Source organism: Globicephala melas, chromosome 3, assembly GCF_963455315.2.
Source record: "Globicephala melas chromosome 3, mGloMel1.2, whole genome shotgun sequence".
In the NCBI taxonomy this organism is placed as follows: Eukaryota; Metazoa; Chordata; class Mammalia; order Artiodactyla; family Delphinidae; genus Globicephala; species Globicephala melas.
Window position 1 is genome coordinate 122457293 of NC_083316.1, and position 144179 is coordinate 122601471.

Consider the following 144179-nt stretch of genomic DNA (forward strand, 5'->3'; position numbering starts at 1 on the left):
GTGTAGGGAAAGTATTTGTTGTTTTAGCTAGCTAATTAAAGTCTTTTAAAAATAATGTTATCTTTTAGAGCTGTCCTTTCACCACTTTCAATCATAACGTCTCTTAAAATAAAAAAAATCCGGGGCTTCCCTGGTGGCGCAGTGGTTGAGAGTCCGCCTGCTGATGCAGGGGACATGGGTTCGTGCCCCGGTCTGGAAAGATCCCATATGCCGTGGAGCGGCTAGGCCCGTGAGCCGTGGCCGCTGAACCTGCCCGTCTGGAGCCTGTGCTCCGCAACGGGAGAGGCCACAACAGTGAGAGGCCCGCATACCGCAAAAAAAAAAAAAAAAAAATCCGTAACTTCCTAATTAAAAAAATAACCATTATGTGATGATTCCTGAGATGATGTTGTTTTAATTTCGAAAAACAGAAAAATTGGGACTTCCCTGGTGGTGCAGTGGTTGAGAGTCTGCCTACCGATGCAGGGGACACGGGTTCGTGCCCCGGTCCGGGAAGATCCCACATGCCGCAGAGCGGCTGGGCCCGTGAGCCATGGCCGCTGAGCCTGCGCGTCCGGAGCCTGTGCTCCGCAACAGGAGAGGCCACAGCAGTGAGAGGCCCGCGTACCGCAAAAAAAAAAAAGAAAAACAGAAAAATTTTAATAGTATGATTTTAGAGCTGGAATGAACCCCGAAAGACATAATTGTTGTTGCTAAAAGAAGGAAAGAGAAATGCCTCACCAATTTAGTAAGATAAATAGCAGTTACTTTAAACAATGCATTTGATTAACAGTTTATATTAATGAACCAAGAAATTATAAATGTGTCATTGAGTATTTTGGAACAAATCCAGAGTTTCTTGGAGTTAAACTAGTAAAATGCATATATAATACAATGGACTTAGGTATAGACACTTATGTTAATAAACCAAGGGATTGCAAATGAGTGGTTGATTATTCTAGGACAAATCCAAATGAGGGTAATCCTAGGGAATGTGATTATCATTTAATAAGTGGAAGCCTAAATAATTATATGGTATTCTATTGGGAAAAAATTGTGGAAACGAAACATAGATGGTCATCCCAGAGTACTGTACTCTACCCTGTGGCTTGCAGATCCCAGGAGGTCCATGAAATTATCTTAAAGGACTGCAAATTCATGAGCTCACTAATTATTTATTGTTTGTTGACTGAATCAGCCAGTGATGTTAATAATAAAAATGACTTCCTTTCTGTTTGCTTCCTATAGAGCGGAACAGAAAAGAACACACCTCTTTTTAAATCTCCTCTTAGCTAGAGAAGTAGGCTTAGCTATATATGCAAGGAAGAGGTTCTTGGGTGGGACAGAGAGTTTCCCAATGCAAGAGTAGGCAAAGATGCTCTAAGTGGAAAGTATATCTCTATTTGGAATAGTGAATTTTCAGACTATCATGACCCAATCCCACTAAAGATTCAAATCAAATAACTTACTGCCCTTGTTCTGCTTCCAATCACATTGAACTGCTTTCTGATAATTTTGCTTGCTCTGTAATTCTGCCCACAGAGAGGATAGGAATGTCTGGCTCATCTGACAGGTGTAATTCTCTGTAAATAAATTGGCATTCTGGTTTATCAAATTGGATCTTTGGTTCTAGTCTTTTTTTTAATAAATATATTTATTTATTTATTATTGGCTGTGTTGGGTCTTCGTTGCTGCATGTGGGCTTTCTCTAGTTGTGGTGAGCACGGGCTACTCTTCGTTGTGGAGTGCGGGCTTCTCATAGTGGTGGCTTCTCTTGTTGTGGAACACGGACTCTAGGTGCGCAGGCTTCAGTAGTTGTGGCACATGGGCTCAGTAGTTGTGGCTTGCGGGCTGTAGAGTGCAGGCTCAGTAGTTGTGGTGCACGGGCTTAGCTGCTTCACAGCATGTGGGATCTTCCTGGATGAGGGCTTGAACCCGTGTCCCCTGCATTGGCAGGTGGATTCTTAACCACTGTGCCATCAGGGAAGTCCCTGGTTCTAGTCTTATTTTGCCAAGAAAATATATTTGGAGAACAGTAAAGCTAGGAGTACAATCCTTAACCACACGTATTTCCCAAGGTCAAGGGTACCTTGGATGCTCTCTTGGCACTCAGGTAACTGAGCCTTTACTAGGGACATTTCTGTGTACTGCTTGCCCTGATCATTGGATGAGCATCTTGTCCAACTCTCTCATTTTATAGATGGATAATAAGGCATACATCACAATATGGCTGTGGTTTCCACCCTCTGCACTTGGCATCATTGAGAGTTAGCTATCTGGAAGCTGAAAACATATTTTAAAAACTTTTTATTTTGAAATAATTTTGGATTTACAGAAGAGTTGCAAAGTTAATACTGAAGTCCTCTGCACCCAGCTTCCCTTAGTGTCAACATAACCATGGTACATTTATCAAAACTAAGAGGTACAGGGGACTTCCCTTGTGGCACAGTGGTTAAGAATCTGCCTGCCAATGCAGGGGACACAGGTTTGAGCCCTGGTCTGCAAAGATCCCACAAGCTGTGGAGCAGCTAAGCCCACGAGCCACAACTACTGAGCCCACGTGCCACAACTACTGAGCCTGCATGCCACAACTACTGAAGCCCGTGCACCTAGAGCCTGTGCTCTGCAACGAGAAGCCACCGCAATGAGAAGCCTGTGCACCACAATGAAGAGTAGCCCCTGCTCGCAGCAACTAGAGAAAGCCCACACGCAGCAATGAAGACCCAACGCAGACAAAAATAAAACAAACAAACAAACAAACCTAAGAGGTACAATACTAACTAAACTACACACTGTATTAAGATTTCCATGGCTTTTCCCGCTAGTGTCCTTTTTTGGTTCCGGGATGCAAGCCAAGATCCCACATTGCAGTTAGTTGTCATGTTTCCTTTGTTGCCTTAAACAGTTTTTCTGTCTTTACCTGTCTTTCATGACTTAGACACTTTTGAAGAATAGTGATCAGGTGTTTTGTAAAATGTTCTTCAATTTGAGTTTGTTTAATGTTTCCTCAAGTTTAGATGGAGGTTACAGATTTTGTGGAAGAATAGCACAGAGGTGAAGAGCCCTTCTCATCATGTCATATTAGGGGTGCATGCTGTCACTGAAGATGTTAATCTCCATCACTTGGTTAAGATGATGTCTGTTGGGTTTCTCCACTGCAAATGTAAGCTGTATCTGGTGGTCACTAAGTCTAACTTACACTCAAGGAGAGGGGACTTAACTCCACCTTCTGAAGGGAGGACTACCAAAGAACTTGTGGACATATGTTAAAACCACCACAGTGATTTATAAATTTGGGGTGGAGATACTTTGAGTAATGCAATATCCTGTTTCTCCTTAAAGTTTCACCCACTCATTTTAGCACTCATCAGTAGATCTTGCCTGCAGCAATGATTACTGTGGTGTTCTAATGGTGATTTCCTGTTTTCCTCATTCCTTTCATGTTTATTTGCAAACAAGGTTGTAAATGGATATCTATTTGTACCCCAGTGTGTTTTGTGACCTGGTGTCTTTTTATCTGGCTTCTCAATTTGGTCAACTTGGATAAGTCCTTCTCTTGAAGATATCTTTTCTTCTAGAAGACAGATTCACAAATTTCTTTTCCCCTTCCTTTTGTAGTCATCAGATTTTCTACAAGTTTTGGCATTAAAAAAAAAAGCATACAGCATTGTTGGCTTTCCAACAAAAGGTCAAACGAGTTAATTATATCTCAATTTTTAAGAAGTCAAACATGAGATTTTTGTTACCTTAATCTCCCTTATGAAGATGTTTTTACTCTTTACGTGTGTTGGGGTACCTCATATCATCTCCTTTACTTTCTCATCGACTGTGCAACTAAAAACTAACAATGTAAGCAGACACATTTTGCTGTGTATCAGTTTAAGTACTTTTAGGCAGCTTCCTATAGTTGAATGTTTCAAGGGCTTAGAATATTTTCTCTATGAATGGATGATTTCAATATTAAAAAAGTAGAGAGGATAGTATCATAAACCCTCATCTCCCCATCACCCAGCTTCAACAGTTATAAAGGTATAGTCAACCTTTTTTCATCTATAACCTGCTGCCCTCCCCTCACATTCTCTCCCTGACCTTGCTGCTCCCCATTCTTGTTTATTTTGAAGCTAATCCCAGATATTATTTTATCCGAAAGTCTTTAGTAGGTATTAGAATTTTTTTTTGGTGTCAACTAGAAATGATAATCATTAACTAATTTACTCATTGACTTATTTATTAAATGGCACTGAGCTATATTCAGGAGAACCTGATTAAAAAACATGAATGCATTCCTACTCTCTTGGAGTCTGTATTCAACTGCACATTGAAGTTATAATCTGAGCCACCTTAGTAAATTTCTTAGTTACCTAACTTCTCTTTGTCTCAGTTTCTTGATATGTAAAAGAGACAGTGATGTTACCTTACTTAGATGATTGTTGTGAAAAGAAAATGGATAATGTATGAAAATTCTAGCATCAAAAATTATTGATTGTAGCTAATTGAAATGGATTGAATAACTGAAAACCCATGTGTCCGTAATAATACTTAAAGAAGTCAGAAAAAAGGAATCTGTTCCCAGTTGAGATGACTATCAAACCATCATTTTATTTTGAAAGTTAATAAATGAAGGGGAAGGACTAAGCATTTATCCACTTTTAGCATAGAAACTGTATTTGGGGGCAATAGCCCCTGTTGTTGAAGGAAATCTCTAATTTACAGAAGAATTGTTAGCTAGTAAATGTAGAAAGTAACATGTAATTAGAAAATCATTATTTTGCTTGCCCTAAGGAAAGTATTGATTCAGGAAAAGATAAAATCATTAAACCATTAGGTCATGGTGGATAGGTAGGGTGACCATTTGTTCAATTTTGCTGGAGATGGTCTTGGTTTATGACTGTTGTCCAAAAGTAATCATTAATAGTGCAGATAACATTCTGATTACAATGTAAGGATTGAGCTGTCATAACCTTAACCCAATGTCAGTGATTAAGGGTGGGAAATTTAGATATTCATGTGTCTCCTGGTATGATGTAACTGAAATACACAGTACTACTTATGAAGTCCTCTTGATAAAAATGTTCAATTTATATCTGATCAAGTCTTCAGATCTAACTTCTAACTTATAAAAATACAAGGGTTAGAGGAATCAATCAGACAGATCCAAAAGGTGGAACTGGTCTGGGATCTTCAGCAAGTCAGTGTCATGAAAAAACGGACTGTTCTAGGTTAAAAGGGTCTTTAAGTGACATAGCAACCAGATGCATTGTATGGTTCTGAATTGGATCCTGATTGGATCAGAACAAACCAGTTGAAAAGGACATTTTAGCGACAGTTGGGGAAATTTGAATATGGATTTGGTATTACTGCTAATTATGTTAGAAGTGAAAATGTTATTTTTGATCTGTAGAAAACTATGGGATTTTTAAAAAGAGATAAATACGGATGTATTGAAGGATGGAATGTCATGATGTTTATAATTTACTTTAAAATACTTCAGAATTAAAAACAATAAAGTGAGTTGACAGGAAAAGAAATAAGGTAAAATATGTAAAACACATTATACCCATAATGCTCAATGTTACAATAGGTAGTAACAAGTGCTTGGAATGTTACAAAGGCATCTTGTGTGCTATAGGAGAATATGATAGGGGAAATTACCTAGATGGGGGAGGCTAGCGGTCAGATTTTCTCTCTGAAGAATGCTTCCTGGAGGAAGTAATTGTGTAAGTTGAGACCTGAAAGGAAGTGTGGTAGGTGAGATGGCCCCCAGTGATCCCACCTCCTGGTATTCAGCTCTTGTGCAATCCGCTCCCCTTAAGTGTGGGCTGGATGTATTGACTTGCTTTAATGAATAGAGTATGGGCAGAAGTGATGGAATTTCACTCTAATATTAGGTTACAAAATGTCTGTGGCTTCCATCTTGGGTATTCTCCCTCTGTCTCTCTCTCTTCCTCTCTTTCTTAGATTGCTCATGCTGGGAGAAGCAAACTGCCATGTTGTCATCAGCCCCATGAAGAGACCCATGTGGTATGTCCTCAGTCTAACAACCCACGAGGAAGTGACATATGCCAACAATCATGTGAGTGAACTCAGAAGCAGATTCTATCAATACAACCTTGGGTGAGTCTTACCCCTGAGGCTCAGTGTCCCCATATGTAAAATGGGGACAGTATGCCTGCCCTGCAGGGGATTAAAAATAGTGTATGCAAAGTACCTACCATGGGCTTAAGGTAAGTGTTCAAAAATGGTAGTTATTAAGAAAAAAAAAACTGACTCAGCGTTGGAAACACTTCTCAAGAGTCACTTCTGAAGAGTGACTTCATAACAAAGACTTAGAGCCCTGATGATATTAATCAGTTTTGAGCCAACACTGCCTCTTCAGTTCACTTTGATATACTAAATGTTAGGATCTATAACTCAGTTGCTGCCAATTGGGCAAAGATGGTATTTGATTTTCTGTTCTGTACAGCTATGCCCATCTGTAGTATCTTAAGAGTTATCAAGCTTTGACTACAGGAAGTCTATTTGGTTTCTTAAAAGATTCACTGAATTTCTTTAATTCTTTTTTTACATTGATTTAATCAAATGGTTCACTGAAGACACAGCTCATATTTGCATTATGTTTTTAATAACTATTGAGTGTAAAATACCTGAATTTCAAGGACATGTTTATGTGAGTAAACTATAGTAGTGAAGCAATGAAATGATTTTATATCTATCTATATCTATCTAATTATATTTATCGAATTATATCTATCTCTATCTCTATATCTAATACGTGTGATACGTCTACATATGTATATATGTCTGCCCCACAAGGCATTCTTCTATCCATTCAAACTGACAGTTTGTTGTCATCTTTTATAATATGCCAGTGACTATCTTTCTGTAAGGTATCCATTTTGAGGTGGGTTTTCTTTGTTTCGTTTTGTTTTCCAGCAGTGGGGATTAGTCTGTCTTGAGCCATCTATATAAGTATTATTTTTGGAATAGTTTGCCAGGACTTGGAGATACATGCTGGTGTTGAAAAAGGGATCTAACCATCACTCTCATTCAAGCTCCAGTTTGTTCAAATGTTACGTATTTAGTGAAATTTTAACCATACTTTCCTTTTTCCAAACGATCATGGTCAGAACTGTGTTCAGCCTTTATCACATTTTATCATACTTCGTTGATTTTGAATATTTAACTGGCATTCAGTATAGCATGGTACTTACTGAAATACTGTAATTCACATACAATAAAATTCACTCTTTAAAGTGTACCATTCAACAGGTTTTAGTATAGTCACCAAATTGTGCAATCATCACCGCTATCTAATTTTAGAATATTTTTATCATCCAAAAAGAAATCCCATACCCATTAGCAGTCACTCCCCACCCCCATCCTGGAAATCTACTTTCCATCTCTATGGACTTGCCTATTCTGGCTACTTCATTAAATGGAATCATATTGAGGCAGGAGGTAGATGGGCCCCCCCAGGGTTAGCAATTGGAGTTCGTTCCCTGTGAACAGAAACTCCAAAATATCAACAGCAGGACAATTGAGAGAGGAGGCTGGGCCCTGCCCAGATAAAAGATAAGAGACCACATATTTCTCATTTTTGAAGTCAAGGAGACCTTCTCGACTAGAAAGCTCCTTGGAGGTCAAAAGGGGAATGATATCAAGTATACCCATAGGCCTCTTTGCTGGAATCCATCTTGACTGAGAGATGCACGCACACACATGGGAAGATCCTGAGATATACCAAATACGGACTCTGAACCAGGCAAGTCAAAATGATTGGCCAAAGAAAACCCGGAAGAAATACCCCACATAAGTGATTGTAAACTACCACGAGGGCACAACTCTATCAGCCAAGATTGAGGCAGGACATAGTTGGCCACCCACCCTGCCCAGGGTAAGCAACTGGAGTTCGTTCCCTGTGGACAGAAACTCCAGTTGTTTACCCTGCAGGGGGGCCCACCTATCTCTTGCCTCAATATGATATGTAGCCTTTGGTGTCTGGCTTCTTTCACCTAGCATAACGTTTTCAAGGTTCATCCATGTTGTAGCATGTATCAGTACTTAATTATTTTTTATGGCTGAATAATATCCCTTTGTATAAATATACCATATTTTTAAATCGATTCACCAATTGCTTGGACATTTTAGCTATTATGAATAATGCTGCTATGAATATTTTTGTACAAGTTTTTGTGTACATGTATGTTTTCAGTTTTTCTTGGATCACGGTGTTTAGCAATGGAGATTTGCTGATATACTGTCTCAGGTTTAAGGCCAGGCTCTGCCATTTATTAGCTGTGTAAACTTGGCCAAGTTACTTAACTTCTCTCTGCCTCAGTCTCATCTATAAACTGTGGCTATTCATAGTACTCACCTCTTATAAGGCCTTTTTATGAGGCCTAAAACAGATAATACATGGAAAGTAATTAGGACAGTGCTTGGTATATATGCTTAGGTCTGAGTAAAATATATCTATTATTAGTTTAATATTTTGAGTTCCTTAATGGTAGAATTCATCTTCATCATGACTTTGAAACTCCAGTGCCTAAAGTTTTGTTTTGTTTTGTTTTTTTAATAAAAAGACAAGTAAATATTCAGAATTCCTTCTGGGTATCAGGGTATGCTAATTTCAGACAAGTGTATTTTGAAATTGAAGGACAGATGGTTTAAACTGTAAATTGCCTGAGGCTTGCCTCCTGCAACTTACTTAATACAGCAACTTACAACACTTCTTAGCCTGCGACTAATTATTTAATACAATTTGAGGTATTCTTGTAGTTAGTAATATATTATTTAATAACGCGGGTATAATCCAGTGGTGCCTTAAGACTCCTGATTCTGAAAAGCTGGGAAATGGCTCATTTCCACAGCAACTCTGTGATTGGTTTACCGGCGACCCAGGTCGATTTTTGATTGGCTCACGCAATGGAAATGGTCTCCACCCGAGCCAATATGTCCAGTATGAGGCCAATATGGCTCCACAACTGACTTTTCTGGAAGCCGGCAGACACGTGGCTACCGCAGGCCCAGGAGTACGTGGGAGGACCCAGTTTCACTTACCGCGAGAGGGCGCCGGCAGTTCCCCGTTGCTGAAGTCTCGTTTACCATAAAGCCTCCGAGCGACCAATCAACTGGCTGTCTCCATACCGCTTTCAAAGTCGGCGGGCCCTTTCACCAATAATAAGGCAGATACCATCCTCAGCTCGAGGATTGATAGAAAGTCTGACCAGTCATTTCACAGATCTCTGCTATCTCCGCCTCTCTCGCGCGAGATTGACGATCCGCCCGGCCAATAGGGAACGCTGAGGCGGCGGGTGGAAGAACGCGGCCCTCTGTAATGGCGGAGCGTGGCGGGGACGGGGGGGACGGTGAGCGATTCAACCCGGGGGAGCTCAGGTAAGGGCGCTGCTCTACCTTACATCTTGGCGCTCCGGCGTCCCAGGGGCTCGGCCCGCCGCGCGGAGGGCCGGGGTGGAGGGTGGGCCGAAGACGCGCGGTGGCTGGGGGCCAGGACCGCATGGGATTGGAGAAGGGGGAAGGGAAGGCGGCTTGAATGAGGGAGCCGGGCCGGGGCTGGGTCGCGGCCTCCTGCACGTTCTCGGGGCGCTTCCTGCGGTTTTCGCGGGGCCCCGGCGCCCTTCGCGGCCTGCGGCCCTTGGGCCGGACCCGGCGTTCCCGCTTTGGGGCCCCGCCTCAGGCGCGGGCCGCCTCAGCCTTGCTCCCGGCGCGACGCCGGCGGGGGCCCAGTTTTCTTCCCGGAAGCCTTCCACGCCTCAGCCAACTCCCCGGCTCGGTCTTCTCCACGCCCTCCGCCGCCCTTTGGGGTCCCCACGTCTGCCCTGTTCCTTCTTCCCCACGTTGCTTGCTTTTCATTAACTTCGTGCGGCCTTCCTTTCTCGTATCCTTTGGTTTCTTACCCCGTATTTGTGAGTAGTAACAATAGCAGCAGCCGTTTGTTAGGTGCTTCCAGGGGCCAGAGGACCCTTTCCTTAGACTTGTCTCTTGTGATCCTCACACCCATCCTTTGGAGTAGTTGCTGTTCTCATTTTGCAGGCCCCAGTGCAAGAGCCAGCTTCAGTTAAGTGACTTGCCCATCTTACAGGTGAGGAAACTGAGCCTCGTAGAGGTTGGGGAAGTAGAACCGGCTCGGTTTGGTGGAATCGTGGCTCCAGGAAGTGGCTTGAACCCAGGCAGCCAGACTCGGTGCACTCTTCCATTCCTCTTCCTTCTGTTTGTCTGCTCACGCCATCGCCCTAAGGATGGCAGTGACCTTTCTTGCCTTGGTTTTTCCCTGCCTCTGGAATTTGTAATTAAGTGTCTTGGAGAGAAAAATCTTTAGTCAGTGGTTTTTAAGGAAAACGAGGTACTGAGCTTTGCGTGTATTTGATACTTTTTTTTTTTTTAATGTTTCTGGGTGGGAAAAATGTCATGTCAGATGTTCAGCTCCCATTCTGAATTGTGCCACTGTCAGTCTTTGAGAATGAAAAAGCGCAGAATAAGTTATGAGGACTCTAGTATTGTCTAGAGCACCAGATGAAATTGTATAAGGAAAACGGGTATTGTTACTTAAGTTTTCAGGGAAAAAGAAAAAGTCATGTTTTTTAGATTCTGAATGGTCACAAAAATTCTTACTCTGGTAGGAATAAAGTCTTATTTCAGGAATGTATCTCAAATCCTTTAAACCCCACGTGTACACTTCAGTAATGAGTGATCAAAGTGCATTGCCAGGGTCGTTCAGTTTTCGTGATGAACGGTTCATTCCTGATTCTGACCTTAAGAGAAGGTTACTAGTCTTACAGGTTTATTTGGGAACATTACTTTGCGTTTTAGAGAGTATTTTTGTTCAGTTTTACAATGAGTAGCCTTTTAGACTTTAATAGTAGTCTAGACATTGTTGCAAAACTGATTTGAATAGGACTTTAAATTAGGTGTTCTGTTGGAAATGTTTTATACCTTAGCCTGTTGGGTTGGAAGTTCCTTCCAGAGCATATTGTAGACTTTTATTTTAACATTTGTCATGGTTTAAGAGAAATTAGTTGTTTTTGTGGCCTCTGATGGCAGAAATTGGGGCTTAATTTTTGTATTTGTATTCTGAACGCATGTCATGGTGTGTCACTATCATAGTGCCTGAAGAATAAGGTGTTCAGTGTATATATATTGTAAATAAATGAATAGAGGAGATTTAGAGATGGTCCGTATAGTGGACCCACATTAATTAAGTGTGTGCAGTGTGAGAGTCACTGACCTAGGTGCTGGCAGTAGAGTCTTGAACCAGACTAAAAACCTTTTTCCTCGGGGACCTTCCATGCTAATTAAGATTGATCTAAATTCCAAACTAACCACATCAAATGAGGAAATCAGCCTGCAAATGTGAAGAGACTTACACAGGGTCACCGAGGTATTGGCAGGGTCTGGATTAAAACCTAGGTCTCCTCACTTAGTCTTCCTTTTAATTTGCCTGCCATATATCAGCATTTAAAAAATTTTTGCTCTTCCTGTTATATTAAAGTATTTGCAGACTTGTCTTCACCATTGGGAAGATTGCATATCTGGATTTAGTACTTCTAGGGAAATACATTTGTTCTTGTAAAAAAATTTTTTGGGTTTCTGTTCATGCAAGTAGGCTTCTGTTTTCCTAAAGATTGAAAGTGGTAGGAATGCAAATAACCTACAATAGACAGAATTTATTTGGAGTTCCAAATGCCTTTCTATTCCTTTATGGTTTAGGGCCATTAAGATTTAGAGTTATATTTGTATAGATCCTTTACCCAAGGCCTATATTTACTTATTAATGCTTTATGACTTATGATAAGGTACTTGGCAGTCTAAATTTCCTCAGCTGTATAATGGGAATAAGAATATGTTGGTGTTACCACTGACTAACTACCATAAACAAGTTCTTTTTCTGTGCCATAGTTTCCTCTGTAAAAATGGTGCCAAACTTATCTCATTGGGTTGTTGTTAGGATTGAAAGACTTAGTACAAATAATGTCCCTATAACCGTACCAAGTATATAGGAAGTACCCAGGGTTCACTATCATTATTAAAACAATAATTGAACACTACCATCCTGGACACTGAGATGCATCACTATAATAAGGAGAAACTATGTACTAGTGGGTAGAGATAATACAAAAGTAAACAAATAAGTGAGATGTTTTTTCATAGCATTTACCATAATTGTAAACTCAAATTGGGTAATGAAATAGAGAGGGGCTGGGAGAGACTAGGGTGAGAAAGGAGTTTAAGGTGAACTTTGAGCTGAGACTGAAGAGTGAGTCAGTTATATAAAGATCTGGGGAAAAGCATGCCAGGCAGAGGGAACAACTGCAGAGGCTTCAGGGTAATCAGGTAGTTGATCAGAAAGACTAGAGTCTGTAGAGAGGTCAGCAAGGGCCAGGTTATGTAGAGCCTGCTAATAATAATTATAGTAATAGTTAACACTACTAATATTAAAACCGTTTAACAGTAATTTTAGTATTTTACTAAATTATTAGTATTTTACTAATACTCTTACTACACTGATGTTACAGCAACAGCAATAATAGCTAATACTTAACGTGCTGGGTGCTGTTCCAAGTTCTTTATTAGCTCATTTAATCCTCAGTGCAGGTCTGGTGAGGTTGTTGTGATGAAGCAGTGTATATAAAGAGCTCAGCACATGTGCTATACATATCTGACATCAGAAAATGGCAACTTGAGGCTGTCGATAGAGGAAATTATGCGAATTTTGCCACCATTTTCATGGCAGACTTTGAAAGCCATCTAGTCAAATTGGCCACTAAGTGCTTTTCAGGTAGAGCACTATGCTAGGTTTGTGGGGGAATGAAAGTAATGATAGTTAAAATAGTTTACTGTGTACCAGGTACTATCCTAAATGTTTCATGGGGATTATCTCATTGAACAGAGAGGTTTTATTTCTATTCCCCCCCCACCCCGCTCCCCGCTCATTTACATGTGAGTATATTCAGGCTCAGAAAAAATGTGAGCAGCCTGACAACAAAAGGCAGAGCCCTGATTTGACTCTTCATGCTTTTAGAACCTAAAATGCTTAACTTCAAGTTATAACTAGGAAGTGTGAAATTCTAAAGGGAGAAATAGTATAGATTTTTTGAAAAGGAAGAGGCAGATTCAGGAAATCTTAGATTAAGATACATTGTTAACTGAAGGCTGAAATGGAATATCTTTTCTTGGTGGTTAAGTTTTTTCCTGCCCTAAAGGTTAAGACATTGCTTCATTAACAGTGACCATCTGTCTTTTGGGAGTGCATATAATTTGAAAAAGACTGATTATTCTTTTTGCAATCACTTTTAAACTCATACTTTCTAACATTGAGTGTAGGATCATTTGCAGATTTGGTGAAATATATTTGGTATGGTAGTTCTGGATGTGTTTACAATCCTAGTGCTCTCCTAGAAGGCAAATTGGTTCTTTATTAGGATTTTTTGTGTCAGAATTGAATTACGATGTGGAAAACTTAGAGAACATTGAAACGGGGGTAGTCTTAGGCACAGGATTGAAAAGTGTAGGAAAGTTGGAAGAGCCTGGTGAGGAGAGAGTATAAGAATGATTACCATCAAATGTACATGAGGAATATAATTGTTAATCTTCTCTTGAGCACTGAAATGTAAATTTCATGTATAATGGAGAGATTTATCATAGCTACTGGGAAGACTGTGATAGGTGCTCAGTAAATTGACTGGCAAATTATAGTAAAGATTTTTTTAACATTCTATATACCCTATTTGTAAGATACAGTATTACCTAGGTGTTCAATGGTACATTCAGCAAATACTTATTGAGCCTTACTATGGGCAGGCATAACTATGTGCTGGGGATATAAAGGTGAACAGGACAGACAATTGTTGCTCAAAAGGGGCTTAGATAGAAAGCATGGTATAGCATTTAAGAGCCATTCACCTGTGTTTGAATTCTGGCTTTACCACTGAACCAGCTGTGTGGCCTTGGGCAAGTTATCTTACTTTTGTGCACCTTAATCTATAAAATGAGTTTGATAAAATCTATCTCAGGGTTGCTGTGATGATTAAATAATTTAAAAAGCTTATGATTACTGCCTGGCACATAGTAAGCACTTGTTAGAGTTAATAATTTTTTTAAAAAAGCACTTATGAGAGGAGATAGATAATGCCATCTTACATGATATTGCTTATGTGCCTGAGTGCCGTGGAGAAAATAGGGTGTTTAGCTAGAGATTGAAGGGTGGGGTGGGGTGCAGTGTACAGAGGGCTTTCCCTTTAGTTAGAGAATACTAATGATCTCTTAAGCTGCTCCCCTCCCCTGCTATAAAAACCTTGTATTTGGAAGTAATTTCAAACTTCCAAAAAGTTGCAAAAACAAATAGTATGCTTAGTGTTAATATTTTACCTGTTCTGCTTTATTACTTGTCATGTCACATACATGCTCTCTCTTTCTCTGAGCCATTTGAGGGTAAGACAGACACACACACACACACACACACACACACACACACACACACACACACACACACACACACACACACACACACACACACACACACACACACACACACACACACACACACGGCTCTTTACCCCTAAATACTTGAGTATTTATTTTCTGAGGGTAGAGATCTTTTCTTACTTAACTACAGCACAGGCATCAATGTAAATTTGCGTTGATAAAATACTTTAATCTGTTGTCCGTATTCCAGTGTTGTCTACTAATTTGTGTTGATAAAATACTTTAATCTGTTGTTCGTATTCCAGTGTTGTCTATTAATCCATTATGTCCTTTATAGCATTTCTTCTCTCTAGTTTAGGATCCTGTCTAGAGTTGGTATTGTGTTGTCATGTCTCTTTGGCCTCTTTAATCTAGAACATTTCCACAGCCTTCCTTTGTCTTTTTTGTATAACATCAACATTTCTGAAGAGTATACTCCCTGCTGCCCCCTTTCTAATAGAACATTCTTCATTTTGTGTTTGTCGAATAGCTCCTTATTAGATTGAGGTTATGCATTCTTGCCTGGAATAGGTGATGTTGTGTCCCTCTCAGTCACATTAGGTCAGTTTCTCTATTGCATAGGTGTTTTGTTCATCCTTCTTTGCAACTGTAAGAAACGTGGGAAGATACTTTAAGACTATCCAAATAACCTCCCTCATCTAAATTTCCTCCTAGATTTGGTGTCCATTGATCATTCTTACTGATGCACTCTATTGCAGTGTACAATATGACTTTCCAACTCTACTTGCTCTTAAGGGCTTTAAAATTTTGATGTAATTAGAGATTAGTAGCTACATTTTTGTTACGTTGAGAAAGAAAAATTTATTCATGGCTTTCCCACACAGGATGGCTCAACAGCAGGCCTTGAGGTTCCGAGGCCCAGCTCCCCCACCAAATGCAGTGATGCGAGGCCCACCACCTCTCATGCGACCTCCTCCACCTTTTGGTATGATGCGAGGCCCTCCTCCACCACCTCGGCCCCCATTTGGACGTCCTCCTTTTGATCCTAATATGCCACCAATGCCTCCCCCAGGAGGGATTCCTCCACCTATGGGCCCTCCACACCTCCAGGTAAAGAATATAGAGGTAGCTGTTTCTTTGTTGGCATTAGTGTCAATATTATATATGGGTTTTGCCTTTAAAACCTGTGTTCTTGGTTTTATAGGAAAATGGGAACTAAAGAGAACATCCTTATATTAATGTGTTGCTCTAAAAGCACTGGTAACAATAATTAGTATGGAAATTCAGACTGGAAATGTATATGGTGATAGAAAAATGTGTTAAGTTAGGATTGAATAGGGTAGTTCTAACCTGCCTTAGTCTCTGAAAATTGTCTTTAGTAATCCATCTTCTTTATGGGAAATGAAGTTTGAAATCTTATGTATAGAGTAGGGGAAATTTGTTTTCAGTGATACATATTGCAGGTAAACTTAAATATATATGTATGTATATTCCTGAGCAGTTCTCCCCAGAAATGATGCCTAGTATAGAATCTAGAAAGTGACAACAAACACATTTTGTAAGCACAATATTTGGATTTTTTTCCTTCCCCAGAAAAAAAATACGGTTATCTTACAATTTTAGAAATAGAATTGTGGGATTTCTTTAAATAAAAACTTTTGTGGTGTTTTAACCTGAGGCATATATCCCTCTTTAGTGTAAATAGACCCAGTTATTGTCTGAAATGAGGTTATGAAGGTATCAACTCTCAAAAATATCTACTTTTGAGATTATATTCTTTTTGACTGAGTATGTTTCTATGTTTTCTTAGTTTATTCAGCCTGTACCATTCTGAAACGAAATAAATACAGTAGTATCATCTCCCTTCTGTTAGCTTGGATAATCAAGAATGAACTTACTAAAAATAGAAAGAGATAATGAGCTACTGTTTAAATGATGTTAACTCTGTTTCAATAGGGTTATATTTATGGAAGAAACACCAGGTTTTAATACTTTGCTTAGTAATTTTGTTGCCTTCCTAGTAATGAGCAGCCCCCCTTTCCCCCACCCCCTTAAACAAATTGTTAAATGGTTTTATGTTTTCTTCAGGATTAGAATAGGAAGTAACTTTTTGACCTACTGACTGGTATAACTTGTTACATGTGAGTTTATTCTACTTTGTGCCTTTAATAGTTAAAGTCCTTGCAGAATATTATAAAATGTAATGGATTAATGTAACCCTCTAATGGAAGTATATCAGATGTTATAATGGGATACTTTCTAATGTTGTGATGCTTTTCTTGGTCTTGATGGTTGATTGTGTGGTTTTACAGTAAATCCAAGTGATTTCCAGCTCCTGGTGCATGAGAGATATTTGGGGTAGATATTTTATAGAACATGGGCCTGTGTGCTGATGCTTGAAAGGCAGCGAGCTGAATCCAGAAAGACTGGAGTATGGAAAAGAAAACATTTTTAGGAAAATGAAATACAGTTGCACATTATTAGCATAATGTCAATTCCATTATCCAGATTAAGATGCTTTGGATAATTGAATTCTAATGTTACTTGTAGATTATAGAGGAAATCTTTTAATCCCTGTTCAAAATCTGTTTTCAAAATGGCAGACCTCTTTTCTGGTTTGGTGAGTAAGATATAGCAGTTACAGTTAAATTGTTTGGTTCAGGATCTTGGCTTGGGTCAGCAGTCGTTGAAGGAATTATCAGATAGTGTTGAATCAGTAATGAATGGTTCCAGGAGTTGTTTTTTTTTTAACTATAATATATACCATTTAAATTCTCATTTAAATTAGCCATTTTCCTGGCTAATTTTTCTTTTTTCTTCTAGGAAAAGAGAACAAAGGGTTAGGTATATCTGGTTTTTCCTTTTTAGTTATTGCTATGTTATTTGTAAATAAGAATCAGTTTTTTTCTTTTGAAAGTAATCTAGTGCCCAATGTATGAAATAGGCAGTTAGAGTATAAAGAACAAAGCAAAACTCACCCATAATGCTGTAACCCAGAGATGACTGTTGTTAGTACTTTTTTGTTTTTTTGTTTTTTTTTTTGCGGTACGTGGGCCTCTCACTGCTGTGGCCTCTCCCGTAGTGGAGCACAGGCTCCGGACACGCAGGCTCAGCGGCCATGGCTCACGGGCCCAGCCGCTCTGCGGCATGTGGGATCCTCCCGGACCGGGGCACAAACTCGTGTCCCCTGCATCAGCAGGCAGACTCTCAACCACTGCGCCACCAGGGAAGCCCTATTAGTATTTTGATGTACTTCTTTCTAGTCTATTTAGTAATCATTTTTATTACAGAGAAACTTCTCTTGCATAACCTAGATAAATGTATCTGAATTGACTATAAAACTAGTTTCTCTTACAGTGCTTTACTTTTGGGTAGAATTTAGTAATAATTTGAAGGAAAAAAGATAAACACAAGTGACATTACTTCTTGTGAATTAACAGAGACCACCTTTCATGCCTCCACCCATGGGAACCATGCCTCCTCCACCGGGTATGATGTTTCCACCAGGAATGCCTCCTGTGACTGCTCCTGGTACTCCAGCGCTGCCTCCTACTGAGGAGATATGGGTTGAAAATAAAACTCCAGATGGGAAGGTAAATTATAAAATGTATTTAGGTTGTTAGCTTCTTAGTAACAGAAGAGTAAAACAGGAGTTCTGGCAGATTGAGATCAGTGACTATATCTTTGCCAATTAGGAATGAGCCTTGGGTAAGCCAGGGTGGGGTAGGAGTCCTGGAAAGCCTCATTGGATTGGACTTATGCACAGACATAAGGTGGCCTGGAGCACTTACATAGGTTTGCCTATGATTCTGGAACCCTGTATTTTAAATATGTGCCTTGGATCCCCAAAACAGCCCTCAGGTTTAGTGTTTGCTAGGAGAACTCACAAGACTCAGCATGTAGTTGTATTTGCAGCTAAGACTAATTACAGAGAAAAGATACAAAGCAAAACCAGCAAAGAGAAGGAGGTGCATGGGCTGCAGTCTGGAGCAACCACGCACAAGCTTTCCGGAGTCCTTTCAGTGGAATCGTATAGAATGTGTTTAATTCCTGCGACTTGGCATTGTGAACACACAGGTGAAGTGTTGTCTGCTGGGAAAGCTCTCCTGAGCTGAGGAGTCGAGGGTTTTCATTGGGGACTGGTCCTATATCTGGCAACATCTGCCCAGCACATACCACATTCCAGACTCCCAGAAGGAAGGCATGTATTCAGCATAAACTGCATTGTTTGCATAAACAGTTTCAACATAATGAGCCATTCTTATCAGTTAGGGAATGATGGGAACCCTCCTGAAATCTAAGTTTCCAGATGCCAGCCAAGGACCAACATTGTGGGCGGGACTTTCTAAGGATAGCAGTCTCAGGCCCGCTGTGTTAACTTTGTGCACAAAATATAACCTTGGTTCTCCTTTTTTTGGTGTGTGTTAAAAATATAGTGTGCTCATTATAGAAAACTGGGGGGGGGGAGGAAAAAAGGAGTGAAAAAGTACCTTTAGTCTCATCATATACAAACAGCCAATTTTGGTGTACTTTCTGTTTTGTAAGGGTTTTTTAAATACTGTTTAAGACAAAATATAGTTGTATTATTGTTTATAAATGATAGTTGACAGATTCGTTGATACTGATGATTTTGCTTTCTCTGCAGGTTTATTATTACAATGCTCGGACACGTGAATCTGCATGGACCAAGCCAGATGGAGTTAAGGTCATTCAGCAGTCAGAACTGACACCTATGCTTGCAGCCCAGGCCCAGGTTCAGGCCCAGGCCCAGGCCCAGGCCCAGGCACAAGCTCAAGCTCAAGCTCAAGCTCAAGCTCAAGCGCAGGCCCAGGCACAAGCGCAGGCGCAGGCACAGGCACAGGCACAGGCTCAGGCTCAGGCTCAGGCTCAGGCTCAGGCTCAGGCCCAGGCCCAGGCCCAGGCCCAGGTGCAGGCGCAAGTGCAAGCACAAGCAGTGGGAGCTTCCACCCCTACGACCAGTAGCCCAGCACCTGCGGTATCCACTTCAACGTCATCATCAACCCCATCCTCTACCACTTCTACCACAACAACTGCCTCTTCAGTTTCGCAGACAGTATCAAGTGAGTACTAGTCAGCATGTGTTTTCATTTAGGGGCTAGAGAAATGGACAAGTGGGAATGCATTCCAAAATGATCCTAGTGTTTTAGGTATTATCCTTGATGTTATTTAAAATATGTTTTTGACATTAAGACTTTTGGCTAAAAAGAACAGAAATTTACATTAGTAGAAGAAATTATTTGCCCAGTTGAAATTCATGAAGCTAAACTGGGGAAGTGTAGAGTTAGCTATTCAACTTGGCCAACAGTAATGCTGGGTGATGTGGGGTTTGCAGAATAAGTGTAAGTCTTGGCCCCTGCCCCTATCTTGCAGAGTTTCCAGTTTTTCTAATTGAGGAGGCAAGAATAATGCATGTGAAACAATTAGAGAATAGCGTGCAAAGTTATGCAGCGAAAATAGAAGATATAAGAATTCAAGAAAACGGAGAGACAAGTGAGTGGACTACATGGGTATTGAGGTTTATCATAAAGGATGTGTGATAGGATTTGAATAGGTTCAAAGTTTCAGAGAGGTGTTTCAGGTAGTGGGAAACGTAGGTCAGGAAATGAGGATAAATGTAGTTTATGAATTGTTAGGTGGGAGGATTTATATTGGTTAATATATTGAATAAGAGACCAGGTTATGAAGAGTTTTAAGAACAAGGCAAATGGATGAGGCAGGCAGGCACTAGGCGGTCTATATGAATGCAGTATTCTGGAAGATTTTTATGGCACTCGTTCTCTGGGTATTGTTGAAATCAGGGAAACTTAGGAACTTTTCAGTAACCTTGTTTAGAGGTAGATGGGTCCCAGAATGGGATGCAGGCAGATGAAATGTGGAATTGTGTTAGAAGCAGTTTGAAAGGTAAGAGAATTTTCAGGTATGAAGACACAGAGGCCCAAAGGTTACATCTTTTTTATAAAGATGAGAGACAATTAATAGATTTCAGGGATGAGGAGAGAAGAATATTAATTTGCTTGAAAGATTGTCATTAATATTTATGCTACTAGTTCTGGATTTTATTTTGTTCTTTTTTTTTTTTGATATAAGTATGCTGCTGCTTTTTCTACAGGCTGAGATTGAGCCCCCAAATATTTACATAATTTTATTTATTGGATTATTTATTATGATACTGGCATGAAGATACATAATTATCCCTACAAGGCGATTATAATTTAGATTATTTTGCTACCTGGATAATGGGAGAGAATTTAAAAAAAAAAAAACTGTCTCTCTTCTCTCCCCCAGTAGCTTCAGGGACTAGGGAATTATTAGTGTATATTACCTTGTAAGAAATATGTACATGAGAGAAATTTAGTCATCCTACTGAATTTAAATTCAAATTTGATTTTATTTTACTGATGTGCGTAGTAACCGAAGAAGTAAGGTACCTGTGATATGGAGACAGTTTTTTTAAAGGCCCTATTTGATATTTTTTAGAGGGCTTGGGAGAAAATGTACTTAATAGGAAGATGTAAATAATGCTTTACCAGGTCTCTTGTAGCTAAGTTGAATTCTGAAAATACAGATTAACAGTGATACTAGCTAGTTGGTTGAAGGTCTTTGCCTTTTATAGGCAAATGCTTCTAAAACCTGTGGGACAAGGCAGAAAACAGTCAGTTTTTATGGGGTACTTGTGGTGATGGGAGAAGGAGATTAATTAAAAGCAGTGTGGTTCTATGTGGAGGCTCTGTGTTGCTTCTGTTTTATTCCCTGCCTCTTCGGAAGGAAAAATAGTAGTACTTTGTTTTAAGGGAGGTGGGTAGCCAAAAACTTTTAACTGTTCTCTTTGTATTTCATTTCCATATCGGAGTGGTCTATCAGTAGGCCCATAGGTATCTTGTCCATTACCAACCATTCTATTCAGAATTCCTGTTTTTCATTTTTTGTACTACCCTTCAGTGATAGGGAGGCCTTTATTCTAAGAACAGAATAGCAAAATCTTGTTCTTTTTACAGCCTTTAAACATCAATTTTGATGTTGTCTTTCTGAGTATTCCTGATAGCTGTTTTTATTTCGCTTGATTGAGTGTCAAGAAGTGTTATCAGTCTTAATATTTCTCCATCTCTTAGAGATAGTCACTTGTCTTTTTTAGTTAAGATCTGAGGCTGGATTAGTAGTATATTTTGAGATCAAGTGTTACACTAGTTATTTTAGCAAATGGAGTTAGTAGGAATTTACCTGCTCTAAAGTCCTAGCTAACCATTCTCCCAGCTTCCCAGTTAATTCTTTTGTTGCCTTTGTCCCTTTTCTCTCATGACGCATGGCAACTAATCAAATTCAGAAAATCCTGTGTCAGCAAGAGGAATAGGTTGAGTGAATACTTTTTGCCATCTCCATTTCGTGTTCCTTTCCCCCTGAAATTTGATGCCTTTGTAACTCATTTTATCTTCCTGACTCAGTACTTTGTATTGTGAGTTTAGCAAATATTACTAAATACTATTACCATGATTTTTTAAAAAATGTAATTCTGTGAACTGCAGTGTAAACCTGTGGGTAAATTGAACTAAAAATTAAGGAATTTATATTTTAACCTCAGTTGAGCATAAACTCATTTTATCCTATGCAAGTTTTGTGAAAAATGCTGATGAAATCCTCCTCCTCAGGGAAGTTGGGAAGAATAACTTGATATATACTCAGCCATTGCAGTAGATTACAAATGCTAAATGGTATATGTATGGGACTGGGCAAATGTTGCATGTAATTTGTATTTTTCATACTGTTATAAAATTATATTAATATGATACTGTACCCTAAGGCTAGGTCTATGCTAGACCACCAATTCATTCCTGGGCCCCTGAAGATACTTGTTTGGCCCTGCTGTCTATTTAGCCAAGGTGAGTCCCTCATTAACAAGTATGAAATTGCTGACATCTTCCCAGCCTAAGTGAGTTTTTCATTGTTAGGAGCTGAAGGAAAGACAGTGAGAAATTTTTTCAGTTGGATTATTGGGTGGTTTGCATTAAACAGTGTGCTTTCCCTTAGAATAAAATTGGCATAAAGATTAGGAAAGCACTGTTTTATTTAATTTGATAAATTTCATTCTTATTCCAGTATAGGTAAAGTTTGGCATTTTTCTTTATATCAAGATAAAGATGAAGTATTAGTTACCAATGAATTATGAAAATGAATTTTGTTTTGGAACTAGATGGGTTGTGAATAAATAACAAAAAATGTTTTGTAATATTTGAGAACTGAAACTTAAAAAAAAGGAAATATGAATTTTATATATTTTGGGGGTCACAAAGTGTGATTACTAGGGATAAAATGTTTTATTTTTGATATTTAAAAATAACATATTAGCAGAACCAAATTATCCTGAATTTCACATTTTGCTGGTCTCTCACACTGGAAACCTGAGTTATTTTTTTTTCTTTTTTTACCTTTTTATTTTGAAATAATTATAGAGAAACCCAAGTCGTTTTTGACTCCATTTGTTCATATCCAGTCAGTCATTAGTTATTGCATACCTTTTTCTCTCTGTTCTTCCTTGCTTGGACAACTCCAGATACGTTGAAATTGATTTTCCCACCTCTGTTCTTCCTTTTCTTCCTATGCATCCGCCAGGTTAATTCATCAAATGAACAGTGATTGTTACTTTTCCATACAGAAGCCTTCATTCTACCTCCCCCACATCCCTTTTACATTCATGAAGTCACATAAATAACGTGTGAATGCATTCTTATAAAAAAAATCAAACTCTAACGAAGCATGTGTAGTAAAAAGTAAAAGGTGTACACATACGTTTTGGTGTTCATTCTTTTAGATCATTTCTCTACGTTTACATAAGTTCTTCCCTTTCCCTACCCAGTCAAGTGCTGACTCCTTAGTCGTCTGTTCAAGGCCTCCCACTTTATGCCTCTGGCCTGCCTTTCCAGCTGTAACTCACTGGTTCTGTTGGTATGCCTAGTGTTTTACTAGTTGACTGCTTGTCTTCTGTTTTCTAAACAATACCTTGTTGTCCCCTACTCTTTGCTTTTACTCACTTTTCTCACCACTTGCTTATTTACTCCTTTCACTTTGTCATTTTCCTTGTTGAAATCCTAATCTTTCAAGGCCTATCACCACAGTATAAAATTTTCTGTACTGTCTCACAGTAAGAAATGGTCTTTGGGTCTTGAGTTACACTCCTATACATTTATCCCATTTCACTTTGTGTTTTAGTTATTGTTTATGTTTCATTTAACTATTTTCAAGCTTCTTGGAAGACAGAGACCTTGTTATAAATTCCTTGCAGTGCATGGAATGGGCCCTAAATACTTACATACTGAATGAGTGAATGATGAATGAATATAGTAAAATGGTTTATGAAGGAGTGATACATATTTCTGTTTTATCTTTTATCAGCACCCACAACACAAGATCAGACCCCAAGTTCTGCTGTTTCAGTTGCCACGCCTACAGTTAGTGTTTCAACTCCTGCTCCTACAGCCACACCTGTGCAAACTGTTCCTCAGCCACACCCCCAGGCGTTACCTCCTGCCGTTCCTCATTCAGTACCTCAGCCAGCAGCAGCAATACCTGCTTTTCCACCAGTAATGGTACCTCCATTTCGTGTTCCCCTTCCTGGCATGCCAATTCCACTTCCAGGTAAACCAATAGATAATAATAGTTTTTCCAGCTATGTTTTCATATTGTCAGTTAGTTTGTTCTCATGTGTCTGTTGCATTTGAAATTTGCCTTGAATCTCACTTGTTTGAAACATTTTTGAAAGATTCATGGCTAACTGCAGTATTTTTCTCTTCAGTTTTGGTAAATGTCCTTTTCTGTTGTTGTTTACATGTCTTAAAATTAGAGCCACATTTAAAGCTACACTCATTTTGGATAATGGCCCCAATGAATTAAAAATGATCATCTTTTTGTGTAAATATGTTCTAAATGCAATATTTTAAGGGACTAAGTGTATGAAGTTAAGAAATCACAGGTCACAATAGGTAAAACAAGTTAAGTGATTTCTGTATCATGCATTGGTCTAAGCACTTTACATGGAACAATTCGTTTAGTTTTCACAACCGTCTTACGAGGTAGATACACAGGTTAAGTTACTTGCCCGTGGTCACGTAGCTAATAAGTGATGGTGTTGGGGTTTGAGTCTGGGCACTCCAGATCCAAAAATCATGCTCGTAATAATTACGTTATACTGAGAAGAAAATGTGAGTCACTTAACTTAAAAAAATTCATCTAAAACAGAAAACATAAGTTTCCCTTGTAACAATTGTGAAGTATAACAGGCACCATTTTAACGTTTAATTATGGTGAGTTCATGTGTTTTATTTTTTTAGGGGAAATCATTTCAACTAGAGAAGGAATTAAAAGATTGTGCAGTAGAATTTTTCCCACAGGGATTGAACAGTGGTAGTGTTTGGCATTGTAATTTGAGTGTGTTTGCTGTTGTCAAACATATTTACTCCTTAATCCATGGTCCGTTCTCCTAGAATTATAGTTGAAAATGTTGACGCCTTAGAGAGGTCAAGCTCACAAGGCTAGTTTGTAGCAAAGATGAATAGAACCTAGGCCTCTTGTCTTCTAATTTCACACTCCTTTCACTATGGTTGCTGCTTTATTGTACTAGTTTTTGTGTAAGAATAGGGTTGTGATACAGCTATTTCTTAGATTTGCACACATTTTAATTATCACACTATTTCCTTGTAACTACTTCGAAAAGAACACTTTCATATATTACACCTTAGCAAGAAAGAAACCAAAAATTTAAGAATTAGTGGGTTTTTTGGAAAACCTTTTTACATGTTGTCGATGTAGTGTTAGATAATTAAATGACCAGTATGTGATGTTTAAGAAACCGAAATCACTTAAAAGTAAGAAGAAAATAAAAAATGTTGTCTCTAATACTAGGGATTACCCTTTTTCAAAATTAAATTTAAGATTAAGCAGCTGATACTTTCCTCTTTGGATATACTCTTTGTAGAAAATTAAGTGATGAATGGATAAAAGCTTGATATTCATCATAACCTCTTGCAATCTTGGTCTGCTTTAGGGTCAGGGACAGTGTTAAGACCAGATCCTGGATTCTGAGCGATCGTAAGGAGCTGAGATTGTTAATTCTGTAGAGAGAAGATTGAGAGGTAGCATAATAACATATATGAGGTATTGGAAAGGCTGTTGTCTAAAAGAACTTTGGTTTTGCTTTAGAGGTTCTTAATAGGACCAGTGGGTGAAAGAGTAGCAAAATTTATTTCTGTAGAAAGTGAAATTTTGTCACAGTAAAATCCCTTCAGTTATAGCTGTCTTTGGATGTCTTGGTCTTCTCTGGTCCTCATCCCACCGTTAAATTTTAGAACAGGTGGTAACCGTTTGTGTTACCAGATGAGGTAGTACCTACGAAGTTTGGCAGTAAAAGGCATTTAATAAATGGGAGCCACTAATAATACTTTGTAGGTCAGTTGGAAGAGAACCTGAGTTAGATAATCTGTAAAATTTTATGCAAGATACCAGAGATTCTTTGGAGAGGGAAGTAATGTTTTATAGAAAGTATTATTTGTTTTATATAGTAAGGCATCTTAGAATTCGTTCATTTTCTCATTTCCCCTTTTAATTCAGTCATCTAAGGTACTTTAGTAAAAAAAAAAAAAAAGAATGGAAAAGAAGACTTGTTTTTCTCCTCCCCAAATCTTTGGTTTTATGTATAATGCCATCTATCTCTGTTTTTCCTTTTTTATATCAATTCAACAGTAAGGTAAAGCAGGAGGAATTTGGATGTAATTTATCTTGGAGCCTTATATTCTATTTGAAATAGCAATGTATGGTGCTAATGAGGATGATTAAAGAAGGGAGAGTGAAGATGAAGAAAAGGAGTGGAAGAGTTAGGTAAAATATAGGAGTAAGAGGTGGAGTTGGGGATAGTGAATTGGATTAGGATTACAGGATTTCTACTTCTTAGTCTGTAAAATCTTATTTGGAATTTTAAGAAGCTTATGGTCAGTGACATCAGGATTATCCAGAATACTAAATGGAATTTTCTAATTTCCTGGTAGAATATAATTTGAGGGTAGAGTTGTAGGAAAATTGAACAAATGCTCCTTTTTAAAAGAAGGTTAAAAATTTAGATGTTTGGTTATTTTGTGAGTCTTCATGATATGCATATAGTCACCCTTAGAAAACCTTAAGTTGGTCTTTTTAACATGAGAAGAAACAAATACGTCCTTTTATTATGGCCTATAATGTTGATAGTCAAATACAAGAGTTCTGTGTTGGCCCAGCTGATATTTAGCAATGGCAGTTAGGCTTGAATATGAGTATATTTGACTTTATTTTGTTTAAGTTGTATAGTTGAAATTACTTATTAGGAGATGGTTTTGGAGAACAGTCTTTGAGAGTAAAGTTCAGAGTCTAAGAATTGAATTTCTAGTGCCTACTTAGTAGGCTCAGTGATCCTGCAGATAGCAGTATTTATACTAATTTAAACCTAATATATGCTGTAACTTCCTTAATCAAATGAATTTTTCCATTGCTTTCTTTAAACATTATGGAAAATAAAACTATACATAAACTTTATTCAGCATACTTTTTTGATCTAGTGCGTTTTAGTTTCATTGTTAATAGAAAGTTTAGCTTTAATATTTTTATTTAAAATAGTAATTAAGAAATTAAGGCACTTTTCAAAAATTGGCAGTATTTTGTGTGTGTGTGCGCGTGAACATAGGTATGTTATTTACAAATGCAGGGGTTTAATTTAATTTTTGTCTCTGAATTAGGAAAAATTTATTTTTATGTACTTTAGTGGGGAAAAGAATTTATTACTTTTAATTTTTATCGGTACCAAAATAGGTTTAGTGTTTTTTTTTAGCCAAAACAAATAGAAAATAAAATTTAACTTCCCAACCCTTTGCCTTCAGCCTTTTCCTTTAAAAGTTTTAAAAAACTCTTAATTTTGATTTTCCTCAATTAATCAGTCTTAGTTTTCCAGCTTTTCGTTTCATTCCCTTTTTATCACCATTGTAATGCATCATGATGAGTCTTCATTCTTCTAAGAACTGTACGTAATTTCCATTCTTTAATACAAGTGCTACTCCTTTAGCTGGCTTAAACGATTGAGGTTTCTAAAGTAATCAGCCCAGGTAGTCATTAATGATACTAAAGGGGCTGTCTTCTTCTTAATTTGTTAGCCTGCCCCCACAGTGTTCCAAGCCCGTGGCATTCCATACAGCAGGCACTACACACGGATATTTTGTCAGTTGAATGCTACCCTCCTCTTCATCTTTGCCCTTTTATTTAAAGTATTATTTGCAGTGGTAAATTGGGATCTGTCTTATACTTTATTTTCTTCCTTTTCCTCCCACCCCTCTTTGTCCTATCTTACTCTTTTTCTACTTCTGCATGGTTATGCTCCATGCCTCTGCTTTTGCATGTAGTTCCCACTTAGCAGCAGCACAGAGAAAGTGTCTTGTTAGTGTCATGCTGCGTCTGCCTTTCACTGGTGTCTTAAGCAGCATGGGTTTGATGTCCTGTGGGAAAATGTCCCACATGAAAACATGAAAACTTGTTATGCATACGTAATGAAGGGGCTTTCCTTTGTTGAATTTAAACTCTTGAGACTCCTTCAAATATTATCAGCTGGTTTGATAAAAAGGTAATTGATGCTATAATTTAGAATTAGTTATCATTGAATTTGGCACCACTTCCCACAAAATGTCAAACAAAAAGAAATTCTACTCCATCCTTGGTCTTTTTCATTGGAAATAACATTCTAAATTGTAGTGGTAAATTATTTCCCTGAATCCCAGTGGTAGCCGACATACAATGGCAGCTTTCCAACGTATGCTTGCTTATCCATTTTACAGGTGTAGCAATGATGCAAATAGTCAGCTGCCCGTATGTAAAGACAGTCGCTACCACCAAGACCGGTAATTTTTAAAACCATCTTAGTTTGTTTTGTCTGTAAGTTGGCATGGTAGTGAATGTTGTTGTTTATCCTTTTATTTATTTATTTTGCCCAAGTGAGTGGATTTTTTTATATTTTTCTTTTTAATGAGCAGTATAAATGCAGTTGTCATATTTGGCCAACACTTAATTTTCCCAATTGCCTGTAGTATTAGCTTCGTTGGTTCACAAAAGCAAATAAGGTCAAATCACTTTATATCTTAATTTTTGTAATAAGTGTAAACAACTTCATTCTCATATTCATAACATTTAATTTTATTTTTTGACGTGTGTTTTTAAGTTAAATATAAAAAAATCATTTCCATGTGTAAAGTGATGTGATTATGCTTGCATGCTAGTGAGTATATGTGTGTGAATATTTGTGTGTATAGTATAAATTTGCATTTTAAAGTTACTGAAGTTATCTACCTGAAACTTAAATTCTGGTATAGGATTTGAGGTTTTTTTTTTTCAATTTTGATTCACGTTTTTGATTATTTATAATACCAGCTTGTTTAGTTGTCTGGTGAAAAATATAGATCTTGGCTTATCTTTAAAAAAAAAAAAAAAGAAACATTGCTCTCTTTCCGGAAAAGAATAAACTGTCAAAGAGTTTACAGGGATATCTCACTTAATCACTTAGTATATTAAAGTTGATTTGATAGTAAACTCAGTCATTTACTTTATTTTTACTTATTTATTTTTTCAATCATTTACCTTAAAATAGAATTTTATTCATATCCTTTTTAGGTACCTTAGAACAAGAAAACAATTTTGCCTCAGGAAATATGCTTAGTAAATGTGCTTGTTGCCTTGATTTCATTAGAATTTGAGGAAATTCTTTTTTTTTTTTCCAAATAAATTTTATTTATTTATTTTTGGCTGTGCTGGGTCTTTGTTGCTGTGCACAGGCTTTCTCTAGTTGCACGAGCGGGGGCCCCTCTTTCGCTGCAGTGCACGGGCTTCTCACCGTGGCGGGCCCTTCCTTGCGGAGCACAGGCCCCAGGCACACGGGCCTCAGCATTTGTGGCATGCGGGCTCAGTAGTTGCGGCGCATGGGCCCAGCTGCTCCTCGGCATGTGGGGTCCTCCCAGACCAGGGATCGAACCTATGTCCCCTGCATTGGCAGGCGGATTCCTAACCACTGCGCCACCAGGGAAGCCCAGGAAATTCTTTATAAAAATATATTTCTATTAATAAGTAGAGAATGTACCATTATTTTTATAATTTATTATGTTATATTTTATTAAGATTTCACTTATAGGTGTGACCCAAATTTCTGACTGTTCTTAAGGTACTTCTTGGGTTCAATTTCTGAATCTAATTGAATTTAGGCATTAGAAGTAAACCAGGGATATAGATTTAAGTAATTAAATCATAATTTATATGATTTTTTTTGTTTCAACTGGCTCATTCATTATTAATGTTTAGTAGAAAGATTTAGCTCATATTTCAAAGTTTTATTTTATATCACAATTTAATACTTGGATCTAATTTTTTTATTCTTTTTCTTCTAGGTGTATTGCCAGGAATGGCCCCTCCTATTGTACCCATGATACACCCCCAGGTTGCTATTGCAGCTTCACCTGCTACCTTAGCTGGAGCAACAGCAGTTTCTGAGTGGACTGAATATAAAACAGCAGATGGGAAGACATATTATTATAATAATAGAACATTAGAATCAACCTGGGAAAAACCCCAAGAGCTAAAGGAAAAAGGTATAGTTTTAATGACTTGGTGGGACATAGTATAAATAGAAATGCTATTTGAAATTCTGAGTTAATTCCTTTTTTAAAACGTTTGAGGGATTTTTTAGTTACATAGTGTTGGATTATTTATTTCCTCTGAATTGTTAAATATGTATTCATTTAAAAAGCCAGTTCTTCTACTTACATGTTTGTCCATCACTTTACCATCTGGAGAAGTTAAATTATATGTACACACTAATATATATTTTTTACTCTGGTCAGGAATTGCATAATTATTCTACTGAATAATTATCGTTATCCTTATTGAGATTGATAGTAATGGTCAGGAAGGAATGTGTTTATTGTATGTGTTCTGAAGAAAAACTTTAGGCTGTTGGAATCTTGGAGGAAGAGGACTCATAATTTTCTATTTCACAAGTCCCTGTTTGTGTTTTTTAGTATGTTATCACTTTCAGCAAAATGAATGATTGCTACAAATGATATATGAATGACCTGAATGACTTTATGTCCCTCTGAAATCAGTAGTTCTTTTCTAGTGACAGTTTCCTGATTGGTATAGCAAGGTATTTGAAGTTGAACATTATATTAGATGCAAATCAATGATATTACAAGGAAGAACATTTTATTTTTATGGTTAATAACTAGAAATGGAATATCTTAACTGCCTAGTCTCTGAAAGTTCATCAGAAGTTACTTCAGAACCACTGTGTGATGTTATCTCAATTTTTAATAGAAAAATTAGAGGAGAAGATTAAAGAGCCAATTAAAGAACCTTCTGAAGAACCTCTGCCAATGGAAACGGAGGAGGAGGATCCTAAAGAAGAGCCAATAAAGGAGATAAAAGAGGTAAAGGGCCATTACCTGTTTACCTGGGAGCCACCATTGATTGTTGGGTACAGTTTACTTGTAACTGAAAATCCATTTGCTGTAGTTTTATTTTTTACAAATTTATTTTATTTTTGGCTGCATTTGGTCTTCTTTGCTGTGCGCAGGCTTTCTCTAGTTGAGGCGAGTGGCAGCTACTCTTCATTGCGGTGCGCAGGCTTCTCATTGCAGTGGCTTCTATTGTTCCGGAGCACGGGCCCTAGGTGCACACGCTTCAGTAGTTGCAGCATGCGTGGTCAGTAGTTGTGGCTCGCGGGCTCTAGAGCGCAGGCTCAGTAGTTGTGGCACATGGGCTTAGTTGCTCCGCGGCATGTGAGATCTTCCCGGACCAGGGCTCGAACCTGAGTCCCCTGCAGTGGCTGGTGGATTCTTAACCACTGTGCCACCAGGGAAACCCATTTGCTGTAGTTTTAGATAATTGCTGAAAATCTGACCTCTGCAATTTTAGGGTTCTTTGAAATTTCTAATTCAGTTTTTCCTTTGAAAGTTTCATTAAATTACTTCTTATACTAAACCAAGACCCCCTTAGAAAGAAAGGACCTTGGACCAGAGCTGATGTCCCCTCCTGACTTACAGACTGGTACATGTTATAATTAGAAGTACAACTTCATATTGGGGAATGATCGTTGTATTTTATTTGTCCTCTCGTGGCATGGAATAATCTCTGTACAGCACTAAAAGAGCTCTGCTTTTTGGAAGCTTTTTTTATTCAATGAGGGACCAATGGTAGTCTTGTCTTATAAGTAAGGAATTTCGCAGAAAAAAGAAACAACCTTAGATGAAGTGGTCTCCTGTCATCTTCTATACCCTTCTCCTTATTTCTACTCTTAAACAGATGGTTAGTGAGTCTGTAAGATAGGACCTGCTGCTGATCGGGTCTACTGTTGTGCAATTCGGCTCTGTCTAGGGGGCGAGGATTGAGAACTTATTTAGAAATTCTGACTCAGAGTCTCTCCTCTGTATGCTAGCAACACACCTTATGTTGGTTGTACTTTAAGGTATTTGCAATCTTTCTTGTATTTGTGGGCTATTCAGGTATAGTTTTGTAATATTAATTTAATGGGAGTAATATCATTTCCCATAGGAGCCCAAAGAAGAGGAGATGACTGAGGAAGAAAAGGCTGCCCAGAAGGCAAAACCAGTGGCTACTACTCCTATTCCTGGTACTCCATGGTATGTACTTGACTTAAGCGGTTTGATTGCCATGCTTGATTATTACATTATTATCCAATAGGAAGAAAAAGTACTTTAAAAAAGCATGTGTCAAATACCTGTTTGCTTATTTATTTATTTTGGCTGCGTTGGGTCTTCTTTGCTGTGCATGGGCTTTCTCTCTAGTTGTGGTGAGCAGGGGCCACTCTTCGCTGCGGTGTGCAGGCCTCTCATTGCGGTGGCTTCTCTTGTTGCTGAGCACAGGCTCTAGGCGTGCAGGCTTCAGTAGTTGTGGCACATGGGCTCAGCAGTTGTGGCTTGCGGGCTCTAGAGCGCAGGCTGAGTAGTTGTGACGCACGGGCTTAGTGTCTCTGCGGCATGTGGGATCTTCCCGGACCAGGGCTCGAACCCATGTCCCCTGCATTGGCAGGTGGATTCTTAACCACTGCGCCACCAGGGAAGTCCTCAAATACCTGTTTCTATCTACTGAATATTTTTTGGTTCTTGTTCATTGTATTTTGGGTGCTCAGAATTCAACTGCTGCAGTGTCTTCCTCCCTTCATGGAACTCTCCATTAATATTTATTGTTTAAAATTATAGATTTGAACCACTAAGATCCTGAATCTACTTTTTTATTGTTTAAAATGTTTTAAAATTGCTTTTGTATATATCTCGTCATATGTGATTATGTTTACAGAACTTTGTAAAATTATGTCTTTTTATCTTAGCATTGAATAGTCTATTTTTTTTCTTTTCTTCTTATGTTTGGTTTTCCCTTTTCTTCCTCTCCCCACATGAGGGTTTTCTCTCCTGTTCCTATTCTAACTTATTTAATCCGTGTACAGTCTACACATGGCAATGAGTTGGCTTGTTTCTTAAGTCTTATAATCTACAGATTCCCCTCCAACTTGTTTTCCTTGCTTTTTCCTCCTTGTTTTTATATTGAAAAAAATAAATGTGTGTGTTCTGTAGAGTCCCACAGTCTGGATTTTATTATTGCATTCTCATGGTACTCTTTAATAGAACCCTCCATTCCTGAATTTCCTGCAAGTTAGCAAGCAGTTACAGAGATGTGCCGGATTCATTTGTGATCTTTATCTCATATATTTCCTATTTCAGACCTAGATTCAGCCATTTTCCAAGGAGCCCTGGTTTCTTTTTGTGAGAAGTGGCATTTTTACACCATGTGGGATCTAGGGATAGTTGTTACTACTGAATTAGTCATTATTTTTAGACCTCTTTGGTAGACAGAGGTGGAAGATACATATGTTTAAAGATACATCTTAAGTTCACACCATTACTTGCAGTTCAAGTCTACTACAAGATTTTTACTGACTCTCATCATCTATCTTAATTCAGTACCTCCTTTTCTTCTGAAAACCATCTTTGAGTGATAGCAACATAATTATTCATTTGCTTTTCTCACAGGCAAGACCAGTACTATCACCAACAGTGTGATTACGGAAGACAGTTTAAGCTTTTTTTTTCCAGTTATTTTTATGTTTAGGTTATATTACTCTAGGGATGTATAGTCAAATCATTGTGTTTTAAAAGCATTTTGGAATAGTTGTTTTTTTTGTTTTTTGCGGTACGCGGGCCTCTCACTGCCGTGGCCTCTCCCGTTGCGGAGCACAGGCTCCGGACGCGCAGGCTCAGCAGCCGTGGCTCACGGGCCCAGCCGCTCCGCGGCATGCGGAATCCTCCCGGACCGGGGCACGAACCCGCATCCCCTGCATCGGCAGGCGGACTCTCAACCACTGCGCCACCAGGGAAGTCCAAAAAATGCATTCTTTTAAACAAATTGTTTTCATAACTTTGATTCTAGAACTGGGTAAATATTTTGCACAATTATTTTTGAAAGGGAACCTGTGTACCAAGTTGGTAGAATAACTACATAAAAAACAACTGTTCCAGGGCTTCCCTGGTGGCGCAGTGGTTGAGAGTCCGCCTGCCGATGCAGGGGATACGGGTTCGTGCCCCGGTCCGGGAAGATCCCACATGCCGCGGAGCGGCTGGGCCCGTGAGCCATGGCTGCTGAGCCTGCGCGTCTGGAGCCTGTGCTCCGCAACGGGAGAGGCCACAATGGTGAGAGGCCCGCGTACCGCAAAAAAAAAAGAATGTATTTCTAGATTGTGGTTTCTCTGAGAATTGTACATGAAAAGCCGGTAACCAGCTCCAAACCCTACCAGTCTGGAGTTTGTGGACGTTACCAGTTTTCAGACTTGGGTCTTTTCTCAGATTATTAAAATTTTCTTTTGGAATTTGTTTAAGTAATGCCTTTTTTCATCTTCCTTTTCCCCTTTCTGGAACATTTGTAACTTGCTTGTTGAGTATCTTGTACTTATGCTAAATCTCTTACTTTTTCTCTTACGCTTTATATCTATAATTCCTGTACTTTGCTTTGTTATTTTCTCATTGATCTGATATGATATTAGATGAAAGCATACAAAAGAAAGCATACAATATAAAGGAATTATATGAAGTAAAAAATTACAGAATTCCACTGTCACCAAGCCCTTCCTCGTTAGTAAAAGTTTGGTACATATACTTTCTGCACCTTTTGCTATATTGTGTTTTATGCACATGTGTGTGGAGATGTGTGTGTGTTATACATTCACATTACAGTGTCTTTAGAAAGTATATTATTTCTGAATTTTTTAGTAAATATGTCCTAGACATTTTGCAATTTTAGTACATGTAAATCTATTTGTGATAGCATAGTTTTCTGTTGTATGAAAATAGGTAATTTGCCTACAAATGGGTGATTAGGTGGTCTTCTGTTTTTGTATTGTTTGTGTTTTTTTGTTTGTTTTGCCCTGGCATTACGAAAGTTGCTGTTTAGGGCATCCTTTCTACATACATATTTCTTTGTGAACACATGCAAGTATTTCTGTTGGATTTATTTCTAGAAGTGAAATTGTTGAATCAAGTGATAAAGCTATTTAAAATTTTGGTGAATATTGCTAAATAGACCTCAGAAAGGGTTTTTTTTGTGGGAAGAAGGGGGTGTACCAGTTAATATTCCCAGCAACAGCCTGAGCGTACCAGTTTTCTCTCACTCTCACCAGTGTAGGGATATTCCTTTTAAATCTTTAGTATCCTGATAAGAAAAGAAATCTTGTATGTTTCCAGAATGTTGGTATAATTGAACCTATTTTATGTCTGTTGGCTGTGCATTGCCTCTTTGCAGTTTTTGCTCATCTTTTTATGGACTTGTCTTTTTCTTATTGGTATGTGGGAGCTTTGTATGTATACTGCTTTTAACGCTGACATAAAGAACTCGCACACCTCAATAATATGGAAAACAATCCAACAAAAAAGTAGTCAAAAGACATGAACATGTACTTTACAAGCAGTACGTGTGAAGGAAGCTCCTTGTCATTAGTACTCAGAGAAATGTAAATTAAAACCACACCTATGGGCTTCCCTGGTGGCACAGTGGTTGAGAGTCCACCTGCCGATGCAGGGGACACGGGTTCATGCCCCGGTCTGGGAAGATCCCACGTGCTGTGGAGCGGCTGGGCCCGTGAGCTGTGGCCGCTGAGCCTGCGCGTCTAGAGCCTGTGCTCCGCAACGGGAGAGGCCACAACAGTGAGAGACCCGCGTACTGCAAAAAACCCCACAAAAAACCACACCTATTAGAATGGCTAAAAGTTTTGAAAACTGGGCATGCCAAATGTTTTAGAGGATGGTGAGCAGCTGAAACTCTCATACACTGCTGATGGGAATTTCAAAATGGTAGGACCACTTTGCAGAGCAGTTGGGCAGTTTCCTAGGAAGAATATATAATAAATAATTCAGCCATTCCACTTCTATTTATTCGAGAGAAACAAAAACATATGTCTATACTTTTACAGGAATGTTCGTAACAGTTTTATTTGTAATTTATTTGGGCTGTTTCCAATTTTTGGCTATTACAAATAAGCAAGTATCTAGGAGTGGAAAAATAGAAAACTAGAAACACCCCAAATGTGCATCAACAGGTGTATGGATAAACAAATTGTGGCATGCTACTCAGCAATAAAAAGGAACAACTGTAGATGCACTCAACAACATAGATGAATATCGAAGTCATTATTGCTAGGTGAAATCTTTTGTGGAAATTATTTTTGTCATGGAATCCAACCAAAAACTAGGGCCTACTGATCCTAGGGAATACAAAATACTTCTAGTTTTGATCTTTCTTTATAATTAATTTAAAGGCAGGAGTTGGGGGGGGTGAGTGTAATACATTTTCATCCAATTATTCAGTGCAGAATCCTCTTCAAGAATTTCCATTAGAACCATCCTGAGACACTTAAGCGATCTTAGATGATCTAAGATCTTAGATCTTAGATGTTTAACTTTATTGGGAAAAAACTAAGCCTAAATTTTCAATACCAATTTCTGAAACACTGTTTGATCCATATTAATAGCAATAACTACTTTGAGGTGGAGGTGCTATTCTACTAACTCATGTTGGCTTCAAAATACCTAGGTGTGCTAATACAGCTCCAATGGTATTAGCGGTAAATGTGGAGTGAGAAGCTGTCAGGACATTTCAGCATTAATAGAAAAACTATGGACAAAGAATTCTTGTGTCGCAAAACTACCCTGTGCTAATAATATGCATGTTAAAGTGATTAGGGGTGAAGTGTACTGATAATCTGCATTTTTTAATGTATCAAGAAAAGTAAGACTGGCAGATGCATTGATGGAAGGATAGATAAGTGATAAAGCATATATGATAAAATGTTAAATGTAAAATCTAGGTGGTCAGTATCTAGTATTCATTGTTCTAGAAACATTCTTTCGATATTTCTGTATGTTTCAATTTTTTCATAATATTGGGGGTAAAAAACTATGGAAACAAAAGAAACTCTAGAAAAGCAGCAGTTGATTGATATAAATGTATATATAAATAAAAATAAAGTCCCTGTGCCACTACAGGTAAATACAAAAGTTTAAATACTATAAGTTCAAAGATAAATTTTTCATAAGTTAAAACCCAACACAGATTACAGACAAATAAAACATGGCAAATACAGGCAGCCCTCAATTTGCACTTTGTACGGGACTGTAAAAAATTTATGGCAGGCTAAATCTTTGTGATGCAATCTTAGTAAGCAATGGAAAAAGTTACAGTTCTCAATGACCTTAAAAATTTTTGTCAAAACATTAAAAACTCTCTTAGAACCAGAAACTAAAGCTTACTGATCTAGGAAATATAAAGTGCTTCTAATTTTGACCTCTCTTTATTCTTAAAACAACAACAACAAAAAGTCAGATTGATGCTCTGAAATACCAGGAAAAGAATTCTAGTATAGTTAAGGAAAACATGGAACTTCATGTTTTTTACATTTAGCTTCTTATCTCTAAAGGAATAATAATTTGAAGAGCAACATCTAAAGATATCAAAAAAATAAACTAATAAAGTGTGATTATCCAAATGAAGTAGCATACTTGCTTAGCTGAACAATTTGTTTAACTTAGAGTTAGCACTTACCCATCTTATAAGAAATAGAAAATAAATTAGGGAATTAAGGTTACACTGATAGTACATTCCTTCATCGAGAGAACTTGGAAGATAATTTGGACAAGTGGTTATCTTTCGCGTATTCAGATGGACTGTAAAAACACTAGGACCATGTAGTTGCATGTTTGGAGAAGGAATGGGGTGCTTCCTAAGGCACAACCTAGAAGCTGTAAATAAAAAGATAAATAAATTTGACCTCATAAAAATATAAAATTTATATGTGATATGGTTTCATATATTAATTTTGTAGACTTGACTCTTGCTAAATGCATTTATTACTGTTTTGTAGATTCTCTGGGATTTTCTACATAAATAATCGTATCACCTGCAGATGGGAGCACATTTATTTCTTATTCTCTGATCTTTAATGCCACTTATTTTTCTCTTCTTATTGCTAGGACTATCATATCAGAGCAATGCTAAATAAAAGAGGTGAACATCCCTGCCTTATTCACCATGTAGAATGAGAAAATTCAATCTTTTTTTAAATTTTATTTTAATATAAATTTATTTATTTTTGGCTGTGTTGGGTCTTCGTTGCTGCACGTGAGCTTTCTCTAGTTGCGGTGAGCGGGGCTACTCTTCATTGTGGTGCACGTGATTCTCATTGCAGTGGCTTCTCTTGCTGCAGAGCATGGGCTCTAGGCTCGCGGGCTTCAGTAGTTGTGGTACACGGGCTCAGTAGTTGTGGCTCGCGAGCTCCAGAGCACAGGCTCAGTAGTTGCGGCACACGGGCTTAGTTGCTCCGTGACATGTGGGATCTTCCCGGACCAGGGTTCAAACCCATGTCTCCTGCATATTGGCAGGCGGATTCTTAACCACTGCACCACCAGGGAATTCCGAAAATTCAGTCTTTTACATCAGATATAATACTAGCTATATGGTTTCTTTTTTAATTTGCTACTGTTTTTATCATAAATCTGCATCTTTCAAAATGAGTTTTTCTCCTTCATTCTTTTAATATAGTGAATTACACTGAGTTTTGAATGTTAAACTAGCTTTGCATTTCTGGAATAAACCTTGTCATGGTAGATTAACCTTTTTAGTATATTGTTGGATTTGATTTGCTAATGTTTGATTAAGTATGTTTGCATCTATACTCCTGTGGGATATGGATCTGTAAGTTTCTTTTGTAATGTTTTTGTTAGGTTTTGGTATTAGGCTTATGCTGGTTTCATAAAAATGAGTTGGGTGGTGATTGGTGATTTCCATTCCTCTGTTTACTGGAAGTTTATAAGATGATACTACTTTTTCCTTAAGGTTTTATAGAATTAACAAGTAAACCTTCTGGGATCAGAATTTTTTTGGAGGGGAAGGTTTTTGATAACAAATTAAACTTCTTTAATAGTTATAGAACTATTCAGTTATTTTTGTTGTTTCTTCTGTCAGCTTTGGTAAGTTTTTCAAGAAATTTACTTATTTTATCTAGGTTGAATTTGTTCTAGTTATTCTCTTAATATCCTTTATTTTTTAAAATATTTTCTTTATTTTTTCTTTTGGCTGCATTGGGTCTTCCTTGTGGCACATGGGCTTCTCTCTGGTTGTGGCTAGCAGGTTTTCTCTCTGTAGTTGCGCCATGCAGGCTCAGTTGCCCCACAGCATGTGGGATCTTAGTTCCCCGACCAGGGATCCATCTTGTGTCCCCTGCATTGGAAGGCAGATTCTTTACCACTGGACTATCAGGGAAGTCCCCTCTTAATATCCTTTAAATGTCTTTGTTCTTAATTATTCTCTTAATATCCTTTAATGTCTATGATCTGTGGTGATAACGCCTTTTTCTTTCCACATAGTGGTGATGTGTTCTTTTTTTTGGATCAGTCAAACCAGAGGTTTGCCAATTTTGTGGTCTTTCGTAAAGACCACCAGCTTTGGGGTGGTTGGGCCCCTCCCCCCTTTTCCCGCTCTTATTTCCTTTTTTGTAATTACTTTGGGTTTACTTTATGCTTTTTCTAGCTTCTTATGATGTCCTCTTAGGTCATTAGTATTAGTTCTTTTCTAATATAATCATTTAAAGCTTAACATAGTTTCCTTTTAAGCACTACTTTAGCACCACTCTACAGATTTTGATATGTTGTATTTTCGTTACCATTCAGTTCTTACTATTATGAAATTTACTTTTTGATTTTGTCTTTGACTCATGTATTATTTAGAAGTCTGTCATTTCATTTCCTTAATTTGGGGTTTTTCTAGATATTTCACTGTTACTGATTTAATTGTGGTCAAAGAATGCATTTTCTTTGGTTTTGATACTTTAAAATTCACTGTCTTTTTTTTTTTATTGTTCAGCAGATGGCCTTTAGTACTCTTAGTTTTGGGGTTTGGTTTGTCTGTCAGTTGTTGAGAGAGAGTTCTATTAATCTTTTACAATAGTGGGATTGCGTATTCCTCTCTAATTGGTCCGTTCTTCATCTATTTTTAAGCTCTGTAAATAGGCTTATATACATTTTACAGTTGTTATGTGTTCCTGATTGTCTTTTTTTTATCATTATGAAATGACCCTATTTATCTCATAATACCCTTTGTCTTCATCTGTTATTAAAATAGCCATGCCTGCCTTAATGTTGTGTGCATCTTTTTCCATCCATTTACTTTCACCCTTTCTATGATTTTATGTTTAAAGTTTGTCTCTTAAGACAGCTTATAGTAGTGTCTTGTGTTTTTATTCACTGTCAATTCTGATGCAATTCATGAAATAAATGAAAGAGAAATATGAAATCAGAAATAACAGAATATAATAACAGAAATTAAAGCCACATTAGAAATAGTAAAAAGGTGAACAGGCTCTGCTTGGTACATAGTCAAGAACAAGAAGAAACATTTGAGAAGGCTGAGAAAAATAAACAGAAAGAACAACCACATGAATGTAACTTTTGGTTGGATTTAGATCTATTATTTTTTCTGTCTTCTTTATTTTTGTTCCTCTGTTCCCCCTTTACTACTTGCATTTGAATTATTTGAACATTTTCCAACATGCCATTTAATAATTTATCTGTTGGCTTTCTGGTGATATCTCTTTGCATTAACTTTTGTTGTTCTAGGGATTACAGTATACATACCTAACCATTATAGCCTACTTAGAGTTATTATTGTACCACTTCACATAAAATATGGAAACCTTGCTACCATATAGGTTCGTTTTGAGTAATTTTTCATACATATTTTGAAGAACTTAAGAGGAAAAAATATCTTTGATATTTACCATTTCTGTTGTTTTCCCTTCATTACTAAAGATCCAGGGGTTGTGGTTTTTTTTTCTTTTGAAGAATCATTTCCTTTCAGAAAAACTTTCTTATAGGGCAATTCTGATGGAGATGAAATCTCTTAGTTTCCCTTCATTGGGGAATGTCTTCTTTTCCCTTGTTCCTGAAGGATATTTTTGCTGTATATGGAGTTCTAGGTTTGCATTTCCTTTTTCCAGGGCTTTAAGGATGTTGTTTTACTGTATTTTTGCCTCTGATTTCTGGTAATTAATTCACGATCATTGGACTTTTTTCCCTGTTTGTTTTGTGCCATATTTTTCTTAGCTGCTATCAAGGATTTTTCTATTTGATTTTCACCTGTTTGATTATGTGTGTCTAAAAATGATTTTCTGGAAGTTTATCCTGTTTGGGGTTCACTGAGCTTCCTTAGTATTTATGTCTTTTACCAAATTTGGAGATTTTTGGGAGCCATTTTGTCTTCAAATTTTTTCTGCCCCAATAGTCTCTTCTTCTGGGATCCCAAAGACGTGTCTGTTAGGCATTTTGATACAGTCCCATAGGTTTCTGAGACACTCCTCATTCTTTTTTTTCACAGTTTCTCTGCTGAGAACTTCTGTCTTCATTCATTTCAAGTTTTTGCTTATCTTTGTTTTTGTTTTTCTAACTGCTGCTGTAAAGTCTTTGATTATTTCAACAATAGAAGCTTTGATAATTTCAACATCTAGGTCACCTTGATGGCAGCTGTGGATTAACGTTTGATTATCTGGTCATAAAGACCTGGTTTCTCTTAGAGTTTTAGCTGCCTGTGCTACTATCACTGTGCAACTAGGGGCCACCTCAGGGCAGAGGTTTGAGAGAGGAGGGGAAATTTATACCCTTGCTTCTCTAAATTTTGACTCCATATGTCTGTTTATTTTTTTAAAAAAACCTTACAGAGTTCTCATGTACTTGTCTTTTCTATGTTGTTGCTGAGTTTCTAGTTGTAATTAATAGGAACAGTGGGCTGTAGTGGGCTACAGTGCCATACACGATAGGGACTTCTCTTTCTTTTTTAATATTTGATATAGTCAGATATTAAAGCCTTCATAAATGATTGCATTTGAGTTTGTAATCTCGTTTGGTAAGAAACATTAAGAAGTATTATGTAATACGTAGGGTGCCATGGTCTGTTCTTCAGCTTCAGAACTGCTTAATAGCATTATTTTTCGCTAGTAAATTCATCTTTTGTGATAGGTTAAAATTGAGTGTGCCAGACTTAAGTTCCTGAGCACTCTAAATTCTGATCACAAATTGCTTTGCTTTTCCTGGTTTTCTCCATAAGTATGTTGAGCTGCTATTTTACCCATAGCCAGTCAGCTCTGTTCTGTTCTAAAAATCATATTTTGCTCTCTGTAAGTAACTAATAATATTAGTGTGTCCTTCCCCACCACCACCTCCCCTTTTGGTTGGATGGTAGTAAAAGACCTAACTATAAAATAATGTTCCATAACATAAGAAAATAATGTTTGAATCAATTCATAGGTGTGTTGTTTGGACTGGTGATGAGAGGGTCTTCTTTTATAATCCTACCACCCGTCTTTCTATGTGGGACCGACCTGATGATCTGATTGGAAGGGCGGATGTTGACAAAATTATTCAGGAGCCCCCTCATAAAAAAGGAATGGAAGAAGTGAAGAAACTAAGTAAGTTTTAAATTAGGAGTTACCCTCTAATTTTAATATTCTTTTAATATTTTTATGGAAAATGTGAGGCAACTTAGAAATCCTCTCTGTTTTCAAGGAATATAAGAAAAGGAATATTTGAGAAATGGAAAATAGACTGCTCTTCTAGGTTGAGTTCAATAATTTAAAAAATAGAGAATTTGGGTAAAATTATGTTTTGTAAAATATTATATATATTTTTTTAACTTCTTGTCCTTTTCAGGGTTGTCAGTCCAAGATATGTAGGTACTGCTCATGCTTGCTCCATGCTTATTAAAATGCTCCTCAGTGAGCCTTTTAGCACCTTTTGTGATTAGTAATATATATTTTGAAATAATCAAACTGTACAGAGTATTTTTAAAATAAAGTTTACTAAAGTTTTGTAAAATAAAAATGCAAAGGTCTTTTAAACTTGATGAAATATAGGGAAGGTAAGCCTTATTCCTGAGACTAGGGAGACTCCTGCACCTTATTAAGAGAGAATCTTTTAACCTACTTTATGTTCAGATAGCATTTCAGTATATATGATATATAATAAATAGAAATATTTGTACATATTTTTATTGCATGTGTTTTATTGGTAATTTGCCATTGTATTGATATGGTTGTGTTTTTAAAGAACCCCCTTGTGTAGTATAGAAGCATGATAAATGAATCATTTAATAATTCAATTGAAACAAATCCTGGTATGTCATTTAATAATAATTGAGAAATCTTCGTAGATTATGTATATGTGGTACTAACATTTTCTGCTTACTAGTGATTTCCAAATTAGTGAAACTTCATCTACCCGGTGCAGAAGATACAAGGATTTGATTCATTTATTTGATAAATACATGTGTTAATAAAGATTTCAAAATGAATCAAAGATTTAATGTAAAGAGAAGATGAATAGAGGAGGTTTAGAATTATCATGCTTTGTTTAATGTTTTATAAAGAAGTGTTATGAGATAGATATATAAACAGTAATTTTTTAAAAGAAAAGATTGTGTACCATGTGCATATACTATTCATAATATTTGAAATGTTTTTTTTTGCCAGGGCACCCAACCCCGACAATGCTGTCCATCCAAAAGTGGCAGTTCTCTATGAGCGCAAGTGAGTGAGCTATAAGTTGCAGCTTTAAAAAAATGCTGCTAACACCAGTGTTCCAGTAGTGGTTAGTGGAAGGATTCATACCTAAATATTTAAATTTTTGCTTACTGATTTTATTTTATTTTATTTTTTGCGGCACGCGGGCCTCTCACTGCTATGGCCTCTCCCGTTGCGGAGCACAGGCTCCGAACACGCAGACTCAGTGGCCATGGCTCACGGGCCCAGCCGCTCCGTGGCATATGGGATCCTCCCGGACCAGGGCACGAACCCGTATCCCCTGCATCGGCAGGTGGACTCTCAACCACTGCGCCACCAGGGAAGCCCCTGCTTGCTTATTTTTATTCTGATAGTTTAATTAAATTTTCTTATAGTTAAAGAAGAACAAGAATTAATGGAAGAAATGAATGAAGATGAACCTGTTAAAGCCAAAAAACGGAAGTAAGTAATACTTACTGTTTATGTAATTTAGGTAGATTTTTACCTTTTAAAAGCTGTGATTAGGTGCAGTCAGTTCATGATTGGGACAGGTAATGTGTGTGTTAGGAGACAGAAGTCATGATTGCTCTCTTTAGGCCTGTTATTAAAAAGCTTTGCTTCAGGATGTAGAAATGGTGTCCCTTCTGTTGCTAGATGTGCAAAAGATTTGGTTATTTAAATATGTATTATGAAGTCAAATGACATTTTAGGAGTTAGCTGATAAATTATTTTCAGACATTCATTATGCCTGAATTTTATAAAAATGTTACCTCCTTAATGTAGACCCCAACAGACACCATTCCAAAAATCTGATAAATGTAGACCCAGATTTCTCTCTCTTTTTATATACTGGTCACTTCACTAGTCCTTGTGTCCGTGGTCATTACTTGGAGGGAACCCATAAGCTTATTAGAAAGTGCTCTGAGAGAAAGAGAGTGGTATAAGTGGAAGTATTAGCTTGACCAGTGCTTGGTAAAATGAATGTTACTAACTATGGGGGGTGAAAGGGTGGGGTAGAAGGTGTTTGTGTATGGGCCGGGGAGGCATGGGACCATTATTTAGCAGCAAAAAGGAAAGTTTGAAGACGTTACTATGGACTGGTTTATCATAGTCCTTATCTGAAAAGGACAGATTGAATGCAGCCAAATTACGGCAAAGAAATCAGTAAGACAACCCCTGTCAAGGGTGGTTCTTTTTTAAAAAATTTTCTTTATTGGCAACAATGTTAAAGAAAGTAAGATATTAAAGAGTCACTCATAATTGACCACAGTAACAACAGCTGTTTGAATTTTTACAGTTGACTTTTTTAGTTCTTGACCAAATGTATAAGTATTTTTATTGGTTGTAATCAACTGAATTTGTGTTCTTTTTTTAAAAAATGTAGAATAAGATGTTTGTTTTCTTAATTATTATAAATGACTGTATTCATTCTGTTTATGTACCATAATTTTGGATGTTCCTACAATGTTAAACTTTTAGGTTGTTTTTAATTGTTTGTTCTTATAGACAACTCTGTAAGGTTTTTAACTGCTTTTATCAGGAGAATGTCAAAGAAGTCCTTTATGTGGATTGCCCGAGCTTCTCTATTTAGGTACAAAGCTAAAAGCCTATTTTTTCTGGCTTAGTTTTTCTTTATTTCTTTTATTGAGATAGATAGTGATAGTTTGTATTGTGACATTTTCATTTAGTATAATTCTATAAAGGTTATTTGTTTTCATTAGTTGTATTTCTTGGATGTCTTTTAATTCTTTATTTAAATAGTTCTTAAGTGAATTATTATAAGAGGGTATATTGTTTGGCAAATTGCTTTTACCTGTTTGTTTTGTGCATATCTTAGGTCACAGACTATCTCGCTAAGTTCCTGCAGGTCACGGACTATATCTTCTATTTTTGATTCATTCCCTAAATTGCCAGTTACCTCTCACTATATTTGTGGGCTGGCCTTATTAGTTCCATTCATCTCCTGGGCTACCTTCATTTTCCTATATAGCATGCTTTTGAATTTCCTGATGTTCTGTTTTCCTAATTCTCTTTAAGTTTATGCAGGAAATATGAACCAATTTTATTTTTATACTTAGCAGATCGAATTTAAGAAGGAAGATCTGCTTAAACACACCTGAATGTTACTGAATTACTTTTTTTGATTATTCACATGAATGGTCCTTCTTCATAGGGCAGAGGTTTGAGAGTTGACTCAATTTCATGTTTACAATCTCACTTGAGTACCGTACAGCAGCAGGGTTGCCCTTAGCCCTGAGGTGCATTTTTGGAGAAACAAGAAGTAGTTTAGTCATTGATGAACAGTTCTAATTCCACCTAACTACTCCGGGGCCTATGTTGCTCTCTGGGACCTGTCCTTCAACTTAAATCTCAACTTATCACCCAGAAAGTGAGTAAAAAAAATGTCAGGTAGGTAAGGTATATATCTCACATATCCACTTGGCCAGGTTTGCAGATATTTTATTTTCAAAATAAATATTTGAGATTACTAAGACTTATACCAATTTTTATTAGATTAAAAATTGTATGCATTTATAATGTAAAACATTTTGGAAAATATTGTTTTTCCTATATAATTTCAAGAACTAAAAACTATATTCTGTGCTGTTTGATTCTAACACATAGAGTTTTAATGCAATATTAGATAAGTTTTTTGTTTTTGTTTTTAAGTAAGGTAGTTCATTTTGTGTATCAGCTAGTGTCAGGGAGAGACAGCACATTAAAGGTATTTTTCATTCCTAACAATGCAGCCACTGTAACATCATTAGAAGCTCATTGTAACTTTATTATTATTATTTTAGTGAAAGTTGCTTATCCCTTAGAGTTTATTTGAAACCCTCAATATAATTCTTTTTTGCCAAAAATATGCTGCTCAGTAGTGAGTCTTGGATATTCCAGTGATTTTAAGATTTTAATAAGATTCCTTATTAATATTTTGTCAGTTGATGCCTATATTTTCTTTTTTATAGGAGAGACGATAATAAAGACATTGATTCAGAGAAAGAAGCTGCCATGGAAGCTGAAATTAAAGCTGCCCGAGAAAGGGCCATTGTCCCTCTGGAGGCCCGAATGAAGCAGTTCAAGGACATGCTGCTAGAGAGAGGGGTCAGAAAACAATCTTTGGGGGAGATATTTCTGTTTTGTATAAGTAATATAAATATGTCTTGCTAAAAGGTCAAATCTAAGGTTAGTGCTCATGTTGTGGGGGGCGGATAAGGGAAGCCTGTCAAATCACTGTACTCTTTCAAACAGCCTTTTTCCTGGCTAATGATATCATGTTTAACTAGATGCCATTTTACTGTCCTTTTAAGTACAAATAACATTTAACATTTATTGGGTCATTAAATTTTGGTGAGTAATATAAGACGAATATTAACATTACAGAATGGCGGACTACACGGAATAGGTAAGGTGTATGTGATTCTTTTAATATCTACAGAATGGCTTTTGGTTAAAGGAGAACTGGTACTTTATGATATTACTGTTAATGAAGCTTAATTGAGAAGGGATTTCAACCTTTTGATTATATTCACAGATTCATTTGAGTAAGTAAAATTGTTCAACTTTAAATCCCAACATTGTTCACAAGGTTGGAGCAAGCTTGGGAAATCAAAATGCAGATCTTCAAGGCTTTTTCTGATGTACTGATTTTTAAAATGTCACACAGTAGTGGTTATTTTAATGAGTAATTAAGTGTGTGTTATTTCTATATAATATAGAAATGTTCAGAGCCAATTAGTGTGGAAGTGTGCTATTGCTAGCCTCCCACTGCTTGTCATTTATTAGTGATGGAAACGGCAGTATGGCTTTTATTATGTGTCCTTTTTAAGCAGATGTCCTGTAGATTTCAAGCAAAATTATATGACCTTTCTGTTTTTAGAGCCAACTTAATTATGAGGCAATACATTTTTTTATTTTAAAGGTGTCTGCTTTTTCAACATGGGAGAAGGAGTTACACAAGATAGTTTTTGATCCTCGGTACTTATTGCTTAATCCAAAAGAGAGAAAACAGGTAAAAGGAAAATAACAGTATTTAAGTAATGTATATCCCTTGCCAGCACAATTTTTTAAATTAATTAATTAATATAAATTTATTTATTTATTTATGGCTGTTTTGGGTCTTTGTTGCGGTGCACCGGCTTCTCATTGTGGTGGCTTCTCTTGTTGTGGAGCACAGGCTCTAGGCACGCAGGCTTCACTGGTTGTGGCACGCAGGCTCAGTAGTTGTGGCACGTGGGCTCTAGAGCACAGGCTCAGTAGTTGTGGCGCATGGGCCTCGGTGCTCCATGGCATGTGGGATCTTCCCGGACCAGGGCTCAAACCCGTGTCCCCTGCATTGGCAGGCGGATTCTTAACCACTGCGCCACCAGGGAAGTCCCCAGTATAATTTTTAAATTGTAAGGAATAAAGTACGATCCTTTATTTTTCTAACATAGTACTTTAAGAACAGTTTCATACCTTAGAACATAGTGATCCTTTGTGTGGACATTTCTGCCTCAGAAATACTTGGATTCTTTTGCCATTGTGGACATGGCTTTGCCTCATGCGCATTTTGTCCTTATGCTTCATACATACTGATGTTATACCAAGGTTTCAGGGTCATTTCACATGCATTTATTAACTTAGTTTTTACTGGTCAAATGATGCAAATTTAATGTAGAAAAATAGCAAAATACAGATGAGTAAAAAGGAATAAAACCTACCTCCAATCATTTCCAGCTGATAGGCCCATTGTTGAACACTTGACCCTTCCCAACTGTTATGTGCTAATATACATATACATATATATGTGTCTGTATTGTAGATAGACAAGACTCAGCGTGTTTTTATCTCACACATGCTACCCACACAAATTCCACATCTATTAAGTGGCAACTGTTAAAATGTCTTTTCATCGTAAACTTAGAGTAATAATGGACGCTTCAAGGTCTCTACTGAACTAATAAGAATTATAAGAACTAGAGTTAACTTGTTACTGAGCTGCCATTTATTTCCACGATGATTCAGTGACACATACCATCTCATAGTGATTGCTGCTTCCTCTAAAGTGTTGCACACTTCCAACTTATATAATTCCTGAATTACCTGGACCACCCTGACAGTCATTTCTGTAAAATGGTGAGTATGTCGAACCACTTGCTATAGTGCTGTTGAGCTACACAATTTCATTTGGTAGAAGTAGTGTCCATCTTCCGTATTTATAGTTTAATGGTTGTAATAATTCTCTGCACAGTTTGTACCATTATGCATGTAGGTCTAATCATAGACATTTTATGAAGAGATGAAATTTACAGTGTACCAAACATGTATTTTAGACTCATAATAGGAAGACATGACTTTCCATATGTACTTGCATCTGTGTTTCATGCACTGTAGTCTTTTTTATTTTAAACTATTTGTGATGGTCTCATTTTCACCTCAGTTGATGGCCCTATCAAAACCTATAAATTAGCTTGATTCTTTACTTTTCCCCACTGTGCATTTCAAGTCTTATCAGCAAAATCTACCTCCACAACCTTTTCTAAATTATTTACCTCTTATTTACCATTTCCCTTGCTATACCCTAATTCAAGGTACCATGGTCATCTGTGTGGCCCCTAATTGATCTCCTTGCCTCCTTCCATTCTTGCTCTCCTCTGTAGTCAAGTTCTTTTTCCACACAGCAGCCAGACTAATTTTAAAGTTTGACAAATTAAGGCACTGTTCCCTTGCTTAAAAAATGTGCATTGCATACTATTTCATTTAGGATAAAATTGAAACTCTTTTTCATGACCTATAAGATTCTACATACACTCATGTCTGCATACTTCTCAAGCCTCTTTTTTTATGTTCATTTATTCTAGCCACGCTGGCCTTGATATGCCTTGGCCAATACAGGCATATTCTCGTACTTATTAGTCCCTTTTCCTGGAATGTTCTTCCCCTAGGTGCTTGCATAGCTGACTAAATCATTACATTCAGATACTTGACCAGGTGCCTTCTGATTAACCTGTCTCTTTGCCTTCTTTACTTTCTTTGTAGCACTCAGAATTCTATCTAAAATTATCTTAACCATCTGTCTTTTCCTACCACAGAGGGCAGGAACTTTGTTTTGTTGATTGCTCTGTATGTGGTGCCTGGAACAGTGCTTTAACCTGAATATCCCTGAAGACTTAACTTTAAAACTTTTATGACTTTTACTCTTCATGGCACTGAGTGTTGCAGTTTCTGAGTTAAATTACAAGTGCATATTGAGAACTAAAATTCTTTTTTAATTTTGAAGGCATTTTATAAGCTGGTGGTATTATTAACTCCTTAATAGAGTTACAGTTAAAAAGAGAAAAAGTATCAAGCATTATTCTGTTTTAAATAAAAACTCAAAGGTTCTCATACTTTTTGAGTAGAAATCTTTTTTTAAAACTGGAGTGTAAGGAATGAGGGAGGGAACGTAAAGCCGATTGTATTGGGAGGCATGGCACAAATAATTAGGAGAAACTTGGAAGCATACCAGAATTTCTAATTTTCTATGAGATGTTCATCTCAGAGAGTGAATCCTAACCTTGGTGTGGGATATCCTAGAAGAGAGGATATGAAGTTTTTTCCAGCTTCTGAAAGGAAACTTAATATAAATTCACTTGGCTTTTATTTATAATTTAGTACTTTTACAAGTAAGAACTATATACTGAGATAGGAGAGGGGTTGGAAACAACACTCTTCCCCACTTCTGTTAGCCTGCAGATACTTTCATGAGCTACTACAGTGCTATATTTAGAAGGTTTTGAAAATGACCTACATGCCTAGCAGGGGACTGCTGAGATAATTGTATATATTTCTATATAGCTTTTAAAGATTTGTGGATATATATGAACTTACCTGGAAAGAGGTCTGAAGTGTTTAAGTATTTATTTATTTATTTGTTTGTTTGGTTGCGCTGGGTCTTTGTTGTGGCAGGGAGGCTCCTTAGTTGTGGCATGCGTGTGGGATCTAGTTCCCTGATCAGGGATCGAACCCAAGGTCTTAAGTATTAAAAAAAAAAAAAAACTTCTTCTGTTTTACCTTTTTCTAAGACGTGCATGCACATTTTTAAGGAGCCACAGAGTTCTTTAAGATATGTTTGGAAAAATATTAGAGTGTTTTATCTTCCAGAAGACATTTCTTTCAGAGCCTTCTGACTTTCTTCAGTCTGGACTGGTTGCCCTCAACACCTGATGTACAGCTGTCATTTTTGAGGATGACAGCTCTTGATCATCATCCTGGGGATTTCCTTCATCTCTCTTTTTTTGTGGAGGGGGAAGTTTACCTGTCTCCTGCATTGTATGTCGTTTCTTTCTTGGTTTACTCTCTTTTAATGCATTCTATCTCTGTAGTAGCTTCCTGAGAGAATGTGCATGGGAAATAAATTTTTGAGGCCTTATATATTTGAAAACACTTTCATTGTACCCTTATTTGGAATTGTTTGGCTTGCTAAGGAATTTGAAGTTGGAAATCTTGTTCCTTCAGGATTTTGAAGGCATTGCTCTGCATATAGTTTTCACTTATTTTTGGAACTTCTGTTTATTACTTGTTCCCTTGTATGTGGACCTTCTTATTTTTTCTGTAACATGTAGGATCTTCTGTTAGTCTTCAGTGTTCTGAAATTTCATGGTGATTGTGTATGGCTGGTGGAAGGGCCCTTTGTGCTAGGCACTTGGTGGCCCTTCCAATGTAGAAACTTTTATCTTTCAGTTCTTAGATTTTCTTGCATTGCTTTTTTGATTTCCTTCCAGCTGCTTTATTTTTCCATTCTCGGCCAGAGCATTTGTGCTCTGGGCTGGTCCTCAGAGTTTCGTATCTTTTCTCTCTTGTTTTCTATCTCTGTCTTTTTAAAAAACTTTCTGGATGATTTTCTCAACTTTATTGTCTAATAACCCTTCAGTTAGATTTTTATTTTTTTTGTCATGCTTTAGGAGTTCTTTTTTTGTTGAGTTTTCTTGTTTCATGGTTGCAATGTCTTAATTTTATGATATAGTTTAGGATTTTTTTCTTATTTTTCATTTTCCTGTATAGTCTCTCTTTCCCCTAAGTTTTTTCTGTCTTGGTCTCTTTTTTCATGTTGGAGAGTATCCTTAGATGTTTTTGTGGACCCTAACTGCTGATGATTAAGAACAAGGCACTAAGGTGCTATTTGGGCACTCTTAGCATCTGGTGGTCTCTCATGATTGTTGACTTTACTGTAGAACAGTGGTTCTCAACCAGGGCATTTTTGCCCTAGGGGACATTTTTGTTTGTCACAACTGAGGGAGTGCTGCTGGCATCTTTTGGCCAGCGATGCTGCTGAACATGATCTGGTCCAAAATGTCAAAAGTGCTGAGGTTGAACCCCCCCCCCCCCGCAGCCACCCCGCTGTAAGGTGATTTAGGCTAGTTTGTTGCGATCCTGCAGAGCAAGTAATTTTTAGGCTGGTTAGATCCTGGATAAGGACTTTTAGTCTCCTTGCTCTTGCTGCATTGGTTCTGAAAGAACTGTGTCTTGATATGTGGTAAGTAACTGCTTAATTCCCTGTTTTCTCAATCTGGTACGCCTCATTCTTAATTTATGTTCCCCCAGACCAGAGAGAGTATTTTGCCTTTTAGAACAAGGGTCAGCAAATTTTTAACATAAAGGGTTAGATAATAAATATTTTAGGTTTTGTGGGCCACGTGGTCTCCGTCATGATTGTGTAACTCTACTGTTGTAGTGTGAGAAGACCCACAGATTTATGTAAAGGAATGAACATGACTGTGTTCAAATAAAGCTTTATGGACACTGAAATTTAAATTTCATTTAATTTTCGTGTATCATGAAGTTTTCTCTTACTTTTCCCAACCATATAAAAATATCAAAACTATTCTTGTGCTGTAAAGAAAGAGGCAACAGGCCAGATTTGGCTAGCAGATTGCGATTTGGTAACCCTTACTCTAGAGAATAACCCGTTGCCTTACTGAGTTTCAGGAGTGGCAGTGCCCCAGATACATAAAGTTGGCAACGAGGATCTAGTGGTTAAACTGCTTCTTAAAAAGCTTTATTGTAGCATTACCCTATCCTCACTTCATGGGTATCTGGTGCTATCAATTCTGGAGCTGTTTGAGGATTCTCTAATTTACAAAATTGGTTACTTTGTTTTCTTGACTGCTGGTTTAGGGCCAGCTTTCTTGTGTCTGCCAAATCCTTTATCACCTCTCCATGTGCTTTTCAGCTTCCAGAGTTGCTGTTTTCTTTTTTCCACATTTCTCTGTTCTTACTGGTTTGTGACTTCAAAAGTTCATCATCTTGACTATACATTATTAAGTGGGAAAAAATATATAGAATATGTGTAAAGCAAGATTACATTCTGGGTGAAAATAATTATGTCTTAAAGAGAAGCGGGGGCTTCCCTGGTGGCGCAGTGGTTGGGAATCTGCCTGCCGATGCAGGGGGCGCGGGTTCGTGCCCCGGTCCCGGAGGATCCCACATGCTGTGGAGCGGCTGGGCCTGTGGCCCGTGTGGCCACTGAGCCTGCGTGTCCGGAGCCTGTGCTCTGCAGTGGGAGGGGCCACAGCGGTGAGAGGCCCGCATACCGCCAAAAAAAAAAAAAAAAAAGAGAAGCAAAGATTCTACACTTTGGTATTTAGATTACCTATATGAAAGACTAACTTGTCAAATTGGTTTATTTTTGTAATAGGTATTTGATCAGTATGTAAAGACCAGGGCAGAGGAAGAACGCAGGGAAAAGAAAAACAAAATAATGCAAGCCAAGGAAGATTTCAAAAAAATGATGGAAGAAGCAAAATTTAATCCAAGGTATATGGTTTATTACTATCAAATATCGAAGTATGTATATATTTTCTCCTAGATCAGTTGAATATATATATGTGTGTGTACACACATGCGCGCGCACACACACACACATCTTTTGGACTTCTGGACATGAAGAACTTCTTGTTTCATTATTGGTTTCTGCCTTTCTAAGAATCTTCGTTCTTTGGAGGGAATCCCTGGTGCTCAGTGAGGCATTGGTTTTCAAGAAAGGGTACCTTTGTTTTAAAAGCTTCCCTCTGAGAATAAGTTTCCTTCTCTGGAAACTGGTAAATGATTAAAAATCTGTCCCTGTCTTCTTTAAGTTTTACACATAATGAATTGCAGAGTGGGAACATTATTTTGATTGAATTGAAGTGGTGAAGGACCTTTCATTTCAAAAATTTCGAAGTGTCTAGATTATTGTCTTGTCTGACATTTTCATTTAATTGTTAATATATATTGAATATATGTAAAGGGCTAAAGAAAAGGAGACATTTTAAACTTATGTGCTTATTAGCATTATAATAATAATGGCATCAGTTATTGGATATTTTAGATAGATGTATGAACTTACACATATATGCAGTTAAAGTACATGCATATGTGTATGTATATTATCTCATTCAGTCTTCAAAACAACCAGTGTGATTCAGGTGCTCATATCCTACCTATTTTACAGATAAGGAAAGTAAGATATATGCAAATTAGGTAACTTCCCTGAGTGAATGTGGGATTTCAGCTGGGTTCCAGTATTACACAGAATAGTCAAGACAGGGAGAATCACTTTCTTGTAGAGATATTAAGTTGCTTTGAGTATACAAGAACATGGAGAATCTCTAAAACTATGGGGTAGAATCATGGAGTCTCTGGGTTAAATGGCACTTTTTATAAAAGTTTATCTTGTTTAAACAGTTACTTTTGTCAGTGGAGACAGGGAAGAGTATTGTTGTTTGGAAAAGTGTATTTGGTACACTTTTTCAGAAGTGTATATTTGAAAAATGAAGGGAAACTTAATGGTGTTATTAATACAGATTTCATAAAAGCAAGCTGAGTATTTGTGACCATAAAGAATGTAATATTCTTCAGAGGTTAACAGAGTTTCAGACTTTCCAGGGGGTCTTGGGCTTTTTCTTAATCAAAAGGGTAAGTTCATGGGTCAATGCAATTGCGACTGGGTTATAAAAGACGTTTTGGAAGGCAGTTGAGGAACTTGGAACATGAATTGGTATTATATAATATTAGAGATTAGTAATTTTCTTGGATATTGTGGTTATGGAAGAAAAAGTATTTAGCCTCAGGAGATGTATGCTGAAATGTTTATAGATGGAGTCTCATGATGTCTACAGGTTATTTTCAAATGATTCAGCAAAATATATCTATAAAAACCCTTTATGGGTCTGGGAATAATTGAGACTCCAATGAGATTTCTCTTTTGTGGATTTGACAAATTAAGTCTTGCTGTATCACAGTACCCTACTGATATTCTTACGGGGCAGATAGAATTGTTGAAGTGATCTTTACTATGCAGGTTATTTCAGAAAGTAAAACCATCAGGCACATAACTGGAAGTCTTAGCACTTGGGACATTGTGCTGTATTGCTAAGTTGATGCATTTTAATACTAGCATAGAGATTAGGACCAATTTTAGTAAGTAGTAGAAAACAAAGAGGAAAAACTTAAAGTTGAGAAAATACCGTCCATAGAGCTACTTTGAATTGGGAAAAGACCACTAACTGTTCTTCAGTACAGTTCATAGATATAAAGCACTGGAGTTTATTCCAAGGGAAGGAATGGCTGGGGAGAATTACCTAACTTTAGTGCCTGTTTCTTCTATTTCTTTTTTCTTTTCCAATGGAAATTTCAGGTATACCTCCTATGGTCAACTGCGAGTCACTATACTCTTTCCCATCCCCTACCACCAACCAACTATCCACCTCACTTTTTTCCTGCAAAAGATTCTCTACCTTGTCTGTTATAAAATAGCATTTTTGGAATTAAAAGATGAGTCATATGAAAACATCTGTATGGGAATCTAATGCTAAAACTTCATTTTAGTCTCTTCTGGTAAAAAAAATAGATATATTTTACATATTTTTTAACCTATTCTGAATAATATAAGTATGTATAAAATAATTGAATTCTCACTTTTATACATTGATTTTACATTTTAAAAAGTTTATTTAATCACAGTAATAATTGCTTTTTTTGTCTTAAAATTATAAAGCAAGGTATACTTAATTTATCATGAAAAGAAAATAGGTTTAATGGACTACATATTATCCCTTTTCTGGGGTATGCATTTTTATTTTACCATATAATTTTATTATGGTTACATATCCATTGTATGTATATGTGTGGTTACATACCCAGTTTTGCAATGTATCCTTTTGTTAAAAATTTTGAGTTAATACCAGTTGCATATAAAAAGATTGTTAGAATCTGGCTTTGGTTAGCAAAGCTTAAAAATAGCAAATGTTAGGGCTTCCCCGGTGGCGCTGTGGTTGAGAGTCCACCTGCTAGTGCAGGGGACACGGGTTCAAGCCCTGGTCCGGGAGGATTCCACATGCTGCGGAGCGGCTGGGCCCGTGTGCCACAACTGCTGAGCCTGCGCTCTGGAGCCCGCGGGCCGCAACTACTGAGGCCCGTGTGCCTAGAGCCTGTGCTCCGCAACAGGGGAAGCCACCGCAGTGGGAAGCCCGTGCACCGCAACGAAGAGTAGCCCCCCTGCTTGCCACAACTAGAGAAAGCCCGCGCACAGCAGCCAACACAGCCAAAAATAAATAAATAAATTTATAAAAAAAAAATAGCAAATGTTAGCAGTGAGTAGTACGCCTATTCTTCAGCTGATGTTTTAAACTCCAAATTCTAAAGTTAACCAGCCAGTTTTTTCTTGATAATTAAAGTAGTAATTTAATCTTCGTGTTAATACCTAAGCGGAGGTGTTTTATTTTTGAATTGAGATAAGTAGTTTTATAGGGGAAAGTAAGCTTTATTTTTCACCTCTAAAAATGTGCTAAATATGGGAGTGTTTATTATAAGAGTGAATTCTTATTATGTAAGGTGAAATATATTCAAATATATGAAAGCATTATAAATGCCTTTTATTCATGAAGAAATTTTTTAATACTTAGTTTCATTAGCCCTCATAGACCTTAATTTTCCATATCTCTGCTGGAACTCCCTAATTGTTCATCCATTAAGATCATGTCTTTGAACATATTTTTTAATTCTTCCAATATAATTATAATAGTTTTTTTTTTTTTTTTTTTTTTTTTTTTGCGGTACACGGGCCTCTCACTGTTGTGGCCTCTCCCGTTGCGGAGCACAGGCTCCGGACGCGCAGGCTCAGCGGCCATGGCTCACAGGCCCAGCCGCTCCACGGCATGTGGGATCCTCCCGGACCAGGGGCACGAACCTGCGTCCCCTGCATCGGCAGGCGGACTCTCAACCACTGCGCCACCAGGGAAGCCCAATTATAATAGTTTTAAAGGATTTGTCTGTACCTAAAACAACATCTGGGCATCCTGGGATAATTTCTATTGGCTTAAAAATAATTTTTCATATGGAGCCCATGTTTCTTTGTATGTTTAGTGATTTTTAATTGAATATTGGAAATTGTGGATAATAGGTAGAGACTTGAATCTGTTATCTTTCTCTCAAGAGTGTGTATTCTTATTTTAGCAGGCCAGTCACTTTAATTTTAGGTTTGAGTTTCTGCTTTGTTAGTGTGGATCTCAGAAAATGGAAGGAGTTTTTGTCAAACTTCCGACTTTGTCTCCTTTGTGGATCTTTTGTGGGCTTTGTTGTCTTAATATTGTTCTTTTTCCAGCACTATTCAGTGTCTGGTATCTCTTTTTTGCTCTTAAGCATGTAGCAGTTTGGTACCGGGAGTGGTCTTTCTGCTGTTTTATAGCTTGGCCTTGGCTATCTACTTATTCATGAGAGATTTCGAAATGGTATTCTTCTGGGGTAGTACCCTCTTTCTATAGCTTATTCCTCTGCCATTTTAGCACCGAAACTCTGATCTCTGCTGCTTCTAGCTCATTGGGACCACTGTACTCTGCTTGGACTCTACCTCTTTGCATTTTGGAAAATTGTCCTGAGGCACAGTGCCACGGGGCTTCTTACCTCAGTCTTACTCTACCTGTTGTCCACTGCTTGAAATCAGTTGCCTCATATATTTTGTCTGGATTTATAGTTGCTTATGGAAGGAGAGCTAATTCAATAAGAGTTACTCCACCATGGATGGAAGCAAGAATTCAGCCTCATCTTAGGGTGGAAATAGATGGACTCTTTAAGTCTCTTGAAGTACACAAATTCTTTGCTCTCAGATGTCTATCCCCCTAACACTATGCTGATAGTATACAGATCTCTAACCACATTTTCACTCTTTAGCCCTTTCACTCCTTTCTGTAGGTAGATTTGGGACTCATTGTCTTGTTGGCACATATTCTTACTGGGAAGATGGTATCGTCTGCTATACCTTTCTACAAGTAGAAAAAGCTCTACCAAAGTTAGCACACTTGCCATTTTGTTACAGAGCTACTTTTAGTGAATTTGCAGCCAAGCATGCTAAAGATTCAAGATTCAAAGCAATTGAAAAGATGAAAGATCGAGAAGCCTTGTTTAATGAATTTGTGGCAGCTGCAAGGAAAAAAGAGAAAGAAGATTCGAAGACCAGAGGTGAGAAGGTAAGATGGTTTTAGTTCCAGTGGTGTGATTGATGGGAGTGTGAATGGGAAGGAATTGAACTGGGGCTGCGTTTCTAATCTCATTCATGGGCATACATAACAGGACCCACATTTATTGTTTAGCTTTTTAAGTTAACTTTTACAGTTGTTTATATTATCACTTCACTTCAATAATGCATACATTTTAGTAGTGTCACTAAGCTGCATAGATTTTCTTAAATTTTATTAATACTAGGATGCCCAATAAACCCAGAAGTGGTTATTAGGCCTATCTATTCACTGGTGCCTACCTGCTAAGATTTCAAGGTTCTTTATAGGTAGTAACATTTAAGTTTTTCAAAAAGCTTCTTTATATTTTTTGCCCTCTAAAAGATAGCATTTTGGTGACTTTCTAATCTTTTAGTAAACATAGCTTACATATGAATTATTGCTTATCAGAATTAAAGGTCAGCTATTAAAGATTAATGAATTCCAAATGTCATTTGACAGTGGTGTCAGGAGTGGAGAGGAGCTCACCACTGAGGAGGCAGACTGGTAGGGAGGTGGCACCAGTGGTGCGTAAACCATCAAAACATGCAGCCACTGTCCTTAGTGACCCTGTGTGCTTTGTGAATAGAGAAAAAGAACCTCTGAAGCTTTATCATTCTTGACATTTAAAATTGCCTCTTATTCTAGAAAGTTAAAATATTACAGATTCTATTAAGAAATGTTGTTATGGAAGTAACACCAATCTTATTGGGAGGAAGCCTCTTTCATTGAAAATAGCAACAGTATTAGGTGAAATAACTTTTGTCAGAAATAACTGAAATTTCCTGATTATCTGATTTATTATGTTTCAAGGTAGATTTTTCGAGAATTATTTCACTGTTGACTGTCTTTGGTAAATGATTATGCTTCTCAGAGGAAATGTGCAAGGTTGAGCTCTGCATAAACATTTTCACTGTTGAATTAGAATCATGTCAATGAATTGTTTGCTGCTTTTGACTTTTAGTAAGAACCTATTTTTTTTTAAAGAAAACCAAGTAAATAAATGATTGATACTGTATGATTGCTTTTAAACAAACTGAATGTTTTTCTCTTTGCATTTGTAACTAATGTTCTTTTTCTGAACACTTTTTTTGGTAATTATTTTATGTATTCTGTTTTATAACAAGTGGGTAGACTTTACAGTTTTGTGCTGTGTGGCCTGTCAATCAGTTTGGTTTGACAGCTGTCAGTCACTGCTATGCAAAGTATTATGGGATTCTCCAGTGAGGAAAGAATTGATATCTCTCTGTGTGGTCACTTTAGCCTCCCACAGTTCCGGTACATTACATTTTTTTTAGTCTTTTTCCTTATGAAGTAATGAGAGTTGTGCCCAGGATGTGTTAATTAAAATAAGAAATTAAATAGACATTACATCTAAATGAACTTAATATATTCAGCTTTACTTTCTTTTGATTGTAAAATTTGAATTCTCTAAATTAAAGGTTTATCTTTGTACTATTACATTGAAAAAAAAGGAAATTACCGAAGTAAAACTTTCTCAGCCAGTTTAAAGAATACAAAATCAATTACTAACTAGCTTATGAAAGCAGAAATCTTTATAAAGGTTTAAATGTACTTTTTATACTTACATTTTGAGAAGTATCTGGTTAGTGAAGTTTTATCATTTCATGACTTTCACTGTGTATTTATTCTTATGAAGTATATTGGCAGTACGTTTTTTAAAAATGGCATTTTAGCTGTGTGTAATTGAATAATAAACTGGTATATTGGAGTTTCTTTGTTCTTAAGATTCCTAACTGGTCTTTGTAACATTGGGAGAGTTGAATCAATAGCTGAATAGTAAAAATTTAAAGGTAATTACTTGCTGAGTCAAAAACCTGTGAAGGGCATTGACTTTTGGTGAAATCCTTTTTTCCCTTTAGTAGGCATTTTCAAGCTAAAGGGTGCAATCATCATTTTCATGTAGCTTTTCACTGGTAGTTTAATAAAAAATGCCCCCAAAGCTGTTTTACTGGATTATTTTGTTTACCAAAGTAGCTACCCTCTAGTTTTTGTTTATTTGATTATAATTTATTATTATAACCAATTTTTATTAAATTGTGTTTCAAATGATTTATTTTTTGGAACAACAGATTTGAAGTTGCATATAATGGAGTTAATCCTCTTATGAAGTTGGCATTTTTCTCTCTTCCCTCTCTTTTGAATTAGCTGCTGAGCAATTTTTGTTTCAGTACATTTGGCTGAGGAAACTATTTCTCCCTTTTTAACTAAACAGCTTAGTTGGTAAGGTACTTCCATTTTTGGAGAGAAGAAAATATGGACAGTAGGACCTTGAATTGTTGCTAATGGAAATTGACATTTATGCAGTTGTTAAATAATTCTTCTCATACAAAAAGCAGCTTCAAAAAAAAAAAAGCTTCAGTAAGCCATTTGTAGCCTGTCATGGTAATATCCACAGTGAAAGAAGTTAAACTTTATTTAAAGTTCACTTTGTTTATACATCATATATTTTTTAAACTATATGATATTTATAGGCTTCATGTCTAATGTTTGAAATATTTTTAAGTTAATGTGAATTCTTATGGCTTAGAAAGATTCCTATTTGATGCAGCTTACATGTTTTATTTAACGTAAATTTTGCCTTCTAGTTATCCCATGCATCTGGGAATTTGGTGTTCATTGTGTCAGATACAAAGTTAGACAGATGAACAGAAAAGTTGTGTTACATCGCTACCTCAAGTATAGTTTCTTTATTGCCATCTAGAAATATTGGGCTTATGAGTTATTTCTCATTAATCCTAACAGTCAAGAGCCAAGTTAGGTGAGTGAAGAAATCCACAGCTGAATAGCTCATATTTTAAAAAGTTCTCTAATGCAGAAGCTCTGTTTTTTATAACCTTACAAGTGTTTTCTAGAAAGGACATCTACCTCCCTTTTAATCCTCTATTAGGAGAAATGAGGTTACAGCGAGAAGTGAGAGAGTTGGAATAGGCAGAAGGAATGATTCATTTATTTTGTGCCCACACAGAAATTCTGATTCCATTTCTGATTTCTCACTCCCTTGGTCAGGTAGGAAGGCAGCATGTTTACTTCCTATGGGGAGGAGAGGTTCTTGACCTGGTCAGAATCCTCTGTTGAAATGACTTTAGCTACCTCGGATGTCTTCCCTGGTAGCAGTACATAATAATTTAAATGAGACTGAATTTTAGAAGAGGTCCTCAAAGTGCATAAAGACAAATGCCTTGTTTATTCTTATAAAAATATTATTAAAGTAAAATTTTTCTCTTATTACAGTAAAATTTTTAACAATTCTAACAAATTTTTCCAGTTTTAAGAATTTGGAAGAGACGTTCTAAGTATTGTATACGTTGACACTAAAAGGTTAATATTATTTAATACCTTTAGTATAATGTTACTAGCTTGGTACTTGATTTGTTAAGAACGTTAATTTCATTGACACATATTCTGGTGAAGCCATACATGTTTAATGGCTAAAGAGCACAGGAAATCTGAATATAGTGTTTTTTTAAGAAATGACTAATTATGACCATAGAAATTCTATAATTTTCTTATATATAAAGGTAAAAACATTGCTCTTTTTTAAAACCAAAATATAAAAGTTTATTTTTTGTTTGTTTTTACACATTTGACAGCATAGTTTCAGATTTGTAATGAATAAAACTTGCTCTTTGTGCTCAACTGTTTCTAAATTCCCCTATTAATTTTAACAAACAGTTTTATTCATCTGCTCTTTAAAATATTCTTGCTATCTTGATGTTAAAGTATTTTTGCCATTAGTTCATAAGCCTGAATCTTATGGCAAATTCATATTCTTCATAAAAACATGACAGTTCTGAGATCAGAAGTTATAAACAACCTAAAAAAGTTATTTCTATATTTGAATAATTTCATTGAAGGATATGATTTATTTTGAATTTGGTAGATTTTAAATGAGAGCCTATATGTGTATTGATTTTTATATTTCTCATAAAAGAGCAATTCTGATATTCTTTTTTACTAAAATTCTGCTCTAACTGCATTAAAAAAGTTATTCTCATCTTTAAGGTAAGTGAACTTTTTTTCTAGTTGTAAACATTTATATATGAGGAATTTCTTACGGCATATTGTTTTCCTCCCACCTCACACCTGTTTTGAAATACAGATAAAATCAGATTTCTTTGAACTATTATCTAATCATCACTTGGACAGTCAGTCTCGATGGAGCAAAGTAAAAGACAAAGTAGAAAGTGATCCACGTTACAAAGCAGTGGATAGTTCATCAATGAGAGAAGACCTTTTCAAACAGTACATTGAAAAAATAGCCAAGGTAACCATTGTGTTTACTCATATAGTAACCATGGAATAGTAAAATTCTTAATTGCAGTGTAAAGCCATTTGCTACTGTTTTGGGTTTAGAATTTTTCTTGTTGGTATTCCTAATACTCTCTAGTAGTTGACTTTGAAATGAGTATTTAGGTATATTGGTTAAAAACTAGGTTTGAAATTTTGTATTTGGCCAACTAGTTATTCTGTGGAGGCATATTTTGATGGAGTTAGTAAGAAGGTTAATGTAATTTCACTTTTACAGAATTTAGACACAGAAAAAGAAAAGGAGCTTGAAAGGCAAGCCCGCATTGAGGCAAGCCTCCGAGAAAGAGAAAGAGAGGTGCAGAAGGCTCGTTCAGAACAAACAAAAGAAATAGATCGAGAGAGAGAACAGCACAAACGAGAAGAAGCTATCCAGAATTTCAAGGCTCTTCTGTCTGATATGGTATTACTCTTTTGCTTTTTTCTCTGATGTACTGGATGTTAGAAATCTATTACATTACCTTATTAGTGGACATTTTAATATTCTTTAAATTGACTCAGAGATATAATTTAGTAAGTTACCTATGAAGTATTTTAAAATTGAGTACTTGGTATTAACACCATTAGAATAGGAAAACCCTAGTTATTTAAAATTTTCAGAGGTTTGATGTTTTGTATAAAAATTCATGGTCTTTTAGTCTCAAAGCTTTTTAAAAAATTATCCTTGATGAAGTCATCTTAAATCATCACACACTTGCATGTCATAGTAATAAAGTGTGCTGAACATGAGTTCATCTTTAGATGATTTGGGTCATCATTGTGATGATCAGTTATTGTACATGTAGATGGTATGGAATGTAGGACTGGAGGTTTACTGACCCCTGGGATTTTTTTGAAAATCCTCCTGTATTATCCAGGGTTGTTGAGGTAGGTAGGGTTTTTTGTCCCTACACCGAATGCCCCCAGACCACTCTGCTGTTCTATTTGTTTTTTCTTCTTCTCTTCGTCACTGTCTCTCCTCCTGTTTCTTTTCTTTCTTTCAAGAAAGCTCTTCTCATCACTCCTGTTGCTTCTTCTGATTTCTTCCCTTGCTTCTGCTGATCTGTTTTCAATGACTTTTTTCTGTTCTCTGGGCAATTACAGTTGTTTCTTGTTTTCTGTCTCTGCCTCTGCTTCCCCCAAATTCATCCTCTTTATTGCAATCACAGAAGTCTTTGTAAAAAGCAAATCTGATGATTTTGTCACTCTCCCTGTTACTTGAAGAAGGTAAAGGTCCTCCCTACTTCTGGAAGTTCCCTACATTTCAAATTCAGGCTCCTTAGCATAATATAAGAAACTGTTCATTCCTTGACTCCCTACCTTCATATTACCTTATCCTCTGGTTTCCTCTCTTGCCCCCTAAGCTGTAGCCTTGCTGAACTTACCTTTAATGAACCATACTTAGTTTAATGAATGCTACCATTACACATGCCAATCCCTCCACCTATAATGTTTTTATTTTTTTATTATTATTATTATTTTTTGCGGTACGCGGGCCTCTCACTGTTGTGGCCTCTCCTGTTGCGGAGCACAGGCTCCGGACGCGCAGGCTCAGCGGCCATGGCTCATGGGCCCAGCCACTCCGCAGCACGTGGGATCTTCCCGGACCGGGGCACGAACCCGTGTCCCCTGCATCGGCAGGCGGACTCTCAACCACTGCGCCACCAGGGAAGCCCTATAATGCTTTTAAATTTCCCACCACAGTGGCAAACTTTGTCATTCTTGAGGAGCACACTCAAGTATCTCTCTGTAAGGCTGATCCTGACCCATCTGGGCAGATTTGATCTCACTGTTGCCATTTACCAAACTTGTGCTCAGCATATGCCTTTGCAGCACTTACTACATGTTAGTGCAGTTCTGTATCTTCCCTACAAAAAGTAAGCCCTTTGAAGGAAGACATAACTGTGTTATTTATTTAGTATTCCCAGTGCCAAGTTCAGTGTTCACCTGACATGGTTTTAGGTGCTTGATAAATGTTGTTAAGTCCCAGATTGAGCTCAAGAAAAAATTTTTTTATCTGGTGAGCTGCTTGTGCTGTGAGATGGTATATTTCCTCTTTTATTTATATCCATTTCTACTACTAACAGAAGTTGGTAAGATGTTCAGTAGGTACCTAGGTACTTAAAGTTCTTAGGGACCACGGTTGATGGGAGATATCTTCTCTTCATCCTTGCCACCTCTAAACCCATACTACATAACTTAGGTGAGCTCTGGGAGGTGAGATTTCTGGCTTAAAGAAGTAGATGTTCAGTGACTGCTTGACTAAGATGGAGTCATCAGAAACTTCTTTTATTAAGTGTATTGTTCCTAAACCAAATACATGAGTCTTTTATTGATGAAATAATGAAAAGGTAAGTCTGTTTGGTGATAGATACCATTCTCTATTTTTAGGTACGTTCTTCAGATGTGTCCTGGTCTGATACTCGGAGGACTCTTCGGAAAGATCACCGCTGGGAATCTGGATCCTTGTTGGAAAGAGAGGAGAAAGAGAAGCTTTTTAATGAACACATTGAAGCACTTACCAAAAAGAAGAGGGAGCACTTTAGGCAACTTTTGGATGAAACTTCTGCAGTAAGCGGCTCTTACTTTTCTACTTTAATCTAGGTGAATCTTTGTTAATAATTCCCAAAGTAAAACATTGATATGACTTTTAATGTCATTCTCTTTAGACCCATTACTGGAGTTCATGGGTTTTATGACACTTTCTTCTCTGATTTTTTTGTTTGTTTGCTTAAGTAAAATGTTGATGGTACTTTCACTGTTTAGAAGTTACTTTTGCAGTTTTTAAGTTCGTATATGCTCCCTTAGTAATTCCATATGTCCTTAGCTGTGTGTGATCATTGATGCTTCCTGATGATAGAGTTAATAGATTCCTTCTTTTGCTCCATTTTCTATTTGGTACTGTGGCCCTCTTGTTTGGCAGTTTGTACCCTCTGTTCAGGTTTTGCTCCTATTATCTGATCTCTCTTTGGTGATGGTTTCTTCAGAAGTTACGATGTTGCCCATGGAGATACAGGGTTTGCAGGTGATTGTCTTAGGTCATCTTGAAAGTATGGCCATGAACATAACTCTTGTGGCAAGCCAACAAAAAGAAATTGCATTAAAGCTGCTTCCCTGTCCCTAACTTAGTCCAGTTATGCTTGGGCATTACAAGAGATTGCAGGTCAGTGTAATGTTATGTACCATATGTGCTGCAGTTTGATCCCCTCGATAAAAGTGAGTTCTATTTATGTTTTTTATTCACTTGTCTTTCAAAGATTACCTTAACATCCACGTGGAAAGAAGTAAAAAAAATCATTAAGGAAGATCCTCGGTGCATTAAGTTCTCCTCCAGTGACAGGGTAAGAAAATTTTGTCTGAGATTTGCTTTCAGTGTATAAATATTAATTGGGTGCTTAATCAGCAGCATTAATATCTTGACTGAAATGAAGTTGATGGTTTTAAGTGAATAACTTTTAAGTGTATGAGAAATAAATCTGAATTTCAAGTTTATATTTTCTTTCTTGTACAGTATATTAACAAGACAGCACAAGAGGAACTTTAAAAATTTAATCCTTGGGGTTAAGCCTGTGTTTTGGGATCTTCTAAGAGACTAATGAAGCTATAGTTTTTATTTATTGTATAGTCAGGTCCCACTAGATAGATATTATTCAGCCTGGCAGTTGGTACCAGGCTATCAAAGTGCTTGACTCTTACAGCCACGCTAGCAAAAAAACATAACATGATCTCTAGTTCTTATATGCTCCAGAGACTTTGGAGTAGGGGAACCTCAGATGTGTGAGGTTTGTAGAAGCTGAGCTCTCTTCTGGTGCACTCTGGCTCCTGTGTAGGAGAAGAACTCACCAAGGGTCTGAAATAGTGAATGATGTCAAGGAAAGTGTAGCTTATTCCAGTCCATTTTGTCCCTCAGCCTTCATATGTTCCTTCTTCCCATCATTCTGTCCTGGTTGGTTTCTCTAGGTCTAGAGTCCAAATAGCCCATGATCTAATATTCTTCCCCCTCCTACTCCATTAGGTGGAATTTTAGATGTGTGGACCGCAAAATATACGTGGTTGGAAAAGAGTGGTAGATGGATAGCTGAGAGAACCAGTCTCAGTCTCTAACTTTTCTGATTTTTAGAATTGATAATAAGGTCTTTTTTTTTTTTTTAAAGCTCAGAGTTTATACTTTGCTATTCCCTTACAAAGCTCCCTTACTGAGCTAAACGCTCAGTTGAACTTTAAAGTTCTGAGCATTATCTTATAAATTATGCCACATTATTTTTGTGCTTGAAGATATAAATACAGTCTTTAGGAATGCACATTTAACCCTTAATTTCCTTATTTTTAAGAGTGTCTACCCCTTGAGGTTGTTATGAAGGGTAAAGGAGATATCTTATAAAACCCTCAGCACAGTGTAGCACATAGCAAGCCCTGAAGTTTTAGCTACTACTAATATATTATATGGTTTCTCATTCTTGCTTTTTCCCTTAAAAATGTACACTGCAGATTTTCCTTTTTAATGAATGTTACATGGATAGAACATACCTTATTTCCTTTCTCTTCTGAATTATTTTATGTCGTGACTTACAGGTTACTTGTTTAATAAATAATTGATACTAATTTTGGAATTAGTAGAATTTTCGCCCCTAATCTTATTGTCTTTTTGCAGAAAAAACAAAGAGAATTTGAAGAATACATCAGAGACAAATACATCACAGCCAAAGCTGACTTCAGGACGCTTTTGAAAGAGACCAAATTTATAACATATAGGTGTGTGCAATGAAATGTTTCATATCAGCAGTCATTGTCTTTACTAGTCCTTACTCTGATGGCCAAAGCATACTTTGCATTCACACACATGTTGACATTATTAATTTTTAGGAATAAGAAGAAGGCAACTTTATCAAAGACTGAATACAGCCCATATCTACCCTTACCTTTTTTCTTTCTTTTTTCTCTTTTTTTTTCAAAGAAAGGGCCCAGATGTTAATTCTTATTTTGTGTTACCCACCCATCCAGTTTTTAAACATACTTTTGTTTTCACTTCACTGCTTTTTTAGAAGTATTTCCAAATATATAAGAATTGTATTTCATGAAGAGACTTAAAAAAAAAAATCTTTCACTATCAATTATCTTTGCCTCCTCTGAAGACTATTCAGTGTTCATTCTAAAGCTTGAAATCATCTTATTTGAGCTCAGCAAAAACATTTTTTCTCAGAGGAAAGCAGTTTGCTGGATACTTTTAAATTAAAACTTTAAATTATAAAATCAGAGCTTTAAAACAAATTTTCTCTGTAACATACCCAGTAGTTCCCCACCCCCAGCAAGTTGTCATCGGGAGAACAATTTTACATTGCTTAGCAATCAGTATGCAGGAAACCATTTTTGTTTCATGCTCCAGCTTTTCTTCTTTTAAGAGAAAAATTTGAAATATCTTAATGAAGGGTATGTGCACGGGAGGATAGATAGTGCTGAGGGTGTGGTTTTTAGGTATTTTGTGATTGGATTTTTTGGTCAGGATCCTTAATGTTTTGCATCAGCTTGGGCTTTTAAATTAGATGTGAAGTAAGACTTCTTTCTACATTTTTATAGTTAATTTAGTGAAAGATGTGAAAGTGAAAGCTTGTGAAAGATGCTGGGATTGGCAGCCCCGCAGACTGAAGTCCTCTGTTCATCCACAGAACAGGTACAGCACGGGCAAGATTTACCCACCCACCCTCAGCCCTGATCTGGAGGGACCACCAGTAGGGGTGGGAGGGTAATTCAGCTTCTGAGGCCCTTTCACTCCTTGGAGTCTTTGCTGAGGCGACTTACAAAGGTGACCACTGCAGTGAATTTTTCTTAAAAAAAAAAAAAAAAAAAAAAATGGAAACACAATTAGGAACTAGATGGACATTTCCAGCTCATTTCTGAAAGACCTATGAACAGCAGTCAGTAATTCTTGGACTTCTTTTCTTATTTCAGATCCAAAAAGCTAATCCAGGAATCTGATCAGCACCTGAAAGATGTAGAAAAAATTTTGCAGAATGACAAACGGTATCTAGTACTAGACTGTGTGCCAGAGGAGAGGCGCAAACTGATTGTGGCATATGTGGATGACCTGGATCGCCGGGGTCCACCCCCACCTCCCACAGCATCAGAGCCCACAAGACGATCAACAAAATAATTCTGAATACTCTTCCACAGGGGTGTCTGTTAATTCAAAACGCTTGCATGAGCCAATTTTCAGGTTTTTACATGTATGTGCATTAGTCAAACTATTGCAAAACCATCTGATGAACAGAAGGAGAAGCATCCGTGAACAGTTTCTGAACAGAGAACACTTTGGAAATATTTATGCTTTTCTTTGTGTGGCATGACTGACTTGCATACTCAAATATAGGCTGTCTCTAGTAAATCTAAAATCTTGAAGCTAAAAAATTATCCTTTTATGAGGTGTGGAAGTCAGTGACTTTTGGTGACGTTCTTTCTAGCAGTGTTATAATACATGCAAGACGTAAGAGCATTTGTGGTTTGAACTTGCAAGATGCAGATACCACAGACTCCAAAAAAACCTAAGTTGGGGTTTGTTTTGTTTTGATTTTGTTTTTTAAAGCGGGTAAAAGACAAAACACTGAAAATTGAATTCTTATCTTCCAGAGGCTAAGATTATTATAATGGACATACTTTTACCTTTGTCTCTAAAGAACACTTTAGTTTTATTTGTTCACTTATGTGCTTTGATTATCCCCTTTGAATTATAGGCCAAGTCTTGTTGTTTAGCCTAAGAGAAGATTTATTTAGTAATTTCTTCTCAGGTATGGAACCACGGTCATAACTAACATGTTGACCAGACTAGGACTGCTGGTTAAAAACATTTTATTCACCATTAAGTGATCTTTATCAATATTCTGGATTAGACAACAAATTACCTTTCTTGGGTGTTCCCTGTAAACTGTACTCCTATTTGAATGTTAAATTTTTGTTTCTAAAGTTTAATTTTAAGATGTTTGAATGTTCAGTTTATGTATTTGAACTACAATAAACCAACCCTTTTTATATACATGGATTGTATATGATTATTGTTATATAATTTATAAATACTTTTAAACCTGTTCTTAAAAGCAGCAGCAAATGTAATTTGGCACAAAGAAAGTTTAAATTTTGAAAATCTCATCATTTTAAAAGGCTTGAATATAATAAATTGCCTGCATCATAAAAGGGAAGGAGTTTGAAGAACCATTTTGGTGCTCAGTCTCTTAGCAGTATCTTATTGCTTCATAGCAAGAAGATGCTGATTTTTGTCTGTTTTCTTGTTTTTGTCTTTTATATTAACATATTGATGATGAATGCCTTTTTGGACTCCTTTCAATGTGTCATGCACATCATACCGTGAAACTTACCTTTGATTCCCAAGTGCTCTTTCTAGCTTTACCTCCCCAGTTTAAAAAGATCCCTCTATTTCATTCCTTCATAGATTCCTCGTTTGAGTTACCACATAAATAAAATGTTTAAGAAAAATATATGTTAACAGGATAAATTGTTTTCCCTGTTACCTCACACCTGCTATGATTGCAACAAAACCTAAAAAAAGCGACAACGATATTTGTATTTGTTGTATGCGTACGGACCCAGACATGCATCACACACATACAAAAATACAGTCATATCTCTGTGACTTAGTGCTTAGCTTAAATATATGATGAAGCACCACAGAGATGATGTGAGTTCTATATGTAGAAACCTGGAGTGGGTTATCTGACTGAAGTCTAACCTATAAAATTGGTAATTAACAGGATTTTTTTTTTAATAAATCCATTGAGTGATTTTGAAGCTTGTCAGAAGTGAAACAAAATGCGTGCCCAAAGGAACACAACTATTATAGAATAGGACTGTCCTACAAAGGTGAAGTTTCTAGAATGCTTTATTTTGTTATTCTGGATTCCACATATATTGTTTGCATACTCACTATGTTCCATTTCTCACCATAGAAAAGTGTGAAGAAAATGGTTTGGTGATACCTATTTTAATTTCCTACTTTTGCTGTAAAGTATTTGGGATTAATGTTTCACGTAAGGTGTAAATCAAACTTTTCTATGCAGATTTCTTAAAGGGAGTGAGGACTTCGTATATTAGGTTCTTTTTTTTTTACTTGAAGTATAGTTGATTTACAGTGTCATGTTAGTTTCAGGTAACAGCAGAGTGATTCAGTTATACATATGTATATACTTTTTCAGGTTCTTTTCCCTTATTTAATCTTATAAGATATTGAGTATAGTTTCCTGTGCTATACAGTAGGCCCTTGTTGTTTATCTGTTTTATATACAGTAGTGTGTGTATATTAATCCCAAACTCCTAATTTATCCCCCCTACCCCCCATTAGGTTCTTAATGACAGGGTCATTGTAATTACATTGTGTTTCAATATCTTCATTTTGATCTGGAGCTTATCAGCAAGCTCTTTAAAAATACATGGTTCGTTGGCGTGCTGATACCTGTGCAAGTGTTAAGGTCTGACCTCCCTGTAAAGCCCCCTTGTGCAATGATGGTTTCGAAAGCAGCATTCAAAACAAAGACAGCTTTAAGTCTCCAAAACTATCTGAAGTAAAACATAATTGTTTTTATTTGTTTACAAGTTAAAATGTCACACAGTGAAAGCTTACATCGTGCATTTACTATAGATAATGAACATAGAAATCTTTAATTCAAATAGTTCATCACAGTTTTAAAGGTAATCCAATTACATAACTATTGTCTCACAAGACAGTATTTTAGGTACTTGGATTAACTGTATGTGCTCTTGTGAGCCTTAAAATGAAATATGTTATGAACCAAGGCAAAAAGCCTTACCTTCTGTGTTAAAAAAGCAAATCATGACCATTTATAAAGAATAAACCAAAAAACCCACAGACTGTACATTAAAAGAAATTCCATCCACAGCATATTTTTATATTTTCTCCACTGCTTGCCCTAAATGCAGTTTTTTTGTTTTTTTTCAGAGAGAACCCCTCAGTGAAAATATCCCAGAATTCCATTAGAGTAACCAAGAATCATGGATAAATGTCTTTATTATATTTAATAGGGGAAGAAATGTTATCATCATCATTGCTTTATTGGGTATGCTTTACCATGCTGTAAATTGAACAGTTATTGCTTGTTATTCAAATTATACTGGTAATACGTTTTGGAACACAGAATTTAATTTTATTGCTTTTTCTGCATTGCCTTGTTTTCTATTACCCAGATTCTCTGTCTTGTGTCCATTGAATTTTCTCTTTTCCATGCTAACTCTCTCTCTCTTCCTCCCTCCCTTTCTTCCTCTCTCTCGTCCCCCACTCCCTACCCCCACCCCACCTTGGGTTACTCTTGATAGTCTTTGTAACTTAAAAACCCGGAGGTATTTTAAAAGTTGGGCACAGTTCATGTTCAGTGTTAGGGCTATGTTTAATGCTCATTTAACAAAAAAGATGATCATCTTTATATTTGAGGGTTACATTCACCAATTAATACCTTTATCATTAACCATAATGGTATGGTTAACCATAACATAGCTTATAGTTTATCTTGAGAGAAAGATGATTTTGGGAGAAACATTGATTTCAGCTTGTAGAAGATTGTCTCCTGCTACTCTTTGGAAGAGGAGTTAATTGGGAAGAGAATTAAGGGTGGTTATTAAGTTCTTTCTCAAAATCAGAATATAGAATATCATGATAGGCTGCTAAAATCCCCAGACTTAGAAACTGAAGACTCACAGAGGTGCTTTAAAAAGATCAGTGAAGCAGATTTTAGTATAAGGCAAAGTCTGAATTTACTTAAACTTAGCCAAAATAAGCCATGGTTTGAAATTAGCCCAGAATTGGAATAAGGTGATGTTCCTTATTCTTCAACCTTCAGTCATGGAAATTCTGTATGGATTTTCATCAAGTAAATGAACATTTCTTAAGCAAATGAAGATAACTCATTAAAATTTATGTGTTAAAAATCTCAAGTAGAAGTAGATTTTGAGCTCTGGTTACGTGCAGTAAGGTTTGATAGGTGAAGTTAGAGTTAGCAGGTTCAGGAAAAAACTAAACGTAAAGAGATTGAACCTTTGACAGATAAGCTCCACTCCAGCCAGTACATGGCTGGTCCTAAGGACTACCCATTAAAACAGCGATTGTGGACAAGTGACAAAACAGCTGGCCTTTCTAATCACTTGTGACAGAAGCATCTTCAAACAACACAGTTAGTTCTTTGGATAACCAGGTTATAACATAGTTATTCTAATACGGTGTCCTACTTACCAAATTGCACATTTTGGAAATGCAGACTGCGAAGCATTTTTGTAATTCCTAATGGTAATTTTATTATGTTATGGCAAAGTCAACAATACTGATTAGCAGCATTACAAATAAATAACAGTAATCGCAATTTGTTTTGCTTTGAAACTATTTATCACCATCTCCTGTCTCTTGATCTTCGTGTTCCCAGGGGATAGGGTCATTGTCCTGTACACAAGGGACTGTGTCTCTCTCATGCCAAAACTGCTCTACATCAGGGAGAATGGGAATCTCTGCCTTCTCAGCCCTCTCTTTGCTGGATGAGGGAGAGCCAGTTTTCTCTCTCTCTGGGATGGATGATGGGGATTCTGGAGATGGAACATTGTCACGAAGGACCTGTGAGTTACCAGCGGGTGTTTCCTGAGACTCTGAAGCAGGTGGATGTTTTTTTGTTATCATCCATTTCCATAAGCCTTTTAAGCCTTCCTTGAACTCCTCTGACATCACTAGAAAAATGAGAGGATTTGCTGAAGAGATGGAAAACATTAGGACTTGAGACAGGGCTATAAAACCTTGCGGTGGGGCCGGGCCTCCGGCCTTCAGATGCCACATCCACAGCCACGCTATCCATTCAGGGAGCCACAGAATAGCGGAGGTGATGGCAATGCTCAGCAACATCACTGTGAGTTGCTTTGAGTGCATCTGGCTTCGAAGATTTTGAGTCTTAGTTCCTCGTTTCTGACATTGGCCATAAGCTCTCCAGAAATAAAAGCCGGCAAAGAGTGACGGAAAGCAAAATACCAGGAGAGGGTAGAGCTTACCAAACGTTGACATGAACTCTTCGGCCATAGTGGATACATCCATGAGGCACATTTCCACACCTGCGTGATGCCTGGTGGTGCTAAAGAACCATTCTGGCAGGGGTAGCAGGCTAGCCACAGCCCAGATGGCTGCCAGCACTGACCAGATGGTGCAGTTGTGGATATTTTCTTGCTTGGCTGGGTCACAAGCATACATGAAGCATACTTTGGCCACTGCAACGATTGTCAGGCTCTTGGCTGCCATGCATGTGTGGATGAACCAGTCAGAGGACTTGCAGACAAACCAGCCTAGATCCCAAACACCTTTGGAGTATGCTGTAGCTCGGACAGGTGCAGAAAACATCAGGAGAGAGAGATCAGCCAGGCTGAGATTCAAAATCAGGGAGTGGATCATGGATGGCTTTCCTTTCCAAGCACTGTGAAGGAGGATGCCAATCACACACAGATTCCCCACGAAGCCCACCAGGCAGACAGCCACCAAGAGAGCTGGGACTATGGTCCTCCAGTCCTTGGAGTCAGAGGGCAGGTACCCACCGGCAAAGTGGAGGTGAGCAAAGGACCCGTTCATGGTGCTGGAGTTGGAGTCTGTCAAGGCAGCTGTCAGCATACCCCTTTCCATCCAGCTTCTACTCGCAGACGTTAGCTTCTATTTGTCTTTCTGCCTTGGCTCTTTTGTGTAGGAAGTAAATACGTCATCGTCAGTGTCAACTGACACCTCTGGACCCTCCTCTTGCTTATTTCTTGAGAGCGGACTGTGGAAGAAGTTTGACTCTTCTCTGCTCTTTGCTGCGTGTGCTATTTCTTGCCTGCCCTGAGTGACAAGCAGCAGGAGAGCGTGGCTGCTGCTCATTAGCAAGTCTAATATCAGGTTGTCAGCTCTTTGGAGTAAAAAACTCCCCAATATACCCATCAATGATAAATGAGGAGAACATACATGTAAGTGAGTTATGTTCCTGGGGGGTCACTAGAGCCAGTTAAGGCAATTATTTTCAACTAGCTGTTTCTAAAGCTAGACCTCCGTCTGTAATACAGCAAACACCACATCTGAATAACCAAGTCCTTTACACTTAGGCACGTATTAGAATCACCTGCGTGGCTTGAGCCAGCGAGTCTGGGAAAGGGCCCTAAAATTTGCATTTCTAACAAGTTCCCAGGGGATTATGATGATGCGGGTTGGGGGAACCACATTTTTAAAGGAAGAACCAACACTGCTTTTCCCCTCCCCTCTGCAGGGATGAGCTTCCTCTTCTTTTACCAAACCCCCACCACCACTTCAGCCCCATCAACGGCTGGCTGAGGTCAAACACACAGAGCTAGATAATGAAAAAAAGCTACTGGTGAGAAGTCCTATTAAAAAAATCTAATTATGGATTACTCTAAGTTTAGTCTATTGCGAATTTCTTAGAGGTATTTCGGAGCACTGCATTAGAACGAGTTTACATACTAATAAGACTCTTAAACAAGTGATGGTGATTAAAGCAACCAAATGATGAATTAGGCTTCTTTTCAGAGAGAATTCCTAAAGGATTTACTGACAAGTGAAATAAAAGGAAAATAATTTCTATGCAGAAGACATTTACGAGATTTTAAAGAAAATGACATTTTAAAGTTGGGAAAAGAAAATCTTCTTGGATAAAATGATTCTAGAACCAGTCTTGAAATTTTATAATGGGCAGTGGAAGGATACTCTGGAGGAGGTCAGAGGAGCTGGAATTGTTCAGGGAAAAGGGTTTGTGGAATTGAAAGGATTTTGTGTCCTACTCTGTGCTGAATCAGAAATGCTTAGTGTCATATAATGGAAAGTGTGCTGAGCTCAGAGTCTGACGACTGAGCTCTGGTTCTAACTGCTTTCACCAGTTTTTCTCTGGAAACTAAGGATTACATTTAAAATCTCCCCAAAGACCCGGAACTCAACAAATAAGTATTGACTCAATAAAAACGTAGTGAATATTAGGAAAGCTGTCCGTGGTGCTGGGTTACCTTTTCTGTTTTCCTTTCCCTGTAGGAAGTAGCTGTATCTATGAAACAGTAAACGGGGGTAATGTCTTGTCCCAGCAATTCATGGTAACCCCCAGTTAGTGCTGTGGACAATGAAATATCCTTAAGCCTCAGTAGAACCACTTTTGAGGGTGAAGAGGCCCACACCATCTTCTAGGAAGGCAAACGGTGGGGGGGGGCAGTATGCAGAGAAACACGTTGAGTACTACTTAGAGCAAATGAATGTTTTGTGAATTATACGATACAGCAGAGCCAGTCCTACCTGATGTATGTGGAAGAGATGAGTTCAGGACCAGAAAACAAATACTACTTTACATTAGGGCTTATAAACTTGGCATGCTCAAGGCTCCTGAAGATACAGAAGACAAAAAGCTAAATGATTCAAGGAGGTTTTAACAGCATGAAAGTTTGATTCTAACTTTTTGTTTTGAAATAATTGCAAACTTATAGGAAAAAAAAAAGCAAGAATAGTACAAAGAATTATCCTATACACTTCATTCTGATTTTCTAATTTTTAACAGTTTGTGTGCACACTGTACACACACACACACACTTACTTGCATATATATACACACATAAACATACATATTGTTTTCTGAACCATTTGAGAATTGGAAATGAATTTTTGAGTTTTCTTCCTGGATTATCATTAGATATAAAAATCAAAATGAGACTACGTGCTTGTAGCAAAAAGGAATTCTCTCCTTTGGCAACCCTCATTAACCAATCCAAGTTTCTGTTTGTCTTTTGATGTATCAGCACTTGTGCGTCTAGATATTTGACAAATGTAATATGTAGCTTGTATCTGTTCTTTGTTTTAACATCATTTCCATTTAAAGGATAAGTGTAACTTAGCCAACCTAAAAGAAGAATTACATCATATGAATTTTTGTTATTTACATTATGAATTCAAGTTATTTTGATCTTTCTTGATAGCATATTCATTTAAAATACAGGATTAAATTATATGCGTGGTGGACATTTGTTAGGTTTCCTTACTTTTTTTTAATTTGGGGAGTTGCCTCTTTCTTATTTGATAGAAGGGATCCTGGGGAAAAATGATACAGGTGAGGTGGATGGAGAAGTACAATACAGAAAAAAGACTGAGAGTGTTTGGGATGAAAACTGGAAACAGCCCCTTACCCTCACCCCAAAATGCTGGAAAGAACTCAACTATCCACCAGTTGGTGAATGGATAAAGAAATGGATGTATTCATACAATGGACTACTATTTAGCAATATAAAGGAATAAATACTACAACATGGAGGAACCTCACAAATACTATGCTAGTGGAAAGAAGCCAGACACAAAGATGACATATTGTGAGATTCCATTTATATGAAATGCCCAGAAAAGGCAAATCTATAGAGATGGAAAGTAGAATAGTGGTTCCCTGGAGCTAGGGGTGGGAAATGGGAGTGACTGCAAATGGGCACAAAGGACCTTTTTTGGGGTGAGGAAAATGTTCTCAATTGGGATCGTGGGGATGGTTATAGAACTCTGTAAATGTACTGAAAACCTTGAATTGTACACTGAAAACGAATGATTTTTATGGTATGTAAATCATACCTCAATAAAACTGTTGGTTTTTTTTTTTAAGTTATTTGGGATGGAGAAAAGGTAAAGAGCAGATGTTTTTGCTCTTAGAATGCTGAGTAGCCTCCAGTATGAGGGGATATTCCATTCTGAAACTGTGATTAATATATATATATGGAGCCAGGGAGAGATTGTGACCTAGAAGGACCAAGCCAAAGGACAGTACTAGGTGGGAAAGGGCAGTGGGGAGAAGGGAGACCCAGAATGCTGGGATTCAGAACTTGCTGCCCCTGTTGCCTGGCTCCCCCAGCTTGGAAATGGGCTTTCATCATAGCCTTCCCCCTCTGCTTCCACACTCCTGCCAAGACACTAGCAGCAGGGCAGCTGTCACATCCAAATACCTCAGCTGGGTTCCAGGCTACTTTTCCTTTCCCTGACAGGGACGCCACCCACAGTGATGATGCCAAGAGGTAACCCTTGGAAACTGAGAAACAGTAACAAAACAATGGAAAATCTGAGCCTTTTTTTTTTTTTTTAAATTTTAAGTTACAAGGGACCTCAGACAACTTAATCCTCAAAAGAACCCAGGCAAAGCAAATGAGTGGCCAAGATTGTTAAGTGGCTTCTGATAAAAGCAGAACTAGGTGTGAGCTCTTAAACTAGAGTAAACTAGTTTACTTAAACTAGAGTAAAGGAGGTAAAGTTTATCCTATAGCTCAGTTCCAGGGAAGGGGAGATAATGAAAACAATCATTTATTGAGTGAATCCTCAGTGCTAAGCTTTCTATGCCCTGAGTCTTCACGATAGCTCCTGGAGATACTATTACTATCCCCTTCTTACAGATGATGACCCTGGGGCATAAAGAGGTGAATAGCTCACCCGTGGGAATGTAGATCACACAGCTAGTAGATGAGAGAGTTGGTATAGAGACCCCCATGGGTCTGAGCCCCAAGTCGGGGTTCCAGAGCTGGTGTTCGTAAGCTGTGTGCTGTCCTGCCCCACTAAGGACGTTGTGGGATACTCACTGTTCTCTAAGCATTGCGATTATGAAATTGGTCACTTCAACAAGCATGTATTGAGCCCTTTGGCACTGGGAATATAAAGTCCACGTATTTTTCTTTTCTGCTTTTCTGGGGACCTGGCATTGTGAGTCTAGGACAGGAGCTGGGGACCTGATATACTTTGGTCTAGGCAGTAAGTTGGGAACCTGGAACACCCTGGGTCTAAGAGGAGCTGGGTGCTTCTGACACTTGGGTCCAAGAGAGGATCCCAGCTACATAGGTATATGGGATTCCTGGGTATAGAGTGGGAGCTGGCTGGCTGGGATCCCTCGGTCCTGTAGGGGGAATGGGTACATTGGGTCTCCCAGTCCTGAATGGGAATTGGAAGCCTGGATGATGCCTGGGTCCCGGAGAGAAGCTGAGGGCCTAGGATCAGAACTTGGACCTTATGTGAAGCAGGTGTGGGGTGTGGAATTAGAGTCTGGGATCCCTTGGTCCTAGGAGGGAACCAAAGGCCCTAGACCCTTGAGTTCTGGAGGGGAGATGTTCCATGAGTCCTGGAAGAGAAATAGGGGCTCTAAATCCATCAGTGGAGAGAGAAGAAGGGGATCCCTGGGTTTCCTCTCGCTCTCGGGCCACCCCACCCCTGGAAGCACCTGTCTCCAATGCCTCAAGCAGGCATGTGCCTGGCTCACCCACCCAGGCTCCTGGGGCACTAACCCAGATCTCGTGTATTTTTCTTTCAGTGAATATTTGTTGAGCCACTTCCCCTGGGCCAAACACAATGCCAACCCCTGGGAACCCACTGTGGTAGAAGGGTCCCTTTTCTAGAGGAGTTACCATGTAGTTGGAGAGGTGAACAAGCAAGAAGTTGCAATGACTGCGCTACAAGATACCAGCTGATGATGCCTGCGCGAGGGGCGCCTGGAGCGAACACACCAGTAAACAGCTGCTTCTCATCAAAGAAGTTAGCTTGGCTGGCTTTCGGGTTCTAAGAGTAACCTCCTTCCACCTGTGGATTTTCAGGTTCTGAAGGTTGCAGGCGGAGCTCAGGGAGAAGCAGAGTGGGTAAGGTGGGGCTTCTTGACCAGCTGCAGTTTGTTGGCTTGTAGAGCATGCTCAGTTCCGTCTCCGTGGGCAGTAGAGAACTGAGCTCTCAGACGTGCACGCACTTTACCACCCTGCGCTCCCACTCCCAAGGTCAGTAATACACAGTTGGTGGTTCCTTCTTGGACAACAGTCTTGCTTTGCTGAAGCTTCCTTTCTCCAGTCCTCTGACGGTGCTCCTTTCTGGACCACAGTTCCTTGTTTTTGTGGAGTATCTTTTGCTGTGCGGCCTTCCTGAGTGACCTGTCCCAGTATTTCGTGTCCGGCGTCTTGGAGTGTCGTTCCAGGCTGCGGGTGCAAAGCTGAGTGACACTCCATCTCTAAGGAAAGTGTTGGGTAAGTCTGGCTGGGTCTGAGTGGCCGCTCCTACAAGACAGCCCCTTCCCTCTCCCTCCTGCTTCTGCTGTTGGTTAGGTAGCTCTTAAGTCCACTGTGGGGAAGATGATGGAAGTAGATGGATTGTGCTGTTAGTTACAAAGCGGGCAAGTCTGGAAACATAGGTCATTATCTTGTCATGTTATTTAACATCAATAACCATTTATTATGTGTTAGCACACGTTTCCACACTGGATGGCCGGCCTATTTCACATTCCACAGACTGGGAGTCAGGAGATCTGAACCCTTCCTTACAAAATGAGACTGTTAGATCTGCAAGGGACCCTTTTGGATTGTTCGTGTCACAACTTCATTTTCCAGATTGGGAGACAGATGCTCAGAAAGTGTTAAGTGACCTGTTCTAGGTCACTTGGTTCCTTGGTAGCTGGGCACCTGCTGGGATCCAGGAATCTCAGCTGCTAGGTGGTTGCCTTTTGTTCTTCATACTGTCTTGGACTTTTTCCTGCTGGGTTTTTTGCCTTTGCTAATAACTTGTGTTTTGACTTTATGGAGGATAAAATTTGGATGTAGATGTGAAGCCCCTTTGGAAAGCAAGAAGATGGTGAGAACATAAGGTGGTTGCATTGCACCGGCTTCTGTAGAACTTAAACTTTCGTTTCTTGAAAAAAACAAATTTCTTGTCCTATCAAAACACAGCTGTGGTTAATATGATGATGTATTTTCTTTTACGTTTTTTTTTGGTTCCAAGAGTTTGTTTGCTTTTTACATTGTTAGAATGCAAATTGTAATTGAAGCTCTGATTTTTGTTGTAATGTAATGAGAGGCACTGATTGTCCAAAATGACCCTAGAGAGAACTGTCTCAGGGTTGATTTCACCACAGTGAAGATGACAGTCTGCTTTTTGTAGAGGCCATAGTCCTCGGAGAACAGCAAGTAAAGGATTAACATATATATATGGGCCCAGAATGGTTAAAATCATACTTTGGATGCATGTTTATTCAGGGTACAGTTTGCTGTGTGTTCTTACTGAACGACGTGTCCCGTCATTTAGAGGAAAATCTAGTTGTTAAAAAAAAAACCCAAAATTTGGGCTTCCCTGGTGGCGCAGTGGTTGAGAGTCTGCCTGCCGATGCAGGGGACACGGGTTTGTGCCCCGGTCCGGGAGGATCCCACATGCCGCGGAGCGGCTGGGCCCGTGAGCCATGACCGCTGAGCCTGCGTGTCTAGAGCCTGTGCTCCGCAACGGGAGAGGCCACAACAGTGAGAGGCCCGCGTACCGCAAAAAAAACCAAAAAACAAAAAACAAAAATTTATTGCTATATCCACCTTGTACAGTGAATTTTTTTCACACTTTTTTTTTAAAAAAGAGCTTTATTGACATATAATTCACATACCATACGCTTCACCTATTGAATGTACAATTCAGTGGTTTTTGGTATTTTACTCTTTTCACATTGTTGCCCATCCTAAGTGGCTAGTGTAGATGTGATGCTGTCTTCAGCACTGCCTAGAGTTGTTTCCATGACTACTGAATCCAGCAGGTGGTGTGGCATCGTTGCACACGTCTCAGACATCCCAGGACTAGATGGGCTGGGGAGGGAATGCGCTGTGTTCAGAGATCTCACGCTAACGCAGTTTCCCGGGGGCCTATTAGAAAGGAGAGTACACCACCATCCCCAAGTCCCCGACTTTGCCCTCCTTTTTAAAATGGGAGAGGCAGCTCTTGTGTCTGTAGGTCTTGCCCTTCATGTTTACTCTTGGGAGGAAAAAAAGTAAAAAAAAATTTTTTAAATAATCCTCAATAATATCATATTCCAAATCCTGGAAAGAAAAAATGTTTGGATGGAAAGGAAGGAGGGGTTGAATTTGATTTCAAATGTTTCAACCTGGGTACAAAACACTGTCAATCAGCTTTTCTGCTCAGTGCATTAAAACAAAACCTTTTAACACTTTTCAGTCCCTCACAAATCCTTGTTGAAAGTTCAGGAAATTCTTCCAAAAGTTTAAAACTTTCCACTGTATGCATTATTTTAGCCCTTATTCAGTAGTTGTAATTGAGAAGTTGAGATATGGAAGTTTGATTTATTCTTGTAACGTCTATAATGTTTACCTTCATAAAAATTTTTAATATTAGGTAAAAGAGGTGATAATGTTATCATTTTGTAGAAGAAACTGAAGCACCCCAGAGGTTTTGACTTTCTGGTAGTTACAAAACTTGTTAGTTACTGAACTGAGAGAGACCCTGGATTCCTGATTCTAGTTCCAGTTCTTCCCACCAGATCAGGCTCCCAACGGGACATCAGTATATTGAAAGATGTTTTCAGGTGTTCTGTTTTAGTTTCTTGTTGCTGCTACTGAAATTACCATGAATTTACCACCTTGAAACAACACATGCAATAGTCCTGGAGATTGAGAGTCCTAAAATAAAGGTCACAGCTGGCCTGCATTCTTTCAGGAGGCTTTAGGGGAGACTTTTCCAGCTTCTAGAGGTCACCCACAGTTCCTGGCTCCTCACCCTTTCCTTCATCTGCAAAGCCAGCAGCATATCATCTTCATCTTTCTCTCTCTCTTTCTCTAACTTCTGTTTTCGTCGCATATCCTTCTCTGACTCTGGCTTCTGACCCTACCACTTCCTCCTTATATAAAGGACCTTTGTGATTACACTGGGCCCACTGCATAATCCAGGATAATTTCTCCATCTCCAAATCCTTACCTTAATCATATCTGCCAAGTTCCTTTGGTCAGGTAAGGTGAATAGTCACAGGTTCCTGGGATTAGGAACAGATGTCTTTTGGGAAGTTATTTTTCTCTGCTCCATGTATTCTAAAAAAGTTTGGTGGTAGTAAATTTGGTATATGCTGTGTTAAATAGGACTTCTTGCACTTTAAAAAATATATAGCCAAATAAAAAATAATAACCAAAGCTTACACTTGTTGAGACGTTACTATTTGTGAAGCACTTTGCTAAATTTTACATGTATTATCTCATTTCATTCTCATGACAATACTAAGGAGTTCTGTTCCCATTTATCAAATGAAGAAACTAGGGTTGGATGAATTGGGAGATTAGGATTTTGACATATATACACTACCCTGTGCAAAATAGGTAGCTAGTGAGAACCTGCTGTATAGCACAGGGAGCTCAGTTGGGTGCTCTGTGATGACCTAGAGGGGTGGGATGGGGGGATGGGAGGGAGGTCCAAGAGGGAGGAGATACATGTATGCATATAGCTGATTCACTTCCTTGTACAGCAGATATTAACACAGCATTGTAAAGCAGATATACTCCAATAAAACAAACAAACAAACAAAAAAAGTGAAGGAACTTGCTCAAGTTCACATTGCTAAATCAGTGGCACAGCTGGGATTCAAACTCAGATCTATTTCATGCTAGAGCATGAGTCTTGGAGTTTTCTTTTTTTTTTTAAACATCTTTATTGGAGTATAATTGCTTTACAATGGTATGTTAGTTTCTGCTGTATAACAAAGTGAATCAGCTATACATATAGGTATATCCCCATATTTCCCCCCTCTTGCATCTCCCTCCCACCCTCCCTATCCCACCCCTCTAGGTGGTCACAAAGCACCGAGCTGATCTCCCTGTGCTATGCGGCTGCTTCCCACTAGCTATCTATTTTACATTTGGTAGTGGATATATGTCCATGCCACTCTCTCACTTCGTCGCAGCTTACCCTTCCCCCTTCCCGTGTCCTCAAGTCCGTTCTCTGTGTCTGCATCTTTATTCTTGTCCTGCCCCTAGGTTCTTCAGAACCTTTTTTTTTTTTTAGATTCCATATATATGTATTAGCATACGGTATTTGTTTTCCTCTTTCTGACTTACTTCACTCTGTATGACAGACTCTAGATCCATCCACCTCACTACATATAACTCAGTTTCGTTTCTTTTTATGGCTGAGTAATATTCCATTGTATATATATGCCACATCTTCTCTATCCATTCATTTGTCGATGGACACTTAGGTTGCTTCCATGTCCTGGCTATTGTAAATAGAGCTGCAATGAACACTGTGGTACGTGACTCTTTTTGAATTATGGTTTTCTCAGGGTATATGCCCAGTAGTGGGGTTGCCGGGTCGTATGGTAGTTCTATTTTTAGTTTTTTAAGGAACCTCCATACTGTTCTCCATAGTGGCTGTATCAACTTACATTCCCACCAACGATGCAAGAGGGTTCCCTTTTCTCCACACCCTCTCCAGCATTTACTGTTTGTAGATTTTTTGATGATGGCCATTCTGACTGGTGTGAAGTGATTCCCCATTGTAGTTGTGATTTGCATTTCTCTAATGATTAGTGATATTGATCATCCTTTCATGTGTTTGTTGTCAGTCTTCATATATTCTCTGGAGAAATGACAGTTTAGGTCTTCTGCCCATATTTTGGATTGGGTTTGTTCTTCTGATGTTGAGCTGCATGAGCTGCTTGTATATTTTGGAGATTAATGCTTTGTCAGTTGCTTCATTTGCAAATATTTTCTCCCTTTCTGAAGGTTGTCTTTTCATCTTGTTTATGTTTTCCTTTGCTCTGCAAAAGCTTTTAAGTTTCATTAAGTCCCATTTGTTTATTTTTGTTTTTATCTCCATTTCTCTAGGAGGTGGGTCTAAAAAGATCTTGCTGTGATTTATGTCATAGAGTGTCGTGCCTATGTTTTCCTCTAAGAGTTTTATAGTGCCTGGCCTTACATTTAGGTCTTTAATCCATTTTTAGTTTGTTTTTGTGTATGGTGTTAGGGAGTGTTCTAATTTCATTCTTTTACATGTAGCTGTACAGTTTTCCCAGCACCACTTATGGAAGGGGCTGTCTTTTCTCCACTGTATATTCTTGCCTCCTTTATCAAAGATAAGGTGACCATATGTGTGTGGGTTTATCTCTGGGCTTTGTATCCTGTTCCATTGATCTATATTTCTGTTTTTGTGACAGTACCATACTATCTTGCTTACTGTAGCTTTGTAGTATAGTCTGAAGTCAGGGGGTCAGATTCCTCCAGTTCCATTTTTCTTTCTCAAGATTGCTTTAGCTATTCAGGGTCTGTTGTGTTTCCACGCAAACTGAAAACTTTTGTTCTAGTTCTGTGAAAAATGCCACTGGTAGTTTGATAGTGATTGCACTGAATCTGTAGAGATAGCTTTGGGTAGTTTAGTCATTTTCACAGTGTTGATTCTTCCAATCCAAGAACATGGTATACCTCTCCATCTATTTGTATCATATTTAATTTCTTCCATCAGTGTCTTATAGTTTTCTGCATATAGGTCTATTGTCTCCTTAGGTAGGTTTATTCCTAGAAATTTTATTCTTTTTGTTGCAGTGGTAAATGGGAGTGTTTCCTTAATTTCTCTTTCAGATTTTTCATCATTAGTGTATAGTAATGCAAGAGATTTCTGTGTATTAATTTTGTATGCTGCTACTTTACCAAATTCATTGATTAGCTCTAGTAGTTTTCTGATAGCATCTTTACACTTCCCTATGTATAGTATCATGTCATCTGCAAACAGTGACAGCTTTACTTCTTCTTTTCTGATTTGGATTCCTTTTATTTCTTTTTCATCTCTGATTGCTGTGGCTAAAACTTCCAAAACTAAGTTGAATAATAGTGGTGAGAGTGGGCAACCTTGTCTTGTTCCTGATCTTAGTGGAAATGGTTTCAGTTTTTCACCATTGAGAATGATGTTGGCTGTGGGTTTGTTATATATGACCTTTATTATGTTGAGGTAAATTCCCTGTATGCCTACTTTCTGGAGGGTTTTTATCATAAATGGGTGTTGAATTTTGTTGAAAGCTTTCTCTGCATCTATTGAGATGATCATATGGTTTTTCTCCTTCTATTTGTTAATATGGTGTATCACATTGATTGATTTGCGTATATTGAAGAATCCTTGCATTCCTGGGGTAAACCCCACTTGATCATGGTGTATGATCTTTTTAATGTGCTGTTGGATTCTGTTTGCTAGTATTTTGTTGAGAATCTTTGCATCTATGTTCATCAGTGATATTGGCCTGTAGTTTTCTTTCTTTGTGACATCTTTGTCTGGTTTTGGCATCAGGGTAATTAATGGTGGCCTCGTAGAATGAGTTTGGAAGTGTTCTTCACTCTGCTATATTTTGGAAGAGTTTGAGAAGGATAGGTTTTAGCTCTTCTCTAAATGTTTGATAGAATTCACCTGTGAAGCCATCTGGTCCTGGGCTTTTGTTTTTTGGAAGATTTTTAATCACAGTTTCAATTTCAGTGCTTGTGATTGGTCTGTTCATATTTTCTATTTCTTCCTGGTTCAGTCTCGGCAGGTTGTGTATTTCTAAGAATTTGTCCATTTCTTCCAGGTTGTCCATTTTATTGGCATAGAGTTGTTTGTAGTAATCTCTCACGATCCTTTGTATTTCTGCAGTGTCAGTTGTTACTTCTCCTTTTTCATTTCTAATTCTATTGATTTGAGTCTTCTCCCTTTTTTTCTTGATGAGTCTGGCTAATGGTTTATCAATTTTGTTTATCTTTTCAAAGAAACAGCTTTTAGTTTTATTGATCTTTGCTATCGTTTCCTTCATTTTTTTTTCATTTATTTCTGATCTGATCTTTATGATTTCTTTCCTTCTGCTAACTTTGGCGTTTTTTTGGTTCTCTTTCTCTAATTGCTTTAGGTATAAGGTTAGGTTGTTTATTTGAGGTGTTTCTTGTTTCTTAAGGTAGGATGTATTGCTATAAACTTCCCTCTTAGAACTGCTTTTGTGGCATCCCATAGGTTTTGGGTCGTCGTGTTTTCATTGTCATTTGTTTCTAGGTATTTTTTATTTCCTCTTTGATTTCTTCAGTGATCTCTTGGTTGTTAAGTAATGTGTTGTTTAGCCTCCATGTGTGTGTATTTTTTACAGATTTTTTCCTGTAATTGGTATCTAGTCTCATAACATTGTGGTCGTAAAAGATACTTCATATGATTTCAGTTTTCTTAAATGTACCAAGGCTTGATTTGTCACCCAAGATATGATCTATCCTGCAGAATGTTCCATGAGAACTTGAGAGGAAAGTGTATTCTGTTGTTTTTGGTTGGAATGTCCTATAAATATCAATTAAATCCATCTTGTTTAATGTGTCATTTAAAGCTTGTGTTTCCTCATTTATTTTCATTTTGGATGATCTGTCCTTTGGTGAAAGTGGGGTGTTAAAGTCCCCTACTATGATTGTGTTACTATTTCCCCTTTTATTGCTGTTAGGATTTGCCTTATGTTTATAAATATTTATAAATATAAACATTTACAATTGTTATATCTTCTTCTTGGACTGATCCCTGGATCATTATATAGTGTCCTTCTTTGTCTCTTATAATAGTCTTTATTTTGAAGCCTATTTTGTTTGATATAAGAATTGCTACTCCAGCTTTCTTTTGATTTCCATTTGCATGGAATATCTTTTTCCATCCCCTCACTTTCAGTCTGTATGTGTCCCTAGGCCTGAAGTGGGTTTCTTGTAGACAGCATATATAAGGGTCTTGTTTTTGTATCCATTCAGCCAGCCTATGTCTTTTGGTTGGAGCATTTAATCCATTTACATATAAGGTAATTATTGATATGTATGCTCCTATTACCATTTTCTTAATTGTTTTGGGTTTGTTTTTGTGGGTCTTTTTCTTCTCTAGTGTTTCCCACCTAGAGAAGTTTCTGTAGCATTTGTTGTAAAGCTGGTTTGGTGGTGCTGACTTCTCTTAGCTTTTGCTTCTCTTTAAAGATTTTAATTTCTCTGTCGAATCTGAATGAGATCCTTGCAGGGTACGGTAATCTTGGTTGTAGGGTTTTCCCTTTCATCACTTTAAATAAGTCCTGCACTGACTTTTGGCTTGCACAGTTTCTGCTGCAAGATCAGCTGTTAACCTTATGGGGATTTCCTTGTATGTTATTTGTTGCTTTTCCCTTGTTGCTTTTAATATTTTTTCTTTGTATTTAATTTTTGATAGTTTGATTAATATGTGTTTTGGAGTGTTTCTCCTTGGTTTTATCCTTTATGGTACTCTCTGTTCTTCCTGGATTTGACTATTTCCTTTCCCATATTAGGGAAGTTTTCAACTATAATCTCTTCAAATATTTTCTCAGTTCCTTTCTTTTTCTCTTCTTCTTCTGGGACCTCTATAATTTGAATGTTGCTGCATTTAATGTTGTCCCAGAGGTCTCTGAGGCTGTCCTCGATTCTTTTCATTCTTTTTTCTTTATTATGCTCTGCAGTAGTTATTTCCACTATTTTATCTTCCAGGTCGCTTATCCATTCTTCTGCTTCAGTTATTCTGCTATTGATTCCTTCTAGAGAATTTTTAATTTCATTTATTGTGTTGTTCATCATTGTTTGTTTGCTCTTTAGTTCTTCTAGGTCCTTGTTAAACATTTCTTGTATTTTCTCCATTCTATTTCCAAGATTTTGGATCACCTTTACTATCATTACTCTGAATTCTTTTTCAGGTAGACTGCCTATTTCCTCTTCATTTGTTTGGTCTGGTGGGTTTTTACTTTGCTCCTTCATCTGCTGCATATTTCTGTGTCTTTTCATTTTGCTTAACTTACTGTTTTTGGGGTCTCCTTTTCACAGGCTGCAGGTTTGTAGTTCCTGTTGTTTTTGGTGTCTGCCCCCAGTGGGTAAGGTTGGTTCAGTGGATTGTGTAGGCTTCCTGGTGGAGGGAACTGGTGCCTGTGTTCTGGTGGATGAGGCTGGATCTTGTGTTTCTGGTGGTAGGACTGCGTCTGGTGGTGTGTTTTGGTTTGTCTGTGAACTTATTATGATCTTAGGCAGACTCTCTGCTAATGGGTGGGGTTGTGTTCCTGTCTTGCTAGTTGTTTGGCATGGGGTGTCTAGCACTGGAGCTTGCTGGTCGTTGAGTGGAGCTGGGTCTTAGTGCTGAGACAGAGGTCTCTGGGAGAGCTCTCACCGATTGATATTATGTGGGGCTGGGAAGTCTCTGGTGGTCCAATGTCCTAAACTCGGCTCTCCCACCTCAGAGGCTCAGACCTGACACCTGACCAGAGCACCAAGACCCTGTCAGCCACATGGCTTACATGTAAATGTGTTAAATTCTCCAATCCAAAGGCACAGGGTGGCCAGCCTTCTGTGCTCTGCGCAGTCCTCCAGCTGGACAGTCCTCTGGGCCTGGTCGATATGGAGAGCCTCTTTTGGATCCAGGTCCAGCTGCCTTCCCTAGCATCTAAAAGAAGTAGCCGACACCCTCATCCTCCCTTATCCCCGCTGTAACTCGTCACGATCCTGGAGCGCCCCATCTTGGAGTTTTATAATATTAATATTGTAATAGGTAAAGCAGGGGGTTTAGGATGCAGAAATTTCCAGATTAATTTACCCAGAGTCATGGTATCTTACCAGGCTAGTGTTCTTCAGAACACTTTATGGAACGTTAAGCTTGTTGGCCTTTATATCAATGCTGTCCTATAGAACTTTGTGTGATGATGGAAATGTTCTGTATCTGCGTTGTCAAGTATGGGAGCCACTAGCCACATGTGGCTATTCAACACTTGAAATGTGGTTAGGACAACTGAGGGACTGAATTTTAAATTTTATTTGATTTAAATTATTTAAGTAGAAATAATCACATGTGGCTAATGGTTTCCAAATTGGACAGCCCCATTCTTTATTCTTCTGTATCTGATGTTTAAGTTTAGCCAGGCCCATGTAGTTACTTTACTTTTGAGCATAATATTGTATTTGGTAATTCCTTGGTATCAAATGTCATTTGAAGAATGGTTGTTGATAGCTTCAGGAAATGCTTCTGAAAAGGAGGTGCCTTTGGGTTGGGAGATAATAGTAAGACAGGATTTCAGGTGTCATGGGCAGAGCCAGTGGAGATTTGTAGACCACTGAGTCCTAGTCTTTGATGGAACTTTGTGGGGTGTTGGTTAGTTGAGAGTCTCCCCTAAAGATGGATGTCCTAGTGAAAGAACTCTTCAATCATTCAACAAAAGGTATGAAGATAGTCTAGAAATTGTGGGAGAATCAAGGAAGTAGGAAGGGCCTGTCAGATCTTTGAAGAAATTCTGGGGAAACAGCATGCACTTTGGTGAAAAGATCATCTGTAATGTTATATAAGACTATATCACTGGAAACGTTGTAAAGAAAGTACCATGTTAATGTTACGGCCAATGATGTTCACACTTACTTTAGCTGTGGAAAACATTTTTTCAGATGAAATCGTAGGTAGAAGTCCAATAACTGTGACGGATGAAAGGGGAGCTGTCCTGTGTGAAGCAAGTGTTGGGTGGAATCGTGGTCCTATTTTCCGAGGCCCCCTCTTTTACTGCTGTAGCCGTTGAGGTACCTCCCTGAAACTCTAGGGGGTATAAGTCACTGACAAAGTCCAGAAAAGGGTTTAAAAGCTAAGAGGCAGGAGTGTTCCTGGGTTTCTGAGGGAAAGCTGCATGGAAAGGAGAGACATGATACTTCCCAGATATCTCTATATGCATACTTTCAAATACATTTTGTACACATATATAATTTTGAAAGGTTACCATTAGATGCTATTGTAAATTTGCTTTTTCTTCTATTATGTCATAAGTAACTCTCTGTTATCACCTGATCTGCATCTTTAAAATGGCGCTTGAGGGTTCTCTTTTATTCTTGTATGGGACAGGGCATAGGTTGGGGAGAAAGGGGAATCCTTAGGATCTCATGTCACTGACCTAAGCCAGGCCCTTCCCAAGATCCTTGGGTATGTTCTTTACTCAGAACCAGCCAATTATTTTTTAGAAAGAGCTATTCCTGTGCATAAATGCCAAATGACACTGGAGATCAGTGAATTGGCTTTAAATCTTGCTACCGTCGTTTGCATTACCTGTGTTATGTGGGCACAGGAATTACATGGATAATTGAATCAGGTTGAGGCTTTGAGTTCTTCATGTCATCTATTTCAAGGTCTTGTCCCACCCAATCTTGAGCATTCCACTGCATGAAGTAATGGATTCAAGTTTACATGGCTAGTGAGTGATAGGCCTAAAATTTGAACCCAGGTAGTCTGGCTTTGGCATTTGAACTCCAACTCATTAACCCGTCTCCAAAATAGGCTTTCTTTCCAATAATGGTAACAGTAGATAATGTGTTATCAAAGGGAGGCCCCTGGTGAATAGGACAAATGTAATAAACACTGTCTCTCTTTCTCATATGAAGTCGTTATTTCTCCCATCATATTGACCAGAACCTAGATATCTCCTCCATGGGGTCCCCTCTCGACAGCAGCCCTGCTTTACTGTAAAAATAACTCAGTGGTTTGGTGAACACCCTTCCATATATGTCTTTATCCAAATTTACAAATAAACTATATACATGTATGTGATTTAAAATGGCATCCTACTAGATTCCATCGTACAGGAATACACTCTTTCTTACTGTGTGCCATGTGCAATACCATTGCTTTAGAGACTTTTTTGCCAGAGGTGTGTGTGGAGGTGACCTACGATGAGACAGAGCTCTGTTCAAGGTGCAATTAATAAATATTATAAATTACCCAATAATAACTTGGCTTTAGAATCAATATTCAATCTGTTTCTTGGAATCAGACAAGGTCTTAATTTTCTTGTTTTTCATAAACAAACACAGCTGATTGTCATGAAGCCTCTACTAAGGCCAAAGAGTTCTCATTTTTATTTCATTTTGGCCTACTTAATCATGGCTATTGCTGGATCACTTGTGCTCTGTTTGAGACTTATGCTTCTGGTCACCACCTGCAATTTCATTCTTCCAATTCCCATCTATTTTTAATAATATGTTCATGTAATCATGCAGTTCCACAGCTCTACCAACGCTGCTGCCTAACCTGAACTACAGATGGGCAGGCAGTGCCCCTTGTGGGCAGCTCAAAACACTAGTTCAGCTGATGGAGAAAAGAATGATTGTGGTGTTTGTTCTAAAGGTAGTTTTTGTTTGTTTGTTTTTTTCCCATTTGCAGCAAAATGGATAGACCTAGAGATTATCATACTAATTGAAGTAGGCCAAAGACAAATATATGATATCACTTATATGTGGAATCTAAAAAAAAAAAAAAGAGACACAAATGAACTTATTTACAAAACAGAAATAGACCCACAGATATAGAATACAAACATGATTACCAAAGGGGAAAGGAGGGGAGGTATAAATGAGGAGTTTGGGGTTAATATAGACATACTACTATATATAAAACAGATAACCAACAAGGACCTACTGTATAGCACAGGGAACTCTACTCAATATTTTGTAATAACCTATAAAGGGAAAAGAATCTGAAAAAGAATAGATATATATCTGAATCACTTTGCTGACACTAACACAACATTGTAAATCAACTATATACTTCAACAACAACAAAAAAGGTAGTTTCTGGGCATCAGTGACTAACATACAAAATAAAAGTTGAATGAAGGTCAGGGACGTTTGTTGAATGGGACGTGGATGAAAAGTACTTTTAGGATAAGCATGTTTGAGTATAGACGGAAGAAAATGAACACAGAAATAAGAAATGGTTAAAGATGCCCATGAGAGGAGGTGTGCAATCTTCTTCTAAACTGTGGAAGGAGGACCAGCAACGTGGGTACTGCTTGGGAGCTTGTTAGAAATGCAGAATCCCAGGTCCCACTCCAGACCCTCGAATCGGAATCTGCATTTAACAAGGACTGCAGATGATTCATCTGCATGGTAAAGTGTGAGAAACGCTGGTGTACAGCGTGGCAGAAGTGCTTGGCCCGTGGACTTAAGACTTAGGTAGAATTGGGTTGGAATGCCAATTCTGCCACTTACTACCGGGGTGAACTTGAGCAGGTAACATTTCTGTGCCTCAGTTTCCTCATCTGTAAACGAGGAATAATACCAGTACATCCCTCACAGGATTATTGTTAGGCAATGGCCACCACCACCATCACCGCCATCACCAGCATCATCGCTAATGTTTAATGAGGGCTCACCACACTCCAGGCACTGTCCTAAGCACTTTTTAAGAATTCATGAATGGGATGGGGAAGGCTACATGCTGGGCAAATGGTAAGCCTCATCAAATCTTAAAAAATGATGGGCTGTGATTATTATAATCACTCTAAATCATGGCCTTTAGCAAGTGGGATGGAATGGAATTCCTCAGCTGAAGAAGTGAAGACTGTAGGTTTGGTGAGTGGACGTGGATCCTGGGACGGCTGGAGCCTTGAAGCGCTGAACTCTGAACACTTGACCCACACTTTTCATCCGTGATGCAAAAAGGATTGTTTAAGGTCAAACCAGTTTTCTGAGAGTTTGCTTAATCTAGGAAGCAGCAGGAAAAACTGTTTAAAACAGTGGTTCTCAAACTTTTTGGTCTTAGAGGACCCCTTTACCATTATTGAGGATCCCACAGAGCTTTTTGTTTATGTGATTATATCTATCGAAATTGACCCTATTCGAAACTAAAGCTGAGAACATTTTAAAATATTAATTTAAAAGAAATAATAACCCACTGCATGTTAATATTAAGCAATACTTTTATAAGAAGTAACTATACTTTCTAAAACAAAAAAATTTAGTTCCCTGATGGCCTACTTGTTAGGATTCTGGGCTTTCACTGCCTGGGCCTGGGTTCAAGGGGAACTGAGATCCTGCAAGCCGCGCGGTGTGGCCAAAAAGAGAAAAGAAAAAATTAGTGAGAAGAGTGGTATTTTTCCACGTTTTTGCAAATCTCCTTAAAGCCTGGCTTCATAGAATAGAGCTGGATTCTCTTGGTCTGCTTCTGCATTCAGTATGTGGACGTATCACTTATCATGTGGCCTCTAGAAGAGTCCACTGTATACATACAGGAGCAAATGAGAGTGGAAAAGGCACATAATATTTTAGTATTACTAAGAATTGGGTTTGATCTTGTAGACCCCCTGAAAATGTCTCAGGGACTCCCAGGAAACTGGGGATTTAAAAGATGAAAGTACATTCATTGCAAGCAAATATATGTAGTTGAAGTATTTATTTTCTACATTAATTAATTGCTTAATAGGGCAAAGCTCTGCTGGGATCCCACGCTGTACTTGAAATGCATGAAACAGAATTTCTGTAAGAATGATAACTCTCCATTTTTGCTAATTCGGATTGGTCATACACACCTGTGGGTTTTATCATATTTCCATGGGAGTCTTTGATTGGGTGCCCTTAGCAATTACCCCTAGACTTCCAATTCAGCTGCAAAAATTGTAACTTTTTGTATTCTTTGGCTGTTCCTGCTGCTAGTTAGGAATTGGTGATTAACTTACAGGGTATGATCAAAGCATTGCTTTCTTGTCATATTTTATCTTTTAGAGAGAAGAGAATAGTGGTAAAAAGTAGAGTAGGAATCTCTTTAATTGAATATATGACTTTCCAAATAGAACTGTTGAAGTACATCAAATTGCAGTGGGCTATAAAGTCTCTGCACGCAGATGGGGATGCCCTGTGAGGCGGTGATTTCCCTTGCTTGGAGGGTTGCATTTGGCAGCAGCTCAGTGACAAAGAGCCTCTTGTTTTGTTTTGACCCCTGTGATGGCTACTGTGAGCACTGAGTTGTGACATTAGTTTAGCATCACAACCTTTGGGATGATTAAGTGCAATGTAGCTCACGGAAACTTCAGGATGAAATTTATGTGCCTTAATCATATTCAGGAATATAGTGGGAAATGATTGCATACGCTACTTTTGGAAAAAATTAAAGCTTTGTTATGTAAATGAAGTATTTCTGAATTCTCTTCACAAATAAATCCAAACTGAAATAAGCGATTTGTATTTGATGAACGCACAGGCATTCCTGTGCACCTTTCAAATGGTGGTCTGTGAAAAAACCAAATTCAGTTTGCATTTTTTGAATACATATCATCTGATGTTGGGAGGAGGTCAGGAATTTTTGTTTTGGTTTTGGTAAAGAATTTTGTTTTTTGAGTGGCTGACCTACCGAATTATTCCAATCAACAGGCTGGAATAATTTGGTAGTTTTGTGCAGCTGCATGGAATCGTCAGCAGAGGGCGAGAGACTAACATACCTCGCCGATGCTAACACCAAGGAGGTGTAGCGTGTATGAATTCAGACGCCTAGATGGTACGGGTGGTGGAGACTTTAGTGAGCTGGAGAGGGGTTCCAGGTCTGAAAGCACAGACTTGCACTCAGTTCTCTAATGGTTGTTTTGTGAAAGAAAGCCCTCGTGTTGCCAGGTCTGATTTTTCAGGAGAGAAAACATTTCCGATTTCTCTCTGAAATTTTCTGATTTAAAAAGATTGCTTAATTTCTTTTAAAGCATCATTCAGGGCAAAAAAAAAAAAAAAATCTGTAGGATCCCAGGATTATAAATGGCCCAGTCTTGTTTGTCTCTTTTTTCTAAACGGACATTTCCATAGTATTTCTTTAAAAGGGTGGAGAGTGAAGTCTAGACAACAAAGGTAGAGTGGCTTTAATATTTCAGGAGGAAGTTGTGCAGTCTCAACTGGATTAAAATTTCAAGACGATAAGAAGCTTTTGTTTTGGAATCCTGATAGGAATTGACCTGCTTGTTAGACAAGAATTCTCCTTCCAGTAATAAATTACTCTGAGTATCTATAATAAAAATATTTTAAATAAGTATTTATAGTAAGCCTACTGCTGTAGGAATGACCACACACTCCAGGTTTTGTGGGATTGTTGGACTTCTAAATATTCTGCCTTGTTTCCCTATAACTATTTCCACACTTGTGAGGATGGTGTCTTACTTTTAATTTGAAAGACGGAGTACTCTCTGGCTGGTGACCCACAGCCCGCCCTCAAGTTCTACTATGAGAGAGAGACTCCTAAGAGGTCTGTCTGCATTTTTCTGGTCTTCATCCATGTTCTTCTTGTAATTTTTCTCCGCAAGGCTACCAGAGTCATCTTTTGAAAACTCCAATTTGATTAAGTTTTTCCTGCTTCCGCATTCTTCCTTTACTTTTTTTTAAACATCTTTATTGGAGTATAATTGCTTTACAATGGTGTGTTAGGTTCTGCTTTATAACAAAGTGAATCAGTTATGCATATACATATATCTCCATATCCCCTCCCTCTTGCGTCTCCCTCCCACCCTCCCTGTCCTACCCCTCTAGGTGGTCACAAAGCACCAAGCTGATCTCCCTGAGCTATGCCGCTGCTTCCCACTAGCTATCTATTTTACATCTGGTAGTGTATATATGTCCATGCCACTCTCTCACTTCGTCCCAGCTTACCCTTCCCCCTCCCCGTGTCCTCAAGTCCATTCTCTACGTCTGCATCTTTATTCCTGTCCTGCCCCTAGGTTCTTCAGAACCATTTTTTTTTTTTTTTTAGTTTCCATTTATATGTGTTAGCATACGGTATTTGTTATTCTCTTTCTGACTTACTTCACTCTGTATGACAGACTCTAGGTCCATAAACTTCACTACAAATAACTCAATTTCGTTCCTTTTTATGACTGAGTAATATTCCATTGTATATATGTGCCACATCGGTTTTTTTCTTTTTTTTGTGATGCCATTTATTTTATTTTACTTTCGTAAACATCTTTATTGGAGTATAATTGCTTTACAATGGTGTGTTAGTTTCTGCTGTATAACAAGGTGAATCCATTATACATATACATATGTTCCCATATCTCTTCCCTCTTGCATCTCCCTCCCTCCCACCCTCCCTATCCCACCCCTCTAGGTGGTCACAAAGCAACATGCTGATCTCCCTGTGCTATGTGGCTGCTTCCCACTAGCTACCTATTTTACATTTGGTAGTGTATATATGTCCATGCCACTCTCTCACTTTGTCCCAGCTTACCCTTCCCTGTCCCCGTATCCTCAAGTCCATTCCCTAGTACATCTGCGTCTTTATTCCCGTATTGCCGCTAGGTTCTTCAGAACCTTTTTTTTTTTTTTTTTAGATTCCATACATATGTGTTAGCATATGGTATTTGTTTTTCTCTTTCTGACTTACTTCACACTGTATGACAGACTCTAGGTCCATCCACCTCACTATAAATAACTCAATTTCGTTCCTTTTTATGGCTGAATAATATTCCATTGTATATATGTGCCACATCTTCTTGATCCATTCATCTGTTGATGGACACTTAGGTTGCTTCCGTGTCTTGGCTATTGTAAATAGTGCTGCAATGAACATTTTGGTACATGACTCGTTTTGAATTATGGTTTTCTTAGGGTATATGCCAGTAGTGGGATTGCTGGGTCATACGGTTGTTCTATTTTTAGTTTTTTAAGGAACCTCCATACTGTTCTCCATGGTGGCTGTATCAATTTACATTCCCACCAACAGTGCAAGAGGTTTCCCTTTCCTCCACACCCTCTCCATCATTTACTGTTTGTAGATTTTTTGATGATGGCCATTCTGACCAGTGTGAGATGATATCTCATTGTAGTTTTGATGTGCATTTCTCTAATGATTAATGATGTTGAGCATTCTTTCATGTGTTTGTTGGTGATCTGTATATCTTCTTTGGAGAAAGGTCTATTTAGGTCTTCTGCGCATTGTTGGATTGGGTTGTTTGTTTGTTTTTATATTGAGCTGCCTGAGCTGCTTGTAAATTTTGGAGATTAATCCTTTGTCAGTTGCTTCGTTTGCAAATATTTTCTCCCTTTCTGAAGGTTGTCTTTTCGTCTTGTTTTCCTTTGCTCTGCAAAAGCTTTTAAGTTTCATTAGGTCCCATTTGTTTATTTTTGTTTTTACTTCCATTTCTATAGGAGATGGGTCAAAAAGGATCTTGCTGTGATTTATGTCATAGAATGTTCTGCCTATGTTTTCCTCTAAGCGTTTGATAGTGTCTGGCCTTACATTAGGTCTTTAATCCATTTTGAGTTTATTTTTGTGTATGGTGTTGGGGATTGTTCTAATTTCATTCTTTTACATGTAGCTGTCCAGTTTTCCCAGCACTACTTATTGAAGAGGCTGTCTTTTCTCCACTGTATATTCTTGCCTCCTTTATCAAAGATAAGGTGACCATATGTGCATGGGTTTATCTCTGGACTTTCTATCCTCTTCCCTTGATCTGTGTTTCTATTTTTGTGCCAGTACCATACTGTCTTGATTACTCTAGCTTGTGGTATAGTCTGAGGTCAGGGAGGCTGATTCCTCCAGCTCCGTTTTTCTTTCTCAAGGTTGCTTTGGCTATTTTGGGTCTTTTTTGTTTCCAAACAAATTGTGCAATTTTTTGTTCTGGTTCTGTGAAAAATGCCAGTGATAGTTTGATAGGGATTGCATTGAATCTGTAGATTGCTTTGGGTAGTAGAGTCATTTTCACAATGTTGATTCTTCCAATCCAAGAACATGGTATATCTCTCCATCTATTTGTATCATCCTTAATTTCTTTCTTCAGTGTCTTAAAATTTTCTGCCTACAGGTCTTTTATCTCCTTAGGTAGGTTTATTCCTAGATATTTTATTCTTTTTGTTGCAATGGTAAATGGGAGTGTTCTCTTAATTTCACGTTCATATTTTTCATCATTAATGTATAGGAATGCAAGAGATTTCTGTACATTAATTTTGTATCCTGCTACTTTACCAAATTCATTGATTAGCTCTAGTAGTTTTCTGGTAGCATCTTTAGGATTCTCTATGTATAGTATCATGTCATCTGCAAACAGTGACAGCTTTACTTCTTCTTTTCCGATTCGGATTCCTTTTATTTCTTTTTCATCTCTGATTGCTGTGGCTAAAACTTCCAAAACTAAGTTGAATAATAGTGGTGAGAGTGGGCAACCTTGTCTTGTTCCTGATCTTAGTGGAAATTGTTTCAGTTTTTCACCATTGAGGATGATGTTGGCTGTGGGTTTTTCATATATGGCCTTTACTATATTGAGGAAAGTTCCCTCTATGCCTACTTTCTGGAGGGTTTTTATCATAAATGGGTGTTGAATTTTGTTGAAAGCTTTGTCTGCATTTATTGAGATGATCATATGGTTTTTCTCCTTTTATTTGTTAATATGGTGTATCACATTGATTGATTTGTGTATATTGAAGAATCCTTGCATTCCTGGGGTAAACCCCACTTGATCATGGTGTATGATCCTTTTAATGTGCTGTTGGATTCTGTTTGCTAGTATTTTGTTGAGGATTTTTGCATCTATGTTCATCAGTGATATTGGCCTGTAGTTTTCTTTCTTTGTGACATCTTTGTCTGGTTTTGGTATCAGGGTGATGGTGGCCTCGTAGAATGAGTTTGGGAGTGTTCCTCCCTCTGCTATATTTTAGAAGAGTTTGAGAAGGATGGGTGTTATCTCTTCTCTAAATGTTTGATAGAATTTGCCTGTGAAGCCATCTGGTCCTGGGCTTTTGTTTGTTGGAAGATTTTTAATCACAGTTTCAATTTCAGTGCTTGTGATTGGTCTGTTCATATTTTCTATTTATTCCTGGTTCAGTCTTGGCAGGTTGTGCATTTCTAAGAATTTGTCCATTTCTTCCAGGTTGTCCATTTTATTGGCATAGAGTTTCTTGTAGTAATCTCTCATGATCCTTTGTATTTCTGCAGGTTCAGTAGTTACTTCTCCCTTTTCATTTCTAATTCTATTGATTTGAGTCTTCTCCCTTTTTTCTATGAGTCTGGCTAATGGTTTATCAATTTTGTTTATCTTTTCAAAGAAACAGCTTTTAGTTTTATTGATCTTTGCTATCATTTCCCTCATTTCTTTTTCATTTATTTCTGATCTGATCTTTATGATTTCTTTCCTTCTGCTAACTTTGGCGTTTTTTTGTTCTTCTTTCTCTAATTGCTTTAGGTGTAAGGTTAGGTTGTTTATTTGAGGTGTTTCTTGTTTCTTAAGGTAGGATTGTATTGCTATATACTTCCCTCTTAGAACTGCTTTTGCTGCATCCCATAGGTTTTGGGTCGTCGTGTTTTCATTGTCATTTGTTTCTAGGTATTTTTTGATTTCCTCTTTGATTTCTTCAGTGATCTCTTGGTTATTAAGTAGTGTGTTGTTTAGCCTCCATGTATGTGTATTTTTTTACAGATTTTTTCCTGTAATTGATATCTAGTCTCATAGCATTGTGGTCGGAAAAGATACTTGATACAATTTCAATTTTCTTAAATGTACCAAGGCTTGCTTTGTGACCCAAGATATGATCTATCCTGGAGAATGTTCCATGAGAACTTGAGAGGAAAGTGTATTCTGTTGTTTTTGGTTGGAATGTCCTATAAATATCAATTAAATCCATCTTGTTTAATGTGTCATTTAAAGCTTGTGTTTCTGTATTTATTTTCATTTTGGATGATCTGTCCATTGGTGAAAGTGGGGTGTTAAAGTCCCCTACTACAATTATGTTACTGTCGATTTCCCCTTTTATGGCTGTTAGCATTTGCCTTATGTATTGAAGTGCTCCTATGTTGGATGCATAAATATTTACAATTGTTATATGTTCTTCTTGCGTTGATCCCTGGATCATTATGTAGTGTCTTCTTTGTCTCTTGTAATAGTCTTTGTTTTAAAGTCTATTTTGTCTGATATGAGAATTGCTACTCCAGCTTTCTTTTGATTTCCATTTGCATGGAATATCTTTTTCCATCCCCTCACTTTCAGTCTGTATGTTTCCCTAGGTCTGAAGTGGGTCTCTCATAGACAGCATATATACGGGTCTTGTTTTTGTACCTGTTTGGCCAGTCTATTTCTTTTGGTTGCAGCATTTAATCCATTTATATTTAAGGTAATTATCGATATGTGTGTTCCTATTAGCATTTTCTTAATTGTTTTGGGTTTGTTATTGTAGGTCTTTTCCTTCTCTTGTGTTTCCTGCCTAGGGAAGTTCCTGTAGCATTTGTTGTAAAGCTGGTTTTGTGGTGCTGAATTCTCTTAGCTTTTACTCATCTGTAAAGATTTTAATTTCTCTGTCAAATCTGAATGAGATCCTTGCTGGGTAGAGTAATCTTGGTTGTAGGTTTTTCTCCTTCATCACTTTAAATATGTCCTGTCACTCCCTTCTGGCTTGCAGAGTTTCTGCTGAAAGATCAGCTGTTAACCTCATGGGGATTCCCTTGTGTGTTATTTGTCTCTTTTCCCTTGCTGCTTTTAACATTTTTTCTTTGTATTTAATTTTTGATAGTTCGACTAATATGTGTCTTGGCATGTTTCTCCTTGGATTTATCCTGTATGGTATTCTCTGTGCTTCCTGGACTTGATTAACTATTTCCTTTCCCATGTTAGGGAAGTTTTCAACTATAATCTCTTCAAATATTTTCTCAATCCCTTTCTTTTTCTCTTCTTTTTCTGGGACCCCTATAATTCGAATGTTGGTGCATTTAATATTGTCCCAGAGGTCTCTGAGACTGTCCTCAGTTCTTTTCATTCTTTTTTCTTTATTCTGCTCTGCAGTAGTTATTTCCAGTATTTTATCTTCCAGGTCACTTATCCGTTCTTCTGCCATTGATCCCTTCTAGAGAATTTTTAATTTCATTTATTGCTTTTTTCATCACTGTTTGTTTACTCTTTCATCACTGTTTGTTTACTCTTTCATTCTTCTAGGTCCTTGTTAAACGTTTCTTGTATTTTCTCCATTCTATTTCCAAGATTTTGGATCATCTTTACTCTCATTATTCTGAATTCTTTTTCAGGTAGACTGCCTATTTCCTCTTCATTTTGTTAGTTCTGGTGGGTTTTTGCCCTGCTCCTTCATCTGTTGTGTGTTTCTCTGTCTTCTCATTTTGCTTAACTTACTGTGTTTGGGGTCTGCTTTTCGCAGGCTGCAGGTTCATAGTTCCCATTGTTTTTGGTGTCTGTCCCCAGTGGCTAAGGTTGGTTCAGTGGGTTGTGTAGGCTTCCTGGTGGAGGGGACTGGTGCCTGTGTTCTGGTGGATGAGGCTGGATCTTGTCTTTCTGGTGGGCAGGTCCACGTCTGGTGTTGTGTTTTGGGGTGTCTGTGGCCTTATTATGATTTTAGGCAGCCTCTGTGCTAATGCATGAGGTTGTGTTCCTGTGTTGCTAGTTGTTTGGCATAGGGTATCCAGCACTGTAGCTTGCTGGTCGTTGAATGGAGCTGGGTGTTGGTGTTGAGATGGAGATCTCTGGGAGATTTTCGCCGTTTGATACTATGTGGAGCTGGGAGGTCTCTTGTGGACAGTGTCCTGAAGTTGGCTCTCCCACCTCAGAGGCACAGCCCTGAGGCCTGGCTGGAGCACCAAGAGCCTGTCATCCACACGGCTTGTGATCAGTGTGGTCAATCTTGTGACATCACTGTTGAGAAATCTTTACTTTTGAACTGAGATTTGCAGTGGATGGGATTTTTGCCTTCCCCAAATTTTTGAAGGTTACAATTTTTGTTTTTGGAAACCCCACCACCTCCTCAGTTCTGTTATTATTTTTGCAAGAAAAGTATAAAGAGAGTTGGAGTGGAGGTGAGATTTGTGATTGGGAAAGCCCTGGGCACCCTCCTTCTCTGTCTTCCTCCTCTTTCTCTCTGATTAGTTCCTATCCAGCAGCAGCCACATCTTCTTTATCCATTCATCTGTCGATGGAAACTTAGGTTGCTTCTATGTCCTGGCTATTGTAAATAGAGCTGAAGTGAACATTGTGGTACGTGACTCTTCTTGAATTATGGTTTTCTCAGGGTATATCCCCAGTAGTGGGATTGCTGGGTCGTATGGTAGTTCTATTTTTAGTTTTTTAGGGAACCTCCATACTGTTCTCCGTAGTGGCTGTATCAATTTACATTCCCACCAACCGTGCAAGAGGGTTCCCTTTTTTCCACACCCTCTCCAGCATTTATTGTTTGTAGAATTTTTGCTGATAGCCATTCTGACTGGTATGAGGTGATACCTCACTGTAGTTTTGATTTGCATTTCCCTAATGATTAGTGATGTTGAGCATCCTTTCATGTGTGTGTTGGCAATCTGTATATCTTCTTTGGAGAAATGTCTATTTAGGTCTTCTGCCCATTTTTGGATTGGGTTTTTTTTTTTTTTTTTTTGATATTGAGCTACATGAGCTGCTTGTAAATTTTGGAGATTAATGGTTCAACAGTTCCTTCATTTGCATTCTGAGTGTTGTCTTTTTGTCTTGTTTTTGTTTTCCTTTGCTGTGCAAAAGCTTTTAAGTTTCATTAGGTCCCACTTGTTTATTTTTGTTTTTATTTCCATTTCTCTAGGAGGTCTTCCTTGTACTCTTATAATCCTCCAGGGGCCTCTTAGTGTTCCTTATGTTAAAGATAGACCTCTCCATGCCTGTTTCTCCCGATTTATCTCAACCATCTCCTCCTCTTTGCACTCCAGCCACCCTGGCCTTGCAGTTACCATGTTCCTTCACCTCACAGCTTTGGAACAAATCTATTTTAAACCTCCCAAGAGAGCTTTGCTTAAAGTTATAGTTGAAATCACAGGCAACAAGTTCTGTGGAACTAGATGAGAAGCACTGAGTAAAGGTGGTGTAGACATAAGAGTTTCGAGTTACGGTTATTCTTTATCTTTTATTTAGAGACCTAAAGGAAAAGGATAGGGAATATTGACAAACTGGGAACCATAAAATTTGAGTTAAATATGTACTGATTATCTTATCAGTAAAAAGTTGCATTTCTAAGTGTTTACTTAAAAAGGGCAAAGAAACTTCCCAGTAATATTCTGTGATTGGGTTGAATAGTTATCTTCCAAGGATTGTAGACCTGTAACTTTGAAGCTGCTTATAAGTAAAACAGCATTTGTTAACATGTTTGTTGAAGAATATTGTTCACCAAATTTGTAATATTAACCACAGATCATTAGTTTACTGATCTTCTATAATTAATCCAAAAAATGTATTTACAAATAAAATCAAACAGAACCCCAAACTCCTATTCACCTCCCTGCTTCCAGTGGTTTAGATCAGCAAGGTCCAATAGCCCTTTGTATGGTGATGGAAATGTTCTCTCTTTGTACTGTCCAATATGAAATGTGGCTGGTGAAACTGAGGAACTGGATAGTTCATTTTTCTAATTTTAGTTAAAATTGCCTCATGTGGATATTGGCTACTGCTATGGTCTGAGTGTTTGTGTTCCTCCAAAATTCATATGTTGAAATCTTAACCCCCAAGGTGACGGTGTTAGGAGGTGGAGCATTTGGGAGGTGATTATGTCATGAGGGCAGAGCCCTCATTCATGGAATTAGCACCCTTCTCAAGGAGACCCCACAGAGCTCCCTAGCCCCATCTGCCATGTGGGGGTCGAATGAGAAGTTTGTGACCAGGAAGAGGGCTCTCACCTGACAATGCTGGCACCCTGATCTTGGACTTCTAGCTTCCAGAACTGTTAGAAGCACATTTCTGTTTTTTATAAGCCACCCAGTCTGTGGGATTTTGTTATAGCAGCCCGAATGGATCAAGACAGCTAACAGATATAGATTACTTGGTTATTATATATCTGGAAGACTATCCTTCTTCAGAATTTATATTTGCAAATAAAAATACCTGGGTGATTCTAACAGTTGAATTTCAAAGTACCATGTGAACTCTTTGTTTTTTCATAGGATCTATGAATACGCAGGGTCCCACTGCCTGGGATATTATTTTTTCCCTTTTTTCCCAGTTAACTCCTTCTCATTCTTCAGATCTTGTTCAACAACTGCTTCCTCTGGGAAACCTTCCTGATATTTCTCATACCTCCTTTTAACAGCACTGGTCCCTGTTCTTCACTAGAGCCAATGTGTGTGTTGGAGAGAATGATGCAGAGGTGAAAGAGAGACTGATCACTCCAGACACACTGAAACAGCCTAAGGAGTGGCAACTGCTTTGGGAAGTCGGGAGGCAGGGGATCCAGATCCCGTGTTGGGGACTGGCCTTAAATAGGAGGAGGGCAGTTAGTTGTCTGCTGTGGAAGAGGGCAGGTGGAAGATGGGTGCAGACACAGGGAGCATTTGCTGTTTGGAAGTGGCCACTCCTGTTTTCTTGATAGCAGCCAGTAAATAGCAGGGGACAGAGTGTGGAAGGTTTGAGAATTAGGACAAATTAAGGCCTGTTACTCTGAAACAGCAGAATTGGTGGGTCTGCCCAGGCCAGGCTTCACAGGTGTGGGCATAGAGGAAGCTGATGGTTGGGCTCTTCAGGGTTGTGCTTTGGCCAAGTCTGCAGGTAAATGAGGACAGATCTGTCGAAATCAGGGAGGGTCGCTCTCCATTCGTGCCCCACTGTGATACATCTGGGAGTCCTTGCTGATGTTTCTAAAAATGTGAAGCTGGTGAATGTGAATTGAATATGGACTTAAAATCTTAGTGACGTGCCCCATGTCCTCCTACACCTGGCTAATTAGCTTCCCGTCCCTCTGTTATTTGGGGACCAGCAGAATTTGTAAGTCAGCCTTTTATCCTGGACTCTTTGCTGACACAGGATGGAGTCGTATGGCGTCACTCTTATCACACGGGAGAATGCCGAAACAGCATCATCTCTGTCACTTCCGTACAGCTCCCTCCCAACTTATAAATACTGATCTCGAAAGAGAAAACAATTCTCCGACAGGGAAGGTGATTGAACCTAACCCTTGCCTCTGGAGTCTGATGATTCAGTGACTACAGAGCCCCACAAATATCTCATCTGGTGTTTGTTTTTATTGGGAGGGAACCAGGCTTATGGCCTGCTGGAGGGTTTGGGGCGGTCATTCCACAGGTGAAATGTCTCTGATGGGGGTGCCCAGGTAAGAGTCCTCTGGTGGGGTGGTTGCTATGATGACCCAGCCCTTCTGGGGCTGCAGCAGGCTAGCCTGGTAAAAAGCAGCTCTGGAGCAGCTGAGGCCCTGGGCTCTGCCAGCTGCTGCTTCCTCAGACTCTTTCTCTTTTTAATTTAACATGGATGTTTCCCCCTTATTTAAAAATCAGTTTTTAGGTGTACAAACACATGAATGAATTCTAAAGAATCAAGTATGAACAAGCCCTGTTTTCCTTGGACTTCTCTCTGTAACTGCACTCCTTTCCTCCTCTCCCCTGAGATGAATAACTGAAATTAATTTAGTGCGTATCTTTGCAGACAGTTGGATTTGCCTACTCTCTGACTTAGGATTAGATTTGGCTGTGTATGATAGGGAAACCTCAAATAAGAATAGCTTAAAATAAAACAGAAGTTTCTTTCTCACATGCCAGCGTTGGCATGGTGGTGCCAGGTTGTTCTCAGGGATCCAGGCGCCAGTCTGCCCTCCTCTTTCCATTGTCTCCATCCTCAAGGTCACCTCCTGGTCCATGATGGTGGCAAAGCACTAACCATTCTGTCTGCATCCCAGGCCAGACATAGAAGGAAGGAGGTCTTTCACTTCTGAGTACATCTCATTGACCAGAATTTAGTCATAATGCTATGCTTAGATGCAAGAAATCCTGGGAACTGTAGTCTTTTGGCTGAATTAATTGCTACAAACCAATAAAATCATGGTTCTATTATTAAATAGCAAGTAGACTGGGCAACTAGCAATCTCTGTCGTGCAAACGTGTATATAAAATTACATGGCATTATTTTTACATCTTCCCCACATATAATATTTCAACTTGTTTTTTTCCCCAGTATAATATGTTTTAGAGATCTTAGCATGTTAGTACATATCTACTGCATTTCAGTCACCGCTGCATAGTATTCCATATTGTGAAAATATTGTAATTTGTTCAGCTACTTCTCCACGGGTAATCATTTAAGTTATTTCCAGCTTTTCACTTACAAACAGTACCGTGATGGATACCCTTGGACAGTGTTTCTTGTGCACACTTGGCTGCTATCTTAGTCTGTTCAGGCTACTGTAATAAAATACCACAGACGGGGTGGCTTATAAACAACAGAAATGTCTCTCACACAGTTCTGGAGTCTGGAAGTCCAAGATCTGGGTGCCAGCATGACCATGTGGGGGCTCTCTTCCAGGTTTGCAGACTGATAACTTCTTGCTGTGTCCTCACAGGCTGGAAGGGGGCTAGGGAGCTCCATGGGTCTATATTATAAGACCACTAATCCAATTCTTGAGGACTCCACCCTCATGACCTAATCACCCCCAAAGGCCCCACCACTTAATACCATCAAATTGAATGTTAGGATTCCAACGTGAATTATTTTGGGGGGTACTTAAACCTTCAGACCATAGCAGGTGTCATATGCCAGAAGAGATATTCGAGAAGTGAAACTGGTGGGTTGAAGTTTATGCGCATTCAAAATGTATCAGATACAGCCAAATTTGCCTCTAAACTGGCTCTATGATTTTATACCCTTTCCATCTGTGGATGAGGGTTCTGTCTCTCCTAACTTTGCCTATATTGGCGTTCTATTACTGTAAAATTTTGAGCACCTTATATTGGATCCAAAGAGATGCCTGCTGAGACTAATGAGTTTGCCACTAATTTGATTCATAAATTACTTTTTATCTAAAACTTCAAATGTCCTGTCTATTAAGTAATTTTACCGCCAACTTTGTTTCTCATTTTGAATGGAACTGTTTTACGGCCATATGTTGGCCATCAGAGGAACAGGATTTGTGTCAATCAGAGAGAAGACCTTTGTGTACTAGGGGCCTATTACTAAGAGCTGACATTGACTGAGCACTGACTGACTATATGCTTGACACACTTATGTCCAAAGATCTTCCCATTATTGATCTTCTCCTGACACATGAAGAAGGTTAAGTAAATTGTCCAGGATTGTACACACAGAAGGTGGTAGAGTTGGGATTCAGACCGGGCTAAGATCTCTTATTCATTCTGAAATATTGCACATGCCTGTGGTAGATTAATATTTTAAACACATGATTGTTATTGAGTACCTCCACATGCAAAGCACTCTGATAACGAGCAGTGTGGATGTTGGGAGTAGGGAGTGAATGGAGAAAGCTTAGGAAGATCTTATGTACAGCCCCGTCATCACCTTCAAGGCCCAGCTCCAGGCCAGAGGGAGAGCGTGTAAGACTCCACTAGTTGTTGCTGGAACCCTTCTGTCAGTCATGACCTTGTATTTTGTGATGAGCACGATGTGCTATGTGAGTTTCTGGGGTGGGGAGGATGCCTTTGCATAGGAAGAGGTAGGTTGGGCAATCTATGGCAAACCCTAGTTGAAGTCACTGTCTTCCAGACCTTTCTTCTCATCTCCGTCCTTCTGCCTTTGTCCCACATGGCACACAGAGTGATCTTTTAGAAATGAAAATCAGATAGTATCACTGTGCTCTAACCACACTGATCTTCTTGCTGGAACATGCCAGAACACTTTCCCACTTGAACATCTTGACACTTGCTTTTTTCTCTGGAATGCTCTTCCTGGAGATCTTCTCTTGGCAGACTTCTGTTCTCCTGCAGGTGTTGGCTTATTTGTCCTCTCAGGGAAGCGCTCCCTCACTTGCTCTGTGATCCCGGTGGGAGCCACCCAGTCCCTCCCCCGCTGTACTCTAGTCTCTAAGGGCACTCCCTGGGAAGTTCTTGTGCCTCCACCAGGCAGAGCCCTTGTCACACTGCATCCCCGCCTGGAACAGCATCTGGCACAATAGATGGCCATTTTGTGAAGGATGAAAGCTGGGGCTCCGGCAGATCAATGTTCAGTTTACCTGTAAGTTGGTTCCTTTTTGGAATCTGCCTTTTCCTTTACCATGTACAGGGAAATGAATATGTAATAAGCAAATGTTATGTGGCACACGTCGTGCTAACTACTTGACTTACAGGATCTAGATCTGTCCCTCTAAAGCTCATGCCCTTCTCACTGCCCAAGAACTCGATGTTGCTAGCAGTTTTTTTTTTGTTTTTTTTCCCCCCTGGGACATAACACAGTTGGGTTCTTTAAAGATCCATAAGCAATTAAGTCTGTCAGCTATTTTTACCTTTTAAAGTCAAAGCAAGCAAAGCAGTCACATGTTTTCTCGGTATTGTCAGACTGGGCCGCACAGCATCTGCCCTGCTCAGCTCCCAGTCTGTCCCATTTCACCACTAAATAAATTTTCCTAGGCTGGCTTGGCAGGAGATCACACATGTGATGTCGTTGTATTTAAAAAGTGGGTAATTCATTTGTTAAATGAATACAGCAATTATTAATTTCAATTTATCCTGTTTATTGGGAACAGCTGTTCATTAACATTTATTTAACTGCTAATTTTAGAGCCGAGCTAATTGCCTCAAACACACAGCGCTGTGGTATCCTGTACGGAGACGTGCTCTCACTGCCCTGCGTGCCAGCATATAAAAATAGCGAGCTCTCCAGGGTGTTGTTTTTCAGGTGGCCAGGTGAGGGCTCTCCTCAATTGGAGTTCAGACCTTATGCCACGGTGCTGATCTCAGGGCCTAAATGATACCACCTGCTCTAATGCCAGAGAAGCAAATTGTTTGGGGGGTTGGGAGGGGCGGTGGTGAGGTTGGCCATAAAAAGGATGAAATGGGAAGGTCTAAGACCTCACACAGCCTCACTGGTCTATATTTGTTTCTGTGCTTTTGATCAACGTAGAGTTACTAGAAAACTTTCTTTTTTCTGTTCTATCTATCTAGATATATTCTTCTTCATATTCTTTTCCATTATGGTTTATTCCAGGACACTGAATATAGTTCCCCATGCTTTACAGCAAGACCTTGTTGTCCATCTATTCTCTATGTGATAGTTTGCATCTGCTAACCCCAAACTCCCAGTCCATCCCTCGCCCAGCCCCCTCCCCCTTGGTAACCACAAGTCTGTTCTCTATGTCTGTGAGTCTGTTTCTGCTCAAGAAATCTTTCTTTATGGTAAAAGAGACTATTTCAAGCATGGTGATAAGGGCCGTCGACCCTCAGCCTGAAATTCCAGGAGACAGTAAGGAAGGGTGGAGATTGTAGTAAAGTAGAGGGGTCGGCATCTGCTTCCCAGAGGAGCCAGCTGTCAGTTGGGGATGTGGTCTCCAAATGGTTAGTTCTTCTACTTTTTCAAAAGAAACCAGATATATAGATTTTTACATGAAATCTCCCAAATTTTAGATGTTAGCTCAAATGTTAAAAGAATGCACAGTGTATAATATCAATGAAAGAATACAGCTGTGGCTTGAGGGCTACCCATTTGTAACTTCTGCATTCAGGGTTTCCTGGGATCTGTGGGTAATACTCAGGTGGCTGGTGAATAGACTTGCCCTCTGAGGTTAAATCTAATTTATTTGGTTTTCAGTCATTTCTTTGGTCCACAAAATTCTGTCTCACTAAAAGTATTTTAAGGAAAATTCTTAACCTGTCTGTGCTTCATTTTCCTAGTTTTTAAAATGAAGGTGTTGGGTTTTATTTTCTGTGAAGTCTAAATCTAACTTTTATGATTTGCAACTTTAATGTGATTTAAAACTATGCAAGAAACACGAGCTTTATAGGGGGCATTAAAATATTAAAACAATTTTCACATAGGAGCCATTTTGCTTTGAATCTTTTTCTTCCCACCTCTCCCATCACGTTTATAGGTAAATTCCTTTTGCTATAAACCAGAGGACCTCAATCTTTAGTGTGTGTTGAAGGATTCTTGAGGCCCTTGTTAAAATGCAGATGCCCAGAGATTCTGAGTGTATATGTTTGCCATCTGGTGGTAGGCACCCCCAACAGTTCTGAGGCAGAGGCTCCCTGGAGCACACTTTGAGAGTTTGTGCTAGATGTCGTGTCTTGGCACTCAGCATCTGTTTCCATCACCTTCTGTGTCCCCATACCCCTCATCACAGGGGCTACAAGGCTAAGAACCACGTTCTCCTGACTCTTTGGCCACTAGGATTCTGGGTGCAGTTTAGATTTTGGTAAGGAGACGCCCTTGCGATCTTGAAGGTAGAAGAGAGGCAAAGACCATCCTTTTCCTTTTTTTCTTTCCCCTTGAGATTTTGTGCTGCTGATATATGTGAATGTTGGCAGTAGCTGGACTTCTCAGTCACTGTTTACCTAGCTTCACCTTCTGGAGAAGCTGTGGCTTCAGCAGTGGTGGGAGCTGCGGAAACAGCCATAGCCTGACACCTCACTGGCAGCAATAGTCCCTGTCCTCTGGATCACGGCTATGGGAGTTATAATTTTGAAGTCAGAACCCGTTTCAGTCAGCGTAGGCGCGGTGCTGCTGTGGTAACAAACAACCTCGAAATCTTAAGTGTTTTGTTTTTTTTTCCTTACAATCAAGCTTTATTTCTTGTTTCTGCTATGTGCTGGCTGTGGATTGCTGAGGGGCTGTGCCTCGTGTCTCCTCATGCTAGGGTCCACACTGATGCAGCAGCTATCAGCTCTATCTTTGCTGGGTACTGGGGCAGAGGGGTGGTAAGGTGTAGGGATATTGTGCTAGCAATTAAATGCTCTGACCTGGAAGCAGTACATGTCACTTACTCTCAAAATCCAATGGTCATAACTAGTCACAAGTCCCACCTAACCACAGAGGGGCTAGGAAGTGTTCCGAGAAGGTGGAAAGCTGGAAAGACTAGGTGAACAGTTCTTATACTCCTACAGGAACCTAGAGGCAACCTTTTGAATTCCATTCAGCTAACACTTCCGCCGATTTTGCAAGCATCTAATCCCAGATTTAAATCTCATGCTTCTCAAGATATCTAGAGTGGTTTTTGCTTCCTGCACTAAACTCCGACCAGTAAATAAATATTACCTTAGACATTCTCCCTCCTTCCCCACCCCGTGTGTATGTATGTATGTGTGATATATATATAGTCAATCACAATCTTGAATTTGTATTTAATACACTATATTAAATTATGTTCTTTGAAAATGTCTATTCGTATGGTGTTCTTACCCGTGGAGGCCCTACCTTAACTTTCTCTATTAGTTAAATGCTATTCTCTGTGTTCTTACAACTGTGGGGTATATGCAATCCGTCAAAACTCTGCATTTCCAGAGACCCTCCTCTCTGTCCCTGACACCTTCAGCAACCTGTGAGGTCAAACTTCCCACATCACTCTACAGAGATGCTTCAGTCTGTGGCCAGCCAGCATAGTATTCTAGTTAGAGGATGGCCTCTGGAGCTAGGCTGACTAGGTTTGAATCCCAGCTCAACCATTTCCTGGTAGTATGACCCAGGGAAATTTCTTAACCTCACATCCCATTTTTTTTCTCATATATAAACTGGAGTTGTTTGGAATATAAAGCTTTTAATATGGTGACTGGTCCAGGTTCAGTAAAACTTAGCCAATTATGCATTGTCCAATGTTTCAAAGATTTGAGACTTACATGGTCTGATAGATGGGTTTTGGGGGGCACACAGACCTAACATAGGTAAAGTTTAACTCACACAGGTATACGTTCTTTCAATTCTTTTTTAAAGACTTTTTTGATGTGGACCATTTTTTAAAGTCTTCTTTTTTTTAATTTGTCACAATACTGCTCCTGTTTTGTTTTTTTTGTTTTTTTTTTCCATACGCGGAGCACAGGCTCCGGACGCGCAGGCTCAGCGGCCATGGCTCACGGGCCCAGCCGCTCCGCGGCATGTGGGATCTTCCCGGACTGGGGCACAAACCCCTGTCCCCTGCATTGGCAAGCGGACTCTCAACCACTGCGCCACCAGGGAAGCCCCACTGCTCCTGTTTTATGTTTTGGTTTTTTGGCCTTGGGGCATGTGGGATCTTAGCTGCCCGACCAGGGATTGAACCCGCACCCCCTGTATTGGAAGGCAACATCTCAACCACTGGACCACTAGGGAAGTCCCTCTATTTCAATTCTTCTTTCATCTTTCAAGGACAACTTCTTGGTTAGTTGCTAGTATGTCTATTACCACCTCTTTTACACTCACTAACAGGAATGATATGAATGAATGTAGTTTGAAAAACCCTGATCCAGTCCATTAGCAGACTTCTGCATTCACTCATTTCGCTACATGGTTTCCATGATTATGTAGCCTCTTAAATGAAGAACTTATTCATACCTATCCAAAGTAGCCAGACTTTGTGGTTTTCTCTAGCAAAGAGGGCTCAAGAGAGTGAATATTGATCAAGAAGCATCTTTCTGAGGCTGATTCCCAGGTTAATAGGTTTTGCTGAATTTTACTAGTTTGCTCCTAGACACAACCTTACCAACAAATTAAATTAGCCCTTTGCATTTCCCTCCAAGCTCAGCTCTCTTTCTTCTCTCCCCTGTTTCTGTTAATGGTGCCACAATTTTGCTGGATAAGTTTCATATTTCAACTTATCAGGAGTGGCTGCCTGGAAAGAAAGATTCCTGAAATCTAAGAAGAGTGGAATGGACATCAGTTATTATTTTCTGCCTTGGGTACAGAGTGGGCAGAGTTGGCCAACTTGATCAACTACTCAGCTACAACTAAACTGGGCATTTTGTCCCTTTTCTCTGACTTTATTTCCTCCATTACATCTCCCTGGGCTATATTTCTTTCTTTCTTTTTTCATATTTCTTCTTTCATATTTCTTTCCTCTTTATTGGAGTATAACTGCTTTACAATGGTGTGTTAGTTTCTGCTGTATAACAAAGTGAATCCGCTATACATATACATACATCCCCATATCCCCTCCCTCTTGCATCTCCCTCCCACCCTCCCTATCCCACCCCTCTAAGTGGTCACAAAGCACCGAGCTGATCTCCCTGTGCTATGTGGCTGCTTCCCACTAGCTATCTATTTACATTTGGTAGTGTATATATGTCCACGCCACTCTCTCACTTCGTCCCAGCTTACCCCTCCCCCTCCCCGTGTCCTCAAGTCCATTCTCTACGTCTGCATCTTTATTCCTGTCCTGCCCCTAGGTTCTTCAGAACCTTTTTTTTTTTAAGATTCCATATATATGTGTTAGCATACAGTATTTGTTTTTCTCTTTCTGACTTACTTCACTCTGTATGACAGTCTCTAGGTCCACCCACCTCACTACAAATAACTCAATTTCATTTCTTTTTAGGGCTGAGTAATATTCCATTGTGTATATGTGCCATATCTTCTTTATCCATTCATATGTTGATGGACACTTAGGTTGCTTCCGTGTCCTGGCTATTGTAAATAGAGCTGCAATGAACATTGTGGTACATGACTGTTTTTGAATTATGGTTTTCTCAGGGTATATGCCCAGTAGTGGGATTGCTGGGTCGTATGGTAGTTCTATTTGTAGTTTTTTACGGAACCTCCATACTGTTCTCCATAGTGGCTGTATCAATTTACATTCCCACCAACAGTGCAAGAGGGTTCTCCCTGGGCTATATTTCTTCATTTTCCCACCAATCCAATTTGTCCTCTCTCTGAAGATGCAGTGAAAACCCTATTTTCTTTCTTCCATGAAGACTGTGTTTTAGAGCTGTTTTAGGTTTACAAATGTACAAATGTATAATGCCATGTGTCTGTCATTATATCATTCAGAGTATTTTCACTGTGCTAAAAATCCTGTGCTCTGCCTATTCACACACCCCACCTTCCCCACAACCACTGTTATTTTTATTGTCTCCATAGTTTTGCTTTTTTTTCAGAGCTTTGCCTTTTTTATGTAGTTAGAATTATATAGTCTGATTTTCAAAGAAGTGACCTTTTCAGATTGGCTTGTTTCATTTAGCAATATGCATTGAAGATTTCTCCACATCTTTTCATGGCCTGGTGACTCATTACTATTAGTGCCAAATAATATTTCATTGTCTGGATAACCCACAGTTTATTTAACCATTCACCTACTGAAGGTTATCTTGGTTGCTTCCAAGTGCTGGCAATTATGAATAAAGCTGCTGTAAATATCCATGTGCAGATTTTGTGTGGATATAAGTTTTCAGCTTCTTTGGGTAAATACCAAGGTGCATGATAACTGGGTCATATGGTAAGAGTATGTTTAGTTTTGTAAGAAACTGTTTTCTTAGGAAGCTGTCTTCCACAGTAGCTGTACCATTTTGCATTCTCTCCAACAATGTGTGAGAGTTCCTGTTGCTCCGTATCCTCATCAGCATTTGGTGCTGTCCGTGTTCTGGGTTTTGGCTATTTTGATAGGTATGTGGTGAACCTTATCTTTCTTGACCCAGATAATGTGTCTCAGTCATTTTTGTTTTCTACGCAATGTTGACTCCATAATAGTTGCTGAATAAATACTTGCTGAATGAATAAAAGACTACACCTTCTGTTGTTGCATTGAACAACCTACACGTTTTTTCTTAACTATTTATGAATTTCTATTGGCTTCAAAACTAGAATGGGTACTATGGAGGGCAGGGATGAACCAGACCTTATTCTCATTTGTGTAATCTTCATTGACCTGTTCATAGAGACTTAAACAATAGTGTTTGATTTGAGAATTTTGTCCTTTAGGTTGTTGCCATTCCATGGCTGGGTCTAGGGGCATATATTTTCCAGCCTGTAAATGATGATGTTCAGGGACCTTTGAATTTCTGAGGGAGGGGTGAGGATAAGGCAAGGTGGATGACTGCCTGACCAAATATCCTCCTCTCCACCTACCCCCATCCACTCTTTACCTTGGTACCAGCTCATATCCTTTGGGTATCAACTTATTGGCCACACTTCCTCAGAGAAGTCCTTGTCTTATCTGGGTAGCTTATCCCTCTGATAGTACTGGCAACTTTTACTACTTTGTGTTTCTTTATACAATCACTAGCTTTTTTTTTTTTAAACATCTTTATTGGATGTTATAATTGCTTTACAATGGTGTGTTGGTTTCTGCTGTATAACAGAGTGAGTCAGCTATACGTATACATATATCCCCATATCCCCTCTCTCTTACGTCTCCCTCCCACCTTCCCTATTTCACCCCTCTAGGTGGACACAAAGCACCGAGCTGATCTCCCTGTGCTATGCGGCTGCTTCCCACTAGCTATCTATTTTACATTTGGTTCTGTATATACGTCCATGCCACTCTCACTTTGTCCCAGCTTACCCTTCCCCCTGCCCGTGTCCTCAAGTCCATTCTTTACATCTGCATCTTTATACAATCACTAGCTTTTTCGTCCACTAGCCTGGGAACACCCTGAGGTGCTTGACTACCTTTGTTCTTCATTGTGGCCCCAAACTCTGTATGATTCCTGGAAGATAGCAGACGTTGTGTCGAGATTGTTTGGGTGAAGGAATGACTACCCAGTACATTAACTTTTAATTGCATTTTGATTAATTACCATCATTTAGCATTATCACTATCACAACTTGAATTACAACTTTAATATATTAGGATGAGTGAAAGATTTGGCATGGTGGGAGGTGGAGTATGGTTTCTCTAAATAATTACATATTCTAGATTACACTAACCTTACACCCAATACTAAATTTTCTTTTAACTTCACTAAACTTTACCCGATAATGAACATGCTTTGTTGCTTTTTTTCTTTTCCTTTTTTTTAAATTTCTTATTGGAGTATAGTTGATTTACAATGTTGTGTTAGTTTCAGGTGTACAGAAAAGTGAATCAGTTATACATATACATATTCTTTTTAAAAACTGTGATGGCCCTTCTGAGCCTTTCAAGGCCTCAGATTCATCACGTACATACCATCATATACCTTGACTGTGAGGAAGGACCAAGCAATACACGGTCAGCTTAAGACCGTCAGAGGCAACTCAAACCACACATATTTAAGAGAACAATTCTCTTCTTCTGCAATATCAGAATGACTTCAGGACCGTGGTTTCCAAGGTAGCATTTCACTTTGAAGTTTAGCTCTAAGCCACTGACAAATAGGACTTGAATCCATGGTAAGAACTCTGCCCTTAGAGAAAAAATAAATCCCCATTGTAGACAGCAGAGGGATGCAAAGAATGAATTGCCATGTCAGGCTTCATTTTCTGCATAGTTACACTGGGCTAATCTTTAGACTTCAGCCAAGTGTGCAAGCATACCTGTGTCCTTTTTTTTTTTTTAATTTATTTTTGGCTGTGTTGGGTCTTTGTTTCTGTGCGAGGGCTTTCTCTAGTTGTGGCAAGCGGCGGCCACTCTTCATCGCGGTGAGCGGGCCTCTCACTGTCGCGGCCTCTCTTGTCACGGAGCACGGGCTCCAGACGCGCAGGCTCAGTAGTTGTGGCGCACGGGCCCAGTTGCTCGGCGGCATGTGGGATCCACCCAGACTAGGGCTTGAACCCGTATCCCCTGCATTGGCAGGCAGATTCTCAACCACTGCACCACGAGGGAAGCCCCCTGTGTCCTTTTTGAACGGCAAGGTTGGAGCCTACTCGTGAGCCCCATGAGGACCTCAGATTTCTCTTTTCCACACATGGGACTTGAGGCAAGTCATTAAAATGGAAGAACCCTCACGTGCCGAGCTGAGGAGCCCGCCTGTGGCACGGTGGAATCTGGAAAATGCAAAGGAGGCCCTGGCATCACAGCACCAGTTTAGCGGCAGAGCAGACGATGGTCCCTGGGTGGCCAGGCTAACAGTGATGTCAAGAGTAGTACACAAGTGGCCTTGATGTTCTCAGGTGTCAGAGGCACTGGCCTATCTATATGTTGAGTGTCTATAGTTCTACCCTTTCCCCATGACTCTCATCATGGATACATCTAAAATGAGTCTATTTCTATCATCTGCCTGGATCACCCCCAGTGGCCAGAGCAGTAGTTGCTGAAAATAATGCTAATTGTAGCACTAATAATAATAGCTGCCATTTATTGGCCATCTGCTAGGTTCTGGTAAGTTGCTAAGGGCTTTCCGTGCATTATCTTGTTTATTCTCCACGGCCATCCTATTGTCGTAGGCATTTCTTCTGGGGGAGCGCTGCCGTTGTGCATGTCTTTATGTGATTCTCCCTTGTGTGGGGGAATCCAGGCAGGGCTCTACCTCCATGGATGCCTCCTCATCTTCCCTCTCCCTGCCGCCAGCCGACAGGTCAGCCAGCAGACACTCATGTTGGATTCTTTGAATGTGAGCCTGAGCTCAAAGGTGAGAGGGCAGAGACAGGATGGCAGAATCTGTGCTGCTGTAGCAGCGTTCTAGACGATGCGCTGCCCGGTGGCCAGAGCGTTCAGGGCTGCTCCTGCACGTGTGCACATCTTTACTTCTGTGGATTCTTTTTTATTTTTGCGGTACGTGGGCCTCTCACTGTTGTGACCTCTCCCGTTGCGGAGCACAGGCTCCGGACGCGCAGGCTCAGCGGCCATGGCTCACGGGCACAGCCGCTCCGCGGCATGTGGGATCCTCCCGGACCGGGGCACGAACCAGTGTCCCCTGCATCGGCAGGTGAACTCTCAACCACTGCGCCACCAGGGAAGCCCTACTTCTGTGGATTCTAATACATTCTTCTTGCTTGCAACCGAGTACCCTGTCATATCTACGAATCGAGTGCTGTTATTCTTCCTATTTTACGGGAGAGGAGACTGAAACTCATGTAAGATAAATAACTTGACCGAGGTTGTGTGTGAGCATGTTGCAGGGCTGGGACTCAATCTCACAGACATCAGATACTAGAATCGTCCCTTCCATTGGCCGGTTAAACGGACCCTTACCTCTGCTTGCCTGGTCTGTTAGATGGGGTTGCAGCATCTGAGAAAAACAACAGAATGGCCTATTCTTCAGAAAAGACACATGACTAGGTATTTCCTCCCTTTAGCAAGATAAGAGCCACCTTGATTTTCGTTACCCAGTTGATCTCTTCAATTCCCAACCCCCCCAACCAATTTGTTCACCCCTCTTTTCCCCCTTTTAATGCACCAAAGGATTGCAAACCCATGAGTGATTTAAATTAAACACTATTTTTTTTTGTTTCCTGAAATGTAAAGCTCCAATTAAAAGAAAAATAAACAAACCCACAACTGCATAAAACTTTATCACTTGAGCCCCAAGACAGGAAGCAGCCATAAAACAGTGACAGGCTGGAAACAAATTACATGCATTTATCGGTAAATGGGGCTGTGTATGCTAATGGGCTTCGGCTTGGGAACAGGAGGCCTGGCTGCATCAGGCTGGTTAAAAGCACAATTCATTACCAGGAGCCAGTGAAGGATAAGACTTGCAGTGGTTAGTGCCTGCTGCCAGTCCCACAGAAGCAGCTGCATTTACCTTTGGGATGAATTCTGCAGAGCTGTAGTTGTGAAGGGGCTGGGATTGAGTGGAGACTTCCAGGAAAACACAACCACGCTGGGCCAGCCAAGGCAGGGGAACCTCAGACCAGCACTTGTCAAGCTCCTGGGATGTGTCAATTACTATACTAGGAGCTTTAATTATTTATTTATTTTCGTCATTTAATCCTCAAGGTAACTTCGGGGTACAGGCAGTATTAACCCCATTTAAAAGGGGAAGAAATTAGGGATTCAGAAAGGTCAATTGCTGAAGGTCACATAGGGAGAAATAAGTAGGACTTGAACCCAATTTTTACTCCAGAGCTCTATCTTATGACCTTGGCAGTTGGTTTATCTCACAGGACCTGTTTCTGAGGTAGAGGATCTCCAACAGTCAAAGGATGGGCTTTGATATTGGGCCGACCTGGTTTCAAGCCTCTTTCTCTAACTACCTGTATGACATCTGACAAATAACCTCTCTGAGCATCCGTTTCTCTGTTTGTTACGTGGAGTTTTAGTTAGTTATCAAGACATAAGATCGCACCAATATATGGCATAGTTAGTGTAGGACATGTTTGACAATCGATGGTCGTTGATATTGCTCTTCCTATTTTTTAACTTATTTTGCCTCTGAGGGCTATACATTCTTTGTATTTATTTCCCTGTGGGCTTCCTTTTCCTAGCTCTAGATTCTTCTGTCATCCCAATGCATGGGCATTGATACAGAGCCCTCATGTTAATGCTGTGAGGCTGGGTGCTGCCAGGAATGCAGTTGAGAATGGAACTGTATCCCATCCTCCTTCTCCTCTTCTTTTTCTGCAACAGGCCATCAGTCTTTTACATTAAAAAAATGTCTGAGCTCTTTCTCTTCCTCATACGTAAGCTTGGTGGGGGCAAAGTAAAATAGTGTTGAGATTTCAAGGAGACCAGCATTTAAGACTATGCACTAGAACTGCTTTGCAACGTTTTTCCTTTTCTAGTAAAGTTTGAAAAAATCAAGATACTATCTTGAGTTATTCATAAAGCTGAATTTATTATTTTAAAGGATTAAAAAAAAATTCTGAGACTATGTTCTTCCTACCTTTTTTTTTTCTGGAGGTACGCGGGCCTCTCACTGTTGTGGCCTCTCCCGTTGCGGAGCACAGGCTCCGGACGCGCAGGCTCAGCGGCCATGGCTCACGGCCCCAGCCGCTCTGCGGCATGCGGGACCCTCCCGGACCGGGGCACGAACCCGTGTCCCCCGCCTCGGCAGGCGGACTCCCAACCACTGCGCCATCAAGGAAGCCCTCTTCCTACCTTTTATCTTTCTTTCATATACTATAGTAAAGGTAGGGAACAATCCTTTCTTTTTTTAAGGCAAAAAGGCAAAAAACCAAAACCCCCAAAACGTGTGTCTCCATTTTGTGGGTAGGTGGGTAAATTTCACGAAATTTGAAGGTCTAAAATAGGAGAGGGGGCTCTGCATTTTTTAGGTTATATATCACTTTTTATACAAAATTTTGAGCAGGAAATCTTAGTTTATATATATTTATTTATAAATTATGTCTGTTATTGATTCAACATAGGTTAAATATTAGTAAAGTATAAATGCTTATTTTTTGATTAAAACAATAAATATTTCCATACTTCAGTGGACAAATTTGCATTTTACAGGCCTTTGGTTTGGTTTAGAAAATAAAAAACCTCTGAGCTTTGAACAAAGAGTCTCAGAAAACATCTCTCCAGGGCTACCTACCCTGGCTTCTATGGATGGTCTTTAGATCATTTTCATCCCCATGGGATCCTATGCAAAATGGTGTATTTATAGTAATTTTTCTGGAGCTTTGCTTCATTGCTTGAATCAGATTCTCAAAGATTAAAATCTAAAGACAAACCCACTAATCTAGTCCAGCTGCTCCACAAGACGGAAAAGAGAGCAAATTACCAGGGTGAAGGCAGTAAATTCAGTACTGAGATGGGATTTGCGTTTACTGAGTTCCTATTCATTGCTTTTAGGATTGCAGAGATTTCTGTTTCAGTCTCATTTTTGGGAATTAGGTATTCACAAACAAAACTGTATAACACATCCCCTCAATCGTAAGGTAGATTTTTCACATTTTTAAATGCTAACAATACTTTATTAAGGAATAGTTTACATAGAGTAAAATGCACAGATTTTAAACACGCAACTTGATGAGTTTTGACAAACACACACATGTGTGTAGCCATCACCCAGATTAAGATACGGAAGTTTTCCACCACCTCTGAATCTTCCTTTGCTCCCTGTTGCAGTCAACCCTTCCTTACCACTGGAGGCAATCACTATTACAGTTTCTACCACTGGTGGTTATATGGGCTAGTTTTGAATTTCATGTAAATTGAATCATTTGGTGTTCATTCTTTTTTTTGGTGACTGATTTCTTTCATTCAGCCTAATGTTTTTGGCATTCATCCAAGTTGTTGCTTGTAGTAGTCCATTCTAACTGCTGAGAAATATTCAATGATACGGATATACCACAGTTCATCCATTCTCCTGATAATGAATATTTAGGTCATTTCTGTCTTATGTTAGTATAAATAATGATGCTATGGACATTGATGTAGATGCATTTTTGTGGACATATGCACTCACTTCTCTTAGGAATATAAGAGTGAAATTTATGGGTCATATGGTAGAAAAGTGCCAAACTGTTTTTGAAAGTGATTGTACCCTTTTTCATTTCTATCAGAAGTATGTGACTGTTCCAAGTGCTCTGTATCCTTGTCCACACTTAGTATTGTCTTTTAAAATTTAGCCATGCTAGTGGATATGCTCTTATCCTCCCTGCTCTTCATCTTAACATTAAAAAAAAATTTTGTTTCTTAACACTTTTGAAGTTAAGATGTTTTTTGAGTTAATATCAAAAGAAATTTACCAGGCAGAGGAATAAGTAGTGACAGGTCAGAGATTGTCTTTGACTGTTCAAATTCAAACTTAGAGTTCATAGATGGACTCTGTCCACTGATTATTACCTTGCCTGAGAGATTTTTTTGGTAGCACCTTTCAAAGTAAATCTAAAATTAAATGTGGATATCTCGTTGCTGGTTAAAGTATCTTCAAAAAGATCATACTGTCATGCAACATAGAAACAAAATTATTGTAAATATACATTGCCACAGTTGCAGCTAAATGCAGTAATGTTTTCTAAATGTCTTAGAATAGTTGATAGAGTTTTCTAAGCTCTAAGAGGCTGGTATGACAATTCATGTGCTTGAACTTCCTATGATTGACTTCAGAAAGAAGCTATTTAACTTCCAGTTGCATATATTTCAGTTAAGGAAAACAGAAATGATGAGTTTAACCAAACAGGAAATGAAGGTGAAGTCTTGTTATACTTTGAGTTGTCTTGAAAGTATTTAAAAAATTATACCTTTACATGATTGCAAATTCAAGAGTTATAAAAGTAAACAGTTAAGTGTCTCCCTCTTACCCTGTTCTCCCTGGAAGCAGCCAGTGTTTGTTTCTTGTGTGAAATTTATATGAAAATAAGCAAATATGATTATCTTCTCTTGCTGCTACCTCATCCTCTTCCTCTTTTTAAAAAACCAAATTAAACAAAAAACTCCCAAAGCGAAACAAACAAAACAAAGAGACGCATACAAAGCATGTTGTTCAATACTCAGCTTTTTTCATTTAACAGTATGCTTTGATTTACTTCAATATTTTTCTCCTACTCCTGAAGTAGTGTCATAAAGGTCAAGATCACAAATGTGAGTTAGGGAAAGCTAAGCATTGCTACAATGCCAACAAGACTGCCCAAGGCCAAAAGCAATTCAGAAGAATCTTTGCATTCTGAAGGCTGTCTCAGATACTGCTTGAGAGGACTCAGGAAGAAAGAGTTATGTTGTTATATGTGTAAGTGTATACAGTTATTAGTAAAGTTAAAAATCGTGTACCTTTAACAGAATTTATTTTTTAATTCCTTGAAATGTTGGTATTTTGTTTGTGGGCACCTCTGTCATTTCGAGGAAGATGAAATTTATAGGAATTTTTCTCTTGGTGCAGTATCTAAATACTGTCTGTCTCTAGTGTAGTGGTCCTGTAGCCCTTTGAAAAACTGGTCGAAGCTGTGAAATTTCATCCCAGAAAAATCCATGTAGATACAGATAAATTTAACTTTAACTTTAGGGGGTTCACAGATTACCTGAAGACATTGGTGGCAAATACCTTTAAGCAAAAGTCAGTTCTGATCTGCCTGGGGAATAGGTACACAAACAAATGTAATTTGTGTTCTGTTGGTTGACGGTCTCTTGGGATTATTAGCATGGAACCTATCATTTTTATGATTTCAGGAACTGTAGTAAATAAAAAAGATGACTGCAACTTTTTGAGGGGCCCATGTGTAAGCTTCCAAATGATTTCCTTCCACCATTTCCCCGCAGAATAATGTGTTTGAATTTGGCCACTTAGAAATAGTATACATACAATAATGTAGTTGTTAAGAGCGTGGGCTTTATATAAGTCAGATCTTGAGGACGGGGAGCAAGATCCAAACTCTGTTCTGCCACTTACCTAGCACAGGACAGTTGAATCTTAGCCTCACTTTTTTTAATCTGTAAAGTAGGGTTAACAGTGAATTTTATGGCATGGTGTGAGGATTACATGAGATAATGAATGAAAAGCTATATGTATACAGTAAGTCCCCTACATACGAACCTCCAAGCTGCGAACTTTCAAAGATGTGAACGTGCATCTGGTTCCAGCAAGGAACCAGAACCTGTGCCATCAGCGTCAGGCATGAGTGAAACTGCAGCTCGCCCTCCATCTCCTATTGCTGATGATCCTTCAGCTCTACCATCTCCCACCTCCTCTCCCTCCTCCAGTCAGTAACTCCTCTGGCCTATTCACTTGATACCAGCCCCTGTATGCCATCTGTTGTACTACTGTACTTTTCAAAGTACTGTACTGTAGATTAAAAATGTTTTATTTTTTATGTTTGTTTGCTTTTTATGTATTACTTGTGTGAAAAGTATTATAAACGTATTACAGTATTATATAGCCGATGGTATTAGTTGGGTACCTAGGCTAACTTTGTTGGACTTATAAACAAATTGGACTTATGAACACACTCTCAGAAAGGAACTCGTTCGTATGGAGGGAACTTACTGTAGTGTCTGGCATGAATAAGAATTCAGTTAATAATATCTGTCAATTCTTCCCTGATGTTTGAGATTCTTAATATTTTGGAATTGTATCAGATGGATCTATATCATCTTCATCATTATTTTAAGTTATGTAATCACCTTGAGACTAGTTGAGAAGTTCAAGACCATGGATTGCCAAGTGGCAAAATTGTAGTTAAAACATATGGTTGGAGTACTTTGGGGAACTTGGAGAAATGGGTTTTATAGGGATGCTAGAAATGTTAAATAAAGTTTATGGAACAGAATAATTATTGTAACAGTAACTTCAACATCTTGTATTCATACATATTGGTCTTCTCACTGCTAGGAAGACTTTTATTATCACCACTGTTAAACAAGTAGGTTAAATGGGATCCCATCCACAAAAGCAAGCTGAGAAACTTCTTAAAATTACAACATATGTTTGTCCTTGAATTGGTCGCATGATTCTTGAGAATTAAAAGGAGGCTTACGAATATTTGAAGGAATTTATTGAAGGAATTTATTCATATTCACAGAAGGTTTATTGAGAATACCAGATTTCCCAAATTTGGGAGATTCTCCCTATCTTTTTTAATTCCAAAGACAAAACTCACCCTGCAGTCAATTATTTACTTATTTTTTTAAACCCAAGCAGGGAGCATCCTAGCCGGCCATCTGAAAACTAAGCAGGCTTTTGCCAAACTCAGGTTGTGTGTGTGTGTGTGTGTGTGTGTGTGTGTGTGTGTATGTATTTCTGTGTACATGTATCCAGTGTGTATGCGTGTATCTGTGTGTGTGTATCTCTCTATGTATGTATCTGTGTATGTTCATGTTTCTGCATCTATATTCTTTCCCAGTCATCTTATGACTGAGAAGAGAAAAGACACTGAGAAATAAAGGCATGAGAAGACTATTCATCACTGGGGTCTGCCTCTCAGTCTGACTAGTAGCTCCCCAGGGAGTCTTAACAAGGTACGGCTGAGTCCAAATTCTTCTCCCCACACCCACAGAATCCCAGGGACACTATAATTTGAGGCTGTTCTATCACCTTCACCCTCAGCCTCTGCAGGACCCCCCCCCATTCATCTCTGGGCCCATCAGGGATGTGGGCAAAGGGAGCATTGCATTAATATGGGTGGATTGATAACCTTGGGATCACATTGATCTTCATACATGTTGAATGTTATGTCAATTATTCATCACTCAGAGATATCATTGCAGGGAAAACATCACATTAAGAGGAGCCAGGAAAACTAGAGGTTATAAATTCTAACCCCGGCATAGTTACTGGCAGCTCTGGAATTCAGTGCCATCTCCTTTGTGGTCTCATTGGAATGCAGGAGTCTCAGACCTTCTTTTAGATATGTTTTCTCTCCTGTCTTGCCTTCCACTGAGCAGAGAATCAACCTATCCAGAAGTGAAAAAAAGCTGCTAAATCTGTAAACACAATGCTCCTAAGTTTCCTTTGAATTCTGACATCACCTCCAGTTGGCTGTCTAAAAAATGCAACTTTCTCTCAGTTGACTCAAGGAAGCATTTTCTGCAGGGCTAGATGATACCAAAAATGAGTGTCTGAGAAGATGGAAAATGCCACAATGTAAATATAACTCAACCCAGCATACAGAGTTGTTGACAGAGAGAGAGTGGGAGTGTAAGAACTCTTCCACCAGGCAATGACTCAACCTTTCTAAACCTGTATTTCCTCATCCTGTGAGTTTAGGGATCCTGCCAATTCCAGTGGGTGGTTGTGAGGATTAAATTAGGTAACCTAAATCACATAATTCTGAGTCCCCCAACCTTATGGAGCTGCTATTACTTTATACCACACTTTGTGGGAGGGCCACCAAGTTGTTCTTCAGAGTCTCTGAAGGTTCCCATGGTGAAGCTTAGGTGTCTTCAGTGCTGTGATGTCTTCTCTTGGACGGCTGGTCCTGCAGACACTACTCTCCCTCCCCAGCCTCCTTTTCACAACTAAATGTGACTCTTATTTCATTCCATCAAAGAAACACCAATACAGGGACCATCTATCTATCCATTCATGTGATAGTTTCTTGAGCTCCTACTATGTGCTATGCAGCAGCAGTTTTAAACAGGATGAAAGGTCCCCCTCTCTAGGAGCCTATATTCCAGTCTGAATGACCAAAAATGAGTCCACACCAGGCGCACCAGCCAATTCAGGTGGTAACGGCTGCTTTGAAGGTGATAATACCAGGTGATGTGATGCAGAGTGTGAGGTCAGGGAAGGCATTATCAGGAGATGACAATGAAGCCATCACCTGAAGGGTAGAAGGGGGCCAGTTATGTGAAGACCTCAGGAAAGAGTGTTCCAGGCAAAGGGAGCTGCAAGTTCGAGTCTGATATGGGTGGAGATGAGGTCATTTTAGTAGCAGAAAGGAGAACAACATGACAGGAAAGTGTGGTCTGAGATGATCAGAGGGATGGGCAGAGCTTGAGAGGCCATAATAAGGAATCTGGATTGTATTCTTGTACAACTAGATGATTTTCAGCAGATGCATGACACATTTTGATTCGTGGTTCATGTGGGGAGGTCGCTTTAGCTGTCTTGGACAGAATAGGTGGTGGAGGGAGGAATGGGAGTGGGAAGAGCAGGTAGAGGTTCTGCGGTTGTTAAGTCCAAGCTGGTGGTGACTTGGACTAGGGTAGTATCAGTGGAAAGATGTAAATAAATGACAGGGCTCAGGAGCTGTTGTGGAAGCTTTGGAATTCGGTGCTAATTCCTGTGTACTGAGAGAATGTAGCAATGGATTGGATGTGGGCGAGGGTGGAGGGAGGGAAAGAGAGGATGGCTCCTAGGTATTTTGTAAGCTTTGGCTACCCCCAAATGTAGAAAAAGAGGGCAAATGTGGCTCACGAAATGTATCAGTTTTTCCCTGCCCTGGGAATTTTCTCACTGGCTATGCATCTCCATAGGCTCTGGTCTCCTGTCCCCTCTGTCTGTTTTCCATGGCTTTCTCCTCTTCTGTGTGTGCTCTGTTCTGAGGGCTGAATATTTTTAAACAGAGGGTGACATTATTCAGAGCTTTTTTTTTTTAAATTTTATTTTATTTCTTTTTTTAAACAGTAGGTTCTTATTAGTTATCCATGTTAGTGTATACATGTCAATCCCAATCTTCCAATTCATCACACCACCACCACCACCCCGCCACTTTCCCCCTTGGTGTCCATACGTTTGTTCTCTACATCTGTGTCTCAATTTCTGCCCTGCAAACCGGTTCAACTGTACCATTTTTCTAGGTTCCACATGTATGCGTTAATATATGATATTTGTTTTTCTCTTTATGACTTACTTCATTCTGTATGAGGGTCTCTAGGTCCACCCACGTCTCTACAAATGACTCAGTTTCGTTCCTTTTTATGGCTGAGTAATATTCCATTGTATATATGTACCACATCTTCTTTATCCAGTCATCTGTCGATGGGCATTTAGGTTGCTTCCATGACCTGGCTATTGTAAATAGTGCTGCGATGAACATTGGGGTGCATGTGTCTTTTTGAATTATGGTTTTCTCTGGGTATATGCCCAGTAATGGGATTGCTGGGTCATATGGTAGTTCTATTTTTAGTTTTTTAAGGAACCTCCATACTGTTCTCCATAGTGGCTGTATCAATTTACATTCCCACCAACAGTGCAAGAGGGTTCCCTTTTCTCCACACCCTCTCCAGCATTTGTTGTTTGTAGATTCTCTGATGATGCCCATTTTAACTGGTGTGAGGTGATACCTCATTGAAGTTTTGATTTGCATTTCTCTAATCATTAGTGATGTTGAGCAGCTTTTCATGTGCCTCTTGGCCATCTGTATGTCTTCTTTGGAGAAATGTCTATTTAGGTCTTCTGCCCATTTTTTGATTGGGTTGTTTGTTTTTTAATAATGAGATGCATGAGCTGTTTATATATTTTGGAGATTAATCCTTTGTCTGTTGATTCATTTGCAAATATTTTTTCCCATTCTGAGGGTTGTCTTTCCTTCTTGTTTGTAGTTTCCTTTGTTTTGGAAAAGCTTTTAAGTTTCATTAGATCCCATTTGTTTATTTTTGTTTTTATTTCCATTTCTCTAGGAGGTGGATCAAAAAAGATCTTGCTGTGATTTATGTCAAAGAGTGTTCTGCCTATGTTTTTCCTCTAAGTTTTAGAGTGTCTGGTCTTACATTTAGGCCTCTAATCCATTTTGAGTTTATTTTTGTGTATGGTGTTAGGGAGTGTTCTAATTTCATTCTTTTACATGTAGCTGTCCAGTTTTCCCAGCACCACTTATTGAAGAGACTATCTTTTCTCCATTGTATATCCTTGCCTCCTTTGTCATAGATTAGTTGACCATAGGTGCATGGGTTTACCTCTGGGCTTTCTATCCTGTTCCATTGATCTATATTTCTGTTTTTGTGCCAGTACCATATTGTCTTGATCACTGTAGCTTTGTAGCATAGTCTGAAGTCAGGGAGTCTGATTCCTCCAGCTCTGTGTTTTCCCCTCAAGACTGCTTTGGCTATTCGGGGTCTTTTGTGTCTCCATACTAATTTTAAGATTTTTTCTTCTAGTTCTGTAAAAAAATGCCATTGGTAATTTGATAGGGATTGCATTGAATCTGTAGATTGCTTTGAATCTGTAGCTTGCTTTGGGTAGTAGAGTCATTTTCACGATATTGATTCTTCCAATCCAAGAACATGGTATATCTCTCCATCTGTTGGTATCATCCTTAATTTCTTTCATCAGTGTCTTATAGTTTTCTGCATACAGGTCTTTGGTCTCTGTAGGTAGGTTTATTCCTAGGTGTTTTATTCTTTTTGTTGCAATGGTAAATAGGAGTGTTTCCTTAATTTCTCTTTCAGATTTTTCATCATTAGTGTATAGGAATGCAAGAGATTTCTGTGCATTAATTTTGTATCCTTCTATTTTACCAAATTCATTGATTAGCTGTAGTAGTTTTCTGGTGGCATCTTTAGGATTCTCTATGTATAGTATCACGTCATCTGCAAACAGTGACAGTTTTAATTCCTCTTTTCCAATTTGTATTCATTTTATTTCTTTTTCTTCTCTGATTTCTGTGGCTAGGACTTCCAAAACTATGTTGAATAATAGTGGTGAGAGTGGACATCCCTGTCTTTTCCTTATTTTAGAGGAAATGCTTTCAGTTTTTCACCATTGAGAATGATGTTTGCTGTGGGTTTGTCATATATGGCCTTTATTACGTTGAGGTAGGTTCCCTCTTTGCCCACTTTCTGGACAGTTTTTATCATAAATGTGTGTTGAATTTTCTCAAAAGCTTTTTTTGCATCTATCGAGATGATCATATGGTTTTTCTTCTTCAATTCGTTAATATGATTTATCACATTGATTGATTTGCATATATTGAAGAATCCTTTCATCCCTGGGATAAATCCCATTTGATCATGGTGTATGATCCTTTTAATGTGTTGTTGGATTCTGTTTGCTAGTATTTTGTTGAGGATTTTTGCATCTAAATTCATCAGTGATATTGGTCTGTAATCTTTTTTTTTTTTTTTTTTTTGTAGTATCTTTGTCTGGTTTTGATATCAGGGTGATGGTGGCCTCATAGAATGAGTTTGGGAGTGTTCCTGCCTCTGCAATTTTTTGGAAGAGTTTGAGAAGGATAGGTGTTAGCTCTTTTCTAAACATTTGATAGAATTCACCTGTGAAGCCATCTGGTCCTGGACTTTTGTTTGTTGGAAGATTTTTAATCACAGTTTCAATTTCATTACTTGTGATTGTTCTGTTCATATTTTCTATTTCTTCCTGATTCAGTCGTAGAATTTCTAAGAATTTGTCCATTTCCTCCAGGTTGTCCATTTTATTGGCATAGAGTTGCTTGTAGTAGTCTCTTAGGATGGTTTGTATTTCTGCGGTGTCTGTTGTAACTTCTTATTTTTCATTTCTAATTTTATTGATTTGAGTCCTCTCCCTCTTGATGCATCTGGCTAATGTTTTATCAATTTTGTTTATCTTCTCAGAGAACCAACTTTTAGTTTTATTGATTTTTGCTATTGCCTTCTTTGTTTCTATTTTATTTATTTCTGCTCTGATCTTTATGATTTCTTTCCTTCTACTAACTTTGGCTTTTGTTGGTTCTTCTTTCTCTAATTCTTTTAGGTGTAAGGTTAGGTCGTTTATTTGAGATGTTTGTTGTTTCTTGAGGTAGGATTGTATTGCTATAAACTTCCCTCTTAGAACTGCTTTTGCTGCATCTCATAGGTTTTGGATCGTCGTGTTTTCAGTGTCATTTGTCATTAGGTATGTTTTGATTTCCTCTTTGATTTCTTCGGTGATCTCTTGGTTATTTAGTAAGGTATTGTTTAGCCTCCATGTGTCTGTGTTTTTTTATGTTTTTTTCCCTGTAATTGATTTCTAATCTCATAGTGTTGTGGTCAGAAAAGATGCTTGATATGATTTCAGTTTCCTTAAGTTTACTGAGGCTTGATTTGTGACACAAGATGTGATCTATCTTGGAGAATGTTCCATGTGCACTTGAGAAGTGCACATGGAACTTGAGAAACCAGTAATCTGCTGGTTTTGGATGGAATGTCCTATAAATATCAATTAAATCTATCTGGTCTATTGTGTCATTTAAAGCTTGTGTTTCCTTATTAATTTTCTGTCTGGATGATATGTCCATTGGTGTAAGTGAGGTGTTAAAGTCCACCACTATTATTGTGTTACTGTTGATTTCCTCTTTTATAGCTGGTAGCAGTTGCCTTATGTTTTGAGGTGCTCCTATGTTGGGTGTATATATATTTATAATTGTATATCTTCTTCTTGGATTGGTCCCTTGATCATTATGTGGTGTCCTTCCTGTCTCTTGTAACATTCTTTATTTTATAGTCTATTTGATCTGATATGAGTATTGCTATATTCCAGCTTTCTTTTGATTTCCATTTGCATGGAAAATCTTTTTCCATCCCCTCATTTTCAGTCTGTATGTGTCCGTAGTTCTGAAGTTGGTCTCTTTTAGACAACATATATATGGATTTTGTTTTTGTATCCATTCAGCAAGCCTGTGTCTTGGTTGGAGCATTTAATCCATTCACGTTTAAGGTAATTATTGATATGTATGTTCCTATGACCATTTTCTTAATTGTTTTGGGTTTGTTATTTTAGGTCCTTTTCTTCTCTTGTGTTTCCCACTTAGAGAAGTTCCTTTAGCATTTGTTGTAGAGCTGATTTGGTGGTGCTGAATTCTCTTAGCTTTTGCTTGTCTGTAAAGCTTTTGATTTCTCCATCGAATCTGAATTAGATCCTTGCCGGGTAGAGTAATCTTGGTTGTAGGGTCTTCCCTTTCATCACTTTAAATGTGTCATGCCACTCCCTTCTGGCTTGTAGAGTTTATGCCGAGAAATCAGCTGTTAACCTTATGGGAGTTCCCTTGTATGTTATTTGTCATTTTTCCCTCGCTGCTTTCAATAATTTTTCTTTGTCTTTAAGTTTTGCAAATTTGATTATTATGTGTCTCGGCGTGTTTCTTCTTGGGTTTATCCTGTATGGGACTCTCTGCACTTCCTGGACTTGGGTGGCTCTTTCCTTACCCATGTTAGGGACGTTTTCGACTTTAATCTCTTCAAATATTTTCTCGGGTCCTTTCTCTCTCTCTTCTCCTTCTGGGACCCCTATAATGCAAATGTTATTTAATGTCCCTGAGGTCTCTTAGGCTGTCTTCATTTCTTTTCATTCCTTTTTCTTTATTCTCTTCTGCAGCAGTGAATTCCACCATTCTGTATTCCAGGTCACTTATCCGTTCTTCTACCTCAGTTATTCTGCTATTGATTCCTTCTAGTGTATTGTTCATTTCAGTTATTGTACTGTTCATCTCTGTTTATTTGTTCTTTAATTCTTCCAGGTCTGTATTAAACATTTCTTGCATCTTCTCGATCTTTGCCTCCATTCTTTTTCCAAGGTCCTGGATCATCTTCACTATCATTATTCTGAATTCTTTTTCTGGAAGTTTGCCTATCTCCACTTCATTTAGTTGTTTTTCTGGGGTTTTACCTTGTTCCTTCATCTGGTACATAGCCTTCTGCCTTTTCATCTTGTCTATCTTTCTGTGAATATGGTTTTTGTTTCACAGGCTGCAGGACTGTAGTTCTTCTTGCTTCTGCTGTGTGCCCTCTGGTGGATGAGGCTATCCAAGAGGCTTGTGCAAGTTTCCTGATGGGAGGGACTGGTGATGTGTAGAACTGGCTGTTGCTCTGGTGGGCAGAGCTCATTAAAACTTTAACCCGCTTGTCTGCTGTTGGGTGGGGCTGTGTTCCCTCCCTGTTGGTTGTTTGGTCTGAGGCAACCCAACCCTGGAGCCTACCTGGACTCTTTGGTGGGGCTAATGGCAGACTCTGGCAGGGCTCACACCAAGGAGTACTTCCCAGAACTTCTGCTGCCTGTGTCCTTGTCCTCACAGTGAGCCACAGCCACCCCTTACCTCTGCAGGAGACCCTCCAACACTGGCAGGTAGGTCTGGTTCAGTCTCCTATGGGGTCATTGCTCTTTCCCCTGGGTCCCAATACACACACTACTTTGTGTGTGCCCTCCAAGAGTGGAGTCTCTGTTTCCCCCAGGCCTGTCAAAATCCTGCAATCAAATCCCGCTAGCCTTCAAAGTCTGATTCTCTAGGAATTCCTCCTCCCGTTGCCGGACCCCCAGGTTGGGAAGCCTGTCATGGGGCTCAGAACCTTCACTCCAGTGGGTGGACTTCTATGGTATAAGTGTTCTCCAGTCTGTGAGTCATCCACCCAGCAGTTATGGGATTTGATTTTATTGTGATTGCGCCCCTCCTACCGTCTCATTGTGGCTTCTCCTTTGTCTTTGGATGTGGGGTATCATTTTGGTGAGTTCCAGTGTCTTCCTGTCGATGACTGTTCAGTAGTTAGTTGTGATTCCGGTGCTCTTGCAAGAGGGAGTGAGAGCACATCCTTCTACTCTGCCATCTTGAACCAATCCTCTATTCAGAGCTTTTTATTGCAAGCCTGCTGAGTGCCCAGACCTGTGCTAGTCACTGCATGGAATATGGACAGACTTCTGGAAGACAGTATTATGCTAATGCCTCTTGTGTCACTTCTATGAAGAGCATCCCCTCCCCTTTGCCCCTAGGACTTTTTTGAGGGACTTGTCTTCCACTGATCATGTGATGGCTCTGCATCATGTGCCATTCAGGAGCTCTCAGCTCTGCCACCCTTTGGTTGTGTGACCCGGAGCAAGCTGCTTAACTTCTGTAAGGTCTACTTTCCATATCCGTGAAATGGAAAACCCACTTTCTAGGGCACTTAGGAAGATTTTGGGAAACATTGTAGGGGACCTGGCAGATACTGCTCAGAACAATAGGAAATAACTTGTTGCTCCTTTTGTTCTTCCTCTTGTTTGTATTGAATTGAACAAAGAAATCCTGCCTCAGTTAAAATGAAACACACAATGGTGGGTCCTGCTATTTCGCTGCCTTCAGCTCATCATGGAATCAGAGGCATGGGGAGGACTTTAGGGAACATTTCTGCCAATCCCTTGACGTAAATGGACAGAAACATTTGAAAAGAATACCCTTAAAGGGATTTCTTGTCACTGCACATTTCTGAGGGTGTTTTGAGGAATAGTAACCATGCAATGATTTGCTCAAAGAAGACTTCTTGGTCCAATAACTAAGAAATATTGCATATTGCATCTCCTTCTTGTAGATGTACAGACTGTTTGCCCAATAAAGGCTCTGATGAGTCCCATAATAAAGAAATCTGCCAGTCTCTTTTTATTATAGCAATTTCCACTGACCTTGACTAGAGGATCTTTTGTCTATAAGGTTTATTAATATCCTGTAGAATGTGTGTTCTTTGGAACATCCTTGGGAAATCCTACCTTAGCTAAAGGAGCCCACATTTGAAACTGAGGCTTGGTTTCTTGAGACAATTTTGTTACTGGACTAAACTTGGGTCTGCTCACCCACCGTGCAGCAAAGCCAATCTACTGAGAGCTGGTTGTGGAAGGAAAGTGCAGCATTTACTTGGGGGTGCCAAGAAAGGATAACAAACGGGCAGCTTGTGCTCAGAAGACCTCAGCTCCCCAAAGGCTTTCACGGGAGGATTTTTAAAGGCAACATTTGAGGTGAGGGTTGCAGCTCCTGGACTCTCCTCTGAGGGCTGGTGGTGAGGTAACAGGGTGGTGTTTGGGGAATCTTAATCATCAACCTTCTGGTTCCAACCAGTCTGGGGTCTATGTGCTTGTGGTCAGCAGATTGTTACCATCTTTCACCTGGGTTGGGGGTCCTCCCAAGTTCTGCAGAACAACTCAAAGATATGTATCAGATTGTTATATATATCCCTTGGAGAGGAACTAGGACTCTTTTTTTTGCGGTACACGGGCCTCTCACTGCTGTGGCCTCTCTCGTTGCAGAGCATAGGCTCCAGATGCGCAGGCTCAGCAGCCATGGCTCACGGGCCCAGCCTCTCCATGGCACGTGGGATCTTCTCCGACCAGGGCACGAACCCGTGTCCCCTGCATTGGCAGGTGGACTCTCAACCACTGTGCCACCAGGGAAGCCCTAGGACTCTTTTATCACTGTACTATTGTTCACGCTATCTTGCTTAAGACCATCACTTCTGGTTTCCATCACTTCTCTAATTAGTAACCGCTTGAGTCTGCTCTTTGGAACTCAGGAAAGGCTTAGGAGACTAAAGTCTTTTTTCCTGCAAGCAAGAGGGGTCTTGCCACTGGGGCAGCCTCACAGGGTGCTGCTTGATTTCAATCCCCTCCCTTTCCTTAGATACTCCTCAATCCTGAGGGAAACAGGGGTGGGACAAGACAGGGAATAAAATTTTAGATAGAGAGGTTAATCATAAACTCAGCAGGGTAACTCAGTTTTAGGGGGACTCAGTTTCAATTCCCAGAAGCAGAGATCACAGCAACCGTGAGGCCTCTTCTGACCTGAGCTGAGAGACAATTAAGCAGGATCCTTACTCCTCAGCCCACTGCCCCTTCCCCACAATCTCTGCATCCCCCTCTCCCCACAGCAGCACCTGGAGTCCCTCAACTTACCTGAGACATGAAGATTCTCATCAAGCTCTAAACAGCAAGGGCTTTTTAGGAAAGAAAAAAAAAAAAAACCCATGGGACCCCAGGGATTTTTACAGAGGAGGAGGAACCATCTGCCCACGTAGGTTGATTGGTGAATGTCAGTCAAGAGGACCTAAATGAAGTGGGCTTCATCTTGTATTTTCCTGTACTCCCCACACCTGGGCCTGGAGAATTTGGTCATCTGAATCAGCCAGAGAGTGTGTGGCTGGGTGGTGAGAGAAAGTTTGGATGGAGCTGGAAACTAAGGTAAAAAGCTATGAAAATGGAATAATGAAAATTTCTCCTTTAAAAATAAAAGAGGGAATTCCCTGGCGGACCGGTGGTTAGGACTTGGCGCTTTCACTGCTGGGGCCCTGGGTTCAATCGCTGGTTGGGGAACTAAGATCCTGCAAGCTGCATGGCCAAAAAAAAAAAAAAAAAAAAAATCAAAAAGAAACTCAGAATAGTTTGAGAGATAAATAGGCTCTTTAGGTAGAAAAAAAATCTGGCATGTTGGGTGTCACTTTCTCATGGTCCAGGAGATCTCCCTTTGGAGGCTGTTGTCTGTCATATGGTGGCAGAAGGAAAGAGATTGATAATCCAGGAAAAGGATTCTTGTTCATTCTGATTACCTCCAAGAGAGACCTTGTCAAGTGCGGATGCTTTTTCTTTTCCAGATTTCAGGCTTGAACTCTTGTGTATCTTACTGTTGTAAAACTAGTAACTCTCTTCTTACTTCAGGGATGTATTCTGAGTCAATGGGTAAAGCAGGAGAGGGGGTCACCCAAGTGCCCTTGCGGTTAGTGGCCCATAAAAGAAGGTAGAGGAACTGGATATCTTGAGAAGCATCATGTATTTTGTGCTTTGTAAAGTCTTAGAGCATCTGTCAAATATTTGAGCTTGGGGCTCAACAATTTAAATCCAAAGTCTACTCATTTTGCCAGAAACCACATTTCACAATTCACAGACCTCTGTTATAGTATTTTCCTTATGACATTGTAGTTTTGGGCTATGCTTTTATGAGCTGTACTAGTCTCATAGTCACTCCTAGTGGGATTGACTGGGAGATCCACAGGTAGTTGATCAAAGCAGCAGGAGAGGAGAACAGGGGGAATCCAGGGCTCTGAAAGCTCGGAGAAGAGACCACCAGGGGCTGCAAACTGGGACTGCTTCATCCGGGAGGAGAGACTTGATATGAACAATTAATTTTAATGACTTTCAACAATTAAAATAATTAGTACATGCACATGGTAAAAATTTAAATACTACAAACAGATACTCAGTGAAAAATAAATTTCTCTCCTTTCTTGGACCCCAGTACCCCAGTTTTCTTTCCCAGAGGTAGCTAGTTTTTTATATGCCCTTCCAGAGGTATTCTATGTTAACACAAGTGTATATGTGAAGGATTTCTTCTTCCTTTTCTTTTTGAAACACAAATGTTACTATACTACATTTACTATTCTTCATCTATTTTTTTCCCCACTTAATGTTTGACTTCTGGTTACGTTGCCATAGAGGAAGAGTTACCCCACTCAATTTAACATCCACAGAACAGTCACTGCATGCAAGTATCATAAATTATTGTCCAGTTACCTCTTTATGGACATTTGGGTTGTTTCCAGTTTCCAGCTACTGAAAACAGTGCTGCTATAAGTATCCTCAAGCATTTATTTCTTTATGTACCCATATGAGTATATCTTTATGAAATGTAATCATAAAAGTAAAATTTATGGGTCATAGAGAATATAGATTTTAGTTTTTGACAGAATCAAGTAATCTACTAGGGTTACATTTCCTTCCCTGTCTACAGTTGTGAACCCTGTTTGCACTGGGATTTGTAGAATGGATGAAATAATGAGGGATTGGAACACAATTTTTAGGAGAGAACAATTTGACTGAAGACTTAGATTTAGGAAAGAACATGCCACGTTTGGGGACTACAAAGAGACCAGCCACATTAATAACTATGAATTATTGACTTCTTATCATGTTCTAAGTTCTTCATGTATACGATCTCACTTAATCCTCACAACAGCTGCAGGATTTAGGTTCCATTATTACTGCCATGAAAGATGAGGGTCATGAGTCTCAGGTGAAGTGATCTGCTCCAGGTCACATGACCTGTAAAGTGGTATGGGCAAGGGAACAACCGACAGATTAGGGGATCGCTGTTGAGAGGAGCTTCAGGGCTCTATAAGTGAATTGTGTGAGATGGATTAAAACATTCCATGGTTGGTAAATCTGTTTAACCACAGGGAAAACTTGCTTCTGTTCCAGGCTTGGAGAATACAAGTCTGCTGTGGATTTCAGAGTGATTTTTTTAAAATAAATTTATTTATTTATTATTTTTGGCTTTGTTGCATCTTCGTTGCTGCACGTGGGCTTTCTCTAGTTGCGGCGAGTGGGGGCTACACTTCATCGCGGTGCATGGGCTTCTCGTTGTGGTGGCTTCTCTTGTTGTGGAGCACGGGCTCTAGGTGCTCAGGCTTCAATAGTTGTGGCAGGCGAGCTTCAGTAGTTGTGGCTTGCGGGCTCTAGAGTGCAGGCTCAGTAGTTGTGGTGCACAGGCTTAGTTGCTCCGTGGCATGTGAGAGCTTCCCAGACCAGGGCTTGAACCTGTGTCCCCTGCATTGGCAGGTGGACTCCTAACTGCTGCGCCACCAGGGAAGCCACAGAGTGATTTTGAAAAATATTTTATTTCTGCCAAGTAGCTGTTGATAACAGTTTCGTAAATAGATGTCTGGACAATCTAGTGGAATGGTGGAGGTTGAAATGAAAGGTCTGAATTTGTACTTTTTTTTAAATTTAAAAAAATGTTTAACCAATATATTTGTATTATTTTCATTTCAGCATTTCAGTACAGAAATTGAGATTTTTATTGTTTTTTTCATACTGTTTAAAGTCTAATGTGAATTTTACACTTAACAGCACATCTCAAGTGCTCAATAGCCAAGCACGGCTAGAGCAGTTCTAAAAGATTTATTGTCTTTACCTTTTTACGTTTAGATCTATGTTCTACCTGAAATGGAATTTTGAGTGTAGTGTGAGGTAGTAATCTAGCTTAATGTTTTTTCCATATGAGTATCCAATTGACCGAGAACCAATTTATTGAAAAGATAGTCCTATTCCTATGAAACTCTTGTCTTTCTTTTTTTTTTACATCTTTATTGGAGTATAATTGCTTTACAATGGTGTGTTAGTTTCTGCTTTATAACAAAATGAATCAGTTATACATATACATATGTTCCCATATCTCTTCCCTCTTGCATCTCACTCTTTCCCATCCTCCCTATCCCACCCCTCCAGGCGGTCACATAGCACCGAGCCAATATCCCTGTGCCATGCGGCTGCTTCCCACTAGCTATCTACCTTACGTTTGTTAGTGTATATATGTCTATGCCTTTCTCTCACCCTGTCACAGCTCACCCTTCCCCGTCCCCATATCCTCAAGTCTGTTCTCCAGTAGGTCTGTGTCTTTATTCCTGTCTTACCCCTAGGTTCTTCATGACATTTTTTTTCTTAAATTCCATATATATGTGTTAGCATATGGTATTTGTCTTTCTCTTTCTGACTTACTTCACTCTGTATGACAGACTCTAAGTCTATCCACCTTATTACAAATAGCTCAATTTCATTTCTTTTTATGGCTGTGTAATATTCCATTGTATATATGTGCCACATCATCTTTATCCATTCATCTGTCAGTGGACACTTAGGTTGTTTCCATCTCCAGGCTATTGTTAATAGAGCTGCAATGAACATTTTGGTATATGACTCTTTTTGAACTTTGGTTTTCTCAGGGTATATGCCCAGTAGTGGGATTGCTGGGTCATATGGTAGTTCTATTTGTAGTTTTTTAAGGAACCTCCATACTGTTCTCCATAGTGGCTGAACCAATTCGCATTCCCACCAGCAGTGCAAGAGGGTTCCCTTTTCTCCACACTCTCTCCAGCATTTATTGTTTCTAGATTTTTTGATGATGGCCATTCTGGCTGGTGTGAGATGATATCTCATTGTAGTTTTGATTTGCATTTCTCTAATGATTAATGATGTTGAGCATTCTTTCATGTGTTTGTTGGCAGTCTGTATATCTTCTTTGGAGAAATGTCTTTTTAGGTCTTCTGCCCATTTTTGGATTGGGTTGTTTGTTTATTTGTTATTGAGCTGCATGAGCTGCTTGTAAATTTTGGAAATTAATCCTTTGTCAGTTGCTTCATTTGCAAATATTTTCTCCCATTCTGAGGGTTGTCTTTTGGTCTTGTTTATGGTTTCCTTTGCTGTGCAAAAGATTTGAAGTTTCATTAGGTCCCATTTGTTTATTATTATTTTTTTTAATTATTATTTTTTTTTTTGTGGTACGTGGGCCTCTCACTGCTGTGGCCTCTCCCGTTGTGGAGCACAGGCTCCGGATGCACAGGCCCAGCGGCCATGGCTCACGGGCCCAGCCACTCCGCGGCATGTGGGATCCTCCCAGACCGGAGCACGAACCCGCGTCCCTGCATCGGCAGGTGGACTCTCAACCACTGCGCCACCAGGGAAGCCCCCATTTGTTTATTTTTGTTTTTATTTCCATTTCTCTAGGAGGTAGGTTAGAAAGGATCTTGCTGTGATTTATGTCATAGTGTGTTCTGCCTATGTTTTCCTTTAAGAGTTTGTTAGTTTCTGGCCTTACATTTAGGTCTTTAATCCATTTTGAGCTTATTTTTGTGTATGGGGTTAGGGAGAGATCTAATCTCATACTTTTACATGTACCTGTCCAGTTTTCCCAGCACCACTTATTGAAGAGGCTGTCCTTTTCCACTGTACATTCCTGCCTCCTGTATCAAAGACCATATGTGTGTGGGTTTATCTCTGGACTTTCTCTCCTCTTCCATTGATCTATCTTTCTGTTTTTGTGCCAGTACCATACTGTCTTGATTACTGTAGCTTTGTAGTATAGTCCGAAGTCAGGGAGGCTGATTCCTCCAGCTCCGTTTTTCGTTCTCAAGATTGCTTTGGCTATTCGAGGTCTTTTGTGTTTCCATAGAAATTGTGAAATTTTTTGTTCTAGTTCTGTGAAAAATACCACTGGTAGTTTGATAGGGATTGCGTTGAATCTGTAGATTGCTTTGGGTAGTAGAGTCATTTTCACAGTGTTGATTCTTCCAATCCAAGTACATGGTATATCTCTCCATTTATTTGTATCATCTTTAATTTCTTTCATCAGTGTCTTATAATTTTCTGCATACAGGTCTTTTGTTTCCTTAGGTAGATTTATTCCCAGATATTTTATTCTTTTTGTTACAGTGGTAAATGGGAGTGTTTTCTTGATTTCAGTTTCAGATTTTTCATTATTAGTATATAGGAATGCAAGAGTTTTCTGTGCATTAATTTTGTATCCTGCTACTTTATCAAATTCATTGATTAGCTCTAGTAGTTTTCTGGTAGCATCTTTAGGATTCTCTATGTATAGTATCATGTCATCTGCAAACAGTGACAGCTTTACTTCTTCTTTTCTGATTTGGATTCCTTTTATTTCCTTTTCTTCTCTGATTGCTGTGGCTAGAACTTCCAAAACTATGTTGAATAAGAGTGGTGAGAGTGGGCAACCTTGTCTTGTTCCTGATCTTAGTAGAAATGCTTTCAGTTTTTTACCATTGAGGATGATGTTGGCTGTGGGTTTGTCATATATGGCCTTTATTATGTTGAGGAAAGTTCCCTCTATGCCTACTTTCTGCAGGGTTTTTATCATAAATAGGTGTTGAATTTTGTCGAAAGCTTTCTCTGCATCTATTGAGATGATCATATGGTTTTTCTCCTTCAATTTGTTAATATGGTTTATCACATTGATTGATTTGTGTATATTAAAAAATACTTGCATTCCTGGAATAAACCCCACTTGATCATGGTGTATGATCATTTTAATGTGCTGTTGGATTCTGTTTGCTAGTATTTTGTTGAGGATTTTTGCATCTATGTTCATCAGTGATATTGGCCTGTAGTTTTCTTTCTTTGTGACATCCTTGTCTGGTTTTGGTATCAAGGTGATGGTGGCCTCGTAGAATGAGTTTGGGAGTGTTCCTCCCTCTGCTATATTTTGGAAGAGTTTGAGAAGGATAGGTGTTAGATCTTCTCTAAATGTTTGATAGAATTAGCGTGTGATACCATCTGTTCCTGGGCTTTTGTTTGTTGGAAGATTTTTAATCACAGTTTCAATTTCAGTGCTTGTGATTGGTCTGTTCATATTTTCTATTTCTTCCTGATTCAGTCTTGGCAGGTTATGCATTTCTAAGAATTTGTCCATTTCTTCCAGGTTGTCCATTTTATTGGCATAGAGTTGCTTGTAGTAATCTCTCATGATCTTTTGTATTTCTGCAGTGTCAGTTGTTACTTCTCCTTTTTCATTTCTAATTTTATTGATTTGAGTCTTCTCCCTTTTTTTCTTGATGGGTCTGGCTAATGGTTTATCAATTTTGTTTATCTTCTCAAAGAACAAGCTTTTACTTTTATTGATCTTTGCTATCATTTCCTTCATTTCTCTATCATTTATTTCTGATCTGATTTTTATCATTTCTTTCCTTCTGCTAACTTTGGGGGTTTTTTGTTCTTCTTTCTCTAATTGCTTTAGGTGCAAGGTTAGGTTGTTTATTCGAGATGTTTCCTGTTTCTTAAGGTAGGATTGTATTGCTGTAAACTTCCCTCTTAGAACTGCTTTTGCTGCATCCCATAGATTTTGGGTCATCGTGTCTCCATTGTCATTTGTTTCTAGGTATTTTTTTATTTCCTCTTTGATTTCTTCAGTGATCACTCGTTATTAAGTAGTGTATTGTTTAACCTCCATGTGCTTGTATTTTTTACAGATCTTTTCCTCTAATTGATATCTAATCTCATAGCGTTGTGGTCGGAAAAGATACTTGATACAATTTAAATTTTCTTAAGTTTACTAAGTCTTGATTTGTGACCCAAGATATGATCTATCCTGAAGAATGTTCCATGAGCACTTGAGAAAAATGTGTATTTTGTTGCTTTTGGATGGAATGTCCTATAAATATCAATTAAGTCCATCTTGTTTAATGTATCATTTAAAGCTTGTGTTTCCTTATTTAGTTTCATTTTGGATGATCTGTCCATGTGTGAAAGTGGGCTGTTAAAGTCCCCTACTATGAATGTGCTACTGTCGATTTCCCCTTTGATGGCTGTTAGTACTTGCCTTATGTATTGAGGTACTCCTATGTTGGGTGCATAAATATTTACAATTGTTATATCTTCTTCTTGGATCAATCCCTTGATCATTATGTAGTGTCCTTGTTTGTCTCTTCTAATAGTCTTTATTTTAAAGTCTATTTTGTCTGATATGAGAATTGCTACTCCAGCTTTCTTTTGGTTTCCATTTGCATGAAATATCTTTTTCCATCCCCTTACTTTCAGTCTGTATGTGTCTCTAGGTCTGAAGTGGGTCTCTTCTAGACAGCAAATATATGGGTCTTGTTTTTGTATCCATTCAGCTAACCTGTGTCTTTTGGTGGGAGCATTTAGTCCATTTACATTTAAGGTAATTATTGATATGTATGTTTCTATTCCCATTTTCTTAATTGTTTTGGGTTCATTATTGTAGGTCTTTTCCTTCTCTTGTGTGTCTTGTCTAGAGAAGTTACTTTAGCAGTTGTTGTAAAGATGGTTTGGTGGTGCTGAACTCTTCTAGTGAAACTTTTGTCTTAAATCAAGTATCCACATATCTGCGAATCTGTTTCTGGATTCTATTCTATGCCATCTGTTTATTTGTCTGTGCTTGTACCAGTACTACAGTATCTTAATTGCTATAATTTTTGTAATAAGTCCTGATATCTGGTAGGGAAATTGTTCCTACCAGTTCTTAAGAGAGTCTTGTCTATTATTGGCTCTTTGCCATTCCATATAAATTACTTGTCAAGTTCCCCCAAAATACCTGTTAGGATTTTGATTGAGATTACACTGAATCTATATATCAGTTTGAGGAGAGCACTTAAAAAATATCATCTGTTCATCTGATACTATCATCTTGGTAGGATCTGGACCTGTCCTTGCCTTCCAGACTCTGCTACCTTCCACATTCTGGGGTATAAGCAGCCAACTGAGAAAGACGCTCAACATTTAGATCTTTGATGAGAACACAGTGGAAGGCCCCTCCGTCTTCTCAAGGGCAGAAAGTCCCTGGGAAGGTTCTAGAATCCTAGGATGCAGAAAAAAATGGAGTCTCGGAGGAACCACACCAAATATCCTTGGGTAGGGACCTTGTGCCCCGTGTGTGAGTTTTCAGGGGTTACTCATTCTTGGGCTCATTTTAACCCAAGGTAGATCAATAGAAATTACCTGCCTAGAGATCAGATAAGATGTTTTCTACTCCTCACTCTTCTCTACCTTCTCTGTCACTGGTCTTGCTATTTGCTCTGTGGCCTCAGGCCAAGTTTCATGCAGAAGCCAATTACAAATGTAGAGAATCATGCAGACTGGCTGATCAGGCAGGAGAGGAAAAGAACAGAAGAAAGGAGCTTCTTAAAGGTGTCTCTGGCATCTGAAGAGGACTGATAAGATGAAGATGAAGGCAAAATAGAGATAGCAGTAAGATAAGCAGGATGGAAAAGAGGTCCTGTAAGGAACCAAGCTTACCTTTAATGCTGAATGTTGTTTGGCCTTCTTCTTGAATTCCCTTTGTCCATCAGGTCAGGCTTCTGTCAATCCACAATCCTGGCAATTCTGAACTGAACTTCACCAGATCTGTCCCACTAGTAGAGAACCCATCTCTTCAGGAGGAGACTTGTGAATTACTAGGTTGAGGGTAGCTGGAGTGTTGGTGAGGACCAGAGTCCAAGGGACTAGAAGAAGGGCTAGGAGGAGGAGTAGAGGCAAAGACAAAGGAGTAATGGGAAAGGGGACAATATGAACAGGGTGGCAAGTGGATGGTCCAGAAAGACCAAGGGAAGAGCTGGGCACAGAAATCCTTAAGGTAGGCTGGCAGGAAGGGATGGCACTAGTCAGAGGAGGGAAACAGGTAGGGCACAAAGCTGAAAGAGGTGGATGGTGCTGGGGAGTAGGCTGAGGGCTAAAAGACGGAGGTGACAGGGGAGGAAGGCAACTTCGACAATGAGAGCAAAAGAAGGAACAGGAAGAGGAGATGGAGACTGGGACTGAGATGGGGAAATTGCAGGTAGCTTTCTTGTCATTTTTTCAACTGGCATTCTGTGCTTACTCATCTTGTGAAATTCGGTAACTGGCGGAAGCTCAGACCTGCTCCAGCAGTTATATCACACTACTGCATGTATCACCCCATTCATAACGGAAATGCCCTCTATGAAGGGTACATACCACTTCCTTTGGGGCTGGTGAGTAGGCTCCACCAACTATGGAAATGGTCCCAGTTTCTAGGTTGAAGAATGGTCAGGGGAAGTAGCAAAGAGAGTAAATGGAGTCTAATAGTCGTCCCTATTCTTTGGGATAACATGTAGTTTTGCCCCTTGGCAAGCAAAGATTGATCAAAGGGTTAGGATGGAGTTGGAGGTTGGGACCTAGGAGAACAGGTCTGACACAGGAATGGCCATAATGTGGAGAAATCATTACCCTCATCTGTTTAACTTACTACATTTTCCAAAGCCTTTTCACATAATTTATATCACTCCATAAACAGAAGGTAATCAGAGAAGAGAGATTATGTCCATTTTACCAATAAGGATACTGAAGGCCACAGAGGGAACTACATAGGCAGGCAGTGGATGACAGAGCAGACCACCTAGACTAGAACTTGGGCCAAAAGTCAGGGAGTAGGGGTTATGTAGGAGGGAGCATGAAATGGCCCATGACAGCATGACCCCACCCCATGTTTCTGGACAGA

The 144179-nt window shown here is 38.8% G+C and overlaps 2 protein-coding genes across 10 annotated transcripts; one reads left to right on the top strand and one right to left on the bottom strand.

Moving 5' to 3' along the window:
- Positions 1 to 9281: 9281 nt before the first annotated feature.
- On the top strand, positions 9282 to 69412 carry TCERG1 (transcription elongation regulator 1). 9 transcript variants are annotated; one of them, XR_004036043.2, is made up of 25 exons: positions 9282 to 9375; positions 15306 to 15531; positions 17862 to 18014; positions 19067 to 19502; positions 19813 to 19932; positions 23827 to 24069; positions 28278 to 28340; positions 29874 to 30074; positions 30799 to 30911; positions 32035 to 32123; positions 42339 to 42499; positions 43559 to 43615; positions 43984 to 44050; positions 45129 to 45179; positions 46558 to 46693; positions 47511 to 47600; positions 53247 to 53365; positions 57903 to 58053; positions 62204 to 62368; positions 62630 to 62812; positions 64780 to 64959; positions 65646 to 65729; positions 67040 to 67140; positions 67963 to 68056; positions 68335 to 68468. XR_004036043.2 is itself a non-coding variant. In XM_030841170.2 (24 exons), exons 1-24 carry the CDS (start codon positions 9317 to 9319, stop codon positions 68534 to 68536), a joined length of 3450 nt encoding a protein of 1149 aa, XP_030697030.2. In that variant the 5' UTR covers positions 9282 to 9316; the 3' UTR covers positions 68537 to 69412. The 9 variants fall into 9 exon arrangements, 8 of the variants coding, with proteins under 8 accessions (XP_030697030.2, XP_030697032.2, XP_030697033.2 ...); XM_030841170.2 differs by lacking the exon at positions 67963 to 68056 and having other exon boundaries at positions 68335 to 69412; XM_030841172.2 differs by lacking the exons at positions 45129 to 45179; positions 67963 to 68056 and having other exon boundaries at positions 68335 to 69412.
- Positions 69413 to 72775: 3363 nt separating this feature from the next.
- GPR151 (G protein-coupled receptor 151) lies at positions 72776 to 74047 on the bottom strand. Its single transcript, XM_030841192.2, has one exon. It carries the CDS (start codon positions 74045 to 74047, stop codon positions 72776 to 72778), a length of 1272 nt encoding a protein of 423 aa, XP_030697052.2.
- Between the last annotated feature and the right edge of the window lie 70132 nt (positions 74048 to 144179).

Excerpts from the sequence above, each read along its gene's own strand:
- TCERG1 (XM_030841170.2), top strand. The coding sequence starts at position 9,317 with ATGGCGGAGCGTGGCGGGGACGGGGGGGACGGTGAGCGATTCAACCCG. Across the intron at positions 42,500-43,558 it reads GGAAGAAGTGAAGAAACTAA|GGCACCCAACCCCGACAATG; the intron begins GTAAGTTTTAAA and ends TTTTTTTGCCAG. Across the intron at positions 58,054-62,203 it reads CGAAGACCAGAGGTGAGAAG|ATAAAATCAGATTTCTTTGA; the intron begins GTAAGATGGTTT and ends TTTGAAATACAG.
- GPR151 (XM_030841192.2), bottom strand. The coding sequence starts at position 74,047 with ATGGAAAGGGGTATGCTGACAGCTGCCTTGACAGACTCCAACTCCAGC.